Source organism: Ischnura elegans, chromosome 4, assembly GCF_921293095.1.
Source record: "Ischnura elegans chromosome 4, ioIscEleg1.1, whole genome shotgun sequence".
Classification (NCBI taxonomy): Eukaryota; Metazoa; Arthropoda; class Insecta; order Odonata; family Coenagrionidae; genus Ischnura; species Ischnura elegans.
In genome coordinates this window covers 34,938,510-35,082,688 of record NC_060249.1, presented here as the reverse complement: position 1 = coordinate 35,082,688, position 144,179 = coordinate 34,938,510, and the positions used below count along the sequence as shown (strand labels likewise).

General features: G+C 39.5%; 2 protein-coding genes across 2 annotated transcripts; both read right to left on the bottom strand.

The window, feature by feature from the left end:
* Positions 1-42,466: 42,466 nt before the first annotated feature.
* LOC124156849 (extracellular tyrosine-protein kinase PKDCC-like) lies at positions 42,467-98,767 on the bottom strand. The gene is made up of 4 exons (XM_046531341.1): positions 97,508-98,767; positions 45,684-45,797; positions 43,421-43,964; positions 42,467-42,717 (listed from the first exon to the last, which is right to left on the bottom strand). The coding sequence occupies exons 1-3, from the start codon at positions 98,114-98,116 to the stop codon at positions 43,434-43,436; spliced, it is 1,254 nt and encodes a 417-aa protein (XP_046387297.1). The 5' UTR covers positions 98,117-98,767; the 3' UTR covers positions 42,467-42,717; positions 43,421-43,433.
* A 1,955-nt stretch (positions 98,768-100,722) lies between these two features.
* Positions 100,723-129,933, bottom strand: LOC124157262. Its single transcript, XM_046531831.1, has 9 exons — positions 129,900-129,933; positions 126,226-127,193; positions 125,994-126,143; positions 122,247-122,413; positions 118,312-118,501; positions 116,907-116,988; positions 108,225-108,481; positions 103,882-104,103; positions 100,723-102,162 (listed from the first exon to the last, which is right to left on the bottom strand). Exons 2-9 carry the CDS (start codon positions 127,182-127,184, stop codon positions 101,580-101,582), a joined length of 2,610 nt encoding a protein of 869 aa, XP_046387787.1. The 5' UTR covers positions 127,185-127,193; positions 129,900-129,933; the 3' UTR covers positions 100,723-101,579.
* Between the last annotated feature and the right edge of the window lie 14,246 nt (positions 129,934-144,179).

The following is a 144,179-nucleotide window of genomic DNA, read 5'->3' as shown; positions in this document are numbered from 1 at the left end:
AAATGTAATATCGAGAGAAGTGCTTAATCGCCAGTTCCCACCCACGATCGTGGATAGACTTTTGGACTGATAAAAGTTCGGTGCGGAGTCTTTCCACATCGACAACCGAAGGGCCGAGGCGCCTAGTTTGACACATGGACAGGACATCCATTTTTCAACTATGTAGATAAACCCTTGTGAGACCAACCACTTCTCAAACATCTTTTGAATGCTCCTCCTTGAGGCAACATCTTGGAGTATCAGAGTGTGTCCTCCTCTATTTTCGATCCCTGTTAGCAGTGGAGATGAAATAGTCTTCATACCGGATACTACATGAACTACATATGCTGCTTTTTCAGTAGCGTGTGTGATGAGCCTTTTAGGCAACACAGGAGGACAATATAACCTACTAGGGTCAAGATCATCTTAGGGTACACAGGGTCAAGGAGAACTTTCAGTTGTTTAGGTATACGATTTACATTGAGGTTTATTGTCATACATTCGTCTTGACTCATTGCAATTAGAGTATTGACTAAGGAAGCAATCTCATCTGATAGGGTTGTTAAAGATCTCAATGGCATGTAGCATATATGTTCCATAGTATATTGCACATTTGAGGATGACATGGTGGCATCATAAGCTACTATATATAGTTCAGAGTTTATACGACTTGAAACAGGTTTACATACATATACATATTTACAGTATTTAGACAATGTTGCACCACATAAGGACATCACCTGAAGTTCATCTGTATACAGTTTGAGAACGATACAACCCATAGGAGTTCTTTTCCTCAAAAATAGAGTAATAACATTAGATACCAGAGCTATTCTCTGTTCGATCGTTTGATGACTCGATTGAGCATCACACGTTACAATATGACATGTCGGTAACAATTTTTCCAACATCTCGCAAGTCCTAACTTTGGTCAAATCATCAAATCCCTTAATTATATCCCCATAATACACAGTTGAATCTTGTTTTGCCATACTAGACAGGGCCGCTGATGCATAAACCTCAGTCCCATCTTCTGTCATTAAAGTGTTAAATACCAGTTCTCCCTTTATCCCTAAATTAGAAAGGAGAGCAAGGAAACCACCTTGACCGTCTGCCAAGGCGTAACTGCGTACACCATTCGGAAGCTTTGTCATATTGAGGGATAACAATATATCTAGGAGCTTGTTACATGCACTACTTCCGTAAGAGAAGACTCTATGCAATTCACTTTCCATTAACATAACATGGTTAAGGGAAGGAACCCTAAGGTCTTTCTCTATGAGATGCACATACTCCTGGGGCCACTGTCGGAACTTTGGGATTCGTGCATTCCAGATGAGATGGGATGAGTCTTGAAAGCGGGGGCAGATGTCACATTGAGATCTGAAACTTCTTCTGATGTAGCTCGTTAGAGGGAGGATTGGTATATTAGGCTCTTCCCTAATTCTATGAGCACATGCTGGGTAAGTAGTGTATATAAAATCCACTGGCAAGAGGCTAAATTGATCATTTAACTGTTCTTCAATCTCTTCCACACGATCCATTAGTTCACATAGGATGTAATCCGGTGGGCCTCCATCAAATTCCTGGATTCTTTGGAGTACACGACTGTCGATTTCTGCTTCATTCTCCATGTGATGTTGAATTCTGTCGTGGTCTAAGAATTCTGAACACCACCATTCAAGTGTAAACATTGAATGCAGGGCAATGGTCTCCAGTTTGGCAGTAACCTGCTCATCTGAGGGAGGTGATAAGTACATACAATATACAGTACCTGTAATACTTATCCCTCTCTTTGTTGAGGAGATCCTTGGAATTTAATTTGGGAAGAAGATTAACAGCACAAAACCTATGTGTAGCATAATGGAACTGTGCATTTACTTTGTCTGTCAAGTTCAGGATTTTATAAGACGAGAAAATCACTACTGGTGGCACATACATCCTCCCCTCGATGTAGGCCTTGAAGCACACTTGACCTACATATATAGTTGCTTTGGCCAGATCATCGTAACAAGCTGGATCAAAACTCTGACTTGCGGATGCCAAATTGTCTAGAATTTGAGGCGGACGTCCTAAACTGTATATCGTTTGTAAGACACCATACCAAGGATGATTACTGGCTTTGACACTACATCACAATAGCATTGAAGATGATTAAATTTATAATGACCACCTTCGTTTCTGAATGTATCATGTGAGTTAGATACACACTTGAAGCATTGATATACATTAGATAGAGTATTCGGAATCACGGCTACTCTGTAATTAGGTGCTCTCACATGATGCATGATGGTACCACTGCGTTTTACCGATGCAAATACAGATAGTGACTCAGGTTCAACATCGAGATACATCCTGAGTATATATTTGATTACCTCTACATAGTTGCTTCTGCATTCAATACCTTGATCGTTTACATATGACACATTAACCCATGATGTTAGGTCAAGAAGAGTTTGTACATTTTGGGTTAATTCATTCTTTGTCTCAAGCTTGATGGAAGACGATGCTAGATTGGTTCTTGTGATACTACCGAGCATTGGGGAGTGAGCACCTCCTTGAAATCCTGGCAATCTATATGGGTCTAAGACTTTTACAGGTCTATTGTAGAGAAATTTGAAATGATTGTTAACAGACCAATTATTATGCTCTACCTCCTCCGGAGTACTGATGAAAATCACATGTTTAATAGGAGGCATAGTCACACTTTCTATGGGTTTCCCCCATAATGTTGATCGAATCTTATCCGCCCATAAGGTAGGACAATTATCCTTATACACATTTAGGTCTACATCAAAAGTATTCAATCCCTTCAACTGCTTGACCCTCCATTCATGCAGCTGCTTCTCTGCATTGATTGCTCTCACCAGAACCCTACTTGCAGCTTCTTTTCCGGAGACTTTCACAATAGCCTCGGCAACACTTCTCCCGCTTTCAAAACGCCTGATCAGACCATTAATGTAACCCAAAGGACTACAAGCAAAAGTTGCTGACATCACACGTGCATTATACACATTGCATGAATACAAACATTCTTCGATTTTCTCATTCACCTCCTTGGTAGCCAATTGAATTATATCTCTAACAGACTTATTCCTTACCAGCTTAGGTAACCTTGTAGCTAAGCATTTCCTCAAAATCGTCCCTGGGGCTGTAGGCTTCCTGATGGGTAGGGAATAACTATCAACAAGTAATTTCCGGAATGCTTCCCTCGGCATAATGGTTTTAACCTGTAGGAATCTGTTGAGATACATTGCTACATCAGGAAAAAACTGTTCACAGTGAGAGACAATGTCTAAAAACGGTGGCAGTAGATCACTCTCTGATGGCACGAACAGATTTCCCAAATTTGTAATAGGAAATCCCCCGAGCAAACTAGGAACTAATAACAGACATACCAGTTCATTTTCATTTAATGATCTGTAATGGTAATTGAGATTTAATTGGTAAAGACTCCAGAAATAAGCGATTCTAAGAGGTGTTAAAGCTGAATGAGAGACCCTGGAGGAACCATGACAATTTGAAAAACCAGCTCCAATTTGCTCATCAAGAGAGGTAACAAAAGTATTGCTAGTACCGTGCGCTTTCTGGATCTTTCTAAATAACTGTGGTAATTCTATACCACTGCAGAAAGCCTACTTACAGAAGGTGAAATAGACACCAGAGCAATAGCTCTCCTCAAAATTAATAGTATGCCCGAATTTCGCACAATTCTCGATCATAGTCTGGAGAACCTTAGCACGGAAATTTTCAATAGTAGTTTGTTCTAACACATGCGGAGGTATCATGATAAAAATTCGTACATCATCTCCTTTACACATAAGCTGGATTGGCATCTGTTCCATATACTCAGACAGGCAAGTTTTCAACATTTCTATGTAGACAAATGTCCACGTATATTGGTTTAGCCCTTCTATTCCCCCATTCTGTCCCATCCAATAATAGGTCTCTTCATCGTCAGGTACATAAAATAATGTTTTCTGATATGATCTCATTGTGTGTTCCCACAATCTAGAACCGAAGTAAGGACCCAATGTTTGCTTACATACTTCATCTACAACCTCTGAGGTCCATTTGTTGCACCATTTCCTTGAATCTGCTACAAGGCACAATGGTATATATCCTGGATAAGCATCCTTAATTGTTGCGAGAGATCTCAGTTTCTTTAATAGCCCTAGATAATCCAAAGTCATGGCTTGATTATGGCTTGATACAGAGCATCCAAATGCTCTGAGACAGCCTTCTCCTGTACTATCCGACGAGCCCGCTCAAAATATGACTGACATCCAAATCCTCTGAAAATTTCCTTCAACTCTTTCTCTTTAGGCACAATCCTGATTACCAAGTATTCTAAAAGTTCATGGAGATCAATAGATTCTTCAAATCTATTAATATACTTGACATGATCTACTACGTCTTTGGTGCTCATCAGATAGTGCAGGAGCACACGGGTTTCTTCCCATTGGGGCTTTTCCTCGTTGATTTTTTCAATATAATGTCTAATGACCTTAGATCTTAGTACTGATAAGGTTCGATCTTTCAAGAAAGGCAAAAAATTATCATATTTATTAAGCTCTTTATTCGTCCCCACCTCTAGATTCTTGTAATCATCTAATGTGACTTCCCCATAGCGAGATCTAATTTTGATTGCATCTGGATCAGAATTTTCAAGACAAGAATTCAGTAGAGCCGGGTGACATCCGTACTTAAAGTGTACAATAGGCCATTTGCCGTACTTAAGTATATGACCTTTAATGAGAGACTTTTTTGCATTTAGAACACATTTCATAACGGATTCCTCATCAATTAATGCTTTAGCTGTGGCATTGTCTCCGATAGCAAATGACCCCTTTTCCATGTCAACAAATGGATGTCCGAGTATTTTTGACAAACACATCAGCTCATGTCTTGGAGCTAAGGAGGAAGACTTAAGAATACCAAATGATACAGTGTCTTCTATATACATCCGATAGGACTCTCTCAATTCCTTAAGGAGAGTTGTCAAAAAAGTGTCATTAGTTGGTCCATCTACATCAATGAGTGTCAAACCAATTCCTATTCCTTCCAATACCTTCATATACTCTATGAATCGTGATTTGAACCTTTGTGCATCTTTACACAAATGTGTAATGAATGTAATAGTTTGTTCATAGGCATTTTTCTCTAGACCTGCATCATCAAGGCTATGTGCGGCTATTAGAACTGATATTAAATCGCAAATCTTATTATGTATCATGAGAAGATACTGTTGAGGGACCATAAAGTAGTTTCTATCAAATTGGATCACAGATATCCTACTATTCCATATACAACTGAATTCAATGTTGGCTATGTTGAAATAACACCTCTTGAAATCTTTGATATCTTCAGGTTTGTTTAACTCTGTTTGATTAATCTTTGTAATAAGTTGTTCAAGTAGGAATGAAGCTTCACACAGTCTACTAATCTCTTTAGTCACGGTATTCCTTGAACACCACTGATTGGTGTAAGGATGGAATAATTTTTTGATCTCAGGAGAGACATTGGAACTATGAAAGGAAGTTTGAATGTTAAGTAACTTCGAGATGACCTGATTAGTCCTTCTTTCCCATCCATGATGGAAGGACTTTGTCCAATGGGTTCTCAGGATTTTAAGAATGATTGACGGCAGAATGTTGTAATTGCATTCCAGTCTGTTATCTACAATGGCATCATGTAGTGACTCGGAGTATATATCTTGGAAACTATCTATTAGCAATTTGTCATGTTTTGATATCTTGAGAGGATCATTTTTCTTAAGTCTATTGATAAACCCCCTACATGTAGAAGACCGTAAGGCTGTGTCAAACTTTCTATCACCTAATATTGAAAACGGATTCTTCTGAGAATAGTCTTTGCTCTGAGATTGCGCATACATCTTAATTCTCCCATTGGACAAAGCCACACCTTTTAAAACAAGGCTACAATGTGATAGGTGTTATGTTTACCGTCGCCTCCACCACATGTCGCGTACTCAGAAGCGAGTCGCGGGAGTTTAGGGACGTAATTGCTCAGGGTTTGGATCGCATGTCAATAGGGATGGTCTTTAGGAAAGAATTACACACGATGTCTTAGATAACTCCATTTAATGTCAATTACAATTAGTACATTTACTCACAAATTATGAGACATGGCGTCGAGGTTAAGGGGACGAGGGTCGCAGGCGGGGAAGACAAGTGGAGAGGTGGCGACTGGCAAAGGGTCCTCGGAGCGGGGGTCAGGCAGCGTACTCGGCGAAGGGCGTGGCGTCGAAGTGGCGGTCGGCAGAGGGTGTCTCGGAGCAGAGCTTCGCCGTCAGAGATTTACCAGAGAGAGAGCGTCTTCATCAGAAGACGGGATATTTATACCCTCGCAGTAGAAGCGTCTAGAAGCACTATGCCACGCCGTGGAGGTTACACGTGGGGTGGGAGGTGGCGTCAGAGACGCATTCCTCTGACCTCTATACATTGTCCTTTTTGTGGGGCATGGAAAAATACCAAGCTTGGGAGAGGGAGTCACGTAAGCACATAACTAATGATGCATCGCCATAACGAACGGAAGAATGCGGTTGTGAGTGCAACACCAAGGGGAACCCCCAGACCACAGTCCAAGAGATAATAGCCTAGCGCTATGCAGGTGGCTTTCGGCATCATGGGAACGGCCTGCATCGTGAGAAAGGGATTTATTCTTAAGGAATAGTCATAGAAAGTTTGGGGAAGCGGTCCTGAGCCGATCCACCTGGCGATGGCCCTCGCTTAGTCGAATAAAAGAGTATTCAACTTGGAGTCACACCTCCGGAGCCTCGCCTCCAGAGAATGGAATGCGGGGGAGACTGTGAGGGGGGGGAATAGAATTCGGGGGGTGACCGGCAGGAACACATAAACATTAAAATAAAGATAATAATTTTTGCAGTAATTGCTGCATGTTGTTCTTAATCTCCAATATGAGGAGACCGTTTGTCTGTCACACCCTTTTGCCCCTCCAGAAAAAATTCTGAATCCGTTCTTGCGTCCATTGATATAATTCAGAAGGAACTTTCTTAATGACAACTACATTACATAGGTATTATGACATAGCAGTATCCGGTACCAATATGTATACATGACAATACGTCATCAAGGATAATTAAATTAATTCATTCCAACAACAACAATCTCCATCATATGCGACCTGTATTCGATGTTGTAATATTGTTTCCTTTGATTTTGTAGGTTGAGCACTACTACCACACATTATACAAGATATTTTAACAAGTTATACAATATCAATCATCTTAATATATCTAACAACTTCCACAAATAAAAAGATTAATACAATGACAACAAAGTACGTACCGACTCCTTCCATCTTTTGTAGTTTTAGCGGGCATTCAACATTTTCAGTCTTCACTTGTTTCCACACTTACCTTTCATTGGTAGAGACACGTCAAATAACTTCTAACTTCGGGTGTATTCGGCTTTTCCCTGTTTGGGAAGGAGGGGGAACCGTACCGACTGGTTTGATACCGACGACCATACTGAATCGCTGAACGTGCCGTCGTCGGTACGGAATGATGTCCTGTCGGTGGGCTGGGAAGGGAAACCGATCGGTGCGGTACCGACGAAATACAGAATACGGCCCCAGATCACCATTGACCTAAATTTAACGAATAAAATAAACTTATTCTAGATTTCAATCAGGTAATGTCAAATTTCAGCGAATAAAAGTCAACCGTAACCGTTAACCCCAACTGTAGTTCCCCACATGTACATTACGTTCTCATAGTCTGAACAAAGAGAGAGAACGAGGCATCAGGGCGGGCTGTAAGGGGTCTTTAAGCTTTCGCTTTTCACTCCTGAACCGGGGATGGGGAAGGGCAAGGAAAGACAAAAGGATGAAGGCGCCGACGCGATATGTGCCCGACGAGATATGTGCCCGACGAGATATGTGCCCGACGAGATATGTGCCCGATGAAGCCTCCAAGGAGTGGATAGGAGGGGAAGGGAAGGGATGAGGAATCCCGCACCGCCATTGAGGCGGGCGGGCCCACTACTATCGAAACCATTACTTGCTGTTTCTACAGAAAAGATAAAATTCCCTGTGAGGAAGTCTAAACAAACAGTTGCTATGACTGTGACGTAGTCATAAAAGCCATACAGCAAAGAAATTACTCGGAAACATTCATAAATGTGGTGTGAGCTCCCGCCAAGCGTGCACCGATCAATTTCAATCGTTATTGTTACACAACTACGCTTCTATAGAAAGCTAAAATATTCTTATGGTAAGTAATTATAACAAGTGCATCATGCAAGGTTTGAATATCGCAATAGGTTTACTGTGAGGAGATGATTGACTGCCTTAGAAAAATACACTGATTATTGTTTTATGTACGTAACGATCAAGACAGAATAATCTTTAAATAATTCAAGTACTTTAAATCAAGTATGATAAATATTACTGTCGTAATTGTTCTATCTTCCATTTAATTCATTTTTTGAATCAAGTGAAATAAAATTTGTTTCCATTTACTTAAAAAATGATGATATCTATTCACTATCACTCAACTTTTATCTGATTGTTAAGTGAAAATTATTTTTTAATTTCTATTATTTTAATACGGCAAGATAAATCAAGAACTAATACAGCAGTTTCATCAAGAGACATCTATTTGCAATGGATTTTCCGTAAAAAAACCATCATGTACCTTAATGTTTGTATTAAAATCAATCAAATAAAATTTGCCTGAGTCCGCTTATCAGATAAATTATACTAACATCCTCTTCATTTGTCAACCTAACTTGTCTTGATGTCCTGAAATTGATGTCTTAACACACTTTATTGTTACGCATTCATCACTTTCTCTTTGCATCCATTGTTGGGATTGTCGTTTTGTTTCGGGAGTGTCATATTGAATCCAATTTTCATCTCCAAATACAATTGATTGAAGGAAATCCTTTCCTCCTTTGTGATAACGCTCAAGAAATGCCGTTGAATTGCCAATGCAATGCAAAATAAACGCTCAAAATTGAAGCCATTCGACGAGTTATGTGGATGTCAGTCAGTTGTTTTGGAACCCATTGGGCACAAATGTTTCTGTAGTCCTTTGTAGCCGAACTATCGAGTACAAGTATTGTTGTTCAAGATCGTCAAGAGTATTTTGCAAGAAGGGCAATTTGTTTCTTTAGTGATCGATTTTGACTTTCTAATAAGTCCATGCTAGCATAGCACTCGTTGAATCGCTTACTATGAGCCTCAAGCACCGAAGATAAATCGTCCAGCCGATCATATAATTTGTTGATCGAGTCTCCAAGATTAGCCTCTGTTGACTTTAGATCAGCTTAGATTTCTTTAAAAAGGTCTATAACTGTATCTGATGGAAAACTCGGGGACGCACTTTTACGCGACGCACAAGTAGATTCACTGTTCATGCTGGATCTGCGAACCACGGTGCACTCAATGCATCGCCAAACTTGCTTGCTGGCTTTAATCACTTCATTGTCCTGTTTAGTTAGAGGATTATCCAAAAAGTTTCCATGGAATTTGTTTCCACAATCGGAGCACTCCAATACTTCTGTGTTTCGCACTAACTTTGAGCAATTTTTTCACTGCACTCGCTGCGGTTTGAGTTGTAGAATGTTTGTCTGTTCACATTCACTTGCAGCAACGAGAGTTATCCTACAGGCACAAAAACAGTTCAGAACAGTTCACTTTACACACAATTCACAGAATAATATTCCAAACAGTCGATATTTACTAAGTCGTCAGTTCTTTTTACCATTTACTATTTGATCAGTGCCATTGATGGTCTGAAGTGGAAACGAGTCACCCTGAATTGTAGCAATTGATAATTTAAGTGCTCAAACGTCGGGCTATGGCACGACCACAGAGAGAAAATTCCAATTCACCGCGTCAATTCCTGATTCTCTCTCGGTGGTCGTGGCTATGGCCGACTTTTGTTTACGCACACGATGTAGTGCTCGACGTTTATTATTGTGTCGCCTTGTGGAGGAACCGATATTCTTATGAAGTAAGGGGACCACTGTTATTTGGGGGGCGTCTACGGGATATGGTGGAATAACTTTTAATTCTAGATCCCGTACAGAGGCAAGTTTACAAGCTGTGCGAGGGTCTTTAGCTGGGCAAGGTTGCTGAGCAATCCCACCCCTCCTCTTCAGGGAACAGCCTGGGCTCATGCGAGGGAGAGTATTGCGGATCAGGGAGTTCACGATTGCTTTCCGCAGGATGCATTATTTCATTACTGATTTCCTCGGGCCGTTGAAGTGGGCTTTCGGCGATGGGTTTTCTCTGCTCAAGCGATGACAAGGGGCTCCCGAATAGTTGCCTCTTCCTCTGAAGATTTTTTATAAGTTATCATTCGTGCCATTAATGCCTATGTCTCATGCGGCAATGTCAATGCATCCCTTCCTATTCCTAGTTATATCTGTGAATAAATAAACAGTTAAAAATTTAATAAATAAATACGACCCCGCACGGGGGAAGAGGGTGATCTCTTCCTTTGGGGAGCCGCGCCCCCACGGACCCTAGCCCACCGAGGAGACAACCTCGTTAAAAAACACCTTCGCTCACTCGCATAGTGTCCAGACAGCATGTGACTCTGCTGTTCTGAGTAGCCGTAACATCTGGCGTCCAGATTCACCCACGTGTTTGCCGTGCGTGGAAACCCGTACATGGGGGAGAAAGGGATCCTGGTGGGTGAGATCTCCGGCACCCAGCTGGGCGTCGGAAACCCGGTATGGGCCGGAGTTCAATACCCCACTTCGGCCCTGGATTCCCCGCAAAACGGGCGGCCGAGAAGAGCCCAGCTTGGTCAATCGGCTCCTGGCGGCTGGGGAGCTTGGCGGCTCCTTCCGAGGGTACGCTAGGACGGGTTAGTGCCGGAGATATGTGGGTCTCCGTAGGGCGGCCGAAGGCGTGTGGGTTCGGAGGGCCCCCACGCCGGAGGTTCTTACCCTAAAGAGGCCCCCTTTCGAAGGTTCCTATGTCCCTTGGGTAGCCCTGGCGACCACACCGGATCTCGGTTTGGCGTCCCGAATATGTGGCTCCGTGGTGGGTGGGGAGCCCAGGGGATGAAGTTTCTGTTTGTATGGAGTTGACAGCTCTCCTCCACCCAAAAGATCCCGCCCAGATGTGGACGGGGTAGAAATCGAGTTAAAACAAGGAAACAAATTTTTGGTCATGAAATGTACAACAGAAGGTGAAACTCTATCCAAAATATCTCCGTTTCTGATTCGTAGAGTTATTTCGGCCGCCATATCTGGAGATTTAGTATCCGTGAAGAAGCTACGCAAGGGAACCATATTAATCGAGAAAGGAAACGAAATACAAAGCCGCAAACTGTTGCAATTAGAAAAATTGCACGACATCCCGGTGAAAGTGGAAGCACAGAAGACACTTAATACTTGCCGTGGCGTAGTCACCTGCTACGATCTCTTATATATTGATGTAGAAGAAATAAAATCAGAAATGGCGTCCCAAGGTGTTATTGAATGCCGCCGACTTACCAGAAAACAAAACGGCCAAGTAATAAATACTACATCAGTAATACTCACATTTGCCAATGATTCCCTACCTGATAAGGTATTGTAGGCTACACTTCCTACCCTGTGCGTCCCTTTATTCTAAACCCAATGCGATGTTTTCATTGTCAGCACTTCGGACACATCTCCAGTAGATGCCGAGGTACTGCAACCTGTGCACGCTGCGGTGAGGGAAAGCATGACAATGATAACTGCTCCTCCAAAGCACATTGCGTGAACTGCGACGGCGATCATCCAGTTTACTCCCGCGACTGCCCGAAGCTTAAGGATGAAAAGAAAATCATGGAAATAAAAACTCTAGAAAAGGTCTCCTAAGCTAGAAAGAAATTCAACGCCCAAAAGGCTCCGATTTTCTCCCGGTCTTTTGCTTCGGTGGCTTCAGTTTCCGTCCGTTGCGTCTCTACGCAAACCGACTTTCAAAAGGTTCAAGATATTCCTGCTGAGAAACACGACCAACAGACCTCTGTCCAGAAGATTACCAAGACCGCAAATAAACAAACTGATGCTGAATCGAAAAAATCTAAGAGTGACCCGAAGGAAAATCCTTCCCTCGCAAAGACCAATGTACCTGAAAGTCCTCCGAAGAGAGGACAAAAGAAATCAAAGAGTGTCTCGCCCAAAAGAGGCGACAATACTACTTTTCCCGGGCCTCAAGTCAACAGTAATGCCCAGTGTCAGTTGGAGGAGATGGAATATGACGGCTGTCCCACTGAGGTGAAGTTTTATTGGCCAGAAAGAAGGGGAAAAAACAATCGCCTGCGGCGATAATTTATTTATTTATAGGTTTAAATTTTTATTTAATATTTAAAAAAACTTATTAATGGCTTTTATTCTGCAGTGGAAGTGCAATGGTTTTTTTCAGGCATAAGGAGGAGATGGCTATTTTACTACGTGATTTTAGACCGTGCTGCCTTTGCCTTCAGGAAACACATTTTAAAATCTTCGACAATGGCTCTCTTAAAAATTTTAACGCTTTCAGGTTAGACGATACCAATGGTCAACGACCCAAGGGTGGAGTGGCAATTTTTACTCGGGAGTCTCTTTACTCACACCGTGTACATCCATTTCCAATTTCCAGCGGTAGCAGTGACGGTCCACGCCCCCGAGGCGATTATTTGTACACAACCGGCGAATGGCGTACTTTGCCCATGTTATGTGAATATATATGATAACACTCGATTAAAAAAAATAATCTTTATTTGTAGTAATTAGTAAAATCTTGTACATTTATAGGTAATACAGATATAAAGGTACACAGGTGGTAAACGGCCGGTCGCGCGGCGTAATTCATACGCCATACAATACCTCGAACTTTGAAAACTCGCAACATAGACAGTCAAAGTACATTGTAGGAATACACGAGACCATTCTAGCCCAGAATGTACGAACGATGTTGAAATCCTTGGTTTTCGAAGATTGACGTATTTTATGTGCCACCACGCCCGGTCCATGGTCATCAACTTTTATTTCATCCTATTTGTTAATGGAAATTATATTTCGGAATGGTTCTTTTAGCACATAGGTACTCTGTAAGTAAACTCCCTTTGGAGTAAAGTGAATTACAAGTGTTCGAGAAATATGGCATTTTATAATCGTTTTGTGTTCTTATTAATTATGTCTGTACGCATGTTGATGATCGCCGCGAGCCTTTAATGGTATTAGCTCTTGCAAAGGTGGCTTTCATTTTTAACGTGTAAGTTTAGTAATTTTAGTATAAGCAATGAAAAATTAACATTTTGAAGCACACTAACCATTGCTAGTGCAGTCGTCGTATCTCCGTGTTTGAAATGACACTGCTTAAATACCTAAACGCCATTATGGTGATAAAAAAATAGTCTCATGTCTATGCCTGTCGCAATTAAAACTAATGTAAAAGTTAAAGCCGAATGGTCACCATGAAGACAACAACATATACAGCCTTTACGAAGCCTCGATCCCTGGCCCCCCGGGTGGTAGCCGTAAACGCTAACCACTACCCCACCCGACCCGCTTGTTAAGATTGGCGATACCATGGGACTATATGCGGATTGTGAAAAGTATCGCATGAAAATTAATTAATTACAGCCAAACTAAGGCCCATTCAACGGAACCACTACTAGTTCAGGGATGTGTTCACCAGTCCGAAGGCCATAAAAAATACGGCATTGAAAAAGGCGGAGCAAGTTTCGTGGTCTCCCCTTGTGAGTAGTGGTGCAGAATGACCTAGCCGTCGACGCACCCTAACGATGAATACTACTACTACTAATAAAAACGAATAAAGATCTATGAAGGGTTTTTATCTCTAATACTAGTACTTATGTAACAGACTAAACTAGTACTTATGGACAGAGAACTGACAAGCCTGTGAAGTCTTTCTCAGTGCTTGTTCTTTTACAATTCTCCCTTAACTATCTTTTTTAAAGTATTTAAAAGTTCCTCCGTATCTGGGAGAAGGTCTTTGGCTTTCTGTTGAGGATCCATCCTTTTAGCCCGGATAAACGTTTTTCTAACCGCGGATAGGGTGTTGTGCAAAAATCAGGATATTTTAAACAGAATTCCTCTTATCTGTCTCAGACCCTCCAAGTCTGGGTTTTTTAATCTGCTCCCCTTCTTTCTCTGTGGCAATCCACCTACCTTCTTCGTTCTTCGGTAGTCGTGATGTTTCTTCCCACTTACCCGTCCTGTCCACCAATGAGGCTGTGCCGAAAACAGGATCGTCGTAAAGGTCCTCAGCATTCGTAGAGAGTGAAAAGGAGGGAAAAGATTGAGTATCTGAGTCCCTCTCATGAGATTCAGAGATGAAGTCACGGGAAGGTGATTGTGACTGACCAGACGAGACACTTGAGGGATCTTTTTTCTTTGTCTTCACCGGGAAGATTTTTGGAGGTAGAGGGTTCTGCATCCATTGACAAAGGTCAGGGTTTTTAGTGGACAGCGGTGCTATGCCCGGAATAAAGAGGGATTGTGCTTCTGGAGGAGGTGGGGGTGTAGCGGGAATTTCTAGCCGCTCAACAACATCAGTCTCCTCATTGACATTTACTTCCCCGTGTAAAAATAGGGAATGTGCACAATCTTCTGAAATATGACCATGCCTATTACAAGTGTTACACCTGTGGTCATTGTGTTCAATAAAAATTCGGTGTGGTGTGTCTCCTATTTCAACAAGGAAGGAATCGGGCAGAATAATTCCTTCTCGTCTAACTCCATACACCTTTCTTTTCCAAGAATCAATATGATTGTAGCCATTGTCTTTGACATCGAGGGTAAGGGAGTAAAAAGGAGATACAACTTGCACTGCTTGGCTCAAAGTTTTTGTAGTTCAGAAATGGTGCGTTTTCGACCTAAATATCATTAGTAATTTTGTCTCCTACTGGCATCAGCTATGTAGGGTTAAAATTTCGTGACAAAATTTTTCTCCACCGTTTATAGGTGCGGTGGAAATCACCAAGCCGTTGTCGCACCCTAATGCTTTCACCACAAAACGCCGTTCAATGCATAGGGCATGGAATCAGAACGATAGCTGAGGGGAGAGACGCCACCGTCCTATTCCACGGTTGATACACCGCGAAGGTTTCGAGAAAGTTGCCACATGGAAATGACAGGAGGTAGGCATCAACGAGCGTGAACTTGGACGGGACGTGAACGCCGAGAAAAGCAGTAATGGAAGAGGGGGGGGGGGTGAGTCCGGAAAGGTGACAGGAAAGATTGGACTCGGTATAATAGAGCTGGATTTCCGACAAGGAAAAAATGGTATTGGCTTACACGATATCCGACTCCCGTTCTACCCCCAGAGCACGGCGCGATGAATCACTCTCATAATTCCACCTAAAAGAAGTCAGGCTCCTAAAGTGAATGAATAACTTTACCACTCTTATCGTTAAAAATGGAACACTATTTAGCTGATAAACGGGACTTTTTCGAGGGATGACTGAACTTGAAAATAGCTCCATAGTTATGCCCATAAATATTGTATATCGATGGCTTAGTCAACACCTATCTCAAAAATAGCAGCTTATCAGGAGAGCAAATAAAGATTAATTTATTTTACTTGCACACTGAAATTAAAGACCAAAAGTTCATAAAACTGAAAAAGAAGCATTCATTTGCAAATAAAGAGTTGTTCTTTGCTTGTATATTATTTAAAAAAATGTTATTACACGTTGTTTAAGGTACCCGTCTCAAACCGGCCGAATTTTAGACACGTGTTGTTAGAACTTAGCCATCGATAAAGGATTCTCCACTCCCGCGACTCCATTGGTTCTCGCCGGTCGCCGAAAATAGTGGCGCTCCAGTCGCTAAGATACATTGTCAACATAGGTACCAAGAGGGACGCTACGCAGCGAATGTATTCTTTTATTGCGAAACATTTGAGATCAATATATTGTAACGGTTCAAACCGCGAGAGCCGCCCGCTCGCCTCCCGTTCGATATCTCCCCGTACATGTGATTGTTAACTCTCCACTCCCCAAAAATAGAAAATTGCCCCGACGGAGACTTACCGTATCCGGGCTTAAAATCAAGTTCCCCAATTGTTCGTGCCTGCACGCACACTCACTTACAACAGGATCTAAGGAAATCGTGGCAATAGCAAAACAAATAACTTCAATGATATCCCTTTTACAATTGATTTTAATAATTGAACTACCATAGGTTCCAAAATTTACACTTACACTAAAGCATTCCCAACACACACAATAAATCCCCGTTCCAAAATCCATCGGCGTCACCTCCAACATGAAATATTCAGCTTCGGCTTCTCCTTCCAAAATATGACAATAGCACTTTCTCAATGATTATAAAAAATTGATGTTTCCAACAACAAAATGTACCCACGCTCTTTAGCGAATAAGCAACGTCAAAAATAGTGACATCAAACTTACAAAAAGAACTTTCCGTGCAAAGCAATTACAGATTGGGCGTTACTGTTCAAATGGCCACCCGTTTTGAACTCGGGCTCAATGATCCGCCAAGTGACACTAACATTCAGAAAGTATGCTCAAACTTCACCACGTGCCACACTTAAGTCTTGCAGGGCCGTGACTAAAACCAGCCAACAGTAAATTCACTAGGGCCTTGTTGTGGGGAGCACACTTGGGACTTTCAAAGGGGGGAACCATCTGGACACCAAAGGATCTATTTGGGCTTTGGTAATTTCCAAGCTTACTTCCTTTATCCGATGTTCTCGCCACCCCTGAAGAGCTGTCCGCGTATCGGCCTCCACCACGTGCCGTAGCTTCTCTGCTGCTGCTTGCCACCGCACGCCACTATGACTTATCTTCGTGTCACACCGTGAGAGAGAGAGAGAGCTATCCTTCTCGTCTCTCTCTTTTATAAACTCTTCACTACCCACAATCACCTCGGGTGCACCTCAACGCCCTCTTTTTTCCCCGGCCGTAAGGCGGGTTTTCAAACGTATTCCGGGAGAGAACCACTGCGTCGCCTCTCCCGGAAATCCACTCTCACACCATTTCACATCCATAAAACAAAATATACTACAATGGAAAAACAAAATAAACCCTTTACATAACTTCAGGTTAGAACTCCGTGAAAAAAATGCTAAAAATGTGAGTGTGCGCGCAGACGTAACCCCCCCAGCCGCGATGTTTTAAATGATGCGTCGGGCCGGCTCCGGTCCGTACCGCTACACACCCCCACACTAAACTAAACACGGGGTATCTCCAATTAAATTACCCTCTGGTTAGTTTACCAGCCAAAAACAATAAATTTTGCCTACAATGACATAAACCCAACAAAACTAATTACCGATTGAGCACTCTACCCAATCGTCTCATCCCCACAGTAGACTAGCTACTCCCCATGAGGAAGTTCAAAATATGGTTTCAAATTTCCCACATTATGGATACCAATTGACTCCCCTGAGTCTTCTTCGAGATGGCAAGCATTTGGACCCGCAAACTTTGAGACACGGAACGGTCCCGTGAATAAGTGAAAGAATTTATGAAACCTTCCTGTTTTCGCGTCCGAAGGACGAGGGGTTCTCATCAAGACTCGGTCATTTATTTGGAACTTATGAGTCTTCCCCTTCTGTCTAGACCGACGAATGCGACCGGCTCGTTTCAGTCTCCCTCGCACCAAATGCGTCACATCAACCCGTGAATACTCAGCTTGGCCTGGTACTTTTACTAATTCATCATCCTCCCGGGATGGTTTTTCCCCAAAATGCACTTCCATAGGAGTTAATCCCGTACTCTCATGCAATGCTAACATCCACCTTGTCAGACGGCTGTTATTTAATTTAAATCTCTTCCCATGAAATTTTCTCAAAAGTTGCTCCACCTGCGGTGGCCTATCACGCTCAGGGATAGTAACTTTATTCAAACGGCGAGCATCCAAACATGACCTCACGTTTCCCTTTCCCTTCTTGACCACAACAAGTGGATTTACAAATGGGCTAGGAGACTTCCTAATGATTCCCATTTCCACCATCTCATTAATCTGGGCATCTACCAAGGGTTCATACACGCGAGGAATGGGGTAGGACTTCATTACGAAAGGCGTTTCCTCCGTCAACTGAATCCTATGCGTAAATCCTTTAACTAACCCCGGTTCCTCAGAAAAAATCCCTTGAAATTTACTTAATAAAACACCCAATGATCGTCTTTGATCAATATCTAAATGATTGAGGCTTTGGACTGTTTCTTGAATTTCGCTGTCCGTGACAGTGGCGCCCTTTCTCCCTTTTTCTTCGCCCAAAGTCAACGTACACACGGGAAACTCAGCCTCTACTTCACCCTCTTCTCCCACCTTGAATTGTACCTTCCCCTCCTTAAAATCAATCGTAGCGCCGACTTCTGCCAACCAGTCTGTCCCTAAGATGAGTTGACGAATTAAATTCTGCACAACGAGACACACTACGTCAACTTCTCTTATTCCCACTTGCACCGTAATTAACGCTTGCTTGGTAATTGCGTGCGATTTCTTTCTATTAGCACATACCAAAAAACACTTTTTCATCGGAAATATAGGAAGTTTGGGGTCTTTAGCTAACAACTGCTCAAATAACGCTTCGTCTATCGCTGAGACTTCGCTACCCGTATCTATCAGAGCCCCTACCCTATGACCTCCACACTCCACTTGGATCTCCGGACATTCTCTCCTCATAACTTGTCTCTCTTCCTCATACAATAACTCGTCTAATGGATTACCCTCTAGAATGCACGTAGCTATTATTTCTCGTGATTCCCCTTTTTTTTCTTCCGAGCCGACGGAATCACTCGCCTCGGACCTTACCAGTTTAACGGTATCGTCTCAATGCTTCTAACCCCCGCGCCTTCACCTTGGGTCGTCTCACCTACAACCTTACTAATTGCTCCCTCCTTCTCGGCTTCCCTTCTCGTTCTCTGGGGATTACCTAATGCAGGCGGTGGGATCGTAAAAGTGGGCAAAACCGGAGTTCTCGCCTCAGACCCTCTCAACTCCCCCTCACCCTTCCTTTCTACGGCTCCCCTTCTTCCCTCTGAAACGTTTATGGACGCCACTCGCCTGTTTTGTTGGGCTGCCTGGGGCCCCGACCTACTCTCCTCGTCATTCACTGAGTCGTAGATTCTTAACATACTCAGTAACTCATGGGTCGACGCTACCTTCGCACTTCCCAACAAATTCTGTATCCCAATGGGATATTGACGGCTCAAAAAATAAATAATCTCCTCCTCACTTAGTGGTGGCTCGCAATCTTTTGCTAATACGATTTTTTTCATCGCATATTCTTCCATTGTCTCCCTTCCCCCGGGATAATATCTCCCTTTACTTACATTTTCTCGAGATCGACACCTGGCCTTCAAGTCCCAATATCGACCCAAAAACTTCCCTTTCAAGTCCTGGTATCCCTCATCGATGGATTCCAATGTCTTTACCCACAGACTTGCTTTTTCTCGTAACATGTTAACAAAAATTATACTTTTTTGATTTTCCCCACAAGATACCGCTGTAAAATACCTTTCTGCTTCCTTCACAAAAGTAATCGGATTCTCGTAAGTGCATCCTCGGAACGTAGGCATTACAATTGCGTCTTTCGCCCATGCGATTCCACCCAATACCGAGGTAGGCCCCTGTTGCTCTAAACGCTCCAAGCGCCCCTTCAACACTTCAAATTTTGTTTTCGTCGACTCCTTTATTTGTTCCCTCGTAACTTCAACCTCACCCTCTATTCTGTTCATCCGCTCCCCGAGATTGATCGTCACTTCCTTAACTTCTACTAATGTAGATTCCTGTTGGGAAAGTCTGTTATTGACCGCCCCCATCATTTTCAAAAATTCGCTCTGAAGGGATTGCCTTTCTTTCCGCAATTCCTCTTTCTCCTTCTCCCTTAGGAGTTCCCTCTCCCGTTCCTTCTCTTTCTCCTCCTCCCGTAAGAGTTCCCTCTCCCGTTCCTTCTCCTTACGTCTTTCCTCTTTCTCCTTCTCCCGTAAGAGTTCCCTCTCCCGTTCCTTCTCTTTCTCCTCCTCCCGTAAGAGTTCCCTCTCCCGTTCCTTCTCTTTCTCCTCCTCCCGTAAGAGTTCCCTCTCCCGTTCCTTCTCCTTACGTCTTTCCTGCTTCTCCTTCTCCCGTAGGAGTTCCCTCTCCCGCATTTCCTCTTTCTCCTTCTCCCTTTCCCTTCGCATTTCCTCCAATAACTCACGCATCGGGTTCAACGCGATCGGCGTTTGATAAATCGACTCTATAGTGGACTCCGTTTGACCAACCGGTGACTCTGCGTCCCGTTCCACTTCCTCCATAATGGCCAACCCAGTCAAATCCCCTATATTACGATTGAGCATGAACCTTTCCTCCCTTTGACTCTTCTCGGCCATCTTAACACGATATGGTTCTTTCTCAAAACGTCCCCGTCGAAAACCAACTTCTCCCCCACACTAATCACAAATACACCCCCTACAAAGTGTGCCCAGGCCTCACCAAAGAACCCTCCGCGCCGACGACGCATCCGTGGTTTAGGAACCTGAATGAGCCCAGCACTCCACACTTGACAATTAGTCTTTCCGTAACTGAAACAAAAATTTTTATACAAGAACTATTCGCTTGCCATAACGAATCAACTCTGCCAGAAAATATTTCCTCAATTGCCCTTTTAAAAGTGAATGAATGAATTGGGATCCTGTCCGCAGCGCCATTTTTCATATGTAACGGTTCAAACCGCGAGAGCCGCCCGCTCGCCTCCCGTTCGATATCTCCCCGTACATGTGATTGTTAACTCTCCACTCCCCAAAAATAGAAAATTGCCCCGACGGAGACTTACCGTATCCGGGCTTAAAATCAAGTTCCCCAATTGTTCGTGCCTGCACGCACACTCACTTACAACAGGATCTAAGGAAATCGTGGCAATAGCAAAACAAATAACTTCAATGATATCCCTTTTACAATTGATTTTAATAATTGAACTACCATAGGTTCCAAAATTTACACTTACACTAAAGCATTCCCAACACACACAATAAATCCCCGTTCCAAAATCCATCGGCGTCACCTCCAACATGAAATATTCAGCTTCGGCTTCTCCTTCCAAAATATGACAATAGCACTTTCTCAATGATTATAAAAAATTGATGTTTCCAACAACAAAATGTACCCACGCTCTTTAGCGAATAAGCAACGTCAAAAATAGTGACATCAAACTTACAAAAAGAACTTTCCGTGCAAAGCAATTACAGATTGGGCGTTACTGTTCAAATGGCCACCCGTTTTGAACTCGGGCTCAATGATCCGCCAAGTGACACTAACATTCAGAAAGTATGCTCAAACTTCACCACGTGCCACACTTAAGTCTTGCAGGGCCGTGACTAAAACCAGCCAACAGTAAATTCACTAGGGCCTTGTTGTGGGGAGCACACTTGGGACTTTCAAAGGGGGGAACCATCTGGACACCAAAGGATCTATTTGGGCTTTGGTAATTTCCAAGCTTACTTCCTTTATCCGATGTTCTCGCCACCCCTGAAGAGCTGTCCGCGTATCGGCCTCCACCACGTGCCGTAGCTTCTCTGCTGCAGCTTGCCACCGCACGCCACTATGACTTATCTTCGTGTCACACCGTGAGAGAGAGAGAGAGCTATCCTTCTCGTCTCTCTCTTTTATAAACTCTTCACTACCCACAATCACCTCGGGTGCACCTCAACGCCCTCTTTTTTCCCCGGCCGTAAGGCGGGTTTTCAAACGTATTCCGGGAGAGAACCACTGCGTCGCCTCTCCCGGAAATCCACTCTCACACCATTTCACATCCATAAAACAAAATATACTACAATGGAAAAACAAAATAAACCCTTTACATAACTTCAGGATAGAACTCCGTGAAAAAAATGCTAAAAATGTGAGTGTGCGCGCAGACGTAACCCCCCCAGCCGCGATGTTTTAAATGATGCGTCGGGCCGGCTCCGGTCCGTACCGCTACAATATATTCAGTTAAGCTGAATTAATTAGTATTTATCTCAATAATATAAGCAAAAGTTACAATAAAAAACGTGTTAAAAACATTTACAACTGAAACCTATTCCCTGCAGAACGCTTTGTTAACATGTTTTATAGTGGTCCAGTATTTACGGTGCAAATTTATATGCCAAATTTCCATGATTGATTCTCGTCTAAGGTTCTATTTTTTCGTAATTTCCTTCTACTTTTTTACATAAGCCTGTTGTTCACAGTTATTTAAATTATTTCCATAGAAAATTTTATTTCTGTGGGAGGAAATATTTCTTGTGCATGTATGGCGTCTAATGCTTTCCCATTTTGTCACCCGGGAGATTCCTTTGAATTATTTTATTTCCATGTCGCAACGAGACGCATTTTTAAGGTACTCATGCACTTGATTCCCTCTCATTTTGCAATAAAATATTGTGGACTCGTTCTTTCAATTAAAGTGCACATTCATGTCATTATACGTATTATCCCGCAAGAGATACGCTACGCGGCCGTATGGCAACATAAATGAAAATAGTTGTGAATAGGCAGGTAAAAGAAAAAGTAAAAAACCTTACGAAAATAAATATCGTAGACGAGACTCGATCTTAGAGTCTTGGCATGGGAGTAGAATACCGTAGCCATTGATTCAAATGTTTTTTTATTTATTCTTTCTTTTCGTAATATTAGGTATACATTTTTTTAATAGAATATGTGTTTTTCTGTAACACAAATCACATAGTATTGTACATATACCATATTACCACATAATTGAGAAATCATCACAAAAAAAAAGAAATATGTTTTGGGTTTAAAATTTCGAGTACATTCATTGTTACAAACCAAAACAGCTAGTTCGTTAAAGTTAAAATACAAAAATTAAAACCCTGTAATTAAAAGTAATTTACAGTTTGTTTTGCATTTTAAAAGGTGGTAATATTCATCTTGCGAACAGAAGGTATATCTTATAACATGAGGAATACATAAATATGATTAGATGTTACATGACAGTGTTAAAATGTTCTAATACGCATTGTTTTATTTCTTTGTTGGAAATCTTGGTACAATATTGCAGTATGGCTTGCGTGTAGGTTTTTTTCCTGATTCTTCCTTCTAGGCTGACTGTTACAAAGATTGCAATAAGTTTTATAATGATGTTTCTTTTGAGTGTTGGGAAGATGTTGAATTTTAGTTCTAGAAGGTCTTTGTCGGTTGCACTCCCTCCACCAAAGGTGTCCCATTTTTTGTAGAGTGTTTTGATTTTGTACCAAAATATATTTTTCTGGCACAGCCTAAGATTCTGTGTTCGATGTCATCCACGGTATTGCATGTTTCGCAGTTTGGTGAGGTTAACAGTCCACATTTGTATTTCATTTCGTTTGTAATTATTGTTTTAGTCATTATACAAAATAGATTGCTTTTTTGTGCTATTGTGAGTTCTGCTTTGCTGAAATTTCCCCAAGCTCTGACCCCGGGCGGTGGTATTTCTATTGCTTTATTTCTTTCGGTTAATTGTTTTTGGTATTCGTCTTTCGCGTTTGTTGCCGTGTGTCCAATTTTCTTTCTGTATTCCGTTATTTGTTTCTTTAATTGTTTCAGTGGGGGTATGTTTTTCCCTTGTTCCATTGCTATTTCCAATAAGTTGATTCTCGGTCGATCTCCTGAAGTATATATTTTATTCAAGCTGTTTAGGTGGATAATCTTCGCCTTTAGGCTTCTAGCTTTAATCTTCTAGCTTTAATCCACCTTTTACATGGCTCGCGTATAGGCTCTGCCTTTTGGTTTTTATAATGAAACCTCTCCATAAGAATCTGTTCGTTATCTTAATGATCGTAGCATGATATTTATTCGGAAGCGGCCAAGTGTGTGCATAGAACCATAGAACCGGGTAGATGTGGATGTTTATGATGCTTATCTTCGCCGCAATTGGTAGGTGTTCCAGTTGGAAGTTGCTGCATTGCCATTTGATTATGTTTATAGCATTGGTCCAGTTGTTTTCGATGGTTTGTTTTACGTTGGTTTCCCATTGTATGCCGAGAATTTTCATTTTGTTGACCGTATTCCACGAGTGCGTGTTTTCTATTTTCTTAAGCGGTAGTAGTTTTGACTTATTTATATTCCTATGGGTTTGTATGCTTCGAGGATTTCGTTTACTTTCTTTAAATCATCTTCTGTTTGGGTAAATATGGTGACGTCATCTGCATACACAACGGCGGTGTATATTTCTCCTCTTCTGTATGTTCCTATTTTTTTTCATTGAGTTCTCTGATGAGTGGGTCCAAGGCTATGGCGTACAGTAACATTGATAACGGGCATCCTCGTCTTACTGAGTTTTTTATTGAGAACTTTCTTGACAGTATGTTTTGAAACCGGATTTGTGCGTGTATGGAGGAATATATGTTCTTGACGGACTTTGTAATCTGGTTCGGTAGGTTCATCTTTTCCATGATGCGGAGTATCCATTCGATACGTATGTTGTCAAAAGCTTTGTTTAGGTCCATTCCTAGTATGCCTGGTTCTTTATCCATTGTTCCTGGGGCTGATGTCAGGATATCTCTGATTGTGTTAATTGCATCCGTTGCATTTCGGGTCTTTATTCCCGCATGCTGATTTTTGTGTAAGAGATGGTTGGTGAAGGGTTCGATTTTATTTTTTAGTACGTGAGCGAAAATTTTATAATCGGCATTTAGCAGGGAGATTGGTCTGTAGTCTTGCACGTTCTTAGGATTTTTTATTTTTGGAATTAAGGTAATCGTTGCCGTCTTCATTTGTTCGGTCAGGCCATTTTCCATGATGTGGTTCAGTAGTTTGGTGAGTGCGGGTTTCAGTTCTTCCGAGAACGTTAGGTAAAATTCATACGGTATACCATCAGGGCCCGGGGATTTTCCTTTCTTTAATTTATCTTTTACTGCTTCGAGGTCCTCTTGTGTCTCTTCGTGCTTGTAGTCTTCTTTGCATACTGTCGTGAGTGTTTGGCATAGTATTGTGGTCGGGAGTATGTCGTCGTTCCAGGATCCGTATTTATTGTATTGTGCTTTGAAGTGTAGTTCTGCTGCTTTTATGAAACCCTCTTCATTGGCCTCTCGTCCGTCTTCCAGGGTGGGGTGGTTTGTGTTCTTCAGCTCTATGCTTTTTTTTAATGTGGCGAGTGTGATGGGGCCCCAATGTTCCTTGAAGATTTCTCTCTGCCAGCTTTTTGGTGCATATTTTCCCATCTCCAGTTCCTGAATTTTCTGTTTTGAATCCTTGATGGTTTCATACTCGGTGTTATTTCCGTTGTTAATGTGGTTTGTGAGTACATCTCGGTGATATTTTATTGTGTTTGTTTGTGCGAGGCGTGTTTTTGTGTAATCTTCTTCATTGCTGTAGTGATGTTCTTTTTGAAGACATCCTCCCACCATAGGGAGATGTTGCCGTCTATAGATGGGTGGTTCAGGAGTCTTCTTATCTGGTGGGCAACTTCCTCTCGTGTGTCCGGTGTGTTTAGGATTATGTCATCAAGCCTCCATGTTCTTGTTGCTCTTCTATTTCTGTCAGTGGTTCCTTGGTTTAGCGTAATCAGTAAAGCGTTGTTTTCCGACGTGGTCATTGGTATGTTCTGGAAGTTTCTTAGGCTCTTTTTTAGTGATTGTGATGTAAGGATGTAGTCTATTCTATTTTTTGAACGTGTTCCAATTCTAGTATATCCTAGGTTGTTTGGGTTTGCGTGTAGTGCTGCATCAGTCGCCGAGATGCAATGTATGAGTAGTCTTAGTGGTTGTGAGATCGGGTACGTGATATTTTCAGAGTTTGCGCTACTGTCGTTCCTTCTGTAGATTGCGTTGAGATCGCCACCTAATACAGCTTTTTTATGAAAGCATTGAACGTATGGTAATATTAGGTTGGTGAAAAACGTTTCCCTTTCTCTCCGATTTTCACATCCAGAGGGGGCATATACATTTATTTTGGTGACGTCATGTATCATGATGCTTAGTATTCTGCCAGAGTCGTGTGCGCGCGTGTGTGTTACTGGAAGTGTTGATTTAACTAGGGTGCATATTCCCAGGTTTCCCTCTCCAAAATTTTCATACATATTGTAATCGGGGTCTGCCCAGATTGCATCTTTATACACTTCCTGTAGGAGAATTACATCTGCTTTCATTTGTTTAAATATACTTAGGACCATATTAATCTTTGCGGGGTTTACAATGCCAGCCGTATTGAAAGTAATAATGTTCATTATGAGTTTTGATTTTAAATATTTCTCGTATAAAGTTCTTGCTCTAGCTTTTCCAAGCAGAGAACGAAAAGGAGACAAAATTAGAAAGAAATAAAGTTACATTGAAAGTCCCGGCCGCGGGTTTCGAATACCCTCTCAGCCTAGCTCCTTCCGGACCGCAGCTAAGCTTTTTCCACCGAACCACTTGTTTCGTTTACATTGGAGTGCCATTTTTGGTTTATGAAGTATTCTTCGAGTAAAACCCATGCCTTTTACGTTGTCCCATACGTACTTGTAGCAAACAATTAAAGAGTACAAAAGATTGCCCAAAGACATTAACGCAAATGTCATAATATAAATACACTTGATCAATATAAGCAAAAAATTAATTACCATACTTAGTTTAACCAAAAAAATTGCTTGTAAAACCCATGCAGCTTCACAATCAAACACGTACGTGAGTATAAACAAAACAAAGGGGAGGTGTATGCTTTGCCCCAAAGCGCTAAAAACGAGACCCACAATGCAAGCACGCTTAGTAATGCCCATTATGAGTTTTGATTCTAAAGTAGTTCCCGTATAAAATTCTAGCTCTAGCTTTTCCAAGCAGAGAACGAAAAGGAGACAAAAAATAGAAAGTAATAAAATTATATTGAAAGTTCCGGCCGCGGGTTTAGAATACCCTCTCAGCCTAGCTCCATCCGGACCTTAACTAAGCTTTTTTCCACCGAACCACTTGTTCAGTTGACATCGGGATGCCATTTTTGGTTTATGAAGTGTTCCTCGAAGTAAAACCCATGCCTTTTACGTTGTCACATACGTACTTGTAGCAAACAAGTAAAGAGTACAAAAGATTGCCACATTGGACCATGGGGACGTATATTAAACTTAAATTCTGAAAGGTATAAAGCCAACTGCGACTCCTACAATAGAGTGAGCATATTCTTAATGTATGCTCCTACCGATTCTCGTGTCACTACCGACAAAAGTTCGAGTGCGATTTAGTGCGCGGGGATAGGGTTCACATTGGGGCTGCTGCTACTACTAGTGGAGTCTCCTATAGTAATATAAACCCTATGGTTATGCCTGATGGAAACGGTCTGTGGAGGAACGGAAACGTCTGTGGAGGAATCTGTAATACTTATGGTGATAGTGGAGACAGTTTGAAGCATTTTTTGTCCATAAGCATGAGGTCGCAACTCCTTAGTTATTGTGCCATGGCAATGCAAACATTTTTTTGGATTCACTTTGCCCTTACTATGACAACGGTGTGTTTGCATAATAGCGCCTCGATCTAAGTTTTTCAAGTGTGGCTATATAGTTCAGTAATATCACAAGACTTTTCCCGTGCAATTGAGTTAATTTTTTCAATGCGCAACCTTTTACTCACCGTTGGGAAATTAAGCGTTGAAGCAAGGGGACTGATAGATGAGGCCCAATTCCATCCATAGAAGGCTGATTTCAGTTGTCACTTCGGTCGCATTTTAATCGGTTTTCAAAAATGTCCGCGGCGCGGTGATGAGTCCAATACGATCCACTTTTTTCCAATATTTTGCATTATAATGTTTGTAATTGCGAAGAATAACATTGAAAAATAATGAATTTGATAGATCACATCATCATGTGTATAAATTTCGGTTAACACCCCCTAATTATTACCATATTTCCCCGTGAAACTCTCATCAATTTGTCCGTCAGAGGCACGAGTGGCGACTTTTGTAAACCCACTTAAATGCGCGGTGGGTGACTCCACATTTACAGGCAGACTTGAGGAACCTCTTTTGCAATATTCGTGCGTTGAAGTAAGGAAGCGGTCCATTTGGATGATTTCTGGGGCCTGCTTCTATGTAGTAGTGAGGCATTGTCGATGGCAGCAGCATAAATGCAGGTTGGAAGCATTCAAAATTTGGTGCTACTTGATAAATTGGACCAAATCGCGATCAAATAGATCGAATGTGAGAGCACACAATGTGGAAATTTGAAAATCTGCTGACTAATACGATAGAAGAATCGATGCATGTAATTGCTTTTAGTGGTGAATGGCGCCGATTTTTATGCGTCATAAGTTCAAGTGGCAGATTTAAATAACTTTGGTAGAAATCAATTTTTGTAATACATAGGTGCACATTTGCACATATCTTTTACGTACATCATTGTGGAGAATAAAAAGTCACCTCGGAAATTGTAATACAGTGGAACTTGGTTAACGGCATCGGCTGTAACGTCAACTCGGGTTTAACGTCACATTTTATACAGACCAGCCAAAAGTGAACATTTAATGTTGTGCGAAAACCCGTTTATATCGTCGACAAATATTGCGACGCTCGGGTATAGCGTCAAAAATTTTGCGATTCTTAGGTTGCAAAAGTGCTTCACTGCTGCACTGCTTCAACACTCAGCGCGCTTCAAGACGTTTGTCCTCGAACCATCCTCGAATTCCACAACATTAGCCTTCACGCGTACTGTAATTAATGGCGTAGTGTAGTTGACGTATTTAAACTTAGTGATATGTGGCCAGACCAATGTGTGAAATGCCAGGATATTTTGAAGTTGGCATTAAACTCTAAATAATTGAAATTAAAATGAATTTATATTCCTATTAATGTCAGTAATAAACAATAATTTTTGTGATGAACATAAACGAACTCGGTGAAATAAATTTAAAGTATCCCTTTTAATTTCGAGTACAGTGTATCGACTTTGAATGTGGGAGGACGGTCTTGAAAAGCGACGTTTTTTGTTTTGACGACCAGCTTTCCTCAGAGATAAGTTAACGTGAAATTTGTTGAAAAAAGCATTCGGAAGTGGTTCCGACTTGAAAAAAAACCGACTTTCTTCCGTTTCTGTTGAGATGATGTGAAATGGTGAATCTTTGCTGATGACTTTCGATTAATTTTAGAGCTTTCGATGTTCGATTTAATAGTTCGTAAAACCCTGAGAGTGATTTTGCTTAATCCTGGAGTATTTTCAAAGTTGATCAAATTAGAAAATCCATTTTGCGATCTCCATCGTTTTATGATCCGTTTCATGAACGTTCGTGCCTCTCGGGGCAATCACTTGACGGTACTACACTGGGAGCAGGGGTCACTATTATTAACCCTGGCACTGCCTCTGACCACGTAACTACCACCGTCTCTTTACGACCGCCGTAGAGTATATTGGCAGTTGACGTGCTCAATAACCGTATTTTTTTCTAGACAACGTAACGAGGGAACACTTCCGTCGGGATAGGACGGCACCTACTCAGGGCCTCGTTATTACCAGGACGTTGGGAAAGGCCAGCTTCCGAGTGGAATAGAAGGCGAGGAGGCGTCTGTGTCATTGGCTCGACTCGGAAGAGAGATGGGAGGGGGAATGCGGAGTCGCGTCGTGTCCCATCCAATATCACGGTCCATAGTGACCGTCCTTTAACCATCTCCACCCACCATAGCCATATGGCCTTTGTCACTCGAGTAAAACTATGCCAATCCGCCCTCACGCGCTTCATTGGGGAAGAAAAAATTGCCTATCGACTGTGATCTTAGCATTAACCATAATTTTATACAACCAGACGATATCCAAGAAGGTGTGTTCAGTGTGAATTGCTAATGCGGCCAGATGAAGCATCCTGAGCCCAGAAAACGCCTTCAATAACAGCGGAGAGCAAGCAAGAACCAAATCAAATCAGTTGGGAAAATGCCGAAATGCTATGTAAAGAAAAGGATTGGTTCTTAGGATTTATCAGGTAAGAAGCTGAAATTAATAATATTGCGGGAAATTTCAGTTGTTTCACAGTGGTTTCACGCTTTGACATGCATGGGATCGTGAGCGCACAACATCGACGAAATCGCTATGTGAATGGGTGAACGCCAAGTTAATACGCACAGAAATTAATTACTACCCAATAATCATTAGGGAAGCTGTTGAGATTAAAGGGAGTCTAGAATGTGGTTACTCAATTTTCAAGAGCTTGGAAACGAGTCTTCCCAGGGAAGGAAAAAGCGCGATGCAAAGCATCTACGTAATACCTTATGAGCCACCTCTGGGCGTTCGGCAGGGGTGTTCAATCACCAACATGCAGTATGCAAGAGGACCGCCACATGCACACTACACGATCATTAAATATTACGAATAATAACAAAAAATACGTGCACATACATGAGAAGGATTTCCAGCGGTGAGTAATTCAACTCGGTCGTTGTGAGTTAGTTATAAAACGCGCCAACGGTGAGTAATTCCTATAGAAAATCAATGCAAGAATAGAAGAACGGAAAACGTGAAAAAAAAGAGGGCGCAGACTTCCCGACTGACCGTATGCAAGGAGACCAAATCTAATATCAGCGCTTTTGGTGAAGGAAACTTTTTTTTTAACATATCGTCATTGTTGAATAAAATATAGCCCCGAAGACAATACGAAAGAGCTCAGGTGAATATAAATGGGTTTCAGGGGTATCTTGACGTGTCCAATCTACCTCGAAATTATCGGAGAAATGGGGTCGGACAGGCGGAGAGAAGATTTAATCAAAGCTTTAGGTTCTCTTTGAATTGGCCAAAAAGAGCAAATCGCCCATTGATTTCGCATGACCTCTTTTCCTCAAAGGAGGATGTCGTTCGACTGGACGTCCTCTTGAGAGGCAATCTAGGGACTTCCTTAGAGATTGGTGGCATTTTTCCAAGTCCTCTTCATTGCGGAGAGTTTATTGCTTTGTGTAGCCTCTTGATGGTGATTGGGAGTAGAAGTCGACTTGGCCAATTGAGTGACGGAGAGTAAGTTACGCTTGTCTACTAGAATTCATAGATTAGAAGTGAGATAGACAGCGATTGTCGGAGAGACAATGCGTGGAAATTCTTGATAGTCGGCACTCCAGTGGCACTATGACACTTGTGGTTGTCTTTCTCATTCATATTTTGTGTTGAAAATTATCACTCATTTCAATCCGCTATCCAAGTAAATATTTCTCAGTTCTTCAAGGAAACAAATGTCCCTTGGTAAGAGTAAATGGTGAGAGGGAAAAAAGTCGAATAAAAAGGGATCGGGCAAGGTGTTGTGTGGTTGAAGCATAACAGAAAGTGAAATTATCTGAGGCATATTACGTGAAATAGAGGGGAGAGAGTGGGAAAAAATTTTTATATGCAAGTTTTCTGTGCATTTAAATTTTGAGTCGTTCCAAAGCTTTCAGTATATTTCCCTTGCCTTTTGCATGCACCAGCTCCTTTAAAAATCCCTTCTGTGGCCTGTTCGAATTAAATGATCCCACTTATTCTCTTACGAATTTGTGTAAGGTTGGCGGTGGTCTTTTGTTGTTTCATACTCAAGAAGGTCCTTAGATGCTTCGGTAATCGCTAGTGCGCTCAATGTTAAATCTTTTGGAAAAGAGAAAAGTATTTTTGATTTTTTAAACTCGCTATTATAGATTTAGAACGCAGGCACACTACGTCGCCTTGTACCATGAGCGCTACCTTTGATAATGATCTGATTCGCGTATACGTAAGTCCCTTATCCACACGAGCCGTGTAGGAAAAAAGGAAGGTGACGTACCCTGTCCAATACACTCCGTATATACTTATGACTATGCGATGTTATAATTTGGAAAATCCACTTAAGTTTGGCACAATAATCTCGAAGATTCTTAAGTATTTCTATTGCTTTATATGGTGGGTATAATTTTATCATACAACCATCCGTCACATATTGTAGGTATTTGATGATTATTCCATTTCCTACGGCCTCTTAGCTCAATAGTTAGTTTCCATTGGTGATTCATGTATATCACGCTTGGAAATATTTGGACGTATTACGTTCGGATTCTTAATATTTTAGCCTTCTCTTTACAAAGAAGAAATTTGGGGTGAAATCAAACTTTTGTCCTTATGTATTGAAGAAATCAACAGATGAAAGAAATTATGAATCTAATTATAGTGCCTGTGTTACTTCTCGCATTCGGGTTGGTGTCGCTTGTTCATCGGATTAGGAAGATGACACTCCAGTAAAGCACTTGGGAATGACCTCACACTGAGGCCTTTTGGTTCAGCTCGTGTGATTCTCTCAATATCTCTCTCCACTTCCGCTATGGAGGTCAATTACTAATTCCTTACAGACGCTGAAGTACCGTTTTGTATCACTGAAGTGCTCGCTTGCGCTTTGCCTTCTGTCTATCTCTTGATACGTGTCCCCACTGCAAATACTGATAGCGAATTAATACGTGTATCTAGTTGCTGCTGTCTTCTTATTTTTGGTAGCATCAAGCTCATTTGAGTGGTGGGTTGATCGTTAAAGGACGAGGTTAATCCACTTCAAATTATACGTTAATCATCTCATTCCCATCATCATCACTATCCTAATTACGTTCGCTAGATCCAACTTTCCATTAATCATCTAGCGCATTTTGTATATCTACGTAATGTGACTATAGTTGATTTCATTTGTATTAGCTTCAGTGGCGCAGCGAGGGGGAGGGGTTTGTGATATAAGCCCCCCTTTGTTGATGATCACAGTCGCCTATACGTATACCCTCCCAGAGCTCATAGATTTTTAAAAATATTTTAATGTGACAAATTTTGTAATTAATTTAAAGGGAGGGAACACTCACAAACTAAACATCAAAATATTCACCCTGCCGTAATACTCACCATGTTGAACCATTTATCGTAAAAATTTTCTGGGAGAAGGCCCCCGCACCTCCCTCTTGCCCTGGCGGGTATTCCATACCCCCCAGACCCTTCAATATCAGTTGCACTTAAAACCCACCCTAGACTAGCTGCGCCCTTGATTAGCTTACATTTTAGTCCAGGAAAATATTAGCTCCAATGTAAAGCAGAGTGTTCTGACTGATTTACTCACTCTTCAACGAGTAGGCGTAACTACTGGTGGTACTGCTACGGAATTTTCAAAATATATATTCCTTGTTTTATGCGTAGGCAAACTGAGAAAGGACTTGTGCGAATAACTTTTGGGTCATTTTTACCCCGTAAATGTTAAATTTTTCATCCAAACTAAAGTTAAGGTTAGGAAAGTTTTCTTCGAAGAAAATACGCCACTGACAAGAGGACTGTATGCAGGAGGCTGAAAGGACGTTTTCCTTAAATGGTCCACCGTGTAGCTCGGAGATGAATGATGTGTAAATTAGTTTGAGAATAGGCAAAAGGCGACCAAGATTAGGGTTTTCTAGAGGATAAGGTAGCTTTAGAGTATGAGAAAAAACAAATGATGAAGCATTTGAAATGACTTTAAAGTTAAGAAAAATTTTGGAAGGAATGAGAATCTGGTAATGTTTAGTTAAACCAGTATTAAAGAGCAAGAGACTCCCAAAAGTTATACTACAGAAGAGATACTGTTTACGTGGTATAGGAGGAATAGAAGACTGTGAGTAGGTAGAAGGTAAATGTAACACAAGGTCCTATAAGGAATACGACTTACGCGACGAAGCTCTCGTTTTTTTTTGTTAACTCTGGTTTGGTTGTTTCAATTTTTCGTCCGTTGTGGCATATTAAGGAACAATTAACTTTTCTTTGACCTTGATAAAGTTTAATCAGGTATTGATGTTGCATAGATTCAAGCGCAGGGGGACTACGTTTTTTTGCGTGTATGTTTGAAAGTTGGTCTCTGTAAGTGTTTTTGGGTGGATAAATAGACCTAAATGTGTGTTTGAGCGAAGGCCGTGGGGAAAATGTTTTGCCGGTCAATTTAGGCTAATCGAAAGGAGTTTTTTTTAATTATAAAAGGATGGCAAATTATATTCTCCTTTTGTTACGGTTTTGGGATCATGTAGGCAATTGGTAAGCTCGTAGTCATGACACAATTGACCTACATTCCACGTCACTTGAAGACACGTCTCTCTGGAGAGCAGAATTGACCCTCTGCATATTACTTACTACGCTCTTGCGTATTGTTTTCATGAGTAAATTGCGGTCTCTTAATGATTTTTCGATTACCCCAATCAACTGAGGCTCTTTATTTACTGCGGAGTAAGTTTCAGTTCTGTTTTTACCAACTGGATAGGTTTTTTGAGGGTTCATATTTTCAGACTACTTAAGGTATTTTAATCTTTTATAGTCCGAAAAGTTAGCCTTCGCAGAGAATTGGATGGAATGCAGAAATACAGTTGAGTTCGACAAGACCAAGATGTTCTACCGATCCAATAGCTTTTGGGATCGACTTAACAAAGAGTCGATTGAAATTAGACTGGCCAAGAACCAAGATTCCGGATATGCGTTGAGGAACACTTGGAAACCTGTGCTCAAAACCATCAATAGGCCGAGTCGGACATCGAAACGTCGGCAGTTATGCAGTTCCTGACCCAGTTGCAATCCCGAGAACATTTTACTAAGTCTATTTGCCGGGAAAGCACTAAACCTTTCTTCAAACATTTAGTACATTTTTAGTAATTTTACCTCATGGTTAGTTTGTATGAACATAAGAGAAATAACTAGTGAACTTTTTCATCTGATGGTATGTCTCTTACGGAACGATATTTAAAGGAACTTTCGTAGTTGTAATAAAAACCAGTACTGTATGACGTATCGATGGCTAAGTTCTAACAACACGTATATCAAAAATAGCAACTTTTCAGGAGAGCAAAGAACGATTATTTTTTTTTCTTGTACTCTGAAATTAAAAAGCAAAAGCTCATAAAACTGAAAAAGAAGCATTCATTTGCAAACGAAGAGTTGTTTTTTGATTGTATTTTTATTTTTAAATGTTATTACTCTTCGTTTAAGATACCTGTCTCAAACCGATCGAATTTTAGATGCATGCTTTTAGAACTTAGCCATCTATATGCTACTATCTTCATCGAAGACCACTGATAAACTGAGGCCAAGTATCCTCCTAGCAAGCACATAAAATTACCATTTTATGTAGTGGATATTGGATACCCCAGGGGGGCTAAAGCACTCTCTAGCCCCCCTATGGATCTGCCACTGACATCCGACTGAATTGCTGCCTGACAGAATACTCTCACGAATTTGATGCGCTCGATAAGGTAGCACGCTCTTCGATTTTGTACCCCGTGGAAATGAGGATGCGATGAATGCAATCATAACTGTCACGTAGCTTACGGCTTTGCTGACCCTAACCCTGCTGTAGCTCCTCGCGCTGATGGATTGATGCGAGGAAGTCGTTTCTAGGTAATATGGCGCTACTCTTCATGTGAATTTCAAGATTTTCTCGCCATGTTCCATCCATCGCGTGCAGTGCTCTACCGATCATATTTAAAAAATATTCATTTTCCGGAGAACAAGGCACGGACCCGGCCGTGTCAATAGTAAGAAATTGTGTAACGTTGGAATGTTCCACGGAGTAATATTATTTTCCTTAATCTGAATCCCAACCAGGAGCTTCTGATTTCACGCCAAGTAACCATTTCGGGATGCATTGTTTAGGTGGCGGGCCTGTATGAGACGCGAATGGCTGTATTTATGAAGACGAAAGTACGACACTTCTTTAATTATTATTCATAGTTATTATTCACACCGACCCAGGTTTCGACTGGTGACCGTCACGTTCAAGGTGCCGAACACTGGCAAAGCACCCTTTAGTATGTGTCTCAGTTTGGGTGGGGAAAGAAATATTTTGGGTTAGGACTTAGGACCTGGGGTTGATGAAGGACGAGCTCTTAGGGTCCTGTATACGGCACAAAGCATGCTAGCCAGATATCGATTTGCTTTTGAATCTAGACGCAAAAGTACGGTAATTAGAAAAAAGGTCAGAAAGTTTAGGCATAGAGGAAAAGGAATGATGAGTCCCTCACGAATAATTTCTTTGAACTAAGGTAGAAGACAGTAACGGTGAACAATAGCCGTAAACATGGCCATTCGACCAAGATTTCATTTTTCTGAGCTTTCATTCCAGTATTTTAGCAAGATGTTTTCATAAATTTACCTAGCTTATTTGCTTGATTGTATACTTTTTTAATCTTTTTATCAAACCAACAAGTACATGGCAAAAAGTTCACTGACTTACACCTCAATTGATTTAGCTGCCATCAGTGCTAAAATTATTAAACAACGAATTTTCGTGCCACGGGAATTGTTTTTAGGGGCGTATGTGACCCGTGAGTTGCCGACCTCCGCTCAGAGCAGTTTTGCTACCAGAAAGACCTCTTCTCTTGAAGGCTTTTATTATTTGCACATAACTTTCTAGTGGGAAATCCGTTGTCGAATCCTGGTCAAGACAAATGATTTTTGATGCAGGGAATGTTTGTACTAAGTGTGCACTCGCTGGCGACTCTGCATAGTTACCCACCTTACGGTCCACGCTTATTTCTTGAAAAATAAATTTTTAGACACGGATTCAATAAAACAATGCCGGTCCATTCATTTCACTTGCCCGCAACTTGCGCTTCTAATACAAGACTCTGTCTTCACCCGAAAAGCCCTCGCATTCGCGTCAGGGGAAAAGAACAAAATGTTTACTTCGCTCTCAGAGTTAATATAAACAAACGCGCTCACGGTTGATGCTCAATAACTCAAAAGGCCTGTTTACACGACATGGATCTTGAATATTCATCGAATTTTAGTGGAATAAGTGAACGAACTATAAAACTTAGCTTTAGCCGTGTAGATTAAAAAACAAGTTTTCTTTATTTATAAATTCGTATAGTCAACCATAGCAAATATTTTCTGATAGTCCAAGAAGGAAACGAATCGCAATGTTGCGTCAAAGGAATAAACGAAAATTAACAGTGGACGTACTTGGTGCTCAAAAAGGCTAAAAGATGGCACCGTTTGTGACGTCAAACACCGGGAAAAAGTAATTGCTCGCTAAAACCTGAAAGTTGCATTTTTTAAATAGAAATCCCAAGAAATTTTACGTATTCCCGCGACGTTTGAGTAAAGAAAGTATGGTAGGGTAGAAAAGTATCGCATGAAGGCCTGTTAACACGATACATTAACACGTACGAGTTAATGTCTGTTTGCGTGAATGATTTTTGTGGACCGGAACGGAACATATAGGAATGCATGAACCAAATTAGAACCGGTGCTATTTTCTGTGCATGCATTCGCACAAGTTGGGTGGTTACACGGTGCATTTTTGCGTTTATTCTCGCGCTCATACATTTAGACATTAACCCGTACGTGTTAATGCACCGGGTAAACAGGCCTAAAAGCTTCATCATTGTAGCCCCCTATCTTCACTATTGTTGAGGTAAATGGAAAATTATATACTTATACACATATTGTTTGCAAATGCTACTACTTTTACATCTGTGTGTTTAATATAATTTCCAATGGAAGTGAACTGCATGTAAACGAACGCTATCGCAGAATTCAGCCAATCAGATCCATCAGAATTTACGTGATCTGGAATGTTTCCATTTAAATGGTTTTCGCATGCCAAGAAGTCGAAAATTGCTTTTCTATGTTCACTTCGAAGTTTCGCTGATATAGGCTACATTGTTTTCTGTCCCGCGAGAGCTGTGGTGACGCGACCGAAATGCCTGTAGTTCAACAATTTTTCCGATTTATTCCGTGCTAATGCCACATAAATTTTCGGGAATAATCCATCAATGTCTATGCCCTCCAATGTATCCGAGCTTTTCGAATACGTGTATCCCATATGTTACTGTACATCTATGGCGCCAACGATACCTATTTTATTCGTACTTTCTGTCAAGAATGTTTTTGGTTTATCTCTAAATTGCCGTTGTAATGAACTTGCCATTGTAATTATTCGCCGTCGGATCAAGTTCATTACTCATTCAGTAGGTATGTGGAGAAAGAAAAAGTAAAAATTTCTTCGATAAAGTTACTTTAAGATTTTCATATTTTTGGCAAGAAAAAGAATGATACTTTGATCAATGAAGGTGTAACTGGAAAAAAATGGGAAGAAAGTTTTTTTTTCGATTGGCATCTTCCGCCACAAGTATACAACAACGGAATATTGAAGTTTGTAACAATTTCGCTGAGTGTTCTTAGTGGCCCGTGTGCGCAATAAGGTTTAAGAGTCCTTCCGGTAACAATGGGCGCTACCAAACTTTCACTTTTTCCCGTCGGCTGGAGTTGTTCTCCTTCCGACAGGTAAGAGGTAGCTTAAAGAAATTTGCTATACTAAAGTGCTTTCTTAGTATCGAAAGTTTCATCCTTTAAATATTAGAAGAGTCCTTGGCATAGGAAATATTTTACTTTTGTCACACATTTTAAATTTTAAATGTTGCGTTTCGCAAAAAATAATTTAGAAATCATTCCTCTGTTTTATAAAAAATACGATGGATATTGAAAAAGGTAACTCTGTTTTCCTATACCACTTAGATAAGGGATTAATTATATTAATCAGTCATATCTCATGACGGTAAACGTTGTACCGGAGCGGAATTGTAATGAGATAGCACAAATGAAGACTTAGTTCCGAGATAAGTTGGAAATAAATGTTTTGGATTGACTTTCAGGAGTTCACAGAATCATGTGGTTTTAGCTTTTCTTGCAAATCGGATGACAGAAAACCTTGAAAGGATGGCCCCAGCTCCTTCGTGCATTGCAAAATAGGTAGATAAGGGCAGGGAAGAGCTTAGCGTCAACTTGGCAGTACTCCGTCTGAGGAAGAGGAAGATAAGACCCTCATCTTCCTGGTCTTCTCCTCTTGCAGGAATTGCCTGTTTCCCAAAGATTACGCACGTCACTTGTAGCCTATTAATTTTCTCGAGCTCACCTCGGAAATTATGGCACCTTTCACAAAAAGTCTTCAAATAAAGATTAGTATATGTGAAAGACAAACATTAGCTGAAGGAAGGAGGTCTTTCAAAATATTTTGTAGAAACGATCGAGATATAAGAATAAAATAGATTGAAAACATTATTTATTGGACATTTATTTGTTTTGCCTGTTTTAAGGCCCTCTACGTATTCAAATGTATTTTCTTCGATTTGGTGGAAATTGTTTACCATATTTAATTTAATGAAAGAAATAACGGCTGTGCCATTAAATTTCGTAGAATTTAATATTCCACTTCCCTAATGAATCTCGTGTCCCAGTTTATTATTTATCTGAATATTTCGGCTCTTGGAAAAAGTGAGTAGAGGTTTAAATTTCGCCCAGTATAATTTATTACAGTTTAAAAAAATGATTTGTTAATAATTGTTGGCTAAAAGATAAACAAATTACAATATTTTTGCGTTTGTAAAACTACGGGTCAGTTTGGCCTTATGATTTAGCCAATCCGATTCGCAGAAATTTTCTCACAGGCCACCTTATTTCCTGTTTTCTGTTATGTGCACTTGATTTTTGCGCTCAAGTGTGAATTAGTTTTTAATGTTTATTTATTTTTGTGTCTCCACGCCATTGACGTCGCTGCGATTACCTTAGATTTATTCAATTACTTACTCTTTATTTAATTGAAAATTGTATTTTTCGGAATGGCTTTAGTCGTCGAAGCACCCATTAAAGTATTTTTGCAATTTCTACTAAAACTGAGACGAGATTGGTTGGCTCTTCTGTTTGGTGCTTCTTGAAAATTCAATGAATGTAAACAAAAGTGGGTATCGGCTCTGTGCGTGCGGCCGAATTGGAATGGTAAAATCCTGATCACCTTATAGGTCTTATAGTTTAACAAAACGATAAGGATTGTTTTCATGCTGTTTATTTTTACTGGAATGCTTATTTCCAATAAATTTAGTACACAAGAAATAGGTAACGTATCAAGATTTTTACGCAAGATATGCCATAGTATATCTCTGGGTAAAATGTTTACATTTCTCGTAGTTAGACGAAAGCTAGGATTTCAATTTTGGCCTGAACTTGTGATTACTGCCCTTGTATAATTTTACCTTTGAGACTGGAAATCGATTATTGGCCATCTTCACTCGAGACGTCGCACGGGGGTGCCAAGAATGGAGAGGAAACTGGAACGTGCACACTGTGGCTTAAGCAGCGAAAGGAAGAGGAATGTAGCCTCTCGCTGCCGGCACTCAACTTATCCCGGGGACAGACAATGAGGGAGAGGAGGACCACTTGAAGCAGCGCGCCACCGTTTAAGAGTTGGTTGTCGATCGATTCACCTGTTCACTTCCTTCGGCCCTCAGGCGTGAGAAGTTCTTCTCGTAGCATCGCTGTGGCAAGCGCATGATTTCCTGAGCGGAACCTTTTTTGAGTGAGATCAACAACAATTATGTCTCTTTCTACTGTCACTAATTGTAAGCCTAAAATTCTTCGAAACAGTATTGGTCAGCGCACGCCCTTCGCATGGAGGCGACACAGAGCTAAAATCATTGGACCCATGAAGAAAGCGTATTGCAGGAAGGATGGAGAGATACCTGGCGTCGTCATTAGCCTGCTCATAACGAAAGGCGCCAAGGGAACCACGGTTTAACGTCCCATCCGACGGACGTTACGCTTCAAAGTAAAAAAGTCAGGTTCCGAGCGTTGCGCTTGAAATGTCTTACATATCACATTCAAGCAGGTACCGGGCAGTCTCTGAAAATTCTCTGCTTCCACCGGGATTTGAACCCGAGCCTTCGGGGTTAATCTTCGGGAGCTTCGGGGTTAACCTACATTTAAATCCTACGGCGCAAGTCACATCATTGGGCGTGTGTGTAGAATAAAATAGAAATTTTTTATTGTTTTGAGACTGGATCCCGTAGAACATACATTTAAATACCATTTCATGATGGGAAGTAATTTGTTACAAAAAGGATATGCATACAATAAGGGAGATAGAAGTTTTACGATCATATTATGTTTATTGTCAAAGGCAGTCATGTTTCCACATTTAGAGATGCTTCTTTTGAGTTGCGGCACGTTTCAGGAGAATATAATGTTATTAAGAGTTCCACTGTTTAAAAGGAGAATTAAGAAAACTATGTGGAAACTATCTGTTACAAACTGTCTATGTACTATCAATTACAGTGGTACGGTACTTTAAAATGTAATACATTTTTGTAATTTGGATTGGCCTATTTTAAGTTAAGGCTTTAAAAAATATATTATCATATAAGTATGATGGAATTATGGATTTTAATAATTTTTTAAGTGGTTTGGCTTTTTGTAGTTTCCTTTTATTATTAAGTTTTATCGAGCCCAGCTTTATGAAATACGCAGTTTCGCGGTCATCATAATGTTATATGTATTAATTTTATTTCTTTTATCAGCGGACTCATTTTGTTCTAAAATCACTTTTCGGATATATTAAATGCAAAATATTGAAATAAAATGAAACGAAAGTGTGCATTAATATAGCGATGAAAATTGAAAAGGTACAGTTTCTGTTTTATTACAAAAAATGATCATTTTCTGTCAATAAATGTGGAATATTTTCTGTATGTGGTTACCTAAGTGAATTTGTGTGATGCGGAATATTTAATTGCTATTTTAGAAATGATTTCATTATTTGAGTTTACATTTGATACAGATTAATTTATTTTTTTTAATTAGACAAATATTTGTGTGATTCAATTGATCGGTTGTGGGGATGGTATGAATTCCATTCTGCCGATCGTATGCCTCTTTTATTTTGTATTTATAACTCATAGGAGTTTTAAAAATAGAGGTCATACACTAAATATTAAAATTATTTCCCGCCTCAATATCAAACCTTTTGTTTTACCTCGGTAATGTCGCAGCCGCATTTTAAGATGGTTGTCTGAATTTTGAAAATTGTTAATAATTTTACTACGCAATGTGAAATTATGATGGATAAGTCGTATTGTAGTTCATAATTTGTCTGATGTGCTGACTGCTTGTGAGAAAGTGGTTGAAGTAGACTTATACAAGAGGGCGGTGTGGACTGAGCAGCATCGTGTGCATTGGCTTCATGAATAAGAAAATTTTGATTTGAAAAATACGAACTCCTTTTACGAGAAAGGAAGTGGAAATGTTAGAATAAACAGTGTTTAAAGAATGTGTTAAGGCCGTTTTACACGGGGCACGGAATTGCGCAGGTTAGAGCTGCATTAATTTCTAAAATAGCGTGGAATTGCGCGAGTGCATGAGCGAAATTAGAACAGGGGCTATTTTGTCGTCTCACGTCCACGCATTCTCGCATGTGTTCTAGCAAATCACCACTTTACACGGCGCAATTTTGACTGCGCCTTCGTACACACGCAAGTACGTGCCCCGTGTAAAGCGGCCTTTAAAGGTGCCCTTCCATTATCCGGCCACCCATATAATTCAAAATGCTCTGTTGCATCAAAGTATTCTTTGATTGAATTTTTAAAATATTCTGGAACTAAATTGTATTGCATCATTAATTCCATATGAGAATCTCAGAGAAGGAAAAGTTTCAACTCTCTTAGGCTTCCCTTCAAACTGTTAAAATTAGGATTTTATGCCCAGGTCACACTAATGAAGAGTTTCCAGACAGGGCGTATAAAATGTGGATATCGGGTTGTTTCTATCATTCAACAGACATGTCAAGGAAACCTTAAGTATAATACGTCATAGACAAGTAAGGTAGGCATTTTTGAAAGTGGTTTATTGAGTATAAGTGCAAAACACTTACATTGGTTGTTTGGTGTCGCATCCATTCCTTGGTATAAAACATACAAAATTAATGAATTGAATTGTACAAAAATAGATACTTTACAATTAGTCTCATGTGACCAAAACTAACCGATCACTTTAATTCATACAGTATTGTGTTAAGATTTCTTTGAACTTATGTTTTTCGTTAGGTTTTGTTTGCTGCGCTGTTAGCCATCCTCAATGTTGAATAGCCTGTAACAAAAAAAAAACATATTATACAAGCCAAAGTATTATCATATCAATATTAAAAATGGCTACTTTATACTTTTCTCTTTAAAATATTTTATTTTAAAGTGCAGTCGGAAATACTTGTCAAGAGAAGCTTATTTTAATACGAGTTGAAATTGCGTTGGCCGGGAGGAGGTGAATGAATTTTGAGTTGATAATGGTAAACCCTTGGAGAATTGATGAGTGGAAAGGTATGAATACGTGGGATATGTAAATTATGTTCTTGGATGAGACTGCAAGAATTTGAAAGTGATCATAGGTTCATGAATGCTAACTAGTATCCTCGGAATTTAACAAAGTAAGGTATTTTTTATATGGACTTGAGAAAATATTAAAGAATAAGGTGACTTGGTTCTCAGTGGATAAAATTATTTAAACTTTTGTTGAATAATACATATGGTGTGATAAAATATGAAAACAAATAGTTATTTCCACACTTAAATATATAACTCCCCTACCGTCCATGGTTTCGACACTCTATCACACTTTCAAGGCCATCTTATGATGTCGCATAGTGTTGGAACCATGATTGGCAGTGCAATGCAGTTTTACATAAAATTGTGGATATTGCTAGTGGTGTTTATATTTTATCATTGATATATCGCATTTCTACCACGTCAGGTTTGAAACCGTATCCTACTTATGTAGTGAATTTGTCTCTCCATACCTTGGATTCCTGCTTATCCTTCATAAATCGAATTTATGGCACCTCTGCCAATATCAGGGCCGTGTCCCATCGATTGTTGTTGTCTCAGCTTGGCGTCAGGTACGAAGCGAGTGACCAACCTCTTCGTTGCCTCCAAGATTTGCTCGGAGTTCCATCTGGCAGTTTTGTAAGCCTCTAATAGCTCTTGGATGTGAGGTTCTAGTGCATACGGAGCACTGGGCGGTAGAAACAGACGAATAAAGTGACGTCCTGCGTGCCATACGTTCAACTTCTCATTGTGTCCAACGCAGCGGCCTTTGATACAAGGGCTTTGGGAGCTTTTTACCCCGTACGAGTTATTCTGCATTTCAGATGGCAAGCGTTGTAAACAGTCGTCACTGCTTACGCAGGAAGGTTCAGTGACTCCGACGTCATCCACATCCGATAACTTAAGGGTAGTCCTTCCGACGAGGACGAACTGGTGCCTCCGAAACTCATTCATCGCCAGCGATCCAAGTGGTGAATGGGCTAGGAGGTGAAGGATGCGGGCCATCCCGAGGGACATCTGGAACAGAAATTCAAAGTTAAAGGATACTTTTCTTGTCATAGATTTCGTAGACCACTGTGGCAGAATAACAACACACCGTATTTTTTTAAAAGAATTGAAGCGTTTGTGGGTGATTATTTGCGTTCAAAAACTATTTATCTTAAGATTTTGAGTTTTTTTCAACGTAAAATTGGTCACGAAAATCCGCGAATAAGTTTTTATGCTGGAAGATGCCAAAAAAACTTGGCTTGAGGACCAAAGGCTAGATTTGAACATCGACAGGCCGAGTCCAGGAAAAATATTTTATAAAGCCTGGACGAACCTAGTCATTGTCAAGAGAAAAAAGGTCATCTATTGTCAGGCTAAGCTATGTGACATATCAGGAAACAGGAAAATTTTGATTAATATTTGTTGTAAAAATTATTTTATCATCTAGTTTTTTAATTACATTGTCACTCTTTGATTTAGCCGAATTCACCGAATCCACTCGTCAGCTTCAAGTGATATGTAGTACCGTCTGTGATGCCTATGTTCCTTTCCCTTTACATGTGGACGTAAGTAGCTCATTTACTTTAAACCGCGTGGTGAGTAGACAAGTGAGCAATTTGTAAAATTGGGTCAATTTGTTGGTTTGGAGTCCCTCTAATTCGACGTCTTACTTTCTCCTTTAAAACTGGACGAAAATGCAGATGGCTGAGACCAACGTAAAGTGAGAAACCTAAACCTAACTCGGGTCGGTTAATGAGTACATTTACATGGGTACCCGAGTGACCGCCGATGCGTGAAATAATAAGAGAAGAGTAGAATAGCCCAATTAAAGAGAGCTTTTTGACACCTGGAAATATGAGCGATGAAGTAAAGAAGCATTAGGCCTTTCATTTGGAAATGGTGGTGAGGCATGGGCGGTACAGCAGCAGAAAAGTAAAGAATGGAAGCGTTCAGTGTAAGAGAATGATGATGGTCAAATGGACAGATCGTGTGAATAATGCGAAAGTGTGAAGGAGAGTGGCGAAGAATTATTGCGAAAACCTTGAGTAAAAGACAGTAAAAATTAATAGGCCACATGATGAGACCCAATGGTCTGTTGAAAACAATCGTTGAATGACAAGATGATGAGAAGAACGGCATAGTAAGGCCTCAGGAGAGGTTTTTGGATCACGGAGGATGAAAAACAAGAATCATGTAAGTGTTGGAGTATAAGCCGATCGGAGAATTGAGTGGAGATACGTACAAAACCTATATTTAGATTGCTTTTCGTTGATGATAAGTAACATGATTCACACCCTAAACTTTGTGTATTTATCATAGCTTATTTGTAGCTGGTACCACTCTTAATCCATTTTAAGATATGGATTTTTGTGCTAGGGGTTGGCTACATTGACATAATAATTCCTGTAAGATCATCGAAGTTAAGTAATAAAAGACCCACATAAGGATTGGATTGGCGACCATTCACACGGTACTCTTTTCTACCCTCTGGAAGGGCCTGGCAACAAAGTAACCTCGAACATACAATCTGCTGTTATTGTATTGCTCTTATTTGTTTTTCGTCCTGAAATAAAGGTCTCCCTCTCCTCTCCCAAAATTTCTCAATGTCAAACAATCTCCCTCGTGGGCTCCTGGTTTTGCTTGGCAGTCTTTAAGTTGAAGTTTAAGTTAAAAGTACGGATTCCTCTATGATCTAAAGTAGGAAGTACGCTTTGGTATATTTTATCGATATTTATAACTGAGACTTACTTTAAGCCGATCCTCCCATGATAATTGGAGCAAACTAACGGTGTTCAGCGGGTCCCCCAGCTCTGTCACCATGGCCACTGGACTAGAAGCATCGGGAATACAAGACCCCAGCACCTGAAGAAAATGAAATGAGTGCAGAACACGATAAGCGAGGGGGTATATATTTTTAAGATAAATATTATATTAGCCGGTATAGCTAGAATGAGGAAATTGTATATTATTTTTTTATAACATGGGCAATGAAATTACATCCAACTATAAATTTGATTTTTCATGCACTGGTAGGTATTACATTAATTACTATGAGTGGAATTAAAACTCATCTGAGATCTTCGCAGCTTGGGATTCCACTCGAAAAATAATAAACGTTAAATTTGCTCTGTTAAGTTTTGCACGTATTTTTTTCTTCGTGCGAGCGCAGATTCCCAGATTTAATTAACTAAAAGCTCAGATTAGTTTCTATCTATTTTATACTTTTCTCGTAAAAAATGTCACAATTCCATCTTATCCACTTCCTTTATTGTGTGTAATATTTATGTATATTTTCTCCCGTGCAATTTCCTCCCGGTTCGTTATGCTGCATGAACTCAGTGCAATTCCCGGGCGCAGTGACCGGTAAAGTTAACACTCTCATATTCTTTTATGACCTACTGCGCGGTAGCATGGGCACTGCCCCATGCAGGTGCGTTGCTTTGGAAGGGTCGTCACGACTGAAGCGGCGGTGAATCGTTAGTATTCGGAGAACGCGCGCGAGTGAGCGAAACGCCGAAAAAAGTGAGAAATGACGGATCCGGCTCTCATTCTGGATTTTCAGGCCGCCCCGGGAAGCAGTTTTTTTGCCCATATAACGCGGCTGCGAGTATTTGTTTTTTTTTTCTTTTCAAAATTTCTTCAATTTACTGAGGCACAGGGTGGTGCATTTCGGCTTTTTCAAATCACCCCAAATACCTTTTTTTTGTGAGAATTAAAAAAATAAAATGTATAGATAATTAAGATTCCTGGTGTTTTTTGAGCGATTAAGTGGTGTAATTGTTTAAATTAATACAGTGGTCTCTCGGTAGTATCCGGGAGATATGGGACCAGATCACTGCCGGATAACGAAACGCAGGATTACTGGAAATCATTAATATTGACTCAATTAAACAGCAGAAGCTATGTTTTATTGTGTACGTACACGTATAAAATACATTTTATTATACACAGCATTATTGCATATGCGCAATTGAAGTGTTAACGTAAAGTAAAAATACAATAACTAGGTTAACCAGGCCAGGAGTAGGCTAACCAGAGAAGTAGACTACTCGAAATTACCAAGCTACCCGCTTGTTAGCTGCATGTATAAGAACACGGAATTACTGGCTGGGCCGGAGAAATGAAGTGCCGGACTATAGAGGGCGTGCTGTGTAATATTTTGAAAGCTAATGAAAATGGAATTGATTTTGACTATATTCTCCGAACCTTAAATTATTTTTCTAGTCCAATGGGAAAACATCAATTTCAATGGGAACGAATGATGACAGCATTGTGAATTAACCTATGTAATGATCTTCGAAGCGCTCGTTAACATATTAATTGTGAAACGTTTACCTATTAAAATCTTGTGAAATTACTTCATACTGGCTTTTTCGCTCATTTTTTTCTAGTAATGACCTCGGATTAAATTGTAAAAAATCTCTCTCTCGTAATTGTAAATGTCTCTTTTGAAATTGAAAAAAAAACTCTTAAACTAATTTGAAATTAAGTCATCTGGTTTCTATTAATACATCTTTTCCAATCATTTTCCAATTTCCCAAAATCATTTTCCAAAGAAATAAGAATTATTGAGTTATATGATACAATGAAAAATACGAAGCGGTGCTGCGTTCCATTTACTCGAGAAAAGGGAGTAAAATGAGACTTGATCAATTCTGACGACTACCTTCTCCTATATATAGGTGCCAGATCGCAAAATTTCGGGTGTTGCGTCTCTTTTATGGATTTCCAGTAACGAGTAATGCCTGAGTGATTCACCCCCGAAATTTCGGTGTGATTGCTATCCAGGCAGAAATAGTAATTGCTTCCGCAGATCGAGGGACATTTTCTACCGAATACGAGAAAAAACGCGAATGTATATTCGCTCTTCTCATTTTGATGCTCAGTGTCACGTCGAGCCGTAAATGCTCGTGTAGTGGGAAGATATTTATTGGTCCAGGATTAGCATGAAAACGCTTCCGTTCGCCCATCACTTCTGAAGAAGTGTGCATTAACTACGTAGGGTGGAAATGTTCGCCTTAATAAGTTTCAGTCCTCACGTTAGATTACGACACCATGTAGTGGACCTTTGTCTTCTTGTGATTAATCCTCATGGCATACCCCTCGTAACGCTTGTCTAACGCATTCATTAGAGCCTGCAGCCCCCTCGCTGACTGGCTAAGCAGCGTCTAATCATCAGCGAGCCTCACTTGTTTGAGTCAGTGAGGTTCGCGGATAATTAGGTGTTGATGAGGCATTCCGCGAGGGGGCTGCACGATCTAGTGGAGGCGTTAGACAGGCGATGTGAGGGTAATGGTGTGAGAATTGATCACAAGAAGACAATGATTCTATAATTTTTAAAATTTTAGTGTGATACTCGGTATAACTTTGTATTTCAAAGCTAATCTAGTGTTAATTTTTTATTTGAAGGGATGGTAGCTAGCGAACTTTCCAAATCCCTTACTACGCTTACTGTGCTTTTGAATGCTTTTTTTGTATCAATCGACTGATATTCTACCATCAGATTCTGTTTCACGACAGTATCCAAGAGTGAAAGTTGGTGCTCCTGCTCTGTTTCGACGGTAAATTCAAGCTAACCATGAAATTGGTTTAATTTTTTACCATATCTTCCTTTATACAATCTATTAGCTAATAAATCTTGGAATAGCTAAAATTATGTTATCAACATATTTGTACATGAACGGAACTATGAACGGTAGTGTGGAAATGTTAGTATCCAAAAGTTCATAACTGTTGCCACCGGGACAGATTGGAGAGCCCGTTATTACCTCATAAAAAAGCAAAACATTTGTTCTTCTAACAGAGGTGCATATTTTAAAAGTTCCTTCTTTCCGACATTTTTTCCTCCTAGATTAATTGATTAAATATTTTATCGTAGTTAGTTTCCGCAAGCGTTTTGTGGAAGCGTTTTTAATATTAATGAATTCAATCTGAACTCATAACCTACTGGCAGAAGGTGGATGTAAATGGAATGAATTCTTGTTTTGATTGCACTTCAATACAATGGCAACGTAAGATGATGTGTAAGGAAAAATTAAAAGTTAATAGACGTACAACATCAATTTTAAACATTTTGTTGCCTGAGAATATGTAGAAACCACAATTTGTTATTTAGAAAAATGTTGCAAGTATAGAATGGTAGATTTCAGTAGAAATAGATTTGAAATCACTCGGAAAAGGAAATTTTTTCAAACAGAAAACTCATTCTTGGCGTTATTTCTAAGGATGTATCATCTATTTCTATTGTAAAATATACACTATTACGAAGACTACGATGTTGATACTGTGAAAATGACGATATAATAGTCAAATCGCCAATCTTCACTCACTGAAGCTGAGTAAAATGTACATTACCAATATGAATACTTGAGCTGCACTTAGGTGCAGTACTGGAAGACGTTGAAATGAGAATGGAGTCAGGATAAGGAGGGAATTGGGGTCAATTTCTTCGAATGCATAGAATCACGTAAGCTTGATTTTTGGCTAAGTAACTACGGTGACTTTTTTTTCGTGATTTCCCCTCTCTAATCTCACCTATTCTTCATGCCAGTCGACGGTGATTCTGAGTCTTTAACAAGGTGATTGTGTGTCCCTAAGCCTACTGCTCAGTCGTAGCTGACCTACTTACTTTTCTAATCCCTCTGTGTCCTGCGTCGACTTTCTGCTGATTGTTATGTCTCTCCACATCGCATCCGTCCCCTTTGACTTGTGACGGAATGGCAACCGCTGTGTCAGTTGCTGTAGTAGTTGATCACGTATGCTATGCTTGTTTGTCCAAGTTTCATAATCGGCTGATTTTTCATCAGTCAAGCTTTGACTGAGCGTCTCTTGTATCAAAAGATTTCTTTCCTGCGCTGGCTACTCTGAATTGCAAACCTTGGAGCATTTTTGGCATCTCATAGCGCGTTAAACCTAAAAATGAATAACATTCTATTTCGGAAATATGACAATTAAAATGCGCAGGTAATTGAAAAAATGCATGATATATGTATTTATAAGCATGCATGCTATTAGTTTATAAAAAATTGCATGCATAAAATATGCTCTAACATCACTTGATCTCACGAAATCAGTAAAATGCTATCCCGATAAATTATTACGTAATCACATTATCACCACCGATATCATATGAAAAGGAACCATTATTTCTCAAAGTGCTGCTTGCATGTGGAGATGTCAAAACTAGCATGTGAATTAGTGTGATCGTTGGATTGTATGTATTTTATGTATGATTTTTTAATGCTTGAACTGGGTCAAAAAAAGTGTTCCCGTTCCACATTCAGCCATGGAAGCAGGATGATTTGGGAATATGAAGAGGGCGAGCGGTCTCCCACAATACAGAAGGTGATTCCTCGGCTAAATCGAAAAGAGTAATCCCGCTGCTTGGGGTGAGAGATAGAGGAACTCGGCACGGCGAACGTGCTTCTGCTGTTTTCGCTGGGTCATCTACTGGTTGGAATTCGAGGCGATCCTTTTTTTTCCAATCCCACGGACGTGATTTTGGCGCAATATGAAGCGTCACAGACAGCTATGGATCGATTATATTCGGAGCACAATAGGACATTCATCATCGTTCTTGAATGAAGACCGAATCAAATATTTCGGTTGCTAGCAACTTCTTAATATAACTTGTGATTTGAAATATCCAAAACCCTACCATTCACGAGTATGAAAGTATTGTGTTTCGAAGGGTCATGTATTTATCATGGTGATTGATCTTGAAGATTAAATAAAGGAAAAAGAACTGTATTCGTGATCGATATCTCTTTTTGCTCGTACATAAGTTTCTGCTTGTGACTCTCGCAGCGATGGATTGCAGTTTTCTCCATGGTGTTTGGGTTAGATGGGTCTAAGTTGCTTTCAGAATGACGTTTCGTGTCCTATTCTGGCCACATCTTCAGATCAGGTTTGAGAGCTGACAGATGGAAAGGGCACTGCATATATACCATTACATCTCCTATGAAGATGTATGTATAAGGATGAGGATCATGTGCAGTGAGTGCAAAAAGTATTCGGACAGCTCTTGATTTTAGGTAAAATTTCCATTTTCTCTGTGCTGCGCGTATTGATCTGGTTTGAAATGCTTCTCAGTGTGTACTATAGACACTTTATGTATGTATACACTACAGCAACAGCAACAAATAATTAACTTTCGAAATTTTAAACAAAATAGAAAAATAACTTCAAACGTGTCGCACAAAAAGTATTCGGATCATGAATTTTTCATATTAAATGAGGTCATAAGGCGCACTTTACGCAATGCATAGTATTTTGTGGCATTCCTTTTGTTTTTCATGACTGCCTGAAGGCGATTTGGCATTTAATGGACCAATCTTGATGTGACAATAGGGGGTATTTTTTTCCATTCTTCTAGCAAAGCAGTCTTGAGGTCATTCTTGTTTGATATATGCCATTCCCTAATTTTTGTCTTCAGAATACTCCACAGACACGCTATCAATTTGAGGTCTTGTGATTGTGGAGGGGTGTTCAACTGTTTGAATGTGTTATACACGATCCGCAGCATTGTTTTATTTGCCGTGTGTTTGGAATCATTGTCCTGTTGAAAAATATATTTGTTTCTCAGTCCCATATTCTCAGTATTAGGTAAAAATGTTGCTTCAATATGACGAGGTACATCTTGTGGTCCATGATCTCTTCCACAAAGAGCAAATTACTCACTTCAGACAAACCCATGCACCCCCACACCATCACAGAACCAATCCCATGTCTCACTGCTGCTTTCAAGGTTTTGGGATCAAGCTGATTAAACGTTAATTTCTCCTGCTGAATACTATGGATGCATTCTTCTCGGGTTCTCTGCCAGGTTAATTCTGTCGTATAAGCCGACCTTTCGAGAGACGACTTGTCTCCCATCTTCAAGGCCGTGTTACTCTTTGAAAGTCCAATTTCACACTGAACCGATACGGCCGTTTATCGAGGACAACAATACATACGGCTCAGAGGTCATCCGATTGGCTTTAGGTCTTTTGAAATTCTTCATGTTCTTCCCTTATTTTTTTTTGAAAAATCTTCTCGGGATACCGCGCGGGTAAGATTATGTAAGAGCGCCGACGTTTCGGGTACCGACTCGCTACCCATTCTCGCGGCTACTCCCTTATGTTTTTATACAGCTGATTACAGGTCTCCATGTATTGCTGAGATGAAAGCCGGTGTCCCGATTGAAATTTTTGGGAATGAGGCGGATCTCTATGGCTTCCTTTATTATGCGGTCCCAGTAACGTTGTGCGTGGAAAAGAATTTTTGTATCTCCCCATCTAATAGCATGGTCTTCATTAATGCTGTGTTCCGCCACGGCCGACTTTTATGCTTGCGCTAATCTGAAAAATCTTAGGTGTTCTTTTAGCCTCGTCTCAATCGTTCGGCCTGTCTCCCCCACATCTATTTCACCGCATTCTCCAGGAATCTCATAAACCTCTGATGTCTTCAGGCCGACAGAATCTTTCGCCCGGTGTCTTAATTTAGGTGGTGGCATATGGATGGTTTTGATGTCATACCGTCCTAGAATGCGGTGGATTTTACCAGATATGGGAGAAAAATATGGGATTAAGGCTTTGGACAGCGGTTTTTCAGGGAGCTCATCCTGGCAACTCCTTTTGTTTCATATGGATCTACTTAGGGCCTTAAAAATTTCATGTTTTCCATAGCCATTCCATAAAAATGTTTGTTTAAGGTGGTCTAACTTGGCTTAGATGCTTACATTATCTGATATTTACTTGGCTCGATGGACCAAGGTAGATAATACAGCATCTTTCTGCGATGGATGGTGGTGGCTCTGTCCGTTAAGGTAGAGGTATTGTCGTGGCCCGAAGAGGGGTCGCTGACGTTTAGGGACGTAATTACTCAGATTTAGGATCGCATGTCAGCAGAGGTAGTCTTTAGGAAAGAAGTACACACCATATCTTAGATAAGCTCCATTTAATAGTCAGTTATAACAGTACAATTAACTCACAAAGTATTAAACATGGTGTCTCTGGGGATGATAGGACGAGAGTCACGTGCGAAGAGGTCAGGCGGGCGGCGAGTCGGACAAGTGGCGTAGAAGTGGCGATTGACAGGGGATGTCTTGAGGTGCGTAGCTTCGCCGTCAGAGTTCAAACAGTGAGAGAGCGTCTTCGACAGAAGATGCACTATTTATACACTCGCAGGAAAAGGTTCTAGAATGTTCTTTTAGGGGAAAATGCCACGCCTGAGGTGTTAAAACGTGGGGTGGGGGATGGCGCCAGAGACGCAGCCTTGTGACCTCTATGCAGTGTCCTTTTGGGAGCATGGGAAATACCCAAGCTTGAGGAAGAGGTACTCACGCATCAATCAGATGTACCGACAGGAAGAATGCGGTTGGGTGGACGCAACTCTAAGGCGACTCACCGACCACAGCCCAACAGATTAAAGCCTAGCGCTTATGCAGGTGGGCTGTGACATCGTGAGAGCGGCTTGCATCGTGAGAAAGGAATTTATAGGATAATAGATATGGAAAGTTTGGGAAAGCGGCCCTGGGCCAGCCCACCTGGAGATGGCTTTTGCTTGGTCGGATAATAGAGCATTCAACCTTGAGTCTCACCTCTAGAGCCTAACCTTGGCCCAACTCGAACAGAAATGGAATTTGGGGAGTGACTGGGAAGAGGTTACGGGCAGGGAAATAGCACATGCCCCCACATAACAGGTGGAACTTCCCGGATTCCGGGAAGAAAACCCGGTGCCACGAGGAGTCAATCACAAAACGCCATCTACCAGAGGCAGGAAGCAAGCTAGGGGCGGAAGGTCGCGGAAGGGGAGACACCATGTCAACAATCATTAGAGAGAACATCAAAATGAACCCAAACACCGAAATAACAAATAAGAGAATTGTGTGCCGAAACAAAAAGCTAGAACCCAGAAAGTCGGTAGGATACACGCAAAAAAAACAAGTTAACCGAAAGTTAACAAACTAAAGGTTAAACAAAACAAAAAGAACACCAACTGCATCGAGCAGGCACACAGAGGCCGATGAGGTCGGCATGGCAGCAAAATAAGCATACCAAACCCACACAAAAAAGATACGGACACAAACGTTTAAAAAACAATAAAAAATATGGGTGCAATAAAACACAGAAAATACAACATAATATACGGTGGAATGTAAGAGGTCAAAAATCAGCTTTAGCCGATGCAGAGCCGAACTAAAGAAGGGATCTATACCGTATCCACAGCAAGTAAGATTAATTGTAAGAAAATGAAACATACCAAATAGCAAATGCAAACGATGCGTATAAGAATACTAAAGAGAATCAAAATAAAAATCATTGCAAAGTAATATAGGAAAATGGGAACGCAACTGACATAATGCAAAAAGATAGGCACATTAGACAAAGCCATGATAAACAAATGGCAACACTGAACCTTAATAGCTAAGCGATAAATGATCCAATAAAATAAATCGAAATTGTCGAGATAGATTAAAAATACACCAAAACACCCAAATTAGAAGCGAAAAACCTAGCTTGAATAGAGTACAAAAAGACATCAAAATTCATGACACAAAATCTAACATGAACCAAATCCCAAGATAAAACATCAGATAATGCAACTCAAAATAAAAAAAACGCAAAAAGAGACAAATGGTCCACATTAAAGTTATCAGAACACATGAGTAAGTCCTACATGTAAACAATGAAACGAAATTACGAACGATGATCTAGAGGCAAAATAAACATCACTGACACCAAAGCCATAAATCCACTCCAATAAAGTCACTACTAAGATAAAAGCAACAATGTTACGAAAAAGATAATACCACTTTAACATAGTCATTGTACCAAAAGCAAATAATTGAATGAAGCTAAACGTCACAATGCTACCCGTATAGCAGTCCAAAGACAAAAAAACAGACAAAATCAGCACCTTACATGAGGGAGGTCGAATAACGCTCTGCACTACAAACACTACGTGGGGAAATACACTCGAAACACAACACTGCGTCATCGCACAGGGGGGGGGGGGGCGACGCATGGGGAAATACGTCGTCTCTTCAATCACCTCGTAGACAGGGTTCTCAGCGGACAGGGCCGGCGCCGGACGGCGAAAGGTGGCGGCCGCGGAGGGCACCGCTGGAGGGGCAAATGCTGGTGGTCCTCTCCTCACAGGGCTAAGCGGCGGTGGTGTGGGTGGGCGAATCGCTGGCAAGGGATTATACTCTCTCAGAAAGAAGGGGGTAGGTGTGCGGGAGCATTCAATATGTGGACGGATACTCAGGAATAAGGCGGGTAAGGACAGAAAGACGATCACAGCCATATTCAGGAACAGTATCCATGGTCGTAGCTCCAACGGCGCGTCATGCTCAGGGCTCCACGATGACTTAGTTCACTCATTCAAGACAGTGCAAGTCGACGAATGCGCTAGAGAGAAGGGAGGGAGAGTAGGGAAGGGGCCGTGGAGGGGAGGCAAGGAAAGGAAGGAGTGACTTCGTTGCCGTCGAACACAAGACGACAGTCACAGGGTAAGGAAATTCGGAAAGATCCCTTATTCTCTGCGCCCCAATTGCTCCAACGGACGCCATCACAAAGGATCACAGCATCCTTCGGGGGTGTGTAATCAGGAACGTGGCTGGACCCAAGGAAAGGACCCGGGATTCAGTAGACTTTCGGCACCGCAGGGGGGTCCCCAGCCTCATATCGACGAATGGATGGCCCATCACTTTGGACAAGCACATTAGCTCATGACGCAGAGGAGAACTACAGTCGGTCATGTGCTTGTAGATCGTAGTCATGGAAATATCAATCCCCTCGAAGTGGGGAGTTATAATGCTAACACGAGGAGTAATGGACAGGGTAAGACACTAACAGATAATACAAACGCGAAACTCACTCACGCACCTCGCGGATTTGCTCCAAGGAACAAATGGCCGCGTGGGACACACGCACACGCTCACTCAGGTTTGTGGAGCTCACGCTCACGACAGTGACCCACTCACACAAAAGGAAAAGACAAATGATAAAATAAATAACACACGCTCTCACTCACGCACCTCGCGGGTTTGTTCCAAGGAACAAATGGCCACGTAGGACACACGCACTCACTCACTCAGGATTGTGGAGCTCACGCTCACGACAGTGACGCAATCACACAACAGGAAAAGACAAAATAATAAGATAAATAAAAACACGCTCTCAGTCAGGCACCTCGCGGGTTCTCTCCAAGGAACAAATGGCCGCGTTGGACACACGCACACACTCACTCAGGTTTGTGGAGCTCACGCTCACGGCAGTGACCCACTCAACAAAAGAAAGAGACAAAACAATAAGATAAATAAAAACACGTTCAGTCACGCACCTCGCGGGCTCGCTCCAAGGAACAAATGGCCGCGTAGGACACACCCACACACACTCACTCAGTTTTGTGGAGCTCACGCTCACGATAGTGACCCACTCACACAAAAGGAAAAGACAAATGATAAAATAAATAACACACGCTCTCACACACGCACCTCGCGGGTTTGTTTCAAGGAACAAATAGCCGCGTAGGACACACGCACTCACTCACTCAGGTTTGTGGAGCTCACGCTCACGACAGAAAGCCCTTCGTGGTCTCATAACTCCCCTCCTCATAGAATGTTCCATTGCACAACAGATCATACATCAGCACAGAGAGTATATCACAGAACTTGTTATGTATGAGTAACAGATAGGCCTGAGGAACCACATGGAATTTGTTTTCATGGTTAACAATAGCAATTTGGCCATTCCAGACGCATGAGAAACTATCCGACTCACTACGGTATTGACGATACGGTAGGATGCTGTTGACGATATGACCATGGAATTGGTTGTTGAGCCCACCATCAGTCTCCATCAGAGTTATGCCTGTCCTTAAGGACTACAGAATCTTTGCAATTTGCGAGAATTTATCCCCATGTCTAATAGAAAGAGATGCGAAGTCATCCAGAAAGCCCTTCGTGGTCTCATAACTCCCCTCCTCATAGAATGTTCCATTGCACATAATAGCATACATCAGCACAGAGAGTATGTCACAGAACTTGTTATGTATGAGTAACAGATAGGCCTGAGGAACCACATGAAATTTGTTTTCATGCTCAACAATAGCAATTTGGCCATTCCAGACTCATGAGAAACTATCCGACTCACTACAGTAGTATGCTTTTTCCTTAAGATGGTCCCTATTGTGTGTCATGTCCCACAACTTAAACTTAGTTAGGGTCGTGTTTGTTATCATAAGCTCAGTGTCCCATGTATACCCGATGTATTGGATCAGTGAATCTGGTAACACTAAACTATTTATTCTATCCATAAGGTTAGCTTTATCAGCCCTCGTGGGCTTGGATTTGACACCTTTATATAAATAGTCGATCTTTATTCGCAGGTTTTTCTTGATTATTTTCAGTATCCGATCAAATTTCTGTTGCACTTGACGTCTAGGGTAGTGGGTCTTGTGGGCACTCAAGTAGAGCTTGGGGAAAAGATTAGAGTTGACACAGTTCATCAATATCGTCACAAAATGAGAGTTTATCCCTAGCTTGGTCGACCAGGAACTTGTCAAGCTCGGTCTGATCCTGATTCCTGTACATATCTTCTCACAAAGCACTTAGCGGTGGCCTGCGAGGGTCATCCAAGCCGGTTACTGGTTGGTATCCGCTGCGAATAAATTATCATGTCTCTTATTCATTTTAATTCTTACCTCTACTTCTTGCCTTTCTCCTTTAGGCGATGTCATCATAAGTTGTCTCATCTTTTTAGGTCGTCTGTCGACCGTATTATTCTTACAAGGCATATAAACTCACACAAAAAATAAAAATCTCGTAAAATTTCTTGGGCCAGCGACGTGCTCAACATTTACATTTGTGGTGCGAGTGTCATTAACTGCGCGAATGAGGGGAGGATGAGAACGCATTTCGAAGAGAAGAAAAAGGCTCGAGCACATCGCCGGCAGAGAAAGATGCAATGTAAATGAAGAAACATGGAAAGAAAAAGTGGCGGCTGTGAAGAAGGTTAAGTTTCATTTAAACTAACAGCCTATTTGCAAAATTAAATTCGTGATGTGGGGTTTATTCTTATTCAATATTTTTCCAGCTGAATAAAACTGCCTGCTGATTGCGGCTGACACCGTCTGCCGGGCGATGAAAGTCGCAACTCCTCCCACGCCAACTCATGTCTCGGAGCGTGACCTCCAAAGACATATCGCTCATCACGAGCCTGCTCCTAATCGCTTCGTTCTCCACTCCGGGCGTCAGGTTCTCCAGATCCGCGTACATGGTACGGCGTCATGCGTGATACATGAACCGTATCTAATTTACCCTTTTTCATCTTTACTTCGTATGTGACGGGCCCTTTTTGCCTCATAACCTCATATGGACCGTGGTACTGGGGTAAAAGTTTCTCGGTTTTCCCTACTTTTCGCGTGGGGGTGTACACGCGCACCAGGTCACCGGGTTTGAACGTTACATCCCTGTGTTTGTCGTCATAGCGTGCCGCGTCTTTTACCTGGCGGTTTGCGAGTCTTTCTAAGGCTACTTTCTGAGCTTCATCCCACCGTTCGCGTGCTTTCTTGCTGTCTTCATTCATCTCGGGTGATAAGCTCACCTCTGTCATCCTTATCGTTCGTGCTTCCTTTCCGGACACGAGGTTGGACAAATCGGATAAGCCTCATCACTTATTAAGTGTTGGTTCATCATGTCTTGCAAACGTACCCTAGACATGTAAGTTTCCTGGATGAAATCTTGCATTACTGCATGGCACGTATAATCTTCAGTCACTGCTGACGGATCATTAAATTTCCGATGGATTTTTCGAGATGTCCCTCTAAAGGTGTCCACAATGATCTCCGTCGCATCCTGGCTTAGTTTGATGGAATGCATCTCACTGCTTATATGGGTCGGGATCAAGTTCTTATTCACTATTAGGGGTGTTTCTGTGATCGGCTTATTGCAGTAGACACATGGGGTAGTCACTGCCCACAGCTTATGTGCAGTTCTCCGCCTACTCCCTGCATTCCGGAACGTATAGTACATAGCGATCGTATGACAGTAGATCTGGAGGAAATTAATTCTATAATGGCTCTTGTCCTTGCGGAAGTGAACATGGGAGCTTGACGCACCGGATGAGGACAGGTATATGTTGCTAAGAGTGTTGGGCATGATTTCTTCCCGGAATCCAGGGGCTCTAACATGATGCTGGATGGATCCGCTCCTCTTGGTTGCCCTAAAAACCATCAGTTCCTCCGGGTCCATATCTAGATACAGCCTAAGGAGGAATCGGATCACTGCCGGGTAGTTGCTCTCAGTCTCTTCTCCTTGCATGTCGATGGTAACCATATTGGTCCAAGAGACCAGGTCAATCAGTGTTTGAACCTTTGTAAGGAGCTCATCTTTGTCAATCATCCGTATGGGAGTTGGTAACAGGTTGGTCCTTGTCTTATGGCCAAAGAAGGGCCGTAGCCCTGAAGACTGGAAACCCGGCAGGTGGCATGGCTTAAGTGTATTTACGGGAGGCAGGAACTTATAATGGAGATGATGATTCTCCGCCCAAAGATCTACAGGCCCTTCCTTAGCGTCGATATAGTATACAAGGTGAGCCATGCCGGGCATCGTGATGGCCTCCACTGGTCTGCCCCACAGCATTTCACGTATCCTCTTGGCTGACTCAGCCGGGCATGTTGAGACATAATCGAGAAGTTGGGTGTTGCTCCCCGTGCTGCACTTCTTGATGAGTTAAATCCGCCATCGTTGTAGGTGCCATTCAGCCTTCAGCATGATCCTCAGTATCCTTGCGGCAGATTTTCTACCCAGTGTTCTTATGATCAGTTCGCAAACACTCCTACCCGACTCGAATTTGCGGAGAAGCTCATTGAGAAGACCCTCAGGGCTTGATGCATATGTTAGAGCCATAACCTTGGGGTTGAAGACATTCAGAGACAAGAGAATGTCAGTCAGTTCCTTATTAACATCAGAAGAAACAAGGTTGAGCAGAGCCTTAAGCTGATCATTTTTACCATATCTCCTAAGGATGGTAGCTATCTGAGACCGTAAAACGGAAGTGGGCATTGTTGGCTTTATGATGGGTAGAGAGTATGGGTCCCTGAGTAAGCCCTTGATGGCTGACTCAACCGGCAACACTTGAACATCCATAAAGGCTTTAGCTGCTGGCCAACACTCGTAGTAGTCTGCCTGCATTATTATTATTAAAAGTGTTACAAGTAGGCCATTGGCCTGGTGGTAACATGTACATATAATGAAAGAAAACAATAGAAAACATTGAAAAAACAATAGAAAAGATTTGATAAAACAATGGAAAACATTTTTAAAAAACAATAGAAAACATTATAAAAAGCCCTTGGTCCCTACTTCTTCAACTGCTTTTTGAAACTGCATAATTTTTCGGGAAGGACTCAAATAGTTTTGCTGGTAGATCGTTCCAGTCCCTTATGGTCCTATTCAAGAAGGAGAAAGCCTTCGCATTTGTCCTTTGTTATGGACAGAATTGATATGAACGAGGTTAACAGGTCGCCCTCAGCCCTGACAAACATATTTTGTAAGTAGATGACCGGAAACCCTCCGAGGATACTAGGGACCAGGAGTAGGCCTGCCAGCTGGTCATTCGTTAGCTTGCTATAGCCTCGATGCATTAGGAGGTGAAATATGCTCCAGAAAAGCGCCACACTATAGGCAGGTATGACATGGCAAGCCACTCGGCAGGTACTATGGGCATTACTGTACGCGGAGCCGATGTACTCATCTAATGAGGGAACAAAGGCATTGTTGGCTCCGTATGTCTTCTAGATCTTACGGTAAGCTTGCGGGAGTTCTATGTCATCGATTGAAGCATTCTTTGAGAAGGAAAAGTAGTGCAGGGAGCCAAAACTTTCTTCCTCATTAATTTTGTGACCCTCGCAGCTCCTGCCGCTAGCACCTTCACTACTTCATTCTTGATGTCTAGTAATGGAGTCCTGGCCAGAAGATGGTTGGGCACAAGTATGGCGACTTTAGTGTCGTCTCCCTTGACGAATTTGATAATTCGTAGTCCCTTAAGTTCTTTTTCCGCTATGACTTGAAGGCCTGGCGTCCAGCATATCTCCCAGGTGGCCTGATTGAGACCCTCATTTCACCTTCTTGACCCTCCCAATAATCGATCGGTGATTCCTCATCTGGAACATAAAACATGGTCTTCTGATAACATTCCATAGTTTTCTGGAAATGGGTAACATTAATGATTTTGTAAAGCACTTCCTTCCCTATGACATCAACGAACCCTGACCTCATGAACGAATTCATTTCTTGGCGTCAAGTACAATCAGGATGGCTTGATACCCAGGGAAGGCTGTCTGTATAACCCTGAACGAGAATAGTTTGCGGGCAATCCCTAGTTCAGTAAGTGTGAGAGCCTGCTCGGTGTCGTATAAGTCCACGAATCTGTGCGCGTTCCTCTCCTGTATCTGTCTACGTACTCTGTCAAACCAGGTCTGACATCCAAACCCCCTATACGGCTTTTTAAGTTCCTTCTCTTTTGGCACTATCCTAATCACCATATTGTAGCGGTAAGGACCGGAGCCGGCCCGACGCATCATTTTAAAACATCGCGGCTGGGGTGTTACGTCTGCGCGCACACTCACAATTTTAGCATTTATTTTTACGGAGTTCTGTCCTGGATTTATGTAAAGGGTTTATTTTGTTTTTTCATTGTAGAATATTTTTTTTATGTACGGGAAGTCGTGTGAATTTGTGTGAGAGTGAATTTCCGGGAGAGGCGACGCAAAGGTTCTCTCCCGGAATGCGTTTGAAAACCCGCCTTTCGGCCGGGGAAAAAGAGGGCGTTGTGGTGCACCAGAGGTGATTGTGGGTAGTACTGAGGTGATAAAAGGGAGAGACGAGAAGTCTAGTGCTCTCTCTCTCCTACGGTCTGACACGACAAAAGTCAAATAGTGGTGTTCAGTGACAAGCAGCAGCAGCCAAGCTACGGCATGTGGAGGAGGCAGATACGAGGACAGCTCTTCAGGGGTGGCGAGAACATCGGATAAAGGAAGTAAGCTTGGAAATTACCAAAGCCCGAATAGATCCTTTTGTGTCCAGATTGTTCCCCCTTTGAAAGTCCCAAGTGTGCTCCCCACAATAAGGCCCTAGTGAATTTACTGTTAGCTGGTCTTAGTCACGGCCCTGCAAGACTTAAGTGCGGCACGTGGTGAAGTTTGAGCATAATATCTGAATGTTAGTGTCACTTGGCGGATCATTGAGCCCGACTTCAAGACGGGTGGCCACGTGACCAGACTAACGCCCAATTTATACTTGCTTTGCACGGAAAGTTTTTTTTGTGTAAGTTTGATGTCACTATTTTTTACGTTGCTCATTCGCCAAAGAGCGTGGGTATATTTTGTTGTTGGAAACATCATTTTTTTATAATCATTGAGAAAGTGCTATTGTAATTTTGAAGGAGAAGCCGAAGGTGCATATTTCATGTTGGAGGTGACGCTGATGGATTTTGGAACGGGGATTTATTGTGTGTGTTTGGGGAATACTTAAGTGTCAGTGTAAATTTTGGAACCTATGGTAGATCAGTTATTAAAAATCAATTGTAAAAGGGACGTCATTGAAGTTATTTGTTTTGCTATTGCCACGATTTCCTTAAATACTGTTGTAAGTGAGTGTGCGTGCAGGCACGAACAATTGGGGAACTTGATTTTAAGCCCGGATACGGTTAGTCTCCGTAGGGGCAATTTTCTATTTTGGGGGAGTGGAGAGTTAACAATCACATGTACGGGGAGATATCGAACGGGAGGCGAGCTGGCGGCTCTCGCGGTTTGAACCGTTAAAATATATTCCATAAATTCTTCAGGGTCATTGCTGTTGTTGCAACTGTCTATAAACGTGACGTGGTCTGTGTTCTTTGAGCATGATAGCAGATAGTACAATAAGACCCTTGTGTCCTCCGATGTAATTGACCCTCGATCTATTTCCTCCTTCAGATAGGTATTAAGGACCTCAGACCTAACAACTGGTTGAGTCCTGTCCTTGAGGAGGGGTATTATATTCTCATACTTCATATATTTCATGATAGGTCGAAATTCTACCTTGTCATAATCTTCTATGGGTATGTTACCGTATTTGTTTCGCATAACGTTGCTATCTGGGTCAAGATTCCTCATGCAGGCCTGGACAAGGCCCTTGGAACAGCCTGATTCAATTTCAACGATGGTCCACTTTTTATGTCTAAACACATGTGTCTTGATAAACTTCTTTTTAAGATGTCGCACTGCCTCCAACATGTCTAATAGAAAGAGATGCGAAGTCATCCAGAAAGCCCTTCGTGGTCTCATAACTCCCCTCCTCATAGAATGTTCCATTGCACATAATAGCATACATCAGCACAGAGAGTATGTCACAGAACTTGTTATGTATGAGTAACAGATAGGCCTGAGGAACCACATGAAATTTGTTTTCATGCTCAACAATAGCAATTTGGCCATTCCAGACTCATGAGAAACTATCCGACTCACTACAGTAGTATGCTTTTTCCTTAAGATGGTCCCTATTGTGTGTCATGTCCCACAACTTAAACTTAGTTAGGGTCGTGTTTGTTATCATAAGCTCAGTGTCCCATGTATACCCGATGTATTGGATCAGTGAATCTGGTAACACTAAACTATTTATTCTATCCATAAGGTTAGCTTTATCAGCCCTCGTGGGCTTGGATTTGACACCTTTATATAAATAGTCGATCTTTATTCGCAGGTTTTTCTTGATTATTTTCAGTATCCGATCAAATTTCTGTTGCACTTGACGTCTAGGGTAGTGGGTCTTGTGGGCACTCAAGTAGAGCTTGGGGAAAAGATTAGAGTTGACACAGTTCATCAATATCGTCACAAAATGAGAGTTTATCCCTAGCTTGGTCGACCAGGAACTTGTCAAGTTCGGTCTGATCCTGATTCCGGTATCTTCTCACGAAGTATTTAGCGGTGGAATCACGCAGAGCCGTATCTAACTTCCGGACCCCGATGGTATGGAACGGTTGCTGGAGGAGCAGCCCTCTCCGCTGTGATTCGTCATTTATGGTCCTGGCCCAGTTGTTGTCAAGATCATTCAGGATATAACATGATGATTGATCACTCTTCAGAAAGGCCACAGAAATTATTATGGCTTAGGGTTAGTATGTGGATTCTTTAAATTTTCTGTTCTGTGATTTGGTTGTTAATATGTGAGATGTATACAATCAATTAAAGATATGACATTCAGTCCTAAACTAACACCTTTTATATAAGACTCAAAGAGTTTACTCTCCACCATACATACTCTGTGAGTCTGTCTGGATCCCTTTCAGTATGGTGAAGTCGAAGGCCTAATTTTCCTAGCTCTATATCATAATTCAATTTTATGTCCTGCATGGTCAGAATGTCGAAGTGCTTCCTATATCTATTTAGAACCAGTGATACTCCTTTGCACATGAAAGCATCCCTGGTCCTGTTCACAGCATAGGTCAAGGTTGTGTGGGCCCAGGACATCGACTCGAGCACTTTGCCCTGATGGACGGCCCGCTTGATCGAAGATTTATACACCCGATTTAGTGATGTGCTATAGTCATTCAATAACCCATTAACTTGAACCTCGTCAAGTTGGCTATGGGGGGTGAACTCAATGGGGGTTTCAACGCCGGCCACCTTGAGAAGAGCAGCAGGGGCTTGCAGCAAAAGGTCCGGGAACTTCACCAAGGGGGCCCTATATGAGTCTGGCACCATCCTTATCTTCTCATTGGATTCTAGGTCTAGCATGGCCACTCGCTCACGGATATCTTTCATAGCGCTTACTAAACATTCTTAAGCGTATGAAGAAGGCATCATGCGGCGTTCGAGTTTATACAACGGGAGAGAACGCTTTGACTTATGCGTTGGTTTCCGGTAAACAGTTTGTTATGAAAAACATCTTCTTACCTACATATTAAGATGTCCAGGAAAGAAAGTTGGCCATTCTCTTCTATCCCCATTGTAAAGGTGATGCTCGGGTGTTGGTTGTTCATATGTTTTAGAAATTCCTGTAACGCAGCCGTACCATGTGGCCACACAAAAAGTAATCGTCCACACTTCGGAAAAAAACATTTTGGACGGCGCACAGTGGGGCCAAATCTATAAAAGGTGGCCATAATTAGAAAAATAAAAGTTCGGGGTTTTGATTTCTTTTTACATGGTTGGGAAGGCACTTATTTGAGCTGCTGAGAAATAAGTTTGAGAAGCAGGTAAGTGTGCACCTCTTCGTAAAAATCACTTTCAAAGTGACAGGTGCGCTGCTGGGATACATATCCTCCCTCTCGCTTCGAAATACCCTCATCTTCTAGACTCCTCCTCAGCTACCCAATTACCTAAATTTAAAATTTAAAAAATATAATCAACGCAGCAATGTGCATAGATAAAAAATGTTGCTTTACCATAACATTGAAAAAAAAATTAAAATTATTATTAACATAAATATTAACCAATAAATTGCACAATTTTTATTTAAAAATAAAAATACGAACATCATTAAGTTATATAGCAGTGCTCTGCAGTGCTCTTATATAGTTATATTATTGTAGCCACAACTCTCAGCTATCAAAACAAAAAAAAATTAACCGCCCCAACCCGCCCCTTCGTGAATCAATGAAGAAATACGTAAGTAACCTCAAACCGTATGGACGCCGAAGCGCGCAGCTCGTTGACACGCTGCATGCAAGAGGGAGCACTTACTTTATAATCAGCGAAACAAAATGAGTTCTTTTGCAATGAATTGACGCAACAAAGACTCAAGACAAAGTATATACAAAGTTGATGCTATAAGATCTCGTCCAGTAAAGAATGATATCCCTTAATGTAGTTTAAGTACGTTGCATGCATGGATTCGAAATTTCGATGCTGCTTGCAAGTAGCTTTCAGAATGTAAGTTAAAACCTGGCAGATCTGCAATACAAACGCTAAAAAATTGGTGGAGGAGCCAAAGAAGGAGAAGGACTTAAAAAGGAGCTTAGTTTAAACCGGCCACAGCAGGTGTATGGTAGTAGTAATGACGACAACACAGCTCGAGAACTCTGAAATTTCCGCCAATATAACAGGCCTCCATTTGGAGCTTCTTCAGATATTTAATACTGTTTTACAAGCTGTCTTCTGGCTATAGAATAAATATAGATATCTGCAAAGTGTATTCTATCTAAACAGCACGGCTATTGTTGAATTATATCACTGGTTTTGCATGCCAACAATGTTTACCCTAAATACTGTTGCACGAAAGGAATGCCATACAAAAATCATTGTTACCAATCGAAAAAATGTCAGAGGAAGCGCAGGAAGCGTACAACAAATTGTTGAGGAAATTCAGGGAAGATTTTACCCGAAAGTGTTCGAGGAAAAAACTGTAGTGGGCTTGGTCGTGAGATTGATGTTACATTCCGACTCGATTATTGTAAGTCAGATTGTGATGCGGTCCAAGTCATCGACAGTTTTATGTTCCGGAGCCATGAATATTTTGTATGAATCCTACCTGATAGAATCAGGATCTTCATCGGAATTGGTAGACGATTCTTTGGATGGAAAGAAGTCTGATTGAAATTAGTGTTTACGTTTATAAACCTGTGCGCGCAGCTCTTTTCATATTCAACGTAGAAAACCTACTATATAATAATGTGTGATGTAAATGTGTTTGTTAACGTTTTATATATTCTTATGAAGACATTTAAGTTATTAGTTTTCATTTAATATTCAAAATAATATGTGGGTTTATTCAATAATGCAGTTTTGTGCTTAGATAATTATTCATGGGACGAATTAGAGACGGATTATATTTAGTGTTTGCATTTTTTTAAGTGAGTGGTCGCGGGCCTGTTCATATTCTACGCTGACTGACTGTTATATAATAATGTTTATAATTTCTTTGCTACCTTATTATGTTCCAGGATATATTTTTAAGCCATAAGTATATATACATGCTTATAACATGTACTTTAAGATACATGTAACAATATCGGAAATTAATTCGTTTAGAATGTTTGAAAATTAAAAATAGCCATAAAATGATGATATTTATTTAAAATAATTCATAAAATTATGGATCGATTGCCTTAAAGCTTTGAAATGTATTTCATCTAATTTTCAAAATCAGTTTCATATTCGTAATATAATATAATTAAAAATATTCCCCCCTTTCACTGGACATAAGGAACAATTACTGTCTTATTTTAGCAAAAATTCCAATTTTTTGGCAAAATATAAATTTTCTTTATATTACAATATCATATTCGGAATTAGCGACCTCTAAAACTGTTATATTCCAAATTTCAAACAAATTACATGATAAATGCGATGGTGGTTGGCGTAACATGGTGAAACTCCTTCATGATGCACAAAGGTTAAGAAAACACTTAGCTGTTTCACAAAATAAAATATATTGCGACCGGTTTCGATACAGCGTATCATCATCTGGCCAGATGATGATACGCTGTATCGAAACCGGTCGCAATATATTTTATTTTGTGAAACAGCTAAGTGTTTTCTTAACCTTTGTGCATCAAATTACATGATATTTAATAATTATGACCAACTTTTAAGCATTTGGCCCCACTGTGCGGCGGGGAGGGTTTTTCCTCAAAATCTTCCATGAAGAAATTAGCTATCGCCAGAGATAACGGCGATCCATTGCAACCCCATTCATTTTCTCCTAGAAAATCTCCTAAAAAGAAAAGTAGAATGAAGTGAGCACATGATGAAAGCTCAGTATTGTACTGTCGCTACAGTATTTGATGGCCATCGGATCAGAATATGTTCTACTTGCTCTCGTCAATGAAAATAAAGCGAACATACATCTCTTAAGGCTCAGATTGATGTTCCGCACGAAATATACTGGCCTTTTGCGATTGACCATGCTGATCCACGGCATCCTGCTTGCTACTCGGCCGTGGTAACCGTTTTGATGCAACACATTCCGGGCGATGTATATGTCATCTCCACTCTTCAGTAGGTCAGCAGTTACCTTTGGAGCGCTGGTTTTTGAGTCCTTGATCTCCCGCACGATGAATCAGTCGTCAATGTCAATTTCCGTCGATTTCCGCTTTGGGGCTTGTTTAGAACTGTCTTGGTCTTCCCTAACCGATTCGCCTGGTCGTGCAGAGTTGACCTTGTTGGTCTGACAAGTCCAGCTTTTGATCCAGTGACTAACATTGATAATAATGTCTAATAATGAGCTTTCGCACAGCTTTAGTCGTCTCAGTGGCCTTTCGTCCCATGGCTGTCAACACTTCAGGTCGCCCGCCGTTTTGTCAAAGCTGCGTTTCACTTCGCCACAGCCAAGGGGAAGCACGTGCGCCCACAGCTCGACAGCGATGACACCGGTGGGCTCCGATAAACGTGTGTAAATTGACGTGCATCGTGTGTCCGAATACTTTTTGGGATCAAAAATTTTGCATGTTCGACTATTGGACTCGATTTATAGTAAAGTAGCATAAAATCATCGTTCTTTCAATTAGTAAACATTTACCAGAGAGGTAATTGATATCACCACATTCATGTTGAATCCGAAGAACAAGTGTAAAGGAGTGAAAACAGTAATAGTGGCTGAAACCAAGCACTGTCCGAATTCTTTTTGCAGTAACTGTATAAGAATGGTATATATAGAGGGCCAATACCATCTGTCGGCACTCAAACCTGATCTCAAGTTTTGGCCAACATGCAGTGGCGTAGCCAGAGGGGGACCCCTCCCCTCCCGAATTATGAAAACACAATTATTTTTCTTCATAAAATAAAAGAAAATATTGAATTATCATGAATTTACAAAACATTTCTGTAACAAATTAAGTTTTTTCGATTGTGAATAGTGTTAAAATTAGTTTTAACTCCATTACTTCGTACCATATTTTTTCAAAAATTTCCCCCCCTGGTTTTTGACCCCCCCCCCCCCCCCGAACGAAATTCCTGGCTACGCCACTGCCATCATAGGCCACGAAACGTCATCCTGAAAGCAACTTGGACGCAGCTAAACCGAAAACCACGGAGAGAAGTGCGTACATGTGAGTATTTTTTCAAATAGAATTTGCATGTTTTGATTTTGTTCTCTTTTATTTTGAGCGAACCCTGCACAACCACGGCTAGTAGCTGATGTCGCTGCAGAGGCATTATCGACGGCGATGGTTCGCCGATGAATATAATATTCAGCGTGTGGGTTGAATGCGATAAATCCAGGCTTAAGGACAATATGTAGGAGGCCCTGGACCATGCGGTGACAGTTTGATTTATGCCACCACTTCGTTCCCTATTTAACGGTTTTACAAAAATGTTCGCAGCTGGGTGATGAGAGCAGTGGGCTCATTCAATTTTTAATATTTGCGATACAGTGTTTGAACTTTCGTGAAATAGTAACAAAAGTTATGAATTCGATAGACTATAGCATCATAACTATTGATTTATGGTCTTACTTACTCACTTATTCAGTGAGTCAACCCGGAGGTATGGTATGGTTGGGTAGGGTAGAGCTGACCCCAGATTGAGATTGAGAATGAATATAATAAGGTAATGGTATGGTGGCTCCAGTTCCTTTCCCTGGGCCACTTCACTTTTCGAGAATTTATTTAGGGGAATCCAAAGGTTTCACCCGACATTTGACTCCGGATTATGGACTGAGGTATGGTATGGTATTTCGAGGAGGCGACCGACAGCTGAGGTCATTTGTGCCAGGAGGGAAGGGTAGGTAAGGCAGGGTGGAGAGAAACCCGGCGTCGGCATTAGCTTGCTCTTAACGAAAGGCGCCAAGGGGAAACGTCCTCTCCGACGGACGGGTGTTGTGCTTGGTATATCCTCCGCACAACATTCAAGCAGGGATCGGGCAGTCTCTGAAAAATCACTGCCACCGCCAGGAATTGAACCCGAGCCCACGGGATGGGAAGCCCACACTAGCTCCCACACCAACCCAATTCCCCTTTAGACAATGTATGAATTGCTTAGTATGTATCGGCTCTAAGGATTGTGGTTGTAAATGGCTTAATTGCTGCTCGTCTCAGGTAAAATATCAAATAATAATAATAATATTTCTTTTTTATAGCTAATATTTCCATGGTTTACTTCGAATTACCACGTTACAAAGTTGCTTTCGTGCTACTACGGTTGACTCAAATTTTGGGAAAGCATGAATCAGAAATTAAAGGTATTTTTTACATACATCGTATGTAGCCTAATAGTAGTATTGATTTTAGAATCTCTGGATTCCACATGTACTGAAAGCATTCTTTTAAAACGTACCAAAGATAATCAGGAAATAATGAGTTCCTTTTGAAACTTGTAGTCATGGCGGCAGCTCCTTCAGAATAATTTGTAGGTTTCACAAATGTCTCCAGCGAGAGTGTGTCCGAGTTGTTCGAGGTGCCTACATCACAGTGTTTTCTCTTCTAGACTCAAATTTCCATTTCCGCATGCAATTCTTCCCTGTAATGAAGCGATTCTTCCCCAAAAACAAATTTCCTTAGATATTTATTTCGAGTCTAGTCATTCCGGCTTAATGCCCTTCATAGATTCATTCAAATGCTCTTTTAATCTGAGCTCATTCAAGGGCAATAAAGCTAAAAGAAACGAACTTGAGAATCAAAAGTCATTCATGTTTGTAGTAGTGCCTTCGTCATATGTCTTCAACTGAACAATCCTCCTAAGAAGGCTTTCTGTTTCCTTCGCAAATATACTTTTTTTTTAACCGCAGAATCGCAGGGAAATTTATGACGTTGCCTTTTCATTTTGGACGGCGTTTTCCTCATTTTGCCGCATTTTGAAAGTGTTTGCCAATTATATTTCAATGGCAATTTTGTTACCCCCTTATACCACTGTATGAAAAGAATTTTTAATTTTACCATTGAATAGATGAAGTCTAATCCAACATAAGTGGTAATATCCTAATGTGGGTCTTGATTTATCATGTTATTATCGCTATTTTTCTGGAAAAAGTAGCCATTTTGATTAAATCCCCCTGAGCAGCGAAGTGCACGATTTTTGAATATTCTTTAAAATTCCATGACGATATTTAAAAAGCGGAAAAAATAATAAAGATAATGTATTCATAATGTGTAGACCGTGCGAATCCTTACATCTAGTTAATTATTCTCATAATAATCTCGATGACATTTTATCTTCCTCGAGGATCACGGGCATTTAAAGTCGCAGAGTAGGTACTTGTAGGAGTCCAGGTATTCGGCAGGATGGTAACGAGTAACAGCGGCGGATATATGGGGGGGCTTAAGGGCTATAGCCCCAATGAGTGTCCAATTTACACTAGATATAATGGTAATTTTTTCCGTCCCCCACTACTGCTGGAATTTTAACCCCACTTAGCCCCCCCTTTGTCCCTATCCTGGATCCGCCACTGACGAGTAATGATGCTGTTCATATATAAAACGTTCGTTTTCTTTCAGTTTCGTTAACGTTAAAGCAAGGGGATAGAGCCCAAAGTTTTATAGGTGTTTTACAATGTACTTACGGTGTTTTATCCGCGTATATATATTGAGAATATCGAGTTATAATTTAGTGCGTCTCCGCTCAGGATTGTCGTTGTCGATCAAAGTGCACGCTCTTTAAATATTCTATAAAATCCATGAGGATAATTAAAAGCGGAAAAATAATAATGATAATGTCATATATATAGATATTCATAATATTTATACCATGTGAATCCTTACATCTGAGCATAGATCTTTTTTTTTGTCTGCGGAGAAACATTAAAATCACGAGGTAAAATGATAACCTAATTTAATTAAAAGCATCATTGCCATCAAAAGGAAAATATACTACACCAAAATTTTATCTGCTACAATTGAACCGTTAGCAGTGAGTTACCTAATGAGTTGTTCAGCTGTTAGCAAAAATAAGGATTTTTTTCTGCTAATTGAAATACTTTTACTTTTTGCCGCAGAGATGTAGACTTAAGAAGAAAATTAAATGTAATAGTTCCTACTTTGTAGAACTATCTATTGCAATTCTTATTAATGTTTGTAATTATTAAGGATGAGATTTTATGTTCTTTAAAGGATAAGCATCCAACGACCGTTCCAAAAGCGTACTGTATATTGTTTCCACTGGTTGGCCGGGGTTCAATTAATAGAATTTCTTTTATTGCTTGCTTCAGACTGTATATACTCATCAGTATTAAAAATTTTATTTATTAACTTTCCCCATACATTTGATGAGAGGTTTTTAAGCGTGTGATGATACTATTTCGCTGAAGTTCAGTTGTACTCATTCTTTTTAAGCCTTTTCAATTATGAAAGACGAATTAGTGAATGCAATCAATTTTTTTAAACTTATATAGGTTTGAAAATTTTATCACTATACCAATTACTATTTCATTTAAGCTGATTGCTGTTATTGATGATATATTTTCAAAAACAGTCATCTATAGTACCTCAGTCTCATTACATACTTAAGTTATAAAATTTTACATTTGCATTTAGTCGGCTCTTTTAAGCTTCCAGTTATTGATGAATTTGTTTTCCTTGCTGAAAAAGAGGCATTCGGTAAATGTGAGTCCAAATGGTTGACTAAATTTGAAATTAATTGCAATATTTCTATCTCACTCCACTCATTAAAATTTCATATCCTTGCATATGCGGTAACATCAATACCCTCATAAATTGCACTTAAGGCTAATAAAACGGTAATAAATCAAGATTAAGTTTACTAAGCCAAGGGAAGTATGCATTCGGTTGTGTGAATTTTTCCACTAATTTTCAATTATGTAATTTCCAATTTCTGCAGTAAGAAAATATACAGTAATCTCGTGTCTAAAAATCAAAAAATCCTTTTGGTACCCTTAATGTCACGAATTGTCAGTTTTTTTTTTGTTGGGACCTGAGAATGATCTATATTTTTTTTAATGGATGGCATCGGTACGATAGAATTGCATTCGTAGAGAATCAGTAAAAGCACATTCTTGATTGTTTTGATCTGTATTAATAAAGTTGAATTTCTTTTAATATTAGGGCAATTCTGTGACCTCAAAAGTGTATGAATAATCCCATGGGTACCTATCCTTTAAGAGAAGTTTTTTCTTCGCAATTTTAAGTAGAAAAAAAAAAGTCTTCGATAAATGACATCTAAACGTCCGAAAATCCCTACTTTTGTAACAATAGCTCTACCTTTCGTCGCGATGCTAAATGGGGTCACTCGATTGCCGATAATGATATTCGTGTAAGTTGTAAACACCCGAGTATTCGAGAAAATTGTTTATTTTTAGTACGTGTATACACGCACAGTATTTACCCTGAGCTGTAAATACTCAGATAGTTCGTATCACTCACCGGATAAGTATCACAGTATAACAATAGCTCTGCCTATCGTCGCGATGCTTAATGGGGTTACTCGATTGCCGATAATGATTTTCGTGTAAGATGTAAACACCCCAGTATTCGAGAATATTGTTTATTTGTAGTACGTGTATAAACGCAGAGTATTTACCCTGAGTTGTAAATACTCAGGTAGATTTTATCACTCCCCGGACCAGTAACAGAAAAAAAACATAAGTTGCGCGCACTGAAGTATCGTTTAGGTCTATTCTTTTTACTAACAGTCGGTCTAGTCAAGTGACACGTATTTTGCACCCCTCGCCTATGTTCAACCTTCTCTCCCGGTCACTAGGGAGCGCTCTTACGGCCCGGACGAAAATGAGAACGGGGCGAAAGCGGTATTCTCTGGGGATATAGGATGCGTAATATTCAATTTCAGCTGGTCATGCCGAACGAAAAAAAATTGCTCATTCGAAGTTGAAGGCTTTGCGGCTTCATATAAGGGGCGAAAAGAAACACCACGGATTGACTCCCTAATAGCCGTTGTTGTGTATTGGTGTTCCCTAAAATATTGGTATGTGTGTATTTTTGGTGGCAAAATCTGAAGGCAAAAACTTTTACCGTCCGGTGCAAATTGTGCAGTCGCAAATACCGATTATTTCCTTTCACGTTATATTTTTGTAAAGATTTTCCTGCTTCTAGTAAGTACTGATAAAGTTTTTTGCTGCAAATGGGAACATTTGAATTCAATTTGGAGCCCCATTAAAATATTGAAAAATTTTCCACTACGTTTAATGTACGACGGACAAAACTGCATTTGCACTATTTTTGGTAGAATTAATGCAATCTCAGGGCCTGGAAAACTAAAGTTTCAGTGATACATATCATAACGTCTGCGAAACGAGTTTGGTGTGATTAAAATCTTAAGAACCGGCACTGACCTATGAAAATACTCAAAACCGTGTATGTATGCGCAAATTATCACACACGAATTCAATCTTGATTCATCGTTGCAAATAACTTCTGGAATTTAGGTGCGCGCGGTGACATCTGCTAGGCTTTTCTATTTGTAAGGTTTTATTTCAGCAGTTAAAAAAAGGCTTTACGCTAGAAAAGACTCCAGTACAAAAAAGAGCAACTTTTTTTTAATTACAGATTTTTGCTGATCGAGGACGTGGGATCGTGTTCTATATAACTGATTTTCAGCGTCATATATCAACAGTGTAAGTCTATATTTAAATTAATCGTTCTTCCTTTTCATTTTAATATCTGTTCGCTCCTTTAAGTTTCTAATAAAATAACCGATCTTCTTACCTTAGTAGTTGTAACATTACCAATCTCGTGGAGAGCAGGAATTTAATTTCTGAAAAGGGATACGTTTACAAAAAATTTCCTTGTACCATTCTTTGTAAAATCTTCTCGTCTCCAGCGAAAACTGTTCTAAATGTTGTCCACAAATGCTAATAGGAAAATGTGAAAATTTTCCGAAAATCGATTTCAATCACTTAAAGTGATAAGTTTTCTCATTTGTTTTTGGTCACCGCAAGGTACAGGCTCCATAATATTTTCTTAGATATTCTTTTTCTTTCCGAAGATAGCAAAGGAAAATAATCTCCATTGATGTTTCGAACCGTTTTCTTCTCGAATGAAGTCAAAAATGTGATTTTAAATGCATAGTGCTTCAGTTTTCCTTTGGTATACTTCCTTATCGTCAATGGATAATTAGCAGGAAATATTCAAACATTAAAAATACGTGTATATACTAAAATACGAAGCTATTTCAGTTAGCAAACGTTAAAATATTATCAGAATGTATGTAGTAAATTTAGGTTTGATGATGTATTAATTTAGAGTTTTGTTATTGTAAAAAGACTTATTACCAGAAATAGACGAACATTTCAAGCTCCAGTTATGGAAAAACTGCCCAGTGTAATGATATGAGGTGCGTATTCTCAATTCTTTATGTAAATTAGATCCTTATACGTTCGAAGGCTGTTCTTGTCCCCGTCGTTTTTCTCGATTTTTCTTGTATCTGCTCCTTTCTGATGTCTTCTTGTATCATGAGACTTTTTTCTCTTTTGTTCTTTCCTAGAATATATTACTCCATACCTTGCTTTCAGTTCCACTTCAATTCTATGTCCAACTGTTCCCCATAGTGTATCATGTGTTTTTCCCGCCGCCCAAAGTTTTGATTCAAAACATCAAAAAGGGTCTTGTTTCGCACGTCGGCTGTACTCGTTACTGGGCATTTTTTCGCCAAAGCTATGATGTCGTCTCCGAACTCATCAATGCATTTCCACATCAAAGTGAAGCGTCAGTATATCTCTTCTATCTCGTGCGAATTCAGTATCCCATAGTGAAACCGGACTGCAACGAGAAGCAGGAGAAAATTATGTGACTTTGGTATGCAAAATACGTGTGGCTGGACTTATCTAGGCCATCCGTTAGTAAAAATATGGGATCTAAATCAGGGTAACGATAATTTAGTCGTGTGGCGTTTCTGTTTATGTAAACGTTTGACTAATACGATTAAATGACGAAGGAAATACAGTAGTGAATGAAATTAAAGGACACCAAGTAGTCACCTATTTTACGTAACAATTAAAAGACGCAGTAAATGTGTTGAGTTTTGCCCCAATTAATAATTAAATGGCATTCTTGACTTGAACTAAAAATTCTCAGCTACAGATGTTTAAACGTGGACCCAGGTGGATGGTGTATTCTATTTGGTAGGTCCAAAGTGAAAGTCAAGCTCTGGGACAAACATTGCGACGCGTGTCCAATTCATTTTCATGGGTAATTGGCTTCGTTGTGATAATCGCGCGTCGAAATCTAAGAGACTGAAATTGGACGACCCCCTTTCGAGCGTGTTTATCTTCTCTTCTCCCTTCACTTCCTTTCACCCAAGCACACGGGCACACACGGACCCTCGTGAACTCTTTATTTTTTTGCGTCATCTTCAAGGGTTCTAATTAAATGTTTGACTTCCCTACAAGGGGGTGGTGCGCAAAATGTTTTCATTCTCCTTCGAATCCAAGAAAATTTCAAAAGACCGAACTTCATAGCCGCTAATAGGGTTCATTTTTTTAATCTCCTCATCTTGTTATTTAAGTATTTAGACATAAAAAATTATTTCCTTCATTAATGAAGAGCTGAAGAAGTGGCTGGTGAAGAGTTATGGTCTGAAAGCACCAATCGTTTTAAGAGGGAAAATCTCATTCAAGGATTGGTGAGTGTAATTCGATACGTCCCGTCATTAAAATAGATGATCCTTCCGGTGTGATGAGTTACTCGTCTTCCAATACTATGGGTATTAACCTCTTCAGACCCAAGGTAAACGCACGTGCATCTCCTGGTATTTATTATTATAATCCTTCAGGTGTGAATTCTCGTGTTTTAAACCCGCCGCTACATTTCTTTGTACCTTGTAGTACACGATTCTGCCGCAACATGACTCGTGTTTTTTTGTTTTGCATTAGTAAATCACAACGAGATTGTATATATCTGGAGGGGTCACCACTAGTTCCGAGCGTTGAGCGCAGTGTGGCAGGAATGGGGGTGCTTGGGTAGAATAGCCACGCCTTCTTTGACCTAAGCATTGATAATGCCATGAGAGTCAATGCTAACTATTTGGTGAAATATTCGGTCATGACAGTTATTACGTTAAAATAAACTATCGCAAACGAACACAGTAAACCTTTTTTCTATCATTTTGAGAAGGCTTCGTGAAAATATGCCTCGAATATCTTTTCCCAAGAAAAAATTATTGTCAATCACCACGGTTCCGCTGTGCCGAAAATAACTTTTTGCGAGTGTAAAATATCCATTCCCCTACACTTCTACTGGTAATTAATAAGATTACAGCCAATGGAAATCTTACGGTAGCGGACCGGTCGCAATAATAGTACGAAAGTGTGTTCACGACGATATATTATCACCAAGATACGAATATATGGACAGTTTAATATACACAGTAGTATGACGAACGATCGGAAAACTCCGACGACAATCCAGAAGTAATTGTTGCATTTTCATTTTATAAATCAGAGGCGATATAAGGAATAGAAAACTTGATTATATACGTACACTGTTTGAGGCTAACAACCGAAAATTGTCAAACCAAGATGGCGGAATTCTGATCACGCTTAAAACTCGAATACATCGCCTCCAGATATTTACAACCTCATTGGTAAAACATGATGGATGACTCAACGGCAAGCAAAATGAGTGTGCGTCGTCAAGTGTTTTCATTAAGATATGCATTCAGTTGTTTAAAACTAATAAATAATGCTTGTAAAGATTATATCAATTGAAAATAATGAATGATAATAAAGTATTCTTGACGAGAATAATGTGTTCGTATTATCGTAGTGCATAAAAATATTGTCGTATAATCCCGAGGTGCACATAGGTATGTGTACTATACTGTAAAATATTTGTTAATCTATATGTATTTTAAATTTCACAGTGATGTTATTTTCTCCGTCCACCCTTACCATGAAAGGAGCCTGAAATATAAATAAGACAGCTCCGAGACTCATGGGTCTGCAGGGGATAAGATAATTTGCCCTACCTATGATCACTGTCATTGGTGATATTGGTTTTACAAAGTGTGGCCTTCTTTGAAAGTATGATTTCTTAGAAGGGGTCGCGCAATTTACAGGGTACCTACACTCGAAATTTCACGAGTTATTTTAATATTCATTCGCCATTTTGACTTCAATTGATGGGAAAATTTCTGATTTTTATGACGTGTCAATTAATTTTACGGTTTGCATTTTCCCCAAAAGCCAACGCAGACATTGTGTCTTTGATGCATAGTTATTCGTTCACAGATGAATAAAGAAGTCTAATGAAGAAGACTAATGAGTCGAGACTCTCCGGTTTCGCCAGCGTAAAATATGGATTAATCCTTAATCAAACCGATAGTCAAATAGCCCAATTATAGTATATGCCTCCTGCTAATATTTGGATTTAAATTAACTCGAGTGTCCACCTCGGTAGGGCTTTTGAGTATTTTACATTCCTTTTGCACTCAGCTCAATATTCAATGATTAGTTATTGATTAAAAATGCCTTTAAAGATGTGGTTCTAAACATGAAAAACGATCTTGAAAATGATTCGAGAGTCCTATTTAACTTATTTCTTGCATTTAAGAAAAAATAATCTTAGAAACTAGCGTTTCACAGACAAAAAGTTAGAATGCCTTCAGTGATGCATATTGTGTTATACTTTACATATTCAAAATTGCTGAGTAAATTAGCAGAAAATTTAAAATTGAGACTGAATATGATATTAGGAGCAAAATTCCTTAGGCAGTTCAACTTATCCCACCAGCCAGCGGTATAACCTACTACGTACTGCAGAGAAACTTAAATTTTTGCTTTGGTTTTTGAAATCCACTTGCCTGTCCCAATAGAATTAATGCGATATAAATATAGATATACCCACTAGTAAAGACTATGTTACCGTAGAAGCAAAGAGGGCTAAAATGTCTCATGGAAGTTTCAGGGGAAAAGGGCAGGAAACGGTAAAGAATACTAAATTGGAGGAGTGACGTGATATGTTTGAAAAATTGGCCGGACGGTAATTGATTACGGCTAGAGGGGAGAGTCCACCACCAGTGCAAACGGACTTCCTGTCCGCTGTTGTTTTCCTTCCATAAGGAGCGTGGGAATGTGTGTTTCATGGCTCATCGGTTAAGAATAATGGGATGCTGTCCTCACTTTAATTTACTCCTGTATTTTTAGTGCCGTTAATGAGAGGAGTCCAAAACTGAAGATATTGGGCCTCTGTGTACATCAAAATCATTGGAGGGAGAGCTGGATTGATTATTTTCTATTTGCGCTATTTAGGGAACTGATTAGTCTCTTCCATTAAATTTTAAATCTCATTCACGGCATTGAAGTACGCAAAATGCCCAAGTCACTATTTATCCTTTTAATATTGTACTCTTTTATTGATGGTGCTTTGAGTTCTATAACATTTTTTGGTGAATTTCATAGCGTGAAGTAGGGGTACGATAAAAAAGGACCATCTCATTTAAAAATTCATAATATGTTAGAAAAACCTGTATTCTGCTTTGATTTTGCGTTTTATAATAGAATTTTCTTTTGGGCCCATTGAATAAATTTTTATGTTTTGCATTCGCCAGGTATTTCCCTATTATCGAGAGGTGCCGTCTTCGTCGCTATTGAGATTGTAAATGTGATTATCCTTGGTAGGGTAGGAATAATAAAAGCCCATTTCGTGAGGCTATCTTGGCATCAAATATACGTGATTTACAGAATTTATAGGAGCTAAAATAGCAGGAACAAGGCCTATGTGACCACCGCATTTCAGTCGCTGGGATCTTGATGGATCAAAACAGTAATTGTTTGGTGAATTGCATCTGGGGAATTTATGGAAAAGACCGATGAGTTAAAAGGTGAGATTTCTCCGGATATATGGTGGAAAGAACTAAGAGAAAAGATATCTTGCATCAATGTATCTCGCTTTCTATTATAACATAATCCAGGAAGCATACTGCTCCTCTACGAGGAGTTATCCGAATTAAGCTCTGTCTCGATATTTCCCTCTATTTCTTTGTCCTCCGCTTTACTTCTGTTCTTCATTCGCTCTCCCTCAAATTCCTTCGCTCGCATTTCACTTATTACATTCGCCTTATCTGTCTTTACCTTTTCAACTCCTTTCTGGCTAAGTGTGAGTTCTACATATAAAGTATAGGAAATCAGATACAGGTTTCTTTCCGTCCGAGCTTCCTCGTGAGAATCTATGGCCTATTTTCTTGTAAAATTCCTCACCGAAATACGATAAGAATACTGCTGGTTATCACGAAATTATTAACAATCGAAATGATTAAGAAAATTAATAATAAAATTGGAAAAAATCATTGCATCAATCTGAAACTTTTTTGTGTTCAATTGTTTTTATTTCTGTAAAATTGTAGTTTTAAGTTTCCTTCTCACACAAACAACATTTTACTTCGGCTACACAAACATAAGCGCATTATAAATTCAAGGTTAATGTAAACTGTCTGGCTGGTTCAATTGACTTACCGGAAAAGTGTATGTAAACGCGGCTTCGGCGCGGCCATTTAATCGTGACAAAGACTTCAGGTTACGGCCTCTATAGCAGCGAAGAAAAACAGATTGCTTTTTTCTTCCAGTCAAGTGCGTGTGTGAAATATGTTCCTACTCGTACCGTAGTAAAACCGTATCGTAGGATTCCTTGGCGAACTAGTTTGTACTCCACCGGGTCCAAGAATTCATGTGCCCATGTAAGTACTCTTTTCAAGAGATTGTTGAAGTTCCAGCTGAAAAATACCGCTTATCTTTACCTGTTAATCGTCCATTAATGGTTTTATAAAAGGTATGGTGGGTAAGTTCATCCGAAGTGTGAATCAAGCGCCGGAATGTGAGACTGGGAAAATTGGAGACGATTCAATTTTCTCTGTGCTGCTTTTGTAGGTGAATGATGAAAATCCAAAAGGGTTGAAATATTACATAATTATATTCGTTTATTCAGAAAATTGAGAGATTCAACGCCGAATTATTTTATCAGTGGGATTCAGATGCGAATCGCCGCATAAGACTTTCTCTCTCGTAAGCGTGCACTCAATAATGGCAATGACATGTGCGAGGCTATATATTTTCCCGTTAAGACATATCCTGAGCTTGAATTAAAATATTCCCAACTTTTAGTCGGAGTAAGCATTCAAATATAGCTTTTCGAATTTGATTAAAACTATTTTTCCGCCTAATTTCACTGTTTAAAAATATAATGGTGTTCGTTCGGTATCGTTTAAATTATTTTTTCCTCGAGCGATTAGCAACCGAAATGAAATATATCGATGGCAAAGTTCTAACAACACGTATCTCCAAAATAGCAAATTTTCAGGAGAGCAAAAAAACGATTAATATTTTCGATTGTAGACTGAAATTAAAAACCAAAAGTTCATAAAACTGAAAAAGAAGCATTCATTTGCAAACAGAGCGTTGTTTTTTGCTTGAATTTTATTTTTTAATGTTATTACACTTTGTTTAAGATATCTGTCTCAAACCGGCCGAATTTGAGATACGTGTTGTTAGAACTTAGCCATCGATATAGGATAGCTCTAAAACCTGTTTTTTTTGTCACTCCAAATGGCACTCTAGTTCATTTCTTTCCCAATGATGACCTAGAGCTATTTTTATTTTCGTTTGAGAAAGCGAAACCAGAAATGCTCTGGTGCTGAAAAACTGACATTTCTTTAATTTTATCGATTGAAATTACAATAAAGTACGATTTTCCTAGTCTCAAGTCTTTATTTTGAGGGTGGTAGAGTGTAAAACAAGATATTTAATGAGATTTAAGGCTTCAATCCCAAAAATATTAAAAAGTTATTGATTCCATAGCACCAAATTATCTCGTTTCCGAAGTCACATGCATTTGGAGCGTTTTTGAGCAATTTTTGCCATCCATTCAAAATTACGTCACCTGTGAAAGAAATTTACTGCACATGCTCAGATTCTCGTGGGAAATTTCTGTCATTAATCATAATTTATCCAGCTGAGTGTTTGTATTGCATTAGCATTAATCAGAGGCTCTTGGATCACAGATAGGATGCGATCCCATTCCCAGCCTTTCTAAAATATCAAGATATTTCGTGTGAATTTTGCTTACTCGGCACGGCATTATTATCCGAGCATTTTCCCTCTACGCAATAAGATATGACGGGTTCAATCCTTGCATCGCTCCAATTTTTTTCCTTCTTCGGAATTTGATAAACACTGATACGTAGTCTACACCAGGCACCGTTCCCAACGTTTCCAGTATATCGTGATTGCTAAATTGATTTCTGTTTTCTACGATTCGCTTAATACACAACTCTATTTCCCGTAGCTTTGAAAATTATAACCCTCTGAAATACTGGGCTCCCTTAATCTTTGTTCCGATTATGAATCGCTTAGAGTTTATTTTGACTGGCTTTCTTTGATGTAAGTTAAGAGACTATTTAGAGTAGGGAATCAACTTCTAAGGTCATTTAATTCACTGCGAAAAGGTTAGGAATTAAGATTATAAAGCTGGCGTCGAAGTCATTCTGTTGTTAAGGACAGAGCACTGAGGTGACAAAGGCATTGCCAACCTTTCCCGGTGAACGGAGTGATGTACGAGTATTTGAAATGCTAACCGCACGGCCTCAAACAAGGCTGATTGCGGGAGCAAGTGAGGGAGATATTTATAAGATTGCCGCGCTAAAAATATGTTTGTTTGATTATACGTTGATAAATTGTTTTCTTCGATGAATTGATTTACTGGTGTCACATATGAAATTTTAGCAGCTTTTAAAGCAGATGGAGGTTGTGTAAGGTTGATCCTTATTCTCCTAAATTGCAAATGTTTCAGCCTCAGATGCTCTTTCACCAATGGTATTGATGGAAACTCCTACATGTCTTGCTGAATGAAATTTTGCCTTAAGTTGTAGATCGCATTTACAAAATTTATGACACTTTTATATAAATCTACTAAAAGTTGAATCCTTTTAAGTTTGCCACATTCTTCTCTTTCATGTGACTAAGTTCCTAAAATAACATTGATTACTTCGTTTTTTGTCTATTCAATATCTTAAAGTCTTATTGATCCACGTGGTGATCGGTTGATGCCTCGAAAAAATTGTGATCGAACGAATGCCTCTTTTTACATTTTACCCAATATTTTTGGATAACTCATTGACGTGGATGATACGATAGTATCCTTTTAAATTACTTGCTTGATGAAAGCGTGTATGTTACATTGTTATTCACACTAATTATAACTGGAAATTTTGGTGCCTATGCCCATAAATGAAAACAATTTTTTTGTTGCTAGTTTTTCATAATTAAGTAATGGTAACCTAGAAAGAAAACTTGAATAACCATGGTGAATAATAAATAAACTCTTTGCTGTCTCTCATTTCTCGCAAAACTTTCGGTATTTTGAATAGTGATATAAGTACCTGGGTAGAAGCATCAAATTTAATTTAATTTGTGGAAAATGTTTTAGCTGATACATTTTAGGCGTATGGAAAGTGAGTTTTAGCAAGATGAATGAAAAAAATAACAGTTAAATTTAAAATCAATTTTCATATTGAATAGTTTTTATCTGCTATGCACCGATTCAACGGTTGGTTTTCATGTTCATGCGAGGAAAATTGTTGGTCGCAATCGTGAATAAAATTTCAGAAAACTCTATTATTTATTGTGGTAAAGATTATTTTTTTAATTCATGAAGGATATTGGGAAGCTCAGTATGGTATGGTATGGTATTTGGAGGAGGCGACCGACAGCTGAGGTCATTTGCGCCATGAGGGAAGGGTGAGGAAGGAAGGGTGGAGAGAAACCCGGCGTCGGCGTTAGCCTGCTCTTAACGAAAGGCGCCAAGGCTTAACGTCCCATCCGACGGACGGAGTGTTGCGCTTGAAATGTCCTCCTCACAACATTCAAGCAGGGATCGGGCAGTCTCTGAAAATTGGGAAGCTCATTGCGGCATTATTATAGTCGTCCTCACTATTAATGCCAACGAATTAGGTATCTGCATTTTGCTTGGTAATTTATTGAAAAAATATGAATTCCAGCTCTGGGTGTAACGGATTAAGATACATGCAGACAGTGGCGTAGTAATATGCTTTGAGGGTGGATGGAGGAGCCGATTCCCCCATTGAAGCAACCGGCGGTCGGGGAATATTTTTGAAAAATGATTCATCTCAATGACTCAAATAAAACTGCCAAGATATTAATAAACGATCTTTAGCTTTAAGCGGATGCAGTTAATATATGTCAAAACTAGACAATATTTTAAAGTATTTTTTTATTTCTCTGAGGAGGGGAGGATCTACCCCTTCATCCCCCCCCATAGTTACGCCACTGCATGAAGATCATTAACTCAGTAGCTGTATTAAGCGTTGTTTGCGGAGTTTGATGTACTTTTTACACAGTACTTAACGGTTTGATGGCTACTGTGTCCTCCTGGATTGAAATTGAGGAAGATATTCGTAAAGGAAACGTTAAGGAGAAATAAACATTCTGGTGCGATTTTTAGAGGAAATTTAAGTGGATCTTAAATAACTATGAAAAAGTAAGGATCCAGAATTTTTATCCGCCAATTCAAATACATAGTGACCTTGTAGACTCACTTTCCTGGAAAAAACGTAATGTCGGGAAATGGGAATATAAACAAATAAAATTCAGGAGAATTTTAGTTTTGAAGAGTTTTACCGTGAGCCGATTAAAGTGTTCGAGGGTGTTTGGATCAAGCAGACGGCAGAACCACCCCTTCATCCTTTAACCTATCAAATTCAGTAGAGAACCCAGGCATGAAACCGTGATTCCTCAAACAGTCTATAATGGCCATGGCAGTGATTTAATCCAGATGTAGTCCACATAGGAGAAACGATATAACGAAACGCATTCTTAAGGACGATATAAAGTCTAGAAGGTCAATATTTCCTGGAGACGAAGGGAGAAAATTTCATTGAGGCAAAATCATTTCCCCTTACCTGGACCTTGGTGTATACCCAGAGAACCTGGTGGTCAGTTGAGCCCAAGGTGAATAATTTTCGTCTTTTGATTTTTTTGCACTAAAATACCACTTGAGATTGCTTTGAGAAAGGTGTATTTCTTGCTAGTTCGCGGAAGTTTCCGCTGATGAAGCACTTTGGAGTTACTTTCAACTAAACAGAGAATTTAGATGTATTTAAAATTATATGATGCAATAATTTTTTTTGCAATTTTGAAAATATTATCACCTTATACTACGAGGTTTAATATAATTTTTGGTTTTTTCCCGGCGAACAATTGCTGTGAAGTTTTCTAGGGTTTCACACCGGGTCAGGTCCTCCATTTCTCCTTCCAACGTTTCGATGAACAACTCGCCCATCGTCTTCAGGGATTCAGGAATCCAATGATTGGATTGAGTGGATTCCTGAATCCCTGAAGACGATGGGCGAGTTGTTCATCGAAACGTTGGAAGGAGAAATGGAGGACCTGACCCGGTGTGAAACCCGAGAAAACTTCACTGCTACGAGGTTTAATAGTATGCATGATTTAACTTTTCCTGCTTTGGGAATCTGGTTGGTTTTGAAATACCTCCTTCAGATTTTCATACAAGCCTACGAATTACTGCGTAAAAACAAGCAAAAAAAGAAAAAAAATATACTCACGTATTTAAGTATTTTATATCGTGTGGTTGAGATTAATTAAAAAGAAAAGGATATTAATACCATAGTGAGAAAATGTAATTATCCATTTATTGGAATAATTCATGAATTGACTGATGTTTTATAGTGCATGTCGTGTTTGTTTAGTTAGCATTTCATAACTTTGATAAATACTAAAACTATTAAATCATAAATTATGCCTTGGTTCCAACTCTATCGATATGTAATTGTCAAAACAATTAAGAAATCATAGTTAAATTCCGCCAGTAGTTAATACAAAACTTCGTAGCACGGCCCATCTGTATTATTTCATGTATTTTTATGGGTAAATGGCCTGTAATGTCGCCCAATTAAATTTTCTTTCCTACATATTCTATCAATATCTGCCTAAACCAATTATTTCAATCAGAGACGTAGGCTCTATCCACCAAATCCAATGATTGTACAAATGTACAAACATTAGGCCTGTCCTGAAAAATTTTCAAACCGTGTATACGATGGCATCATATGGATTTCCTTCTTTTCTGAGGGATGATTTCTAATTAATGAATCAGTATTCAAATTAAAATTTGGAATTCGATGCAGTGAAAAAATGATATCGATAGTGTTATCCGTCGTGGGTGTATTAATGAGATATATTGAAAGAGACTAACCCGAATGCACATAACGGTATTTGACGAGTATATCCAAAGTATACGATCTCTCAAATCGTCTCTTATCATTGAGTGTATGCAACATGGCGCGTTTTCTAATAATATAAAGCAGTGCATGAACGCCACTTCCGTAAGCAAGCGAACTTGAAGTGACACCAATTACTCTTGAGTAGGCAGTGATTTGCCTCAATTTGGCTCGTTTTTCGCGGAAGGCATTGCAATTCCCGACCAATAGTCTCCTGCAAATTTTTTTGCAAATGCTTATTTTGTATTACAATCGATTTTTGCCTTTTTCCATTGTTTTTTTCCGTCGCATTTTCTAAAATGATAAAATTATGATTTTAATTTTGATTTTTTTGGCCAGAGTGATCATATTTTTTGCTAGAAACTAAAGAGACATCATTAATGATCAACCTGCTCTCGACAGGGTAGACGGTTGATTCCGCCAATGGTTTTATTTGAATTGTATGGTTATTATTATTTTAGAGGTTATTATTTTCGATAGAAAAATATCATTCTTACAAAGTTTAGAACTCACGAAACTAAAGATGTATCAAGATTTAAAGATTGTATACTTTAAGATGCAACTTATTATCCTTTTCCTTTTCTCTTGATAATATCAACATAATTTTGAAGTCCCTCTGAGTCAATTCTTTCTTAGCTTTTGGCTCCTTCAAAGCCTGTTCGAACGATTTGTGCGAATGTACTCTGCGGTTATTCCATTCTCGTAGTGTAAAACCACTGCGGAATCGCCCGTATGGCCCCCTTAGCTCTGAGCTCCATGTTGCTTCACCTGCTGGCTATAGGCTGCGGTCGCCTGGCCTTCTGATCTTTGCAACAGTTGGCGACATCTGGTCCACAGCCAAGAGTATATTGGTAGCACTTTTAGTTTTCTCGTACCCTAATTGTTCTGTTCATGTGACCAAGTATGGGGATGTGATATACTTCTCATGTGGCTTGGAAAGGTGGCAACCAACTCAGAGGTTTGCTTACTAGTCGATAATGGGCCCTTTTCGTGAACTGAGAGAGGAAAATTCATTCAGGTCATTGGGGTTGAATCGGTGGGGAGATTTTATGGCACCATGCGAATTCACGCAGGAAAATTATCACGTGCCATCCGGGCTAGCCGCTGTGATGGGTGTTTGGAAACCCTCAGCGATCAAGGAAAAAAAAAAGAGAACGACCTAACAAGTGTAAGCGGAGCGTGTTCCTTATTAGATTATTATTTTTTCTTATCTAAATATTTCAATTGATTTTAATGTATCATGCTGAAGTTGAGCATTTATTAATATCGCTTTTTAGTTCAGTTAGAGTGGTAACCTATAATAGTGGGTAGATCATTTGGCTGCTGGTAGAAGTGTCCCGGCTTCAAATCCCGGGTGAATCTCAGCACCCTCAAATTAACCTCCGAAGCCAAAGGTGGTTCAGTGAAAGAATATAGCCCCTCTATCCGGAATGTTTACAATTTACCCACGACTAAGTGGCCGGAGTTCAATCCTCACATATTCCAACCATCCTTTCGAGGTTTATCACTGACAAGGAGTGAGTTAGATGGGAAATGATATCGCCCGGGCGGTGTAGACATTACTAGAAATCTAGTAGGAATTTGGAACGCACGGATGTCCCAAGCCCATATTAATTATATTTAGCTCGTGTTCGAACCGAACACTTAAGATATAGGGTATGTAAATGTTACGATAAAATCGATGGTTTCAGGTTTTACTTTGTGAAAATCCATAGAAAAGAATTAAAAAGGTATGGTATTTTTTTCACAGAATTTATTTAAGTCGACCGGTTTCGTCGCATATAATAACAGGCACAGAGTTTGTTATTTTCTCCCATATATGCACATTTCACCTTCAATCTTCACGCCTTCCTTCCCTTTTTAATTGTGTATATTTTGGAGAAAGTAACAAACTCTGTACCAGAAGATGTCGCCTATGCGACGTAACCGGTCGAATAAAATAAATTCTGTGAAAAAGGTACCATACCTTTATAATTATTTATGTAAATGTTGCGTTGATGATCATAGGCTAACTCCATAGAGTGGTGATGACGTGTCACAACTGTTTAGGTTTTCAGTTTTTCCACAAATGAAGTATTTATTTCTAATTACAATCGTTTTTCCATCAATCACAATCTCTTAAGGCAAAGTAAAACAACCACAACAAACAAACATAACTACCTCATGGCAACCACCACCAATATAAATAATTTATAAAAACTTATTTATACTTCTAATATCTCCCTTCTTTCATTTATAACCGAATAAAATACAAAATAACAACGATTAACTAGTCTAAGTAATATCGAATGGGCTGACAGCGTCATAGACTTTGAGTACAGTTGATGGCGATTTCCAATGGTCAATGCATGAATACTGCAATAGAGATTTTTCCTGTCGGTCAATTAATGTATAATCTACGCATTGCGCGTTTTTATGGGTATTAGATATTATTGGAAAATCCGAAATATCATAGAAAACTTTGCACACAGTAAGTGCATAGAAGGTAACTGAGGGTTCGTATTCGGGTAAAAATGAGAAATACGGAAGGAATAATAAAAACGTGACTATTATTTCTAATGATATACTTTAATTTCACCATATGATAAACCCAATAAAAAACAAGCAGTGATTTTTCGAGGTTTTCTTCCGCGTTTATCCATCTTCTGGACAACGCGGAAGAAAAATAAAACCGCAAGGAAACCCGGAGGCATCACTGCCCACAGTCAAAATCTCCGCGGAAGCTTGCATGGAAACAATAAAAAATAGTACATTAAAATTCCATCCAACCAGAGTTGAAAATAATTTATCTCATTACTCAAGGAAGCGAATGCTACGGGAAAGTACATAATAAAATCGCTCAACTTGCTATAAATCAATGGGAGCGACCCTTATGACCCTCTTAGAGATCGATGGCACGTTTCCAAGATTCCGTAATTGCCGGAAGTTGCCCCACATAATACAGATAGGTCGGTTTTCGATCTCCCGAAATTGGAAGCAGGAAGTAATCTCGCGCAGTAACCAAGAATTGTCCAATCAAGAAGTAAGGGAGAAAGCGAAAGGAAAGGAACGCGGAAATTGCGAGGTTGAAAGACATTGAAAAAGAAGGGATCCGTGCTACGAGGCTAATGGGATGATTTGAGCAGAAGTGAAGTGAGGAAAGCCGGCTCTTCCAAATTATGTCTTATTTGGTCAACGTCAAATTTCATTTCTTGTAAGGATTGGTACGCAATAAAATTATCTAAACCTCATCAGCACCCACGCTTTATTCTCCGAGGGATTGAAAGCTTATTTTTTGTTTACTATTAATGCATTTTTTTACTGATTTTGGAAAAGCGTTTTTATTTTAAAAGCGGATTTAATGAACACCGGATCGGTGTTCATTAAATAAAATAGTGTGGGATTTCACCATTCGTTCTTTATTCTCATGGAGATCAAACATTTCCACCAAGTATCGCCGGAAGCTGTTACATTAAGACGAATTAAGTTAGGAAGAAGCGTGTAAAAAAATCAGTTTATAATACCAAAATAAATAAAGACTTTACTTTTTTATATTTTACTCTGTTATTTGATTTTAGTTTATCCACTTATTAACTAATAGACTAATAACAGGAGACCCAATAATTTTTCTCGAGACAATTGCATTACGGTTGCTTTCCGCAGACGTATACAACACGGAGGATAAATCCAGAGCTCTCCTGGAGGACTAAAACTGAGCTTGTATTTACATTCAATTTGAAACCAAACCAAATCTTGGCCAGTTTGATTCCCGTTAGAATAGGCACCTGGATGACTTCTCTAACTTTTGTCGGTTAATGATCCGATCCCCTTTAATCTTTTAAAGGTGGTCTACTAATACGCTTTATTCTACACCTGGAGAAAAACTGTGTTCATCTTTTTGTTGCGAATACGGAACTCCAAACGCTTTTCTACATTTCCACCACTGTCCTCGCAAAAAATACGTCTTCCGCCACACACTATGAGGACCTGTGCCTTTCCACGACAGAATACGAGTTATGATATTTTTTCGTCATCATGTTGCAATCGGACCTTGGGAATTAATTTAAACTATGGAACGAACGATAAATTGCATCGTGATGCTTGTTAATTTTCAATATTATTTGCCAACCGAACCATGGGAATTGAATTTGATTATGAGTAATGTTATGAACAAAAATATTTGCTTTTTGAATTATTTATGATAAAGGAAAAATATTGCATACATCTGCACATTTTACGAATTAACATTATTCAGATTAACTAAATTTTCAATTGTGGAATTTTACCCCGTGAGAACTCTCGCTGATTTGTTATCCAATTGTTGGACTGGTTATTTTTTAAAATAATGATAGTTCTGCGTGATTCCACAAACCACCCAAACACATATTTTTAGCAATGGAAAAATAAGGTTGGAAATGAAAGTAGTTTGTTGCCAGAATTGGGGCTCTAAGAGAAGATTTCAATTTTAAATGATCTGTTTACCTTTCGGATTCACTTCCGTAAAATAGGCTTTCAATTACGGTTGATAAATACCGGACGCTGATTACACATACACAGGTTTACGCTTATACCAATGGCATCAGTATTTTGACCTAGTCGTTTACTCTGATAAACTGTTCGACGTGGTAGTGAAATAACATCTATGCTCTTCTCTCTTAACCCTTTTAGTGGCATCCGGCCGATCTATCGGCCCGAGGGGTATGTGCGAAGAATACCACGGGTCGATCTATCGGCCGGGTGTATTTAAATTAATTTAAAAATTAAATATTTTTCCCAAGTTGTACAGAAGAGATAACGACATAGGTGAACTTTTTAATCAATGACGTAACTATTAGAAGTTTAAATTTAAAAAATTAGCTTCAACACATTCATATTAAAATTTTTATAAAATGTTAAGTAAAATCGTGCAAATTCATCAAAAAAGCCCTGGAATTCTTCGCGTATACCAGGTAAAAAAGGCTGGCACTAAAAGGGTTAATATAAGTGGCTGTTCTAAGAAACATTTCCACTTTCCAAAATTTTACTTTCCCCTTCCATTCCCTCCCGTCTTTCGTTTTTCTTTTCTTTCATATACTGGGTTACCTATCATAAAAGAATGCTGCGGTGCTAATAAATCATTGGAAGATAGTAGGTATAGGGTGGCAAAGATTTTCAAGGGGCTGCCCGATTCCTGCTTGAGTGCTTTGAGGAGGCCACTTGAAGTGCAGTACCCCGTCCGTCGGATGGGAAGTTAAGCCTTTGTCCCCCTGGCGCCTTTCTTTAGGAGTAGGTTAATGTCCACGCCGGGTTACATCTTGTCGAGCGGCTTAAGTTACACATGAAAGTCATTAGTTATGCAAGCAAAAAACTGTTTGAGACGATAAATTCGTAAAATATAAAAACGTAAGTTGTAAGTAATTTTGATTTCATTTTAACAATTTTCAAAACAGCATAATGCTTTTATGAAAACTCTGAATTGTCCTCCCTGTTCTTAGTCTGCCTCCACTTCTATTCGTTTCGTGACCCAACTCGAAGGCAGGACAGAAATTCAATGACGACTCCTTAATAATTCATCATGAAATTATTTTGCTTCCCTAAATGGTGTATTCCGATTAAAATAGAAGTAATATATTCACCTCATCAAAGACGCCGTAAAATTACTTGCCACGGTTAAGTTTCGGCTAGTGGTGATGAAACTAGGAATATTTTTTTTATATTTACATTTATTTTTTAAAATATTTACAGTTCATAATTCTTGGAATTATTCCTGTATTCCATTTATTCTCTCATAATACATTATATTTCGCGAATAATGCTACCCTTTGACAAAGTTTCCTGTCCTCCAAATCAATTCCATGATAAGTTAAGAGCGGCTGGTATACTTATTGAACCGAAATTAGGTTGTGCCACGCTGTAATTCAATCACAATCTCTCATGCTGAAAAATTGAGGGAAAATGAGAGGAGAATGCTCTCACTCTTTCGCTCTGTTGATTTGGTAGCACCGAACTTAAGACTATTCACCTGAGCAGTTTTAGTGGCAGGTGCTTCCTTGCTGTTTTTTTATCCTCATAAAATAAAATCACTCGATATTGCATAAAATTGTGATAACTCCTCAACCCATTGAAACGTAGTTCTCAATTATTAGTGACATCTTTATCTAGTACTCAAATTATCAGTTTCACATTTTATTTTCTTCTATATATCCACGTATGAAAATTTAACCTGTTTCTTATAACTGGAAATGAGCTTCATGTTTTAGGAATTTCTCATCGTTTTAAAATTAGTGCATAGTGCTACTAAGGAGTATAGTGTTACTCAGTTTCTCGTCAGGTAATGCAATTGTATATTTCATACATCAATCCTGTTTCGTTAGCAGTGTATGATCTCAAATAAGATACGCATAAGATTCGCTGTTAATTTCCATCAAATTTGGGTACGCTCTCAAAATTATCGCCACGTTAGCAATGAATAACAATTAATTAGTAATATTTCAGCATTGAAAATAAATAGAAGTGTAGATCATTAGGTGGTGGTTACCGTGATTAGATATTTATTAGAATTCGCTCTCTTTGAGACGGCTGAAGAATGATGTTTCGATGGCAGTATTGAATGGGTCATGCAGGTTATGGCCGTGAGATGACCATGAAAGCTCACATAATGAAATGTAAAAAAAATGTGTAACTCCACGTGAATGCCATATGTTCTCTAGAATTTATTTCTTATTACGTCCACAATAAATCACCGTAGTGGTCCCGAAAAAGAAGTGTAGTTAAAAAAATATGAATTGGGAAATACAGAAATGATAAGATAGAGTATTGCTGGGCGTGAATACGGTGGCGCGGTTGAAGAAATCCTTCGATATATCGAAGAACGTGATTTTTGACGGTTGAATTCATGTTATAAAATCTCGGTGAAGGAAACACTCGACCCACATCGTGAATGGCTGGGAAGAATGCTCTTGCGGTTCTTTAGAATTTACTCGGAATGAGTCCAATCTTTTGGCATTTAAAATATGTTTTTTTTAGAATGCCTGTCATGGTAGGAGAACCTTATCAATTTGCAGTCTTATGATGCTTCAGTTCTCTCGCAGCGAACCGTTATTGTTGACGCGGTTTTTAATCAGCGAACATAAATCATACCCTGCTGAGAATTTTTTTTTAGAAAACAACCAATAACTACCTTATCAACTTCAGTGGCTAATATCCCTCCATTTTGTTTTTTATAGACACATGTCCGTGTGACAGCGTGCGGGACGCTGTCAATTTTTTTTAATTCTATTAAAATGAGAGAATAGCAGTATTTTTCAATTCTTCGATCGTATTCGTGTGATTTAATGAATGAATGACGTAATTTAACTCCCAAAAAGCTGTCTGTTTTTAGAGTAAATACATTCAGACATCCTCCGCGTAGTTGTCAATAAGAGTGCCCTTGTAAACTGGAGGAGAATGCCCTCTCATTACAGTCAGGCGACAAAAATGGGGTTCAGATTGCAGTGCTGGCATCTCACCCCGCGGGCCCGGGTTCAAGGCCCGCCGGTGGCAGAGAATTTTCAGAGTGCCTGGACCCTACTTCAGTGTTAAGTGGGGGACACTTCAAGCGCAACACTATCCGTCGGATGGTATGCTAAGCCGTGGTACCCTTGGCGTTTTTCGGAAAGAGTAAACGCCGGATATTTCTACACCGTTCCTTCCCCACCTTTCCCTCATGGCGCAAATAACCTCAGCTGTCCGTCTCCTCCGCCAAATACCATGTCATATTGTACACGAGGTATACAATGTGGTATATGCTTCGTTGGATTACCTTAATTTCTTAAGTATTACGCCATCATAATGTCTAATGTTATAAAATCGAAAAAGTTATGGAAAAGGTTTCTAAATGCCATGGTCAATGCATCATAAATCATTCATAAATCTTGGATCACTTCTGAATCGTAACAAAAGGAAATAAAAGAATGCTGATAAATTAAAAATGGGCAAAAATTAATAAATTTTTTCAAAGTTCCGTTTTACCTTTCCCTTTCCAGAATTAATGAAATTCCCTGTAAGAGTCATCTTAACTTCAAAGTTAAAACTAAATACACATTATATCCCGGGAAACACGCATATGTAACTTTAGTAGCATAGTGTTGAAGAAACTGTGATTCATTAAGTGTGCTGCTGTAAGCCATTAGATGTAAAATAGAGAGGCAAAGGGCTAATTCTCTCTCATTTTACCAAAATTCGTATTGTTGCACCTCGAAAAGAAACCAGGAACACTAGGAGTAAAGATTTAATGCGAGGAAAAATCAAATAAAAAAGTGGTAGCACTTTGTTAAAAAAACTACTGCGAAGAAATACGCAGGGATTAATAGCCGGTATACATGAAAAATGCGTTGCATTTAGGGCTTCTAAATGCAACGCATTTTTCATGTGTACCGGCTAAAGCGAGAAAAATATTATTCAACGCTCTGCCCCTTCGTTTTTAAAGTTTTTTACCCCTAGCGTAGATTATAAATTTTGACCCTTTTTTACGGAGAAGGACATTGGCAAACAAAAGCAAACCTACTCTCTTCATAGTCTATTCCTTGCTCTGCGATTTGTATTCCATGCACTTACATTTCACCTGTCAGCTCAAGCGTTTTACTGGGTTTATAAATCATCGCCGTCCTAGATTCGCACCTGTTATCATCCTTTCATTAGTAGAGTGATTCAGTCAGTGGCATGGTAAAAAAATTCTGAATTTTACTGGAGTCTTATTAAAAATGTTCGCTTATTTTTTGACGCAATAGGTCGAAATCGGTTCAGCCATTCTTCCAAATGTCAGTCAATGGAATGTGGAAATGTAAATAACTAAAACCCGAAATAGGCTCAACTATTTTTCACTTGCCGTCGACTGACATTTAGAAGAATAGTTGAATCTATATCGACCTATTGCGTCAAAAATTAGGCGAAAATTTCACAAGATAGAATTTTTTTGCGAGGGAATGGTTTTAACTTAAATGATGTAAACTTGTTAACAACTGAGAAAATCAGATTCAAGGTAACGTAAGGGACTGACCGAAATGTAACTCTAAATTGAATTCGGCAACGGTAATGAAGTCGGCTATTTAATAAACAATGAATACATTAACCATAGGAAAGACTAGGATTTTATGAATTCCGGCAATTTTAAATATTTTAAAAATATTTGCCATACTAAGCATGCTGCCAAAACTATTGCTGTGGAGTGAAACTTTTGAAAAATAAATCAATCAGAAATTTTATCGAAGGAACTACATTTTCATGACCTCGAAATACTTAATATTACTGAAGTAGAGGAAATGCAAGAAAGTTTTTACTGGAACGTCTTTTTTCTCTCTTTGAAATATTAGTCATTGAATGGTCGTTTTGCCTTTTTTCACGCACCCGACTTTTGTCCTCTTATCTCGGCTTAAATTGCATGCGTGGGCTTGGCTCGCCAGGCTGTAAATAGGAATTGTTTTATCCCACCACATGTTGATGAATGAGTTCCGACTGTATATTTGTATAACCGAAGCTACGTTGTAAAATACCTTCGAAGAGCGCCTAGTATAGTATGGGGTCCTTTGTTTTTTTTCAACTTATGAATGCTCTACGGCGGGGTAAAATCCTCGCCTGTTAAACTCGAGGTCGCGGGTACGTGTCCCGCCTAGGGAGTTTACCTCTATTCAGGTCATGGATGTTCTTCATTAATTTTTTCCAAGTTAGCGATAGTTAGTAACCCCGATGTTTAGGCCGTTATGTGGTGTTTACGGGGTAATTGGAAATAAATTAATGACGAACCAGAATCAAGAAATTTTCTAGTTGTAATTATGCAACCCAACCTGCACGTATGAAACTAGGGTAGCCTAGCAATGCTCCTGCAACAGAAGAGAGGAGTGTTTACTTTACGACCTGCAAAGATTCGAGTATCTCTCCGTAGTTCACCAAGAATGTTGTACAAAATACTGGTGATCTGCGAGAATTAGAGATAAGACATTCGAAATGGCAGAATTTTTGAGTGAAAAAAATATAAAAATCGCCCTAACGGAACTATTGAAATGCACTGTTGGAAGGGATAAGGCACTTCAACCCTCTGACGCCCTTAGGTTTAATTTTGCCCTAATACTCGATCTACCTCGCTGTCGATTAGCGTTGATCAGACAAGTTTACCTCCACGGATTTTCTGCAAAACAAAAGCAACGCTTAGCGCAATCGTGGGAAAATAAACCGTGCTTAACATCAAATTCACAGTGGCACATGTAAACAAATACGAATTATTCAGATACAGCATAAATTATTTGCCTTTTATTGTTTCCTTAATTATTCTCTAATAAGGATCCATGCCATCCGCGTTTTTCACTAATTATCTTACCAAAGACTTGAGTTAGCAAAAAAATCAGTCCATTCTTGAATATATGTACGTTGGAATTAACGCAAGAAATTTTCATCGGATATTGGGTTCAAAACGTACGCTCATTTCCTTGGAATTATAAACGTACATTCCTAATCAATTACAACGTAACGTATTTCCTAATCAATTATTTAAGTACTTTCACATACTTTCCTTACCATTCATTACAATTCCGTTGATGAAGTAGTATACCAAAGCGATGAATAAGATGCTATAAGAATGCTGAGGCGGGAGGACAAAAGAATTGATTAAACTGAAAAATCCCTAGATAAAGGAGTCTGCTACTTGGTGTCACCTTTCTTGCACCGCATCAGCATTGATACCAACCTCGAGAATAAAATGCTTAATTATCAATTTTTGCTCTTGGACAATATTTTCCTATCTCAGCTTCGGAATTGAAGAAAAAAAAGCTAGTAGAAAAAATAAACTACTTTTGGGTACTAGCGTTCATGCACCGGATCGGTATGCATATTTATTAATTTATTACATATTGCAACAAGTAGGCTATTGCGTGGTGACAGTATTAGATTTAAATAAATGAATGAAAGAGAGACAGAAAAAACACCCATGATAAAAAATTACATTAATTCGAATATCTACATCAGTGCAGTAGTATCATACAAGTAACGAATGAAGTTTGAACCAAATAAACCGATTTCCCACTCTTCATTATCTTGTTGGCATCAACCAGAAATCGATGCACACTTTCTCTTAAAAATTTTAGCTTTGAGGGGAATCAGGGAAGAAGAAGGGGATCGGGTTGGTGTGGTGGCTAGTGCTGGCTTCCCACCCCGGAGGCTCGGGTTCAAATCCCGGCGGTGGCAGAAAATTTTCAGAGTTCCCCGCTTGAATGTTGTGTGGAGGATATTCCAAGCGCAATACTCGTCCGTCGGATGGGACGTTAAGCCGTGACCCCCTTGACGCCTTTCATTAAGAGCAGGTGCCGACGCCAGGTTTTTCTCAACCCTTCCTTCCGTACCCTTCCCTCATGGCGCAAATAACCTCGGCTGTCGGTCGCCTCCTCCAAATACCATACCACCATAGATCTTCAAAATATCTTCGGGTAGCACGAGTACAGAAGGCCATTAATTAATTGTCATTGTCTTACCTGAACAATGTTTTCGTGCCTCAGCTGTCGCAGAAGCACCATCTCCCTGAGGATCTTGACCGCGGCCCTCCTGTAGCAGCTCGACAGGGACCCTCCACCCCTCCGACACTCTCGAAAGTCAAGCCCGTTGAGATTGACCGTCTTTATCGCTACGTCATGACCCCACACCCTGGCCTTGTAAACGGCCTTCGTCCATCCGCCAGCCACAAACTCGAGATCCGTCGCGGAGTACACAGCGGAGCACTCGAGGTCCCTGACGCCGGCGGAATCACCGCCTCCGCCCAAGAAGTCGTCGTCTCTCTCGCCGGCGCTCTCGTTCTTCGCATCGGCGTCGACTCGTTCCCAGGAGTGAGCGAGAGGGATGTCGGCAGCTCCGCGCCCGACTCCCGAGGTCGGGATGGTCAAAGGGTGGCGAAAGACGGGGCCGAAGACCGCGGCTGGTCGGCCCTGTCGCCTGCCAATACCCTCACAAGCCCTCGAGAGCGTGGCCTCCTCCCTTTCGGTCAGTTCGAACCCGGGCCAGAAGAGTAAGGCGACGGCCATTCCGAGGAGACAGCCGTATGATACGATGCAGAGAAACATCACAGCTGAGCACGGGCATGCTGTCATCGCGAACACCTAAAGGACATTACCGTTTCGCGGCGGACGGTGCTTCACCCTTTTGCTGCTGAGAATAAGTTTACTACGTTTTCACAATGGGCTGCTGTGAACGAATTTCTATCGTTCTCTCCATAATTCAGTGACAGTGAACTTGATATTATTTTTGTCCACAGTTGCACTGGGTGTGAACTTGGTGACCTGGTGGTTACGCGTGTTTGGTTGTTTACTGAAGGGGACCGGGTTCAAATCCGGGTGAAGTCCTTGGACACCCTCAAAATCCGCGCGTTACGGGGTGACGCAGAGAAAGGCACTTTCACCGGTAGCCTGATGTATGAAATACACACGCCTGTGTCCGATTCTGAGGTGCCATCCGTTAGACGTCCATTCGTTACGCTTGCAGTAAACGTATTTAATTCATTATTTTAACAAATGTGGAAATGGGGACACTATTTAATCACTTCTCCCCGATTGCGTTTAGGTTTCCGGTGAGGGAGCTGCCGCGAAAGAGTTTGCGTTTGAATATTAACGAGAAGGGGTGTGCGAGAGCAGGAGAGCACAGGGAATAACGGGTGACCTGTTCACGCCGCGGCGTCAGGGTCGACTCTGCCGATAGCGAACGCGATCGGGAGAATATCTCTCGCTTTGGGACTGGCGCCTGCGCCGTGATATCGTCTTCCCTTTACCCCTCCCGCTGCGTGAACCTCTGTGCCCACAGTAAGGCTCTTTGTACAAACTTCGATTTTGAACGGTCGGTAAAATATCGGCCGTCCACATACTAATCGTGAACAATCGGAGGGCATGGGAGCTTGCACACTAACCGAGCACGCACCGGTACCGATAAATATTCGATTAGCCGCTGGTCATTGCCACTGTGGATCACGACAGCCAGACAAGCGATTTTCGTTTTACCGGTTAAAATCCGGCTTAGGGGCAAGCAGCCGATACTACCGATACAAGGGCATACCCAGCGAGGGACAGCTACCCCCCTAGAAGCAAAAGTCTTTAAGCAAAATCAGTACTGAATTGAAATGAAAGAATTCAACAAATTTACCTTAAACCCACGAAAGATGGTATGTTTTAGTATAAGATATGTTAATAAAATGTTACTATTTATTCAAGGAAATAATGTCATAAACTAATGTCACTACTTGGTTTGCCCCCTCCCTCCTAGACCATGGCTTGCCCCCCCCCCCCTAGCTATAATCCTGGGTATGCCCTTGTACCGTTAAAATATAGGCCGGTAATAAACCTGTAAGGGCTGCTAGCACTTACGCCGGATTTTAACCGATCAAACGATCACCTGCCTAGTTGTTGTGATCAACCGACTTTTTATCGGTACCGGGTCGTGGTCAGTCAGTGTGCTAGTTTTTTACCGGTCAACCAAAATCTGTGGAAGTGCAAGAAGCCTAATGTTTAGCAATGCTGACTGTCAGGCACGTTTCCAGAGGGTGTCTCTCAAGGGGTTTGGCCCCCAGAAATTTTTCCCTTTATGGCGACTACCCATGATACATATGATGAGGAGATCACTAGCCCAGGGCATTCCATTCCCCTTATGCCATATTTCGATAGTGTTACATTTCATGAAGTCTGCCAATAAACGATGGATTTAACTTCCAGTGGTATGCAAACGGAATATATAGCTGATTTAATGAAATTATAGTTTTCTGATGCATGCGAATTGACAACAAAATATGAGAATGGGCAACTCGCTTACCACCCAAGTACCCACCCAAACGTACTTTTATGGCTGCATACCAGCTTTTTCTGTGCCTGCGTTTGATTATATATAGGAAACAGGTTACATTTATCTCATAGACGTAATTTTCAAGTGTCATTAGTGGTAACTCATGCCGTCTCAATGACAGTGTGAGATTAAGGCAGTGCTGATCAAAATTCAGTTCACGGTTCTGGAAAAAACTTTCCAATTTTGTAGCATCAGTTCAGTGGACCGCAACAGTTTTTTCTGCAGAAATGTTATTCTTTTCTCAAAGCAGATATTATACTTATTAAAAAAATATACTAATGCAGTAGCATAAATGATTTTTGAATGAACTCCATTCAGCAGTGCACCCAAAAATGGTCGATAAAAGTGACTCTCATCGCTGTAAAAATCTAAAAGCAAAAATATATTGATAACTGAAGTCTATTCCAAACAGCTGTATAATTTGGTACAACTGCCACAGGTTTCCACACTCCCGTGTCATTAGGAAGAGGAAATGCTTAGGTAAATCAACACAAATCTTTTTTGTGGAACCTTCCTTTACAATAATTACAAAGAAACATTAATGGGGTTTAACGCCCCCAAATTAGTTCCCAACTAAAATCCTTCCTAAATTTCAAGGTGGTATCACCAATTGTTCGCATTTGAATCGGTTGCAAGTAAAAACTTAAGGTTCAATAACAAGAAAAAGTTGTTTTTATGAAAAAAATTGTTTTTTTACTATATAGTGGCAAAGACCATAGTCGGAACTATACATAAATCCTTTGTCATTCTGACAAAATGAAATGATTCAATAGCACTTTCACTTTTGATGTGAACGGTTGTAGGATTATTTTCATTTTGGGAGCTGACTTCCATAACCAGGTTCTGTAAAGGATTAATAATAAAGGTGGAAAACAGGCCCATAAAAGATTTATCCTCAATCACAGAAGAATTACAAAAAAATAATAAAACAAGCCACAAAAAAGTATAAGTCCATCTTATCAGTCCATAAATAATCTCATACATCATTGTATTCCTTTTACATCCTCTGAACACAAAAACATTTGCAAGTTTAAGCAAAAATTAGTAAACTGACTGAAGAAGGTTTGTTTGTACACTACACTGTGAATCACAAAAAAGTATCTTTTTACTAGAAATGTTTGAGATAACAACAATGCAAAAGCATGAATATTAAAAATAATGAGGAAATTAACAATACTCATGCATACAGCCCCTATTTTTATTATATTTCAGCTAGGGCCGAACGTGACGATAAATGTGGTGGACTGTTCCAAAAACTGCACTTTGGAGCAGAACCTTGATGAGGATATTATCTTCTATCCAGTCCATACCAAGTGGTGCCTCACAAAGATTCCTGATGAAATTCAGAAACAAGGCAGGAGGTGGCTTATGTCCCTCCTGGACCGCACACCCCAGATAATGGTGCAGAACAAGCTGCGTAAATTGAACCTGTTGAGGCTCCTACTTGACATGAACTTCAGCAAGCTGAGGAGGATCTATCTGGAGAGTCATTGAGAGCACTTTTCATTCCAATGTTAAATTGTGGATTAAAACAAGCTCACTGATATTCAGTACTCTTTGGCTCATGTATTGCTCATGTATGAGATAGGGCAAGTGTACTTACTATCCCACTGTAAGATAAAAATACATTTCTGGATGAGTGAAAAATATTGTATTAGGAAATTAAAAAATAAGATTTTATCTTACAATAAATTGTGAGTGAAGATAAAGTCTCCATGGATCCAGGTCTTATTTTTGGCATATCTCGGCAATGTCTTGCAGCTCGGTGATCTTTTCATCTGCCAACCGTTTAGCAACACCCTTTTGCAGCAATTTAATCCTCTTCATAACCTCCGGATAATACCCTCCATTTCTCCCAAGAATAACCTTAAATGCTTTATATGACAGCCACTCAATTTCTTCAGCAGTTAGTCTTGTCTCAATTCCATGTTTTTCCTTCAACTTTTCAATGCACCGAAATAAAAATCTGACTCTGTTTTTTATATAGTTTGTCAACAATATTTGGTTATTGAGGTATTTCTTTTCTCCTTTAGCTTCATTTTTTGGAGCAGTACATGGATCCACTACATTGGGAGGGCAGTCAGGAATATTATTTTGAAGAGATGGCTTTGAAGTATTTCCATCTTTCAATAGTCTCACTTTCAGCCCTAAACTCTTGAGGACCACTTTAGCAATAGCATGATACCGGGCTGCCAGCCACAATGCTGCTCTGAAGACATTGCACAGAAGAATCCTTTTTCTATTGTGGTCAGGATTCATAGTAAGGAGACACAATTTGGTGTTGCCAAACAACAATGTTGATTTCAGCAACCTATTCAGAGAAAGACAATTTGAATCAAACAGTCCTAGAATTACATTTTACCAGGAAGTTAAGTTACATTATATGTAATTGACAACTTTTTCAAATGACTGTCATTGAATATGCAGACATTTCACTGCAAACAAAACTTTAGAATAACCTGAATGATTGAGAACAATTTGCAGGGTGGTGTCCTCTATTTGACTGTATATCCAATTATTGGTTCTGCCCCAAACTCCCCTCTTATTCTGTGTACATAACGTTTATATGTGAGAACCCTTGTGCACTGGCCCGTGGACAAAATCCTCTCCTATTCCTAACCCAGCACCGTTCCCACCAGCTTCAATACACTGACTGGGAAAAAAACCACCACCCTCTTCCTTCCCACAATGTTCAATGCAGTGCCACCTTGTGCATAACGCAGACTCAGAAGGACTCATGAAAAACTTAGGCCGCTTTCAGATGAGACAACTTTTAGCCGGTTGCCGTGGAATGCAGAGTTGTCTTGTCTGAAAGAGACCTGAATTTCGCTGCACCGTGCTGTGAACAGCGGCCAGTGAAAAGTCGTCGCGTCTGAAAGCAGCCTCAAGGTAGCACTGTGTGTACGCCATTATGTTTCATGCCATAGACGGTGCAGTACCAGGCCGGACTGAAATGGGCACAATGGTGATGACGGCACTGGGCCATTAACAGAGTTAACTGGCACAGCAAGAGGGGGAGTTTGGGGGATAAAACCTCTCCCAGAACTCGGAGAAATTTTTAATCTACTTCACTAAATTGTATAAATATTACTTTTAGAATAGTGTAAGGATTTATGAAATATCCCTTAGAAAGCCGTAAAACTCACCATTTTGAACCATTTATCTTAAAAATTTTCTGGGGGAGGGTACCCACACCTCTAATATTCCATACCCTCCCCAGTATTAGTTGCTCCTAAAAAACCCCCCCTGGCTTTAATTCCTAGCTGCGAACCTGACGGAGTGATTCGACTCATTCGAAGACATCCATAGATACCTATGGTTATTTGAAGGCACGTAGCTGTGCCGTGGATGGTGAAAAGTTGGCTAGCCTGAAAGCGGCCTTAACAGCCAAACTTCCCTCCCCCTCAATCCTCAGTGGACTTTCCAGAAACAGTCTAGAGAACCTTGTCCTCGCAGCCGTAATTCTTCTGAAGGTGTTTACTACGATTGTGTGATTGTTTTGAACCCTTGTGTTGCATTCCTGCAAAACGCTATTCCTTCTTCTTATTTCCAAACTCACTGGTTCTGTATTCTTCCCTCAAGCACCTCCACCTCCTCTTCCCTCCCTCCTCAGTCTCTTCCCTAATTGTTTCCCCTCTAGGGTGTTATAATGACATTTTTTATAAAAAGTCACCTAACGATAATACAATATGATGAAACTGTTCACTTGAATAAAAGTGTTTGCAAAAAATTGCTCTTAAGTTTTAATTTACAATCCAGTCTGCTGGATTTCATCTTGATATAGGAGCTCAGTGAGGTATCAGGGCACAGCATGGCTACTACATACATATATGATTCCGTTGGGGTATCATATAGACAAGAATGGCAGACTTTACAGAGTTAAAAAATGTATACAACTCACTTATGCATATCTACAATTTCTCATACTAGGATATTATAAACAACTTTGAGGAAATAGACAACAAGTGTAACAGAAAGAGGTGAAGAGACTTCAACTGACCGTCATTCAATAATAAAAAATCCACCTTACCTCCATGGATCCTTCAGAACACTCAGCTTCATAGTGTCACATAAATCTCTGTCTGGATTACCAGCAAAGTGGCCGATGGCATGTCCTGTCTTTGGGTCAAGGGCAAACCCCCAAAAAGTGATAAAATCATTGTCTTTATAGCCACTTAAATTTGTGTAAATTTTTCTTGAGTTAATTGTTACATTGTAATCTGGAAAACCACCAAGCATTTTTTGAAGGAACCTAAAATATAAGGGAATTTATATTAAGTACCATAGTGTTCTGCGTCTTAGCAGCAAAGCAATGCTGGCTCTGCAAAAATAATATACCAATGCCAAGGAGCAAGCTGAAATGGCAATCAAATTCTATTGATCCCAGACTCTTCATCAATTTTGCAAAGTGAAATATCGTAGTGAAATATACCTACTCCCCCATATTTTACAGTGGCTTTTGTATTCCTAAAATATATTTTTTAAGTTCACCAATCAAGTGAACACTTTTCTGACCAGCTGGTCAACTAAGCTCCTCTTCCTATCCTACCAGTCCCTACTGCCCCCTATGCTCCCCTACCCCTCTGTTGCTTAAATTCTACAGCACACAAGAGTATCAATTTTCCACTGAACCATTGGATTCTAAGTTTGCTGAGGTTTTTAGTGCTTACGACAAAATACTGTAGAACTTGTTTACAACGTTTCTGAGGGGATCACAAAAAATGAACGTACTGATGAGGAAAAATTGCTAACAAGGAAAGTAAATAATAGCAGTTGGGGTAATTGCAATCTCTGTGGAAAAGTCATCACAATTACAATTACTATCGGTAGTTCTCGTAGGATTGCCTTCCTGAACTCTTTTCACATTTAAAATCAAGAAAATGAGCACTAAATTGAAAAACAATACCATGTGAATAACAATCGCATTGTTTCCTAGATTTCCCTAAGACAATTACATGAAAACTCTGTCAATCTCCTGTGATTTATCCTATATGCACATTTATAGAAAGAGGACAAGTGAAGCTAAGTGATTTCTTCTTTCTCATACCGTACTCGGAGAATATAACGACAACACTGAGTATGTCAATTGGTTGTTATTAAACATCATAAAAATTGGGCAAAATTTTATTGATCTTAAATTACGGCAACAGCCGTACACATTCGCTTCTGGAATGAAACCATATCGATTGTTATATCGATCGATATATCGATCAACAACACACAAGACTGTTAGATTATAACATCATTACAATAAGATTTTTATATTATAGTTGTAATTTAACGTATTTCTCCTAATATTGTCCCCCTCTGGATATAGTCCCCCTCTGAATAGAGTCCCCCACTTTAATTTCGAGGCTTCAGTTTTGGGAAAAATTATTAAAATGCATCTGAATATAGTCCCCTCTTTACTCTTACCATTGGCATTTTTGAAAAAAAGGGGGGACTATGTTCAGACAAATATGGTACTTAAAAAATTTGTCTAATGTCGTCTGCTTTCTATTTCTTGTGCCGAGATCAAGTATTTTTACGCAAAGCTTTGCGTGGAGATACAGAGCATCGTCTGCTCCCGCAACAGTAGTCAAGTAATGATGCACCATAGCCTCGACTGCTTTAGATAAAGTGGGAACTGGATAAGACTCATTTCCTTCCTCAGCATCATCTTCATCGCTTCCATCTTTGTTTTCTTTCAACTCCTGTTCCTGAATTTCATCGATTGACATGGTTTGGCAAACAGTGAGATCATCATCACACTAGCAATACTAATTGAAATAACCTCTCAAGCAATTTGACACCACTCTTTATTGGGGAAAAGGAGTAATTTCTGCTTTTTCTATTGTGTGATCCTCTACTTCACACTCTAGACGATTAAATCCAGCAGCTTTAAAGCAACTGGTGATATTCTCTTTGGTTACGGAATCCCATGCATATTTGACGAAGCGTATGGCATGCATAACATCTATCTTCCGCTCAGCTGGTTGAAGATTTGTCAGCCTCTTTTGCACAAGTAATTTTCTGTATTTTTGCTTGAAACGCCGGATGATGCCTTGGTCAAGGTGCTGAAGGTGACTCGTTGTGTTTGCTGGAAAGAATTCCACTTGAATGTTCCTTAGGTAACTGGTATCAATGGGATGAGCAGCGCATTCATCGATAAAAAGTAAAATCTTTCTATTTTTTCTCCTAGTTTGGCATAAAAGCCACACAAAAAGGTTTCGGAAATAGAGGTCATCATCCACGCTGAAGGGTTAGCTGTATATTGGTAGGGGAAGGTTCGAAAGTTCTTGAAACACCTTGGGTATTTGGATTTTCCAATAACAAGGGGCATTAGCTTGTCAGTCCCACTCTCATTGCAGCACAACAAAACTGTCGGTCTTTCTTTGTTTAATTTTCCACCATGGCATTTTTCTCCTTTAAATGCGTAAGTTCATTCTGGTAATAATTTACACTGGCTGCCTCACCTCGCACACATCTGTAAACTAATCCATGTCTCTTTTTAAAACTATCAATCCAGCCATTGGAGGCATGGAAATTTTCAATGCCCATTTTCACAGCCAAATGCATTGCCTTTTCTTTAATAATGGAACCATCAAATGGCACATTCGAACTTTGTGCTTGTTTGTACCATTTAAGAAGAACATCTTCCAATTCTGGAAATTTCCTGTCGTGAACGCGCTTTCGCTTTTTGTCACACTGACTTATGATTTTTTTGCTGTTTCTTACAATCGTGCATAATGTGGATGCAGGAATGTTTCATCTTCCCGCTAATTCCTCTCGCTTTACGAGTGGATTTCGCTCCACTTCCTCGAGAATTTCAATCTTTTCTAAAATTGTAATATGCTTCACTATTTGTTTTCTCTCCATTTCAATTGTAATTTAACTGCCCTCGCTACGATAACTCGTGCAATGGCAACAACTGCCCACTCGTGAAATTTGTGCAGTATGTGGCACTCAAAAGGCAACAGAAGTGAGGAGCTCAGGGTGGGGAAAATTGGGGTCTCTCATTGGGTGCAGTTTTGCATTGTCAGACATTCCCGAAAAATGGCTGCATTTTTTTTTTCATCACGTCAAAAGAATTGAGAAATGCAATTGGATAAATCACAGCAGTAGAAAGACAGATGTGGAATGAATGTAAGAATGTCAGTGGCTCATAATACTAAATTAAATCATGAATTCCGAGGGTTAAATTGCGGGTTGCGTCATGGCAAGCAATTGCGCACACTAACCAGGAAATCGCAACTTTTTCAGACGTACTAACCAAATACTTTTACCTGTATTTTGTTCGGATGGTACCGGAACCGAGAGAAATCACCGTACTAAGGAGGAAAACGCACTAAGGAGGAACGTACTAACCAAGTTCCACTGTAGTTGTTTATGGCATAAAAAAAATTGTTTTCTGCAAACTAATAGAAATAGATTTGGCGTCTTTGCATTGAAATTACTAGTAATGAGAATGAAAACTATTGCAATACTAAGCAGTCAAAGTTGGTCAACTTGATTATACACACCAAAATAAGTACTTTTTTAAAAATATTGTCAAGAAATACTATGAGGTACCGACTTTTAAAGTCCAATAGTAGTAATAAATGATCTGTCTGTATTATTCTTTTTATTTGATTAAAATTGGCCGCCTCGTTTGGATGATAGAGCTTCTTAAACTCACGTGTCTTCCTGTATTTTTGCAGGCAGATAGTTGGAAAGAGGAGCCCATAGGGACCCTAGGAGGTGCAGGAGGGGAGCTCGGAAGCAAGGAAGCCACAGAATGAAAGTTTTTCTATTCCCAACTATTTAATATTTAGATAGATACACTCAACTCAACTCAATTGACGATTGCAGCAATGTAAAATACTTGTTTTTTGACCAAAATATGCACTAATAAGCGAGGCCTATAATTACCTCAAGGATTTGACTCATGTTCAAAAGCCCAATTATTTTCTAATCAACTTCTAATGCAAGTGAAAATATGTACATAGTAGTAATCAGTGTTTAATGCTAGGAGCATTACTTTAAGGAACAACAAAATAGTAAATGAAAATTCATTTTGTACATGCCACTCTCACTCAATTTCCAAACCATAGTTTGTCAAAGTATTGTCTGTTTGTCAACATTGCCTAAATATTGTCAAAACTATGGTCAGGAATTATGGTCAGAACTATGGTCAGTGTGGGATGTACAGAGTGAATTTTCATTTCCAAGTAATGAGTCATGCATTTCATGTACTGATGTACATTTACCAACACACACAGATTAGGCAGTTGTGGCCAAGTGCCAAAACACTTAAACATGAGTAATCTGTGTGGAATGCTCAGCAAAATGTAGCCAACCTGAAGCATTAGTTTCAGAATTTCAGGTAGAAGGAATGAGAAGTTCTGATCTTACCATTCTGCTTTTTCCTGTGAGTTAGTCAAAAACAGGATGTCATCAGCCCCACAAATTAATTCTGTTGATCCATCAGAGAGGTGGGGGAGAAGGTGCTTTACCACCAAATTCCGCAAATATATATCCCAGAGCATTGGAGAAAAAATGCTTCCCTGCACCAATCCTTGAGTCAGATGATATAGCTGCCGACCATTGCGTACAATTTGCCCAATAATACTCTTTTCAAGGAATAGCATCAACTGTCGAATCTGAAAAGACTTCATCAAGAAAAATTGTTTAAGTTAGTATTTTTTCCAAGGGGAAACTAAGTTAGAGTACATTAGAGCACAATGAAATTAATCCATTGCCTCCTAGCATCGTAGTAAGGATTTCATACAAGAAAACAATAAAATTATTTGCATATGATACAAGTAAATCTAGGCATTATTTACGGAATTTTTTAATGGTTACTTATTCTTTTTTGTGGAGAACTCAATTTTACTTGTATTTGATTAATTGGCTCTCACTTATTTTCATTTAAAACAGAATCTAGCGACACTTAAGGCCGATTTCACCAACCTCTCTTTGATCGGCATCAATTCCTTGATTCGAGATCAAATCTCGCATCCGTTTCACCAATATTTGATCCTTGATCAAGAATCAAAATTACTTGATTGGCAATCGTGTAGCATCATTATTCTCATAGATTTATAAGTAGCTTTCATATTGGCTGTCTACGGCGAATGACGACAGCATTTTTTTAACAACGTGACAACCGTGACATTTGAGTTTAAAGATCAAAATGTCTTCAGCAGCGCGAGCCAACAATTTCTCAGAGTTGGAGAAATCCGAAGTTTAAGATCTTGTGGAAACATATTCCAATATTATAGAAAACAAAAGAACTGATGCAACTACATGCCATGAGATTATGAAAGCATGGGAAGGTATAAGTGTAGCCTTCAATTCCACCAAAACAAATGCTGTCAGAACATGGAAGCAATTGAAAAATTGAATACGAAAATATGAAATGTCAGGCTAAGAAGAACGTGGCCAATGAGAAGGTGAGGAGCTACGCATGCATTGTATAAAGATTATTACATTAAGTTCCTGTAACAAAGTTGTATTTAATAAGGCTGTAAAATGAAATCCATTAAATTTCAGATAGGAAGATACAAGACTGGGGGAGGAAGCTGTCACACACAGCTAAACAGCCAGGAGGAGAGATTGATAGGCATGGTTAAGGATCAGTTCAATTCAATGAGGAACCCTGTAGACAGCGATGCAAATTTCAGCGGGTTAAAGGTGGATAGAATATTTTTATTCGGTGATAATTATGGTGATGATAATTTCTAGCAATTACAAAGGGATTGCTAACATAAATGCCCACGCTAACTTTACGGAGTCATATGCGAATAGATATACATCATGAACCAACAGCGATGAAATATTTTTGCTATTATAAAAATTAATATTGATAATGAGTGTATGCACTTGGCTCTGATATTCTTCTTTCATTATAGATGTGAGTGCGGAGGGAGATATTTTTGAAGTAAGTTCTAAAAAATTAATGGCCTCCTATTCTATTAATTTTTTAAATAAATACATTCTTTAGCGTACAATTTCATATGTAACTGCAAATCCAACTAAGCATCTCATTTTGTCAATGAAAACATTTTATCCTTATTTTACAAATTCGGAAGACCAAATGGCTGAGGAAAATTTCACTAAAACCTTTATTTTCTTATTTTTAAGATCATTGAGACAATCACAGATAAGGATGAATAAACAACAATAGAAATTCCTATAACATCCAACGATGCACCTTATGACTTTACTTAACAGCCAACAGAAAGCATTAGAGCCAGTACTTTCAAAATTTCATCATGCAAACCACCATCCCGCAAATGAAAAGCAGAAGAAGTTGCAACCATGGCAAATAAAAAAAACATTTTAATCGACAGACAACTGGAAATCCTAGAAGAACAACATAAAATAAAAATGGATATATTAACACTAGAATGCCGGGAAATTTGTATCCCCTAGAATGCCGGGAGGGTGTCATTTTGACACCCATGCTTTTATATGCATTTAACGTTGCAGATTAGTTTTATTTTTGAGTAGATAGTGTCAAATTTTGTTTAATACTGATTTTTTGCCCTGATATTAAAAAAACTTAATGTGTTAATAGAGTACCACTGAAGTAAAAATTGTTTACAAAAAAATACTCTCGTGGAATGCGGCATCCATCGAAAAGATTGCGCTGAAATGTCGGAGGACGCATGAAGGTGTAATAATACCTATATATAATCATTGAATACTTTTTTATGAGTATTTGTAGTTCACTGTAATTGGTTAAATTTTATGTGCATAAAAAATTTAAATGAATATGACAGGATTGAATGGATAGAATAAAATGAATAGGACATTGTTTTTCTTTTTATTATTATAGTTAACTTTTTTCATTGATTTTTCGTCTTAGAATGTAGAAGTGTGCTTCAAAAGACGAAAATTAAAATAAAACCATTGCGGTCACAAAACTACGAAATTTTTAAAAATAAAATACAAAAACCTCGTATGAACCCAAAAAGAAATCGAATGCTTTTTCATACAGACTTACGAAAAGCTTCATCAAAATAGTAGATTCTCTACATTCTGGCACTTTTGGTTTGTTTTGGCCTTAGGTTCACTGACTTTTCACTAAGCTTACAAAAAGCAACAGTTTTGTTTTCATTGCATTTTATCTATACTTGACAATCCCTAGTCAGTTCTGGATTAGGTTGCCAGATATTCGTTGACGCAAATTAAGGGAAAGCAAGCTATTCTGATAAATTTTGTAAAAATAATTTGGGACATCTTTTGTGAAGTTATTTCCTTATATATAGTATTCAGGAATTTATAGTGACCAAGTCAAAAGTATTCTGGAAAAAAAACAGGCAGTCGCCTGGTTCTAGTTCTGACCAAGTATTTCCGCCCCATATGATCAATAATATTTACTTCAAAGTTTATCTCATTTCAGCACCTTACTGTTTCGGGCGATTTGTTAGAGTTGTTACTAATGTCAATAAGAGGGCGAAGAGATCATAGAACAAGAACATATTTTTTTCTGTTTGCCCTGATTAACAGTAAGTGTTACGTCACCATTTTTGTTCAATTTAGTTGATTACAACTCTTCCCGAGAAGCTTTTATTTCACCAGGGATTTCCTTTCTTCCCTTATTTATGGTTCCCGAAAGGCAAGTACCCTTTTGTTTCGAGTAGAGCTAGCAAAGGTGATGTGAAACAAATGCTTGTGGTTACATTCCTGCCCTTGCTCATGTAGGGTTGCATACGTTTCAATACAACATGATCTGAAATGCGATCGTCAGCTTGACGAGAGCCGTCCTTGACGCCTCTGGTCAATCTGGAAGTTAATGGAATCAGTTTACCAAATACATGCTGTCTTTATATACTGCAAACCAGTATTTATGCCCATACTTATCAGGCTTTGTTACCATGAATTGCTTGAATGGACATCTAGCTTTGCTTGGAAACAGCTGTTCGTCAATGGTTATGTTAGGCCCAGGTTATGATTCCTCAGCATGGCCATCTCCTTCTTAGGATCTAGAACAAGGAGTTGACGTCGCCTTGAAGTCTACCCAGCGCCCCTTCCACGTCGGCACACCATGTCACGACCACGCACAATTTCTTTTCTGTCTGATAACCAGTGCAGATCCAGTAACTCAATTATGTGTATATGCGTATTGCAAAATAAATATGTGTATCTTTCGTGATTAAATTACTAAACTGAAATATAAAAAACACTGAAACTGACCGTGCTCACTATTTTAATCATTTTTGGATGATCTAAATTGCACCTTCTGTGCAACCCAATCGTTGTCAGACTCAAGGTCAGCATCAGACCATTTCTCCGACACGTCTCCAGAAATATCGTTTAGTATTGCAATACTTTGCTCCGTCGTAACACGTCTATGCAGTGCCATTATCAAGACAGAACTGCCGAAGCAAGTCAAGCAGCAGGTCGCGACACACTAGCGACCCAGTCCGCCAAACACGCGCGCGAGCCAGGCAGCCGAACACAGAGGCTCGGCAGCAGCTAACTGCATTGTCGCGCGCGTCACTTTACTGCAATGTTTCAGGGGATATAAGTGTCACCTCGGTAAAAAAATTAGCTGGTTTCAAGGCGAATCATTTGCAAAAGGCAGCGGAATATACTTACCTTACTAGCTACTAAACTTTTGAAAAAAGTAGTATACAGCTGATGCTCATTGAAATTATGTAAAACAAACAATCATGAAGGTAATATACTATACTAAAATATACTATACCATACATAAAGGTACTACACATGAAGATAATGTGCCACACTATACTAATTTGACAAATAATTATCAAGCCGCATCCCACGAGACACCTAAACCGAGGAAAGAAATGATATAATATACTGGGTGTCAAAATGACACCCTCTGGCATTCAAGGTAAATTTGAATTTTTGAGACGAAAAAAATTAGGGGGGTATCCCTTTTACTGTCGTTTTGTTAAGATCTAAAAATGAATAAAAGTCACGAAAGATTTTTTTCTGCAACACTCTCTAAGGGCCAGCTCCGTAAAAAATGTACGCGTAGGGTGTCAAAATGACACCCTTCGGCATTCTAGTGTTAAAAAATGATCTAAAAAATAGTGTACTAGCGTTGGAAAATCAAAAAATAGAAACTGAAATCAAAAAGGCTACCTTGGCCAAACTACTGGCAAATACATAAGTCTTATTTCTCATATAATAGGTATTCAAAATCATGTCATCAAATCTAAGCCCCAGGTTATACTATCTGTAAAAAAGGTAAAAACTGATTTCTATAATGAATGCTGCAAGTTTAAAATTTTATTTACTAGTTACCTTCAATAGATGAAATTTGCTATTTAATTTTCCATACTGAGGTAAATTATGAAGACGTAAAAAAACCATTTACCACGAGGAACTATCCTATGGTTATCATGAACAAAGAATATACATATTTTTAAGAAAACTCATGAAAATATGCCATTTATTAAGGCTCGTCAAACAGCAGCTCCTGTGGCTCTATCGTTTCCCTCTGCCACGGGTTGATTGACTTCATCAAAAGGATGAGGACTCACATTGGCATCAGGAATGGGTTCCTCTTCTTTGAACAAGATTGAAATGTTGTGTAAAACCCCAGTGGCCACAATGATGATCAAAGATGTATTTATTTTTGTTCATAGCTCAATTGGGAGGCAAGGAAACCTCCGTTTCAATACCCCAAAACATCGTTCAATGGGGTTTCGGCTTCGAGCATGAGCCAGGTTATAGTTCCTCTCTCCTCTGTTTACTGGGTGTGATAATGGAGTTAGGAGGTATGGCATGCAGGGGTAACCGCCATCACCTAATAAATAACCATCTGGTATCTCTCCACTTTCAAATTTAGCTCTCAAATAAGAATTGTTAAAAATGGTGCTGTCGTGAACAGACCCAAGCCACCTTGCCACCAAATTAGTTAATTTCAGGGTTGGGGAGCAAACTGCCTGAACAATGACAGAAAAATAGGACTTCCTATTTCTAAATAATTCTGCATTTTCCCCTCCAGGCAAAGTTCCAGGAAAGTGGGTACAATCAATAGCCCCTATGATGCCTGGGAATCCGGCAATCCCAAAAAATTCTTCCTTCATTCTGGCAAGTTCCTCTCTTCCACTAGGAAAGTTTATAAATTCTTTGGACAGCATTGCTATTTGTAGGGAGACCTTCTTAATTATTCTGCGATGCTGGATGTGCTCACTCCAAGTAATTCACCAATGACTACCTACAAAAGCATTTCAATCTCAATATGATAGGATTTTCATCTGAGTGCTCCGTAGCCTCCTCATACTTAATTCATAAAGTTTATATTGCCACTTGAGGCAGATTAAATAACTGTCTGCTACATAAAACAAACCTCGATGTGAAAATAAAATTTCATTTTAGCTCATTTTGACTGTAGTTTGTGAGGTAATTTACAATGCAATGGTATAAAAATTGTGAATCAAGACTACAATTTAAGATATATTTCAGCAATTTATTTAGATATTAAAAAAAATTATTTTAGGCATAAATATCAAGTATATCATTTAATAGTCACTGCTACCACTATTGAATTATTGTGAAATAGAGATCTAACGGATGTTATACTATCATAGTGATTTTCTGAAAACATAAAAGTTAGGTAAGAATTTCAATCAAGTATGTCAGGGCAGTTGCTCCTTAGAGTAGTAACTACCTACTGACCAAACAGCTACATTTGGTATCTTATTATTGAGGAGAGATGAGACCAGGGACCTGGAGCAGCAGTGGAGCAGAGCGAATTTTCATTGTTGCACTAGGGTGCTCCGCTCTGGCCGAAGCGAAGCAGGTTGGAGCAATGTCGGAGCGGAGCACTCAGGTGGAGCGGGATTTCGGAGCTCCCCGGAGCGGAGCGAATTGCTATAATGCCGCTCTGCTCCGGTATTACTTTTATGTAAACTTTGTTCCATAACTTCTGTTGCCACCTGGAAGTGCGTATTTTCCAAATAGAATTACCCATAATTAATTATATTTAAATATAATGAAGGGTTACCCGCACGTAATGGCACAGCGAGATTTAATAGCAATTCCCTTTGGGACGTTTTTTTTAGAATACATCATTTTATGAAGAAATATCGGATTCTTAGCATAATGATACCCTTATAAAAGGAGACTAATATTCATCAATATGTCCATAGCCAAATCAACCACTATGACGAAAATTTAATTGTAAATTAAAATTAAATGATTCACTACTTTCCGCTGTGTTTCAAATTTTAAGTATACGTTTAAACATACGTAATACCTTTCAACATGTAACACAATGTCTTCACAGCAATTACGCCAACTGCAATTTTTATCTTTGAAATACGTGTATTATGTAGATTTTTTTCCTGCCCGTAACAATAGTTCACAATGATTTTCATTTATGCGGGTTTTAATGGCATTGGAGTCAAATAAAAAACTAATAAAATACTTTAATTTTGTGAACATGATTTTTTATAGCTGATTATCGTATGTTTTTGGTTATACTATTCTTTGCTATCAATAAAATTCAGATTTGATAGTTTGAATATTTGACAATACTGCCATGTACCTACATGGACAATACAGCATGTTGGTCAATGATGATTTTTTAAATAACTGTATTCACTATGTTCAAGGATAGCCGCATGTGCACTTAAAGCGCTATTTATTATGTTATAGGCAATAAATGCTGCGTAAATTTCGTTTAACCACCCGATGGCTGTAATCGCTAAAGGAACATTATGAAATTGTCCTAACACCTTCGAAAAGTTTAGTTAAAACGATGTTTTTTATAAATTAAAATACCAAAACCCTAAATATCAGATAATTATTGAATACCAAACAAGTTATTACATCGAATTAACATGATTGAGTTTAGCATATCTTTTGATAAATTATAGCGTTGTGATGAGAGCACAAATTTCACGCCTGAAAAGAGGTGCTCAACACTGACCTGAGTCGTTGGAATGGAATTTTCCACACAAGCAAGCTTATATAGTTCTTCATTTTTTAATTTTTCCTTCTCCCACAAATGTAAAATATTTTGATCCTTTTTTTCTCGAGGCAATTTCATGTATTCTTCCAAAATACTTCTAATATCAACTGGATGCTCTCCTGACGATGAATGGCTTCTCTTACGACTGCATTCCGCACGTTTCAGTAGAATCTCCAGGTCATCTAACTCGTCATCCGACGGTGCCTCGTTTTCACTCATTGATTGAGCTAATTAGTCCTTTTGGCGGAACGAAAAAAAAATTAACTTTCGGTAGGTCCGAACGTATGACCTACGCATCTGCAGTTCTGTACGCTAACTACTTCACCACGGCTATTGATGAGTGCTAGGGGCGTAGTTACCAGTTTTAAAATCCAATTATGTAGGAAAAAACTTGGCTGGTTTGCGTATGAAAAACTGAAATTATTCAAAGTCCACACAATACAACATTTATGAATTCTAATTTATGGCCTGATAACACGACGAATACAATATGTATATTAGAGATTCCTTCTGACATTTTTATATTATTCTACGTCGCTATTCCTGTGAAATTATGTGTTTTTCTTACGGCTGTCGTTTCACCATCAGTTCATAAATGTGAATGATTTTCAGATTATGGCTGTATGATGATATTTCTACTCATATTATAGAAGTGCCAAGAATGGCAAAATTATTCTTATACATAAATCCCTTAATGAATACTCTAAAACGATGGAATAAAAATAACATCTACGGAAGTGTTGAAAGTTTGGCATCCATTTTGTCATTACTCAGGATGTTTGTCGGCCTGGCCGTAAGAAACCCATAACAAGCTTAACTTTAAAGCCAACCTTACTTGATAAGCGCCTTCCTCATATCTTCCTTTCACCTTATCTCAATGGCTTATGATATGCTAGCTGGGTGAACATTAGTGGCATGATGATTTGAGTTTATAAATGTAATTAATGGATAAGAAAGAGGATGTGAAGGATAATGGGAGGGTATTTGTCCAAAAGGAAAGGTTTTGAGGATTCTCCAAATCCATACAAATGTGAAAAAATTTATAATAATCTTTAAAGCAGTTTTAGTATAAAAAAGAATGTACTAGAGGAATACAGGTATTTTAAAAATAAAACTTGACATAGCTTATACATTACCTTTTTCCATTTAAATTTCCATCCTAAAGATGATTCATTCTGTCCATTGTCAGGCTTTATATTAATTCCCTCAAGGATATGTCTAAAAATAAAGTATCGTAGAAAAATCAAACAAAACAATTCCATTGAATTTTTGGCTAATTTCAGTGAAATGATTCCTTTGAAATGCTTTTTGACTCATTTTACACTTTATCCAACATTTAAGGAATCTGATTAATAATTCCACCAAGCATTATTTATATTTCCAGGTTAGTGAAGTGCTAGCTGATGTTCATTCATTGGTCACAAATATGCTATGCTAGCTATCCAAAATTAATATTAACACACAAACGTGCATTATAAACGTGTGTAAGAGACACGGCGATGCAACTGCATGTAATAAATTTCCTTGGGAAGCAGAAGTGGGCCCACAACATTTGCCCTAAAACTTTTGAAAGTGACTTTACTTATCCTTTAATATACCTACCCATACATGGTCATGAAAAAATCTTGTATCAGATAAGCTTGTACATCCCCGTATTATTTATTTCATTGGCATCTGCACCATTTTTTCTTCACACAGTGAAGCTCCACAGTGCATGCCTCCCATATCCCTTCCTATCTAGAGAACTGATGGACTAAAAAGGTTTACGGTCTTACGGAAGTCTTTCCACGACATCCTCCCCTCTAATCTTTGCATTCAAGGCCCTCAAATTTATGTCATAAACATGCAAGGGAAAAAAATCAGGTGCTGAAAAGCTACCATGTTCACATCTAGTGAAGCATGTATTCTTGCTGGCTATTTCTGTGAAAATGATTGTAGTGACAACTATGTTCCAACCACTCACTATGTTTCCTCTCCAATGCCTTCACTTCCTTGAGGCTCAGAGGACTAAACATAATTTGACTATTTTCATTCTAATAATCTTGGGAATTGAATGTCTACACCACTTCCTCAGTCACGGAACTCAACTGAATTTATAAATAAAAGTGGAGAAGAATTTTATGTATTCAGTGATTGGTGTGAAAACTAAATCATGTTTAACCTCCTTTTGATAAGCAAAATTTTGTTACAACAAAGGTACTTTTACGTGAAAATTTTCTTGGAATCACAGATAATACTTTGTAATGGAAAAGTTTTGTTATATCTATGCCCAAAACAGAGGAATTCACTATTACTCTTAAAAATAATTTTTATTTTAAGTTCAGATATCATGATAGAAGATCTCTTTTAAAAATCCCACAAAAAAGTGATATTTTTTAAACCTGGTTCTTTGTTAGCTGAGTGCTCTGTGCAATGGCCTGGAGTACAAAAGATCTGTGCTTCAACTCTCAGTCCAGCAAATAAATTTTTTCTCATATTAATTAATGACTGAGTCCATTCTTGGACATGCCATGTACCTCTATGAAAACTAGTGGCCCTTACCTTTCTTTGTAGACATATTTTCCACTAATTAGTTTCTTGAACCGTTTCATCGCTTTAATAGAGACCATGCTATCACTTCTCAAATCAGCCTTCACCAATTCTTCCCAAAGAATATCGCACATTTTTTCAAGGATGACACTGCCATATGCATCCTCGACGTCAACCTTGACTGCATACAAAAATGGCTGTTCTGTAATAGAATGATTACATGCTTAAATGAAAGAAAATTTTTGTTGTGAAGCTGAAAATAAGAAGCAATCAAGGCACTGTTTGCACTGATAATAGAATTTCTGAGCCATCCTCGTAGCAAATTTTTGACATGGCTTCTATTTTTAAGGCCTTTAAAATTATGTTTTCCTGATATACTTTAGGCCTATAATTGGCTCCTTGGACTAAAAACTTGAAGTTATAAAGAAATAAGACTCCCAACTCCAATTATCAACTTTTTTTTGCATTTAAAATTGTAGTGGATATCCCTATTGCCATTCACACAGTTAAAAAAGGTGGAAATGCATTGTGTACAATATTTTCCACTCTTTTATGCCTGCAATCTCAGAAAGAAAAATAATGAAAACTTATTTTACTATAAAATATAACAAAGTATTTTTAAAATTTATGATGAAGCAGTTCCACAAAGTAACGCCATAGACCGTGTCTTATATTATTTTACTAATAGCAAATGGTCCCAAAGATGAACATCAAGTGACAGCTTGACAAATCTATAGAAAAGGCGTGGTTAAAGGCCTGCAGAAGGAGATGATATGAAAAAATATTACGTACTCAAATGCCTGAGCTCACAGGATAATTTTTTTTTTCTAATATCAACCATTATACGTATGTTAAGAAACATCTTGTGTTGAGGGCAAGTAATACATCTTTGGACCAGGGAATACCAATGGGTTTTGGAAATAAACAATGCCAAAAAATTGGTAGTTAGTAAAAAGGGTTAAGTAAAACAGAGAGTGGTATGGATAGCTGCCAAAATACCACTAACTATATTTAGCAAATTCAACCTAGAATACTACATGCTCTATGATGAAAAAAGTTACTTTTTTCCATTAGTTACAGATACAAATACATTTCTTGTGGCACCTTCACTAGATACATTGGAAGCGAATTCACTTGGGTTTATTGAAATTTTAATAACATCAATAATTATTTTGATGCACAATTTTTTTGTCAACTGACCGTGTCCAAGCAATATTTAACCCCTCAAGCGTGTGCGACACAACATATGCGTCCTCGCTATTCCGTCCCTATACGGTGCTTTAATTGAAGGCATTTAAACCACCCAGGGTGCTTTAATTTAGAGGCACTTCAGATTTTGTGCAGACATGAAGTAAAATATTTTTTTGAATCTTATCACTATGCAAAAAAAATCCAAAAAAATATATTATATAAACAATTGTTTAAATTTTATAATTATGAATACGTACTTACAATTCTCAGACCCATTAACTTCTTCCTGCTACTCTTATCCGATGGCTAATAGTTGACCTGTGTGTGATACTGCTCAAAACAGGGTTCTAAGCAGAGTGAGGGTGTTCCTGGGCAGTTTTTGCATCTATATCTTGTCTCTTTTCTCTTTCCGTTTTTTGTGCACACAACACACTTTCATCTTCCAACCTTAAATGTCTCAGTTTTCGGGTTTTGTTGAACAAAATGCTGCCCGGTCAATCGCGTACATTCCGTTTCGATATCAGTGGGCCGTCCTTTGCGCTGTACTAAATTTTGTCCGTGATATTTAGCAATTATTTTGTTCACTAAGCTCATTCTGAATGCTAGGTGATCTTTGTTATTACCAGCCTTACGGTATAAAATGTACGCGTTTAATACAGCCGTATTAACTAAGTGATTGAATAATTTCTTGTACCACACTTTTGTCCTTTTTCTTTCCAGCAGGAACGATTCTAAAAGTTGATCTTTTAAATCTACACCGCCCATATATTTATTATATTCTGTTACACACATAGGTTTGTTTACACATTCTAGCCCGCCCTTTCGACTTACGGGTTGCATTTGGTCTGAATGCTTTGTAGTCAGCAATGCAACATCGCGTTTATCCTTCCACTTCAAAGCAACCAATTCCCCACACTTTGCACTAACAACTTCTCCTTTCTTTAGTTTCTTTTTGAGGTTTACTGGCATACCTTTACGCGTGATTTTCACGGTTCCAACAGCATCTGTTGTCCTCTGAACTAACCTATGGAAAAGATCGGGACTACTGTAAAAATTGTCCATATAAACACATCTACCTGAGTCTAATAGTTTCTCACACAAACTTAGAACAACTGTAGTTGAAAAAAGATCTGTGTCCTTTGTGATTTCAAAGCCCAATTTTGTCCCTGAGCCACAGTAAATAATAAAATTCCATAAATACCCTGCGGAGTCACAAAGTTCAAACAATTTTATCCCAAACCGGGAAGCTTTCATGGGAATATACTGTTTCCACGACAGTCTACCTTTCCACAACAACAAATACCCATCTACACTGATTTCCTTACCGGGTATATACACTTTTTGGAACTTATTTTTCAAATATTCACTAATTGGTAAATTTTTATACAGTTTTAGATCCTTTTTTACAAATTCCTCATCGGTATTATCTACAAAATGGAGAAATTTGGTGAGCAATAAAAATCTTTGCTCACTCATTACATTGGGAAAAAATGGAGTCTCTAATAAATGCTTTCTGCTAAAATACATTCTGAGGCTTGGTTTCTGAATTATTCCCATCAACATCAGTAAACCTAAATACACCCTTATTTCCCCCAGAGTTGTGGGGACCCACTTTTGGAAGCGTGATTTTTTTTGCTTCGTAATTTTCTCTTTCTCACGAGCAAGAAACTGTGCTGCGTAGCGGTTTGTCTCAGTCACTATAATTGAAATTATTTCATCATCAAAAAATAACTCAAAATATGCCAAGGGATCATCTATACACGAAACAGGCAATATTTGTTTTCCCACTAATTCACACGCAAAAGGTTGAGGAGGGTCAGCACTGTCGATCTCTTGCCAATTATTTTCTTGAAGATTCACAGAAAAATGAGAAGGTCCATCGCTCTCTTCGGAACTGGAATCCAGAGAGTATCCAATTGAAATTTCCAAAGTAGTATCTGAGCATCCTGCGCTCTCTTCTTACAAAGCGTCAAGCACTTGCTCATCGCACAACTCACGCGAGCTAGAAGCCATGGTCAACTAAAGAGGGGCACAGATATGGAGTGGATTCAAGGCCGAAAAAAAATAAAAAAATCACCAAAGCAAGCGTAGGGATGAAAACACCCCAACCCTTAGCCTCAAACGTCGTAAATAAGATACCAAGATGCGGGGATGCTGGCCGGTCTTCGAGGCTCCGTGAGGCGTTGAGTGACAATGCCTGGACGGACCATGCCTTCACTATCATTGCCTCGATGAAAGAGAAAGGAAACGATGAGGCAGAGAAGCAGATGATAATGAACCAGAGACGAAAGCATTCAGCATCCCGACACGTCACACACAATCGCTAAGAAAGCACATAACCAGAGCTTGAGTGGAAGGATATCTTTCATTAGCATTCACCAGACGCTGACCCTAGAGGAAGCGTTTCTTTCCTGACATCAGCTAGAAAAAAATATTCTAAAAAATACGAGAACGCAAACACAGACCACACAGGGGCACAGAACGATAGCAGGCAGATGTGTCTCACATATATACTCACTAAAAGTACATATATGGAAGCTTAAGAGATAGGAATACCTAATGAAACATTCAGACGCATAGGGTGCGTCGCACACGCTTGAGGCATGGCAATCGGACGACACAAACGCTGTGTCGCACACGCTGAGAGAACGTCCACGGGCATTTAAAGTCACGCTTGAGGGGTTAACCAAATTGTTTTAGCACATACAAAAGATTTCTATCTGATGATTCAAAAGATAAATTTTATATTTCATTACCCTTGTCAGCTTCATTTGCTTTCAGTGACCTCTCTCTCCACATGTCATGTAACTTTTTCCATGCAATAGACAGCTTAGTAATTGGATCCTTATTTGCATCATCATGCAGGAGATATCTCAGCAGAGCTTGGCAAGCTTTTTTCAGTTCATATTTTTCAGGTGGATATCTATTTTAGGAGACCAAATTAAAATGAATTAACAGAATAGCAATAAAAATCAACAATATGATAGCATCAAAGCTTTCAACATTCCCAGTTTCCTCCACATTGGTATTGTAGAATGAAAACAATTTCTTTGAACTGAGATTGTTGTGAGGAGAAAGTATGAAACTGTTGTCATCCAACAACATGCATATATTTAGTACAAATATGGAAATTGAAGATAAATTACTCTCCCGAGAATGGGAGGGGAATTTCCATTGAAAATAATCACCTCAATTTGAGAAACGATTCACAATTTTATTCCTTTAGGGTCTAGTTAGCACAGCTTTACATAGAATGGCTGTTTCTCATTATCGGGTTTTCTGGGAGGGATGAACTCACTGTGAAGCCCAAGAGGCTCTCTGCACAATATTTCCACTAGGGATGCACTGATGTTGGCTTACCAAGATATGTGCTCTAATGCAGTGGTGCAGCAAGGGTGAATTTTAGGGAATAAAACCCCACCAGAGCTCAGAGAAATTTTTGAGTTTAATCCGTTGTACTTAATTGGATTAATATTACTTACAGAATAGTGTACAGATTTATAAATTATCTCTCAGAAGGCCGTAAAACTCACCACTTTGAACCATTTATCTTAATTTTTTTCTGGGGGAGGGCCCCTGCACCTCTCGCTTATCCTGGCTGGTATTCCATCCCCCCAGACCCCAAAGTAGTAGTTGTGATGAAAACTCCCCCTAGCCTTAATTCCTAGCTGCACCTCAGGTCACAACTACCCTGTGTGGCTCAGCAAGGACAGCAGCAAAATGCCCACCTCACTGTACGAACTCAGCAACCCTCCCAGCATCCAACCATGATTTCCGCTGCATCTCTGGAGTTTTTCCCCCGACCATAATTTAATTCCCTGACTTCCAGTTTTGATTTTTATTTCCCTGACTTTTCTGCAACTTCCCTAACCAGTATGAACCCTGCTAAGGAACAAATTTCCACGTAGGTCTCAAGCACAAATGAACTCTGGTTGGTGAAGTTTGTATGATGATAGCCCCTGCTCTAATGCCAGGTGGCATTGCAGTGCATTGTGCCAGCTGTCAAACTGGTGACAAATGATGGTGGCCTTCATCTAACACCAGGATTACCACAACATACCTGGAGGACTGTGCTCCAATTTCCATCTCCAGAATCTTATCGCTCCCCTGATTTTTACTTAATACACACTTATTCAGTTTCCTCATTGAGAACTAATGACTACTCTTGTTGAAACTTATCCCATTCACTGATTAACACCCTGTACCCATCACCACATTAGTCCCCACTCTCCTTCCAACTCGACTTGCAGTCTCTCAACATAAAGAATAAAAAAGTCACCTGAAAAAACTATTCACCTTGAGCATGATTTGAATCTAAACCTCTCAAATTCGCACCAGGTGCTCAACCACATTAGCTACCAAGGTACCTTCTTTCTTAGCTGAGTTTTGTTGCCTTAAGAGGACAAGGCAGTTCATGCGGAGAGACAATCAGTGCCACCAGCATGTTTCTTTGGATAGTATCACATTCTTCAGCTAAATCCAAAACTTTAAATGCTTGGTCTATCACCATAGATGTAATTCAAGGAAATTATCTTGGACAAGATTGGGGCATACCTTTTTGGAGTCACCCTCAACAATAAAGTGAAGAGTTGTCCACCTGCCATTTAAGCGGTAGAGAACCTCGAACATATTCAGGCAATTCAGATGCAAATCCTGGTCGAGACAAATAATTTTTCCTCTGAGGAATTTTTGCATTCTATGAGCAAATTAAATCTTAAAATCAATGGGAAGCTGAAGTGAATTAGTTGCATTGACTTTTGTGCAGCACAGAGGAGGAACACTTGGTGATTGACCCTATTGATCAATTGTGGTCTTCCTTAACCTAAAATCAGATGAGTTCTAGCAGCTACACCTGGAGTTGAACCCATGAAGTGAGGGAGTGAGTGTTTTTCTGTGAGTATACGAGTGAGTGTAAACTCAGGCCGTGTTCCAATCCACCGTAAATGCGCTCTTGCGCTCTTACCCGCACTTTTGGATCGTCACATTTCGGAAGTGACGTCACGTAGTGCGATTCCAATCCGCTCTACGTTCTGCTCTGAAGAGCGCATAGTCGAAGAGCACGAGAGAGCGCATGGATCCACCCTTACTCGCTCTTCAGCCCTTCGTCTACCGCCGTTGAGGTGGAATTTTCGTGGATTCGGATGGGATTTGATTCGGAGCAATGATTCGGTTCTCTAAATCGTTTATAAGGAATCGAGTGAATATCGAATCCGAATGAATCTTGAATAGATGCGAATTTAAGGGTGTCCAGCGACCGGGAAAGTCGGGAATTATGCATGAATTTTTGATCCAACCCGGGACTGTAGAAACGTTTATATCAAATTCATTTCACGGATAATTTTTCCAGTTCAACGCCCATTATCTGGTTAAAATGTAATTGTTGTAGATTTAGGTGCAATAGCTAAGAAGAGTTTTTTCAGCCGCAACGAAACGTGCAATGTCAGACGAGACAACAGAACCGAAATATACTAATATATGTACTCTATCTGAATGAATGTAAATATCTAACTATGTACTCAAGTAAGACTCAAAAGAATGCCAGGTGACGTCGACATCTAGTTACGAGTTTGAAGCAGCTTGTCAGGCTTGTTTTGAATAATGTCAATGCTAACAAACGGATTTCTTTTCCTTGTAAATATATTAATATGATATAACATGAAATCACTTCAATGGTTTAAAAATCATGTAAGAGATTCGGGTGTATTAAAATTCGAATATATCGCAGTAATCACGTAAGATTAATCTGGGAATTTGTAAAATTTCCCTGGAGAAGCTGGAATTATGCATGGGTTTTCTGCTTTGGCTGGATGCCCTAAATCTGCCGTATTTCAAATATTATGACGGGTACCTATTTACAGTGATAATTTTTCATTTTAGCGACATCTTTAATAAATTGTTTTCAGATATAAAAACCACTTAAATTTGTCTGAATGTACGAAATTGGTTGCCTACACGAAATTAGTAGCCTACAATTGATAAATCTCGCCTATGCCGTATTTTATTCGTTTTAACTTCTGCAATTCCATTTATAAGTACATGTAAGCATATATATAAGTACATATGTTTATAAGGCATTAAATTATTGCAACACTCACTCCATAACAACAACAACATTGCACTATTTTCTTACCCTCCAAATTTGTTACTCAACTTTTTTCAGTTTCGAAATCTGCCACTTGACAGTGGTGGCACTACTTGCAATAAGAGCAGGAAAGAGCGAAAGAGCCGTTTAGAGCGTAAGAGCGCAAGAGCGTAGAGTGCACCCTATGGATTGGAACACGGCCTCAACCCAGGAAACTTTAGCACAACCCTTGCAAAAGATCCCTATGGGATGAAAGAATGTTTGCATATTTGCCAAGGGTTTCCAGTTAATCGGCTGTTGATGATCATGGCTGGGAGTTGCCCCATTGCCTCAAACCAGCACAGTGAATCGTTGCGCACCTTTGATGAGTGCTAATTGTGGTGTACTCACTTTCCCTGAACAATGAACTGCTATATCTTACCTCACTTTCATTATTGGTCTCACTCCATGTCTCTTCACCCTGAACTGCAAAGTTGAGATTAGACTATCACCACTTTGCTTTATTACTAATTTTTCATCTGCTGACACAGGAGTTAAACGCCATCCTTTTTGGGGTGCTTTTAGATGCGTCCTATTGGATCAAAAAATTAATTTTTTTAAAAATCTACTCTAATTTTCATCAATCATTCACTTTCTCCCTGCAACCAACCTACCCATCAGGAAAAGTGTGAGCAGCTATAGCTGATTCTGTCCAACTCTGCCAAATTCTTTTTGCAAAGAAAGCCTCTTGAACACCAGCATCATTCCCACCACTTACGTTAACTAACACAAAATGACAGGAAACTAAGCATGCCAGGTATTGAGTAAGAAGCCACAGCCATACTTTTGCAACCACATGAGCTCGTTTTCCCCGGCCTCCGATCGATCCAACTTCACGTGACCAATGAACTTTGGAAATAGCTACGCCATTCATCAGCCTCCCCAATGCCATTGATTTTCTCCCACGAAATTGGTACAAAACAGGCAACCATCGTTTGATAAAGACCTTCTTGTTAGCTTGAGTGCCAAAAATTTCATCCGGAACGGTATGCCTAATGCTTGATCGTAGGAAAAGAAGGATGATATTTGGGTGTACAGACTCATGCATGTTGTTCCGCTCTAAGCGATTACTATTACTGCCTCCTCCTCCAAATTGGTTTGCATGCTCCAAGAGCAACTTGAGCCTATCCTTCTTACATGCTGAGGACGGAGATTCATGGCTGTTATAATGTGACCATGCCTCTTCGATTTCAGGCTTGGATGCTGAAGTTTGTGATCTTGTCTTTCTCTTACTCCCCACCTTCGAAGCATAGTGCCATGCTATGTACTTATATGGTGCAGTGCTGTGCCTGTGTACAAGTTTAGCTAATATTGCTCTCAATTCTGTTAAAGCAGACCACTGGAAGTCAAATTTTACACCCACATCAATATTTTTTATCTCATCAATGAGAAGAGATAGAGCATTTGCTTCAGATTTTTCCATGAGAACATGATCTGTAGGCCATTCTTCACTTCTTTTGGAGTTAAATATTAGATCACAATTAACTCCACAGCCAAAATCATATCCCTTTTTATCCGTGTCATTATCTTGCAAAGGCTTTGCTCTTTTCCTTCTCCTTGCTCTCCTTGACATCGAGAGGTGCTGAAATGAAAAAAATGACACTATAACAGTAAATCCTGCCTGTGGTATAGTCAAAGGAGCAGCAGGGTAGTGTAAAAGACATCATTATTTTAATTTGCTAGAGCACAGAAGAGTTGTGGTTAATAAATTTGAGAGCTAGGAAAAAATATTCAAATTGCTTTGAACGTAGGTTTTCGCAGCGAGGGGCATCGTTGATAATGGCTTCCGGGTGCAGCTGCGTGTTGCGCTTTGTCGTGCAAGCTTTCGCGACCGTTGCAGGACGCATCATCAGGCGATGAATGAAATTACGGAAATCGGTGGTCAATTAATATACTCGTCCACCTCCCCCATCCACCGGAGTAGTGGGGGAGGGGGGCAGAGTTGACGTCAGCAGAACTCTCACCCCTGTCCTTGAGCGACGAGCGGACTCTTCTTGTCTAGCGCATAACCTTGTTGGTAACATATTCGTCGTCTTCTCTTTCGGAAAATCGTTTTCCACGTCTGGCTGAGTTTAACGCCGTCCACTCTGTTGAAATTTTGGGGGCATTTTTCAATTTCAATAGCCTCCCGAATTATTCGTCGATGATAAAATTTTTCTTTTGGTGTTAGCCCAAGAAAAATTTTATCATCGACGACTAATTCGGGAGGCTATTGAAATTGAAAAATGCCCCCAAAATTTCAACAGAGTGGACGGCGTTAAACTCAGCCAGACGTGGAAAACGATTTTCCGAAAGAGAAGACGACGAATATGTTACCAACAAGGTTATGCGCTAGACAAGAAGAGTCCGCTCGTCGCTCAAGGACAGGGGTGAGAGTTCTGCTGACGTCAACTCCGCCCCCCTCCCCCACTACTCCGGTGGATGGGGGAGGTGGACGAGTATATTAATTGACCACCGATTTCCGTAATTTCATTCATCGCCTGATGATGCGTCCTGCAACGGTCGCGAAAGCTTGCACGACAAAGCGCAACACGCAGCTGCACCCGGAAGCCATTATCAACAATATTCAAATTGGTTTGTTTTTTTCAAACCCTGCCACTCATTGGAAATCTTAAAATATTTCAAATTAAACACTTTTTATGAAACATTTTCAAGTTTTGAAGTGGTATTTATTAGACATGCTATATTGTAAAAATGTTTTACTTTTTTATTTTTTACGGCATATTGTGCATCTTGATAAGAAAAAATGATGCTTCTGTTTCAACAATCTTCCTATGAAAAATTACAAAACAGGTGTATGCCCTGTGATACACCAGGAGATTTGGCCTGAGGTTTGGTGGCCCACGGCTGGTCACTGCCATGTTGGTTTTACTTTATTTCTAATATAAATTTGGGCCTGAGTAAATGACCCCATTTACTATCATAACCTTATACCCTATCTTATCCTTAAGGCAAGCATATAGTTCACATGTCTGATGCAACAATTCAAATGGCACTGACTAATGGAGAGTACCAATAACTGAATCTAGCAAACGATGGATGACTATGAAGGATCTAAGGTTTTCCCGGCGAATAGACTGGAGGAAGAGTTCTCGGGATTCCAGCCGGCTCCAAGGGTTTTTCTGCACTGACGTTTCGAAGGCTAAGTCTGCCATCGTCTTCACATCGCATCATTTAAGCATTCACCCTGAAGACGATGGCAGACTTAGCCTTCGAAACGTCGTTGCAGAAAAACCCTTGGACCCGGCTGGAAACCCGAGAACTCTTCCTCCGATGGATGACTATGTTGCGAGCTTGCCCCTGCAGAGAGATGAATGGCATTTCAACCAACGGTTTACAAGCAAGTACGTTTTTGATTAGATGAAATCATTCCACAGTATTATTCGACAAATGACAAGTTAGTGAGCAAAAATTATGCGCAGGATAAATTTTTAACATCGACCAGGATTCGAACCAGGATCTCCTGAATTCACACCAGGTGCTCTGCGACTTGACCTGCAAAGACATTTTTCCCCTTAAGACTTTTGTAGGCTCTCCAAGACAAGATGGTTTATTCTGCCAAATATACAATGCCAAATGCTCTCAGACGCCAACGAGCTTGGCGTTAATTTTTTCCGCCACTGTACATTTAAAAACTAATAAAGCGCTGTTATACTTTCTTAAAATGTTGGTTTCATTCACCTTTTCCGTACTCAAATGTAGCAACTTGACCATGACTTGCCCCCCCCCCCTCCCACCTAGTCATGATCCTGGATACGCCCACACGCAGCAACATCGACTACCGATACTCGTGATAGGCTTTGAAAGCTTTATCAATTGCTCGCGGTACATTAACTACAAGCATCTTGAATAGGTAGCCCACGACTGGTGGCTACGATGAATGCCATTTCCACGTTCTGCCGTATTTGTTAATAAATGCACTTCATCTTGGTCGTCATTTAATTCAAGTGCCTCATTTTGTCGCTAACAGTTACAGTAACTTATCAGGCAGAGACGATTCGAGCATAGTAAACACTCAAAATAGCCAAATTCACGATTATAATGACATACAACTTGTAAAGTGACGATTGAAGGGATTACATGATAGCTTTACCGTCAATTTTCGCATACAGCGAAAAAGTGTGTAACGCTGTACTACTATTACTCTCGAACGCAAACGAAAAAGACATTACCACGACAGATAACGATTGAATAGAGTACGTTAAAGGTTGAATAGAATGCTAAATTGATTGTAAGTAAACTTCTAAACTCGTCATTTTCAAAAACCAAATAATTCTCAAACACTCACTCGACATCGAATTCTTGGTTGTCTGCGCGGGAAGCATCCGACGTGCGCTGATCATTTCACTCCTGATTTTTTTCTCGCGCGCATTTTGAACGACGTTATCTTACGTCTTCGAGAAGACATGTTGACATTGAACGAATATGGAAGTCAAAAGTTTGGCTAACGTAATCACAAAAAAACAGTAACGATTTTTCACTGCATAGTGTGACCACTTGTATATAATTATTTTATTTACTGCAAATAACATCTTCTTAAGATGTAAAATGGTACAAACCATTGCAATTGCAATGCATTGGTTTGATTGATACTTTGGTAATTACGAGGGTCGTTTGACTTCTTGCATTTACCGCGTAGTAACCAAAAAGACGACATTACTTCCGTTAAATAACATCTATTAACAAGCAGCTGTGGAATTTTGATCTGGTTGTCTTTTAATTTGCATTTGACAGCCATTGAAAGTGGACAACATTGGTAATTTTAACGGAAATGGAAAAAGAGTGAATTTTGTGTGCTGCGTAAACATTATATTTGCTTAAAAAACCGTAACCGAAACCAAGAAAAAGCTTGATAAACACTTTGGAAACTCTGCACCATCAATTTAAATGGTGAAGAAGTGGTTTGCTGAATTCCGTCGTGTTCATACCAGCACAAGTGAATTGGAACGTTCGGGACGTCCGTAAAAAAGGACGTCATGCTAGAAATCATCGATAGAATCCATGAGATGATACTGGACGATCGAAGAATGCGTCTGATTTGAAGCGTAAGAACTGCGTGAGATGACTGATGCTGCAGACATCTCAAACGAGCGGGTTCTTCACATTTTACATGAATTTTTGGAAGTTAAATATGTAATATCAGCGCTACGGGTACCGCGATTGCTCAAATTCGAGCATAAACACAACCGTATGACCACAGAAAAGGAGCGTTAGGCGATGTTCAGTCCCAATCCGAAGGAGTTTTTGTGCCGTGTCGTAACCGTGGACGAGACATGGATCCATCTGAACTCACCAGAGACAAATAATATTCAAGACTATTGGTTTCTGCGGGTGAACGTGCACCGAAGATAGCTATGGTTATTCTTTTGGCCAACAAGTTTTTCTGGACGAACGCGGTGTCATTTACATCGATTACCTTAAAAAGGGTGAAGCGATCACCGGCGAATATTATTCATATAGCTTTTGGATATTTTTAATGTGGATTTGTAGGGATAACGACCGCTTATAAAGAAGAAAAAAGTTTTGTTCCATCAAGACAATGCACGGGTGGCCTCGTGTGTAGTTACCTTGGCAAAAATCCATAAATTAGGCTAAGAAATGCAAACCAATCTACTATTTCTCAAGATTTAGCTCCCTGAGACTAATTCCCGTTTCCAAATGTGAAGAAATGGCTGGGCGGTGAGAGATTTGGGTCGAACCAAGAAGTTATCACTGAAACGAACGCCTATTTTGAGGGCCTTTACGAAAGCTGTTAATTAGAAAGAATAAAAAAAATGGAAAACGTGGGACTAATTGTATCGAGCTAAAAGGAGACTATGAGGAGAATTAAAACATATTTTTGCCGAAAAAATACATTTTCTACAAAAAGTCACGGACTTATAAAAAACCACCCTCGTATTATTGATTTTTTTTTGTCATCGTCACTATTTTTGTGATTACCTAACTCCACAGTATTTAGAATTCTTTAATGCACGCAAATTCAATCCTAAGATAAGTGTACTGCAGTCGTCCGTTACTCCCTTTCCCAAGCTAGTTTCTTCAGTTTCCTGATGTTGATCCTTTCCTGATTTTTTTCTTCCATCACTTGATGACTTTATGGAATGCCCGCATCTATACCAATCCCTTGAATTTCAAATGAACGGAAATATATATTAGTTTTTCAATTTATCTCTTGCTAAACTTATATAACCTGCAATTAACGGAAATCTTAAAAGAAAACCGGCTGAAATCGCCGACATGCGAGGGAAGTCGCGAGCACTACAGCTAAAGGCCCAACAGGGCGAGAAGTAGAAACCATTCCCTTCGAGAAAAGGAAAGCCACTCGTTGCAGGTACTAAAAGGAATTTCGATATCAATACCGGTGAATGTGCACATTTATATTTTTTCGATTATACCAGCTTAACCCGACATCCGCAGGAACAATTGAGAATTGAATGTGTTACGTAAGACAATATGTGCACTCCTCGAACTCTTCATCAGCATCATACGAGTATGTAGTAGAACGAAATAGTTGATTCCCGGCAACACCCTCCCTCTCACGCTAATATACGATAGTGCTGACTGTTGGTGTTTATTAATTTAGCAAGGCAGGACTATTGTCTACAAGATTAAAGTTGGAACAACATCAAAGTGGGTATTCAGCTATAAAGAAATATTTAGGAAAATAATCACTTCACAATGTGGCAACAATTCTTTAGAAATCGGAGCGATATATCAGCCGCAAACGGATTCCCGAGTTTACATTGTAAATGCCGTTTTAAACGGGGCATGTGATTTCGAAGGTTAGAACTGCATTCATTTCTCAATATGGAGTGCAATTTCGCGAATGCAAGAACGTAATCAGAATAGGGGCTATTTTTGCCATCTCCTGCCGATGAATTCTAGCGATTCACCGCTTTGCACGACGCAATTTTGACTGCGCCTTCGTACACAAGTTAGATTGTGCAATTACGTGTCCCGTGTAAAACGGCTTTAGTAACTCGCGTCATCTCTTTCGGTGATTTATTCTTCCTTCCGGCCGACATTTAACGTTTTCTCCTCCAAAATCCGACCGGCAGCATTGTGAAGGTAGGGACGGTCTCCGGTGACTAAGGGCCCTCGGCTCGGTCTCATAATGGGGCCTCACTTACCGGGAGATTCGGGGGTCCTTCCCCGCGCGAAAATTTAAGGAAATTGCCCGGAAATGGTTATTGACGATTTTCTGACTCATAAAATGTAATTGCTTGAAAATTAATAAAAATGGAATTTTTTTAATAAAAATACTATTAAAAATCAGAATCTCATTGGCTTTAAAATTTAATAACGCACAATGGTTCTATTATTTAATTTGTAGAGAATGTTTTCCTTGAAACTGCTCTTAAATCTAAAAAATCTCTGAAATAACCTTTTCGGATAACCTTTTCAAAAAAATTAATCAGGTTCTCTTTTATCTTCAGACGTATTGTTTTTTGTGAAATATTTTTACACGGAGTATGCATACAGTGTAAAGCGACTTGTGAAAACTTAGAATTTTATAATTGCAAAAAAACTTGGCCTCAAGTCATCTGAGTCTTTCTTGATTCACACCATTCCTATACGCTTGACGATAGAAGTGAGCGTTGTAGGGACCCCTTAAGCTATAATAGGGTCCCTCGACGATGGGCGATCAGCTGACCTGGCCAGACCGCCACTAGTAGTGACTCATTTATGGTACAAGTTTACGGTATTTACGATGCAGGAAAATCCTTGTGCACCCCTCCTAACTCAGTAGAAATGCCTAGGCAATGGCAATGATTATTATTAAGGAACAATTTAGCGGGGAATTTAACAACTGTAAACCTCCATTTCATACCCACTGCAGGGGTGACGTCATGGAAAAAAATTACTAGTCGCGGAACTTTCTTTAGAGGTGAAATATTACTCAGAGAGTTTTTTTTTATTATAAGTCATTATTTACATTTTCTTACTATTTTTTTTGTTTTGGTTACGAATGTATACATTAGTAATTTTTAGGCAACAAATTGATAAAAGTGTTACTTGACAATCATGTCTTTTTAACATGTGCCGGAACGTCGAACGACGTTCCGGCACTGGTTAACAAAAGACACCATGTACCACTGCACCGCAAGTTATTTAGAACATTTCTAGAATTGTCATTACAAAAATCTGATACAGATGCGACTTACCACTGCTAATGGGAATGATACCCCATATAATTCAATAATCGAGAATGGTGAGTAACCGCGTAGGCTAATGTCAAAAATTACGTACGTTCATCACCAATACTTCATGAAATTGAGACATCTTACCCTACATAAATAAATAAGAAAACGAAGCGAGTGTGGGATGAGGAAAACTTAGTTTAAGTCTTTCCATCTCGAGTATTTTCTATTTCCATCATCAGAAGTAGTATTTAATTAGTGTAAAATGAGCCCCAATGTTAAAAAAGTACACAATTTGGCATCGGTACAGTTTCATCGAAATGCCAATTTTCTGCCGATCTTTCCTAAATTCAGGGTTTACAATTTATTTCACATTATAAACAATCCCGGGGGAGCGCTTCGACAACAATTGAGGGGATGAGAATGCAAGGGGTACAAGTGATTTCTCATTCTTAACAGAAGAAACAGAAATTAGGTAACGAAAAAAAACGATATCAACAGCATATTAATTAGTGCATTTGATTTTCCACTCGATGTCAGCATAGAGCAGAGACTCAGTCGTATCCCTAGGCAACCAAGTTTTTGTATATTTCTTCTATCGGTTTTTGTAACTATCTCTGCTTAAAAAAATCACTTGTACCCTTGGCTTCGCATTTCTTCCATTAAAATATGATAAATACGGCACTATCTTGATTTGAGGAAATAAGTTAACTTTTGTGCGAAAAATCCACTGGGAAAAATCATTCGCTTTGACCGGGTAGCTTAACTGGCTAAATCACTCGACAGAAAATCGGGGGATCCGGGTTCGGATCCCGGTTGAAGGCGAATGATTTTTTTTCCCTGTGGATTTTTCGCACAATTTGTGTATTGCGGGTGACACCCGTAAAAGTTATCACCGTGGCCAGTCCCGGTATACCTAAAGTTAACTTTTAATGAAAAAAATAATAACTTCGCGCAAAATACAAGCGGGACAACTTTCTAATGATACTGATATTGATATCGAGCGAAAACGATTACGACCGGTGTTTTTTACACTCATCATGAATCTGAAAATTTTCGTTCAATGTTAAAAATTGTCATACCTTGGAGTGAGTGAGGGCGGCTAAAGGTGAACTTAATCACAAACCAGAAGCGCAACACTATGCCGTCCAGTCCGATATTTCAGTTGTTACCTCCGCGTAGGGAAAATCCGATTCAACTGAATGCTCCGGTTGGTTATAGCGCGCATCCGCAGCCACCGCAGCTGTCTCTTGCAAGTTTCGACGTGTTCGGTCTTGCTGGCTGCGAGTCGAGTGCCCGTCGAGAAGTCGGTTAGGGCGTTGCATGACCTTCCTCGCTTACTTCCTCCCCTTCCTCTTCCCATCCTTCCCCCCATACAGTTTGAGGGGAGGAGGCAAAGACTGATCGAGTCGTGGTGTAACCTTTTATTCTCCGAGAGTAAATACCACGAATTTTTTAAACACAGTGGCTTGGAGCCAGAAGAAGGCGGATTATGAGTGTAGTATTGTTTATAGTGGACAACAATACCGTCGACGATGTTCAACACAAAAATATTTATAAAAAAATAGAAATGCATCAAAAATACAAATAAATAAAAAAGACTTAAAAAGGATCAAAATGGTTGAAATTTCTACTTGCAAATGAAAAAATGATAAGATTATTTAAAAAAGAAATATACAAAATATTGTAGAATCTGTAAAAAAAATAATCTTTCTATCAATGCTCTCAATTTAGTGCACAAGTTTCAGCTATCACAAACAACACAGTACCCACGCAACACAAACAGATGGGCACAAAAATTATTGTAATATAAGCTGGCTGATTGCGGCTAACTTTGGTTACCGGTACGGTTGAAAAGCCAAATAATGCGAGTCTCGACGAGGTTGGCTGCGCGAGAAAATGGATTAATAGACATTTGATGCCGAAACAAGCCATGAGATTCATCCGGTTCGGTTCGACTGCTTCTCGGTATTTGATGATAATTCTCAAATGGACTTTTTCTTTACCTTTGAGGAGTGTATCTTCACATTGAGTTCTAATTTGACGTTCGTGTAAGTGTCGTGCGCTCGGTACTCTGGTTAATAATATTGGAGCATCAATATTTTGGCGTTGCTCGAATAATATTGATAAAAAAATATTCGGAAGGGGAAGGAGCTACATTTAAAAATAATGAATGAAGTAAATGTACGAAATAAAAAAAAATGTTGTGGACGACATGCGGAAACGATTCGTCTATGACTTTGCTGATTTGTCTTGGTGGTACTCGCCAGCGCCTCCCGATGATAATGCGTATGAGGCCTGATATGCGGAGACAAGTGATTTATAGATGTGCATCAATAGTTTTGAAACATGGTTTGTTAAGCTAGTAAAATAAAATCTTACAACGAGCAGAGCCACCTTAAAAATTACAATCTGTACATTTATTCCAGAAATAACGGGGATCGACTTCCCCCAGTCTCCAGCTTAATCTGCCGCTAATGAATCAATCCCATTGTCCTTCAACGCTTTTGCCTCCAAACAACGTTGGGAAACGCGGGACATACAGACCACCTACCACCATGTGGAACAAATCTCTTAAAACCGTTTTACAAGAGGCACGTAATTTCACAGGTGGGGATTGCATTTATTTCTCAATGTGGCGTGCAATTGCGCGAATGTGTGAACGAAATTTGAACGGGCTATTTTGCCAGCTCAAGACAATGGATTCTCGCATGCGTTCTGGCATTTCAACGCTTCAAATGACACAATATTGACTGCGCCGTCTTACATACGCCAGATAGTGCAATCACGTGCACCGTGTAAAACGACCTTCACAATCTTCTTCATCAACACGAAGAAAACGATAGATATATCGATGGCTAAGTTCTAACAACAAGTATCTAAAAAATAGCAACTTTTCAGGAGAGCAATAAAACTATTAATTTTTTTAATTGCGTATAATTTTAATTGATGTTAAAAACCAAAAATACATAAAACTGAAAAAGAAGCATACATGTGCAAACAAGGAGTTGTATTTTGCTTAAATTTTATTGTTTATTGTCCGTATTAGCAGTGTTAACTCAGACCGGCCAAATTTTGAGATACGTGTTATTAGAACTTATCCATCGATAGGTCAGTTGTTGACGTCATGGTTATCAGCTTATTCGTCCACGTAAAATTCCACTTCCATCATACCCTCTGCTTTTCCCCCATCCTGTTACACCTCATCCCATTATTTCTCTCCCCATCCAGTCTCATATCCTTTCGTTCCGTAGCCCTCAGGCCTACCTTGCCCACCCAACCCGCTCCCCTTGCAGCTAGGTTTTTTAGCATCAATGTTTGATTCAAGGGCTTACTGCGGTGCCGCCCGCATTGCTGAACACTGCAGAACTAAAATTATAACCATTTTTATATTATGAGATGGCATTGTCTTGTATACGTGTATTATCAGTTTAAGTAAAACTTTCTTAAACTTTGCATGCGACTTGATTATTTTTTTATTTCGATAATAATAACGGTAGCTCAAGATATCTTTTTTGCTCCTCCTAGTGTTTTTCTAATTTTTAAACGTAAAAATAATGTTAACCCCTCAAACGCAGCGGGTATTTAATTAAATCCCATCCCAGCGGCCGGATGAGATTTCGCCTTATTGGCGTGCTATCATTCAATAAATTATATATTTCATGACACATGATCATTATCGTCGAAAAATGTTGTGAACATGTGCAATATAATGCGCTAGTCTATGATATTTCTTCAAGCAAGTTTAATAAATATTTATTGTTTTATGTATATCGTTCTCTAAACTAATGAATACATTTTCAGTTCCCAGAGATTTAAATTTAGTTTAGATTTAGCTGCGAGATCTCTGACATTCCATGCATTTTTTATAATTACATGAAGTATTTTAGTGATTTGGGATTGAAAATTCATAACCAATTGGATATTTTCGATAGGATTACCCGTTTCGCCTACTTGAAAATTCATAACTTCGCCCATTTCTTTGACTTTGTTCCATTATTGCCGAATAATTTCACATAGATACTTACGTTCCGGTGTTTCAAACGTCAATATAAAAAAAATTTCAAATGGCATAACCTAAGTAATTCTGCTTAGTATGACACGTTTGGAAGCAATTCATGCATTAGCTCGCAACACATTGTTCACACCAGTACCCGCTGTCTCTTCTTTTCCCACATTGGCGCAACTGCACACCTCCTTAGGGGGTTTTCTTCCCAGCAGCAGCAGTTCTCCTTAGGAAATGTCATTCGGCGAGTCTTGGTAATAAATTATCAAAGGAGTGACGGCCATGCCCAAACTGTAAGTATGGAGTTGTTTATTTAAAAAATATTACCTCAACCAGCTGCACGCGAACTGATAATAGAGCCAATTTGTTATTCGTGTTTTCCCTGAAAACAGCATATGAATTTAGGACTGCGGAATTCAATTGTTTCCCAAATAACTTCATACAACACTTATTATGGCGTTTTCTTTTCATTAGGTAGAATGTAATTACAGGTCCTTGAGATCCACCCTACCAATGAATTTATTATAGCCTAACTCACAAACAGACTTCCAAGCCTTTTTTTGACTTTCAATACTATTCCCATTTCGTAGGATCCCCAACTGCATATAAATAAAAATAACCACACTTTTGAAAAATTTTTGAAAAGTGGCATGCCTGCTGCAAATCCATTTTACTTAATTTTGGCACTTAAAATTTGGGTTTCATTGGAAGGTCATGTTAAAATTTACTATATGTCAACTACTAGACAATAGCTTTTAATATTATTTGTATTTCACTGAGGCTTTGGGGCGATCTATCCCCCTCATTTCACCCCCATAGTTACGCCACTAGTCCCAAGTTATATCCGCCTTTGGTATCCTGCGTATCTCTGTAGGTTGTGAAATAGTTGATCGTTTCTTTCCTTTGTTTGCGTTTGGCGCAACACGCATATTGAAAATAGAACCTAAGCGCACAAAAAATTAAAATACAAGTATAAGACGAACTAAAAAATAAACTCAATTATGGAGAGAAGAGAGAACCGCACCGAATGTTCATTCGAAGCGCGTCACAAGACGGTATTTTTTCAACTATTAAAATTAAAATGAGAATATTCCAACGTACCGGAATCTGTATTTAAACACTCATTGCGTAGTAAATCGATACAGGAACCACTATTCTTGTTCAGCCAAGCACTGAAGCTTTTGAGATATTATTAACATAAGAGAGCTTTTCATTCTTCTCACTTCTTTTCTGGGCACCGCTTCTGTAAACACGTTTCATATTAACACTTCAAAAAGGATAAAACTCTCTCACTAACCAAACCAGCATTCTCTGAACTACTAAGGTGTACTAAGTATTTCGCGATCTATGTTAGGGAAAATAGAGAATATTTGTGCTGTGCGCGCGCAACCTACCCCCACCAACAACTCTTCCTTCCCTAGTCCTGGAAGAACTACTTGCCACAGATTCCCACGGTTTTCCCCTTTAGTCAAAAAATCATACAAGTGAGAAGAGCGACTACGGAACAAATGGAATGTCACATGACCTGTAGTGGTCCCCAAAATATACTGACATATGCACGGTCGCACTTGAGGTTGCCACCATCGTCTCATCACACGAGGGAGATTCACACGAACTCGTTGTGTGGGGCCCCCGATTCTCGGGGCCCCCAGAGTCTCCTTGATGGCAGTTCTCTACATAACTCCCTCATAGCGTTATGAGGGTTATGCTGTATGACATTATCGGCGATCCAGAGGACTCTGGGGCCCTCCTGAGCTCGGGGCCCTCGGCGATCCCGACCAGCCGACCTGGCTAGGCATGGGCGGTACTTGAAAAAGTACCGGTATATTTGTGATGGGAATTAAAAAGCAATAGTAGTACACTCCCGGTAGTACCATCGAAAAAATACCGGTACATATACTTTCATAATTGTCAAAATATGTTAATAAGTTGAGATTTAACGCTTGTCTTACCCTAATTATCCGGTATTTCGTCAAATTAGAGTATCATACGGAAAGAATGCACTGAAAAAATTAATTACTAGATTTTTTTACGAAAAGTTATCGGAAAACTCGACGTGTATGTTATAAATGGAATAGAAAACCCTCAATAACTCCACATAGAAAAGTTGTCATGGAAAAAACCAATATTGTGTTGTTGTTTATTTTGACAAAAGAGAGAGAACACGGAAGTTTATACAAATTTTTGTACTTAAAAAGATAAAGAGGAAGAATAAAGAAAGTAAACAAAACTGTAAGTAGTGATAAGATAATTAATTCTATCGCTGCATTACGAAAATTGACGACCAAAGCAGTACGTAGCGCAAGGAGTATGCTCTCGGAGAAAAAAATAGAATCATGATGATCGCTGAAATGAAGATCGCCGAGCTGAGTACGGCGCTGGCCCAGCGGGGACTTCTGTCGACGGGAAATAAAGTAGACCTGGAAATACGGCTTCGGCAGGATCTCATTGAATCCGGAGAAGATCATGAGAACTACGAAATTAATGAGGTAGGACAAGAAGAAAGTGTAATGTTTATGAAATTAACGGAACAAATGAAGGTTCAATCCGGAAACATGAAATTACAAATCGAAGAAATGAATTCAGATTTAAAAGAAGATATTAAATTTCAAATTGAATAGCAATCCAAAATAATAGAATCAAGGATTGAAGAACTAAGTGAAAAATGTAATGCTAGATTTGAAATTCAGGATGAGAGGTTTACCGATGTATATCAGAGAGTTGCTAACTTAGAAATTGTTGAACTTAACCTTTACACCGACCTTGAAAAAACATCGAAATTAGATGACTTACAACAAAATGAATCTAAAAGATTATCAAAATTAGTGAATGAATTCTTAAAAATGGTGATTTCGGAAGCAAATATTCCATAAGCTACTTCGATAGGACTGCCTCTTGATCCTAACGTAATTAGGGAAAGCCTACTAGAGTATTACGGTAGATTAGAAGAAGACCCGAAGGTATTTTTGATCAACTCTGAGGCGCGACCGGAGTTTAAGCCCCTTGTCGCATTCGCGGCGGTTTCTGGAACTATTTTTCCCGCGCGCTATGGTTACGAAATATTATCAACAAATCGTAAGTTTAATAAATTTTATTTGTTATTACATGAAAAATTATTAAGTGAAATGAAATTTAACAGAAAAATAGTACTTAATTGGACATTGTACGATTGTCGTCACCCAATGGTGTTTGTCAGGGCCCACGGAGTGATCGTGATATTTTCGCCACATGTATTCGTAGAGGTACGAATCGAAATAGTTCGCTTTGTGAGGAGTATTCTTCAACGTCCTCTTGATAGCCGACCATGTAGCTTCAATGGTGTTTGTGTGGGCACCAGTTTCAGGATCTTTGAAATTCAAATTATGCTGGACAGTTAAATGCTGAAAACCTTCGTTTTTCAAATCAGTCACTACACCAATGAGTCACTGTTTTATCTGTTACGTTCAAAAATGCCATACTACATACTTCTGCATACATTGTCCTAACCATAAACTAGTAATTTTTAGAATTTGACAAATACTCAGATGACTCTTGGAGAACCAAGATCCCTTCCTAACAGACCGTGAACATTCATGCGGATTAACTGAAGTTTGACTTTTACACACCCATTCATACCCATCAGTCTTCTTAGGCCTCTTCGTTAACTTCATTTTTCTTTCACACTTTGGACATTCATAACTGGACGCAATCAAACCTTCATTCATACACCACTCCAACACATACTTTTGTCCATACACTGGCAGTAAAGCGAAATATCCGCAAGAGTATTTGACTTCTTTCGCCAAACATTCGTCCAAATTCTTTTTAAAATCGACTTCGAATTGAGTCATGTTAGAATGTGTTTTGAAATGGTAAAATTGATAAAACGTAAGATTTGTTGATAATATTTCGTAACCATAGCTCGCGGGAAAAATAGTTCCAGAAACCGCCGCCAATGCGACAAGGGTCTTTAACTCCGGTTTACCCAACTCTGATTCCTTACTTAAATGGTCGAATCTGCCGGAGAATATTTATGTGCATTTGGTGTCACAACAACTGAAGGGACAAACAGCTACATGGTGGAATAACATAAAGGGCCTGGACCTGAATTTGGACGATTTTGGTATGGAGTTATGCTTCAGATTCGATTCTGATGGCGTAAGGTCTGCTGTTAATAGGATATTCTTAACCGAAACGCAGCCTACTGGCATGAGAGCTGGCGCATTTATAATCCAGAAATACCAACTTTTTATAAGATTGAATCCTTAAAAGACATTGGTACTGCTCTACCCTACATGATTTAGTTACTCAATGATAAAATGAGACCGTTGGTGAGAGTGGCGGCTTATCCGAAGACCTTTGACGAATTAAGGGAAGTCATTAGGAAACTAGAGGAGGAGTAAAAGAAGACCAAGACTTCAACAGACGAAAACGCTATTCCTCAAGAAAATGGCCTTCAGAGGAAATGTTTTGTTTGTGGAAAAACTGGTCACATACGAGACCGTTGCCCGGAAAACTACAAAGGGGCCATTATGTCCCTGGATTCAACGTCACAAAGCCCCAGGTCCCAAGAAGTACAAAAATAAAACACTGGATCACTAAGAATACAATTGGACAGATTGGGATTGACCAGGACAATCCCCGACCAGCCATAAAGATGTGTATCAAAAATGAAACTCATGAAGCTATTTTAGATTCCCAAGCAAGTAACACATTTATCTCGCATGGAATGACAAATGATTTTGATGATATTGAAATTTCTCTTGGCAACAGAATTATCGGTGCCGCAAATGATGTAATTTACATAGTACAAGGCCGAACGTTCCTTAGAGCAATGTGTTCCAACTTAGACATTGATATTCCTGCATTAATTATTGAGGATTTGATCAGCGATGTGATCCTTGGCCATGACTTCTTAACTAAATATGGAGTTGTTTTAGATTATAATACTAATGAGATGTACTTAGGGAAAGGTATCAGGACTCGTCTAGCTTGGAGAAACGGAATTTTTCTAAAAGCACGAACGATTGTGGAATCAATCTGGATGAGTTGAATGTTGGACCATTAGCACCCGAACAGAAACAAGCATTGATGAATATTTTCAACCAGTTTCCATAGGTAATTACAGAGAGCATTGCGTATATTTCCACCGTAAAACATGCAATTATTTACAAGAGTAATGAACCCATTAAACAGAGACCTTATCCTATGAATCCTGACGAGAGAGCATTTGTATACAAGAAAATACAGGAAATGTAGAGCGAAGGATTAATTGAACCATCAATTTCTCATTGGGTTTCGCCGGTTGTGTTGCCAAAGAAGAAAAACGGGGATTACAGGCTTTGTGTTGGCCTCAGAAAGCTTAATTTTCAGATTGTGAGTGATGCCTATCCCATGCCTGATTTGAAGGACTTGTTGAAGAAAGTTAGTGGTGCTAGGGTATTCAGTACTCTCGACTTAAATTCAGGATTTTGGCAGATGGAGATGGAAGAAGGTTCAAGAGAAATAACTGCCTTTGCTACTCCTCGTGGTCTCTACCAATTCCGGGTCATGCATTTCGGATTGAAAAATGCTCCCGCCACTTTAATGAGGTCAATGGATGAAGTACTCTCTGGATATATAGGCGATTTTTTGTCAACTTTACCTAGATGACATTCTTGTCTATAGTAGAAACGGATTTGAAGAACATCTGATGCATCTATCTAAAGTACTGGAAAGGCTGAAGATTCAGGGACTAACTCGCCAGTTGAAGAAATGCCATTTGCTAACCCCAAGTTGGAATACCTCGGACATGTTTTTACTCCTGAAGGTAAAGAAAGGCAACCAGAAAAGAATAAGGCCATTGAGGAATACAATCAACAAAAAACTAAGAAGCAAGTCCGTCAGTTTTTTGGACTTAGTGATTGGTAGTTTTATACCTCATTTTGAAGTAAAAGCTGCTCCACTGACTGATTTACTCAATAAGACAGTTCCCTTCAAAAGGACTGAACGTGAACAAAGAGCCTTTGAACAGATAAAGGAAAGCATTTGTAATGCTCCAAGGTTAGCACACCCAGACCCTCGCAGGAAATTAAATCTACAGACCGATGCTAGCGATCTTGGACTTGGAGCTGTACTATTTCAAGAGACTGAACAAGGTGAGAGGAGGGTTATCGAGTATGCTAGCCGGAAGATGTCACCAACGGAGAGGAATTACTGTACAGATGAGAAGGAGGCTTGAGCACTGCTCAATGAGCAGTGGTCTGGGCTGTTGGGAAATTTCGAGGCTATCTTGAAGGGAGGAAATTCCAACTCTACACTGACAACTCATCTCTTAAATGGCTAAATGAAGTGGCTGGAACAAAATCGAAATTGATGCGTTGGTCATTGGTTCTAGCGGACTTTGACATTTCTCATGTCCTAGGACCAAGTAATCAAGCAGCAGATCCTGTGATTGAACCAA

What these genes read in the sequence shown, in the direction of transcription:
- LOC124156849 (XM_046531341.1), bottom strand. Translation starts at nt 98,116, where the DNA reads ATGACAGCATGCCCGTGCTCAGCTGTGATGTTTCTCTGCATCGTATCA. An exon ending in GGCACGAAAACATTGTTCAG is followed by an intron (nt 45,798 to 97,507) that starts GTAAGACAATGA and finishes CATTTTCTTCAG; the next exon opens with GTGCTGGGGTCTTGTATTCC. An exon ending in CATGGGAGGATCGGCTTAAA is followed by an intron (nt 43,965 to 45,683) that starts GTAAGTCTCAGT and finishes TTTCTGTTCCAG; the next exon opens with ATGTCCCTCGGGATGGCCCG.
- LOC124157262 (XM_046531831.1), bottom strand. Translation starts at nt 127,184, where the DNA reads ATGTCAAGGAGAGCAAGGAGAAGGAAAAGAGCAAAGCCTTTGCAAGAT. An exon ending in GCTCACACTTTTCCTGATGG is followed by an intron (nt 126,144 to 126,225) that starts GTAGGTTGGTTG and finishes TTGATCCAATAG; the next exon opens with GACGCATCTAAAAGCACCCC. An exon ending in TCACAGGAAAAAGCAGAATG is followed by an intron (nt 104,104 to 108,224) that starts GTAAGATCAGAA and finishes CTTATATTTTAG; the next exon opens with GTTCCTTCAAAAAATGCTTG.